The sequence below is a fragment of the Megalops cyprinoides genome, chromosome 20 (assembly GCF_013368585.1).
Source record: "Megalops cyprinoides isolate fMegCyp1 chromosome 20, fMegCyp1.pri, whole genome shotgun sequence".
In the NCBI taxonomy this organism is placed as follows: domain Eukaryota; kingdom Metazoa; phylum Chordata; class Actinopteri; order Elopiformes; family Megalopidae; genus Megalops; species Megalops cyprinoides.
The window spans coordinates 7,946,551-8,090,729 of NC_050602.1; the positions used below are offsets into that span (position 1 = coordinate 7,946,551).

General features: G+C 49.6%; 1 protein-coding gene across 1 annotated transcript; it reads right to left on the reverse strand.

The window, feature by feature from the left end:
- Positions 1–6,135: 6,135 nt before the first annotated feature.
- Positions 6,136–107,763, reverse strand: hs6st1a (heparan sulfate 6-O-sulfotransferase 1a). The gene is made up of 2 exons (XM_036554865.1): positions 106,959–107,763; positions 6,136–6,840 (listed from the first exon to the last, which is right to left on the reverse strand). The coding sequence occupies exons 1-2, from the start codon at positions 107,474–107,476 to the stop codon at positions 6,147–6,149; spliced, it is 1,212 nt and encodes a 403-aa protein (XP_036410758.1). The 5' UTR covers positions 107,477–107,763; the 3' UTR covers positions 6,136–6,146.
- Positions 107,764–144,179: the final 36,416 nt, after the last annotated feature.

Sequence of the window (144,179 nt, forward strand, 5' to 3'; positions counted from 1 at the left end):
ACTTACAAAAGTGCATATAGTGGGCTGACAACAGGCACAAGGGCCAGATGTGTACAGGTCATACAATGCAGATAGTGCTAAAACTGAGCACAAGGTCAGTGTATCGAGACAGAACTAATCTGATCTAAGGTTACATATATCGAATACAGTCACTGGGACAATAAAGTGCTGCTATACTACCTAGGCAAAAAATACAACGCAAGAGATAGTGCTACAAGTATGAGCCAAGAATCTTAGATTTACAAGCTTAAATGGCAATGGTGTCAGTCCAGGTAGAGTCTGAAGAGGTGTGTCTTCAGCCCACGTCTGAAGGGTTGGAGTGAAGGAGTTGTTCTCAGGGGGGGTGGGGTGTTCATTCCACCACTGGGGGGCGATGATGGAAAAGCGACATTGAGAGGAGCGTGGGCCTTTCGTTCTGTTGGTGGGAGGAGCGAGGCGTCTGGATGTAGCAGAGAGAAGTTGTCGAGCAGGTGTGTAGGGTAGGATGAGGTCCTGGAGGTAGGTCGGGGCGGTCTTTTTTGTAGCAGAAAAGGTGACGTGAGGGTCAAGGTTTTGAAGTGGATCCTGGCTGTGACCAGGAGCCAGTGGAGGCATCTCAGTAAAGGGGTGACGCGGGAGAACTTTGGGAGGTTGTAAATCAGCCTAGCAGCTGCGTTTTTGGTGAGCTGCAGCGGCTGGCTGGGAGGCCTGCAAGGAGGGCATTGCAATAGTCCAGGTGGGAGAGCATGGTGGCCTGGACAAGCAGCTGGGTGGACAGTATCTTTGCAAGGAGGAAGTTCTAGTCTGCCACCAGTGAAGGAACATAGGTATTTTGGCAGGAATACGGGAATGACAGAGAAAGCTTTCAGTGAGAAAGACGAGCATGAATGACAAAGAGCAAAGCCTTCCCCTCTGCGCCTTTGCACTGGGGACTGACTGCATGGAGGTCAGGGGGTTCAGGACTGTTGTGTTTTTATGAACAGAATCAGCTTGGAGACCATTTTACTGCGCTGTAAAAAAGGTCCTTGTCCCCCCTCCCCAACTCGCATCCGGTTTTTATTTTCGGACTTTACACGGTCGAGAAATAAGCCCCCAAGCGCTGCCTCGCTCCGCCACCGAGGTAAATCTTTCGCGGCCCTGACAGGGCGAAGTCTCAAGGCTAAAGGGCGTCCCCTCGGTTTACGACCCGGCACGAGCGGGCCCGATTCCGAGGCTGCTGCCGACCGCAGCCCCCCCCCCCACCTCTCTGACTCCATCGAGGCCGCGTGCGTTATTTATGCGACTGCAGCCTTCGCGCGGTGCAGCCGAGCCTCACCACACAGACGAGGGTGGGATTGGATTGAACCGTACATCACGCGTGACAGCGTCGGCCATTGTCACGGGAGGAGAGGCACAGCCTTGCTTTATCGGAGGTCAAGGTTCCCATATTATAGATCAAACATGCCAGAGGGGGAAAGGTGATGGTGGATTTTCCTCTCCTAAACAGCTGGGGTCTCCGTCCATTAACCCCTCCGTGACGTGCCTTTTATCTCAGTGCAGCGGTGGCCAGTGGCGCTTGCCAACCTTGCTGGATGCAACAACATGGCCAGAGCACTGAATTTCACACCACCAGACCCTGTTATGTACTTTTTACTGTACTATTTACTGTACTATTTAAGTGGCCATATGCGATTCAGGCCCTACTTGTTTTGGTTGGGAAAAGGCCTAACGCGATGCCAAATGTCAACATTTAGGAGGCTACTGATAGGATATGGGGGCAGCTATAAGCTTTCACAAGAGCTGGAAAGTCAGACTGAGAAACCCATGCCCTGTAGCTCTGAGGTGAGAATGCCTCTTACCTCGGTGAGGGGACAGGAAGCCGGTGAAACGAAACACCTCGCCGTGTGAAATCGGCTCTGTAACGCTTATCCCGCTCCGCGCAGGCTTCAGGGAAATCGCCATGGCAATTACCTGCCATCGCGCCGTGCCTCTCTCTCTCCCTGGTAATACATTTTAATCACGTTTAATTGCAGCATTGGAGCTAGGCAATAAAAGAAATTAGTATGGAAATGAAATGCTAATGATTATTAATAATTGCAATTATTCCTTGTTCGGGAGCGAGCACGGATGAAATTGCACCAACAGGCATGAGGGATTCTGTGCGCATCAGTCAAAATAGTCCGTGTTCATCTGTGAGATCCGCCAGGAGGTAACTGCCCTTAACACTCAACACGGTGGTTCCACAGTGGCAGAAATCATAAATTTAAGTGTTAGTCAGTGACACCATCTGAAGTAGCGGCTGCAAATAAAATGAATAAAAATGAAAATGGATACTAAATAATATGATTTAGCAACCAGAAGTGATTTTGTTTTAAGGCTTTCTTCAAAAGCACACAGCGCCAGGTTTAATTTTTGTGTGCCATTGGGCGATCTTTACAAAATCTTAATCCTATGCACATCCCAGGTGAGCCCCTGCATGTCGAAACATGTCCGCAGTCATCAGACCAGATTCTGAAGTGTATTTTCACTCCTGTTGGCTCAGCACTGGAGTTGTGTTCCCCTTTTTGGACTTTGCCCCCTTTCAACGCCCTCCCTGAGGCAGACAATAGCCTGATGATGGCTATCGGTGAATCTGAGCCGCCATCGTGACCGCCACCGAGAAGATCGCCGGGCGAAATTCATTCTGCACGCCCAGGCGACGGGTCAAGACTAACCGCGTAAATTTTCTTGAGACTACAGCCGCTGATGGAGGTTTGGCTGCCTCTCAATTCAATGTTCTTTTCGGCTCTTGTGATAAGGAGTCCTCTAAACAACCGTTCAATTTTTCTTTTTTTTTCTTTTTTTGCAATAACCAGTGCTGGAAAAATGAAGATAATTTGTCACCTTGTCCCTGACCTTGGAAAAAGTTAGGATTTTTATTTTTAGCTTCCTGTCAAATCTTAAATTGTCTCTGTCACCCGAAGATAGAGCCTGCACTTAATGTGGGGATCCACTGCACCCTAATTTCCCCAGTTTGAGATGAGGGTTCTGTACGAGACATAAAAAAGACTGCCAACAGCTTTAACAGCAAGAAACAATGTATGAAATTGGTTTCTTTTGGGTGTTTTCTCCTTTAAGAATGCTCTATTCAGAATCATTGATTCTTTTTTCTTTCACACCAAGTATGTCCCAGTTTGTCCCCCTTGTCTAGTGTAAAGTAGGAGTACATAGTGCTCAGCCTCCAATGGACCCACCCACAGCTATAGTTGTGTGTCTGTCTGCTACTGTAATCTAACACATCTATAGCTATAGCTGTGTACCTGCTTGCTGCCTTCTTACACATCTGTGTTGAAGTAGACAGAAAAGACTAGGAAATATCTTGTGCCTTTGTGAGATGGCTACGTGCAGCTTATTCTCAATGCTCGCCTGTGTTTTGTTTGTGTACAGGTCTGCTGTAATAATCTGTGTAGTTTAATTAGAAATCAGCAGCAAAAAAGAGTTATTTCTCTGACAACTTTGTCTGGTACAATCAACAGCAGCATGTTCACTTTGAAGGTTCCACCTCACTAGGATAACACCCGAAGCAAAGGGGGCCCCTGCATTCCTTCTTTCCCCGCCACGTCTGCTGATGCCGTGAGGGTGACGGAAAAGCATCAGCGTAGATGCATGAGGCTCGTCTCGTCTGTCGTCTCTCTTCTGATGAGACCATTCGAGCGATCGTGATGGAGCAGTCAAGAGACAGACAACCTCTTTTATATAAAAATGAAATCTCTTTATTGGTGGCTTGACGATCCATTCTGCATGAATAACAGAAATGCTCAGAGCGATACGCAGTTTAAGAGCAGGACAAGACACCCTGAACACTCTGCTTTTCACCCCCGGGGGCGATTCCGTCACCAGCTCCCCATATCCCGTCCCTCCCCTGACACAATTCAAAACAGACCATGAGGGGGTCCGTGAGGTACATTGACTGATGTCACTGTCAGAAGGTGGGAGAGACAGCAGAGCAAAAAAAAAGAGTGGAGTAGGGGCAGGGAGAGGAAGAGATGGGGGGAAAGCAAGGGAAGTAGTTTAGTGGAGGAGAGAGATGGAGAGAAAAAAGATGGGAGAACAGAATAAGAGAGAAAGAGATAAGGAGAGAGGGAGAAAACACAGTGTGCTGTGACTTTCTCAAAGGTGGTCTCTCACATTGTTACATGGTCAGACTTCTATCAATGTACACAGGGGTTGGTACCTACAATTCCCATGAGGCCATGGGACGACCTGTGAAAGACAACCAAGGTGGACTGTGGTTTTAATGCAGAGAAACCAGCAAAGAGAATGCTGGGCTTATATTGCACTGGCTTAACAGAAACGGCTCACCACCACTTGCTAAAAAAAATAATAATAAAAAAGTAATTTCCCGTCTGACTGCAGTGTTTCCACACTTATAAATTACATGAATCAGGCTTTTGTGCTATAAAAAGGAAAGTGTTGATAATCCTATGTCATGACACGTTTTTTTTTTTCATTCAATTAACACAATTCAAAACAGGTGCTATCTTAAGACTTCAATTAATTTGGAAGCAAAATATGGTATTGGGCAGATAGCAATATGAAATCAATTTACAACAACTTCAGTCTTTTTTCTTTTTTTTTTGTATCCAGTTTTTCTTAATAACTTTCCCAAAATGGAGTATAATTTTAGTGAGCTTCCCCACATGATTCAATCAGAATCAAAACTGTTTGCTTCAACCACATGGCTGTCCCTGGTTCTTTTCATGTCCATCTACTTTATTTCACTCCCACCCACCCCCGATACACCCCTCTGTCCAAACTGACGTGTCAACCGAGGGTGAGACCGCACCTCAAATCTTGAGTGCAGTACCGTAAAGGCTTCCATTCTCCTTATTCTAGTACTGGTCTACCTTTACCTCCTCACTTATGCTACTCTGAAAGATTGTCAGCCCCTGAAGATGAAGAGAATAGGCAAGGAATGGGCTCAGAGACAAACAAATGCATGTGAAAGCACATACACAAATGCACACGGTGGCACACATGCAGAGCGGATGAGGGTAGGTGGTCTGGAATGACGCTGAGCTGGAGGAAGGCTTCTGCGCTATTGCAAATGATTTGGCTAAAATCACCCAGAAGGGGTGCCTGACCCAGTAAAACAGGCAGCTCCCCCCTCCCACCCCCTCAGAGACCGTGCCACTGCTGACAGAGACTACAGCCGTTACCAGAACATAACCAATCCCTTCAGTCTCAACACTAAACTGAACCAAGCAATGGTAACATAAAATGGATATGCCTAGGTAGGTGCTGAGAGACTCAAAACTACAGGGCTCGGCTGACTGTCTGTACTGCTCACCTCCTATCTCCCTTTGACCCTTCGTACCAACCAAATCGGTCGGCAGCACAATAAGGACTTCTAAAGAAGCTGAATCTAGGGAGAAAAAAGAAAAAAAATCAAGGAGGGGGAGAGAGCCAAGTTGCTTGTGTTCATATGTTAGTGTTCCCCAGAAGACATTAATACAACCACAGCCCACAGAATGCATGATTCATCTGTCCGTACAGAACACGACTTAAAACCAGTTTAAAAACGAACAAACCGAATAAAAGAGATATTCAAAAACGATATCTTCTTTTCACTGATGCGAGGAGCTGTGAAATCGCATTCGAAAAGCTTTTCAGGCGGCTTTCTTGTTCTTGCTGTCATTACAATTCATTGCAGAGATACAGTTCTCTTAAAATGGCATGTGCCAACATTGTCTGATTTTTGCAGTCGAATACTTTGCTGATTTTTAAGCAAATACCTCTCACACAATTTTTTTTTTTCATATATTTTGAAAATAATCTGACGTTCCTTTTTTCTCATGTCTTCTTCACTTCCACTGGGACTGTAACCCACGGGCGGCCTCTGTGCTGTCCCATGAGTTTGTTCACCAACTCTCGAGTCTGGAGGGGGCGTGGCGCCGCACCGCTCCGGAGGCCCTGCGAGGGATTGTGGGTGCCTGCCTCAGCCGGCCGGGGGGCACCGCCCACCCCCCTGTCCCCCGCCCCCCGTGCGGAGGACACCGCGGGCGCTAACGGACCGAAATGTCACAATCCCTCACAGCAGCCACACAGTCCCTTGCCTCGGCCACCTCCCTCGTCTCTCGTCTGTCCGTCTGTCCGTCCGCCCGCCTCCCGGGAGGGGTGGGTGAGTGGGTGGGGGGGGGGGTTGGGGGCTACCACCGATTAATGATGTGGTTCATGTAATCCTCGGTGGGCAGCCGGGCCACCTCCTCGGCACCCTCCTCCCGCGGCGGCTGGGGGAACTGGGCCTGGTTCCGGAGCCGCTGCTCCCGGCGGTCCAGCTGCCGCTTGTACTGGTAGCGCTGCTGGAAGAGGTCCTTGGCGTAGTCGTACAGCTGCATGTCCAGCTCGTTGAGCTCCTCGATGCGCAGGATGGTGTCGTTGTCCACGTCCACGCCGGCCGCCCGCGTGCTGTTGTACTGCACGAAGGGCCGGATGAACTTGAGCCGGAAGGTGCGCTCGAACAGGTACTGCGTCTTGCGCTGGAACTCGGTCAGGCCGAAGAAGGCCATGTCGCGCAGGTTCTTCTTGGCCGACTCCAGCAGGATCTGGGCGCGCTTCTTCTCGGGAACGAAGGACATGTTGTAGCAGCCCACCAGGCTGAGGTCGGCCAGCATGCGCACCTGCCGGTTGTTGGCCAGGTTGTAGGGGCAGTCCATGAACTGCTGCAGCGTGCAGCCCGACCAGTCCGTGCCCTCGTAGCAGGCGGGCAGCTCCTCGGGCGTGGGCGTGCGCCCGTCGCACATGTGCAGCGACGTCTTCCAGGTGGCGCCGCGCTGCACGTGACGCCACTCGCTCAGGTAGCGCGACACCGGGTCCCGCAGGAGCGTGATGTAGTAGAACTTCCTGCAGGGGGCGACAGAGAGAGAGAGAGAGGGAGCGGGGTTAAAATAGCCAAAGCTCCAATCGCACTTAATTCATGTTTCTCCGAGCCCCTATCAAAACCCTGACCCTTATTTGACACCCCTTTGACATTTATCTGCTTGAGGTCCTTTGTCAGTAGATGACTGAAGGTATTTAAAGTGCTTTTTGTTCATTCGTTCCTGCTCAGCAAACTGCTAACACAGATCAGTATTCAACCTAATTTCAATTAATTCGTTTTGGAATTGATTGTTAAAGGACCCGAGGCAATGAGCTGAACAACCAATTAAGCTTAATTGACAGAGGCTACCTTTTTTTTTGTTTTTGGGGCACAGAGTAACTGGTATAAACTGCAGAACACTTTATCTTCCCTCTAACAGCAGCACACCTCCAATGACATATTTCAGAAGATGATTCACGGCAGACAACTGTCAATAGATGTTAAAATCAGATCCGCATTAAATTAGCCACTTACTGAATCTAATTGATAAATGTAAGTTTGAATGAAAATGAGTTCACTTGGTGGGCCCACCAGGACTACGATGCGCTGCACCGTTCGGCCTGCAGGGTGCGCCCTGGGGACAGTCTAATCCCATTAGCTTGTTTGAAACAGCATCAGGCTTGTCCCCGCCGATGCTCCGGCACACAGCTGTGAATAAATAGGGCCCTTAACGCCAAAAAAACAATCCAGAAGACTACGCAGCAGTCGGTCACTTTGTGATGCCTGCTCATTAATCATTGATCCATCTAGTCAGGGCCAATTTATGTCGGATTAGAGGATGAGCTTTATTTAAGCAGCTGAGTCATTTTCTTCTTCCCAAACTGACTGCGCCGAGCTGCGCCTCTCCCAGCTGAAACAGTACAGAGAGGAGCCGGGCGGAGGAGAGAGATATTTATCTCCCTGGCCCCTGATTAAGACCGCCGCTCTGCTTCATTTATGAGGGATGGTGAAGGACAGAGGGTCTGTGGAGGCCCCGCCTCACGCCTTCCTCTCTCGGACCCGGCCACACACACGTACAAGAGAAAACACACTCCCCACACTCCTTCCAGGGAGTCACACTGAATGCGATTCCTTCAGTCACCTGTCTGACCCCTCTCTGAGACACGCCAGCATTAGGCTACGTCACCCTCAGGCCAGCTGCTGCCTCCCCAGGGGGTGTCCTTTTACACACAACAGCAATTCACACTCACTGCACGCGATTAATAAAGAGCTCCACGAGGCCTGGTCTGGCACAGCGCAGGAAAGGATGGAATGGAGAAAATGATGAAAGGAGAGGATGGGAGGAGGAGGAGGAGGAGGAGTGCGATGGGGGGGGAGTGAAATGCAAACAGACGGTGGAAGAGAAAAGGGGAAGGAGGCTGGAGGTAGGAGAGACAGAGCGAGAGAAGGAAGAAAGGGAAGAAAAGAGAGAGATGGGTGAAAGTATGAGGGGTGAAACCACAGGGAAAACAGAAGCAGATAAATGGAGAGGAAAAAAAAGGATGGGGAGGGGAATGAGAGAGAGGAAGAGAGAGGAACAGAGGGAGAAACCTAGAGAACTCCAGATGTGGGAGAGAACTGGCAGCTCTGGGAAAAACACACTCTTAACTGGGCGGGTTTGAAGAGAAATGGTGACATAAACAGATAAGGTATCAGGGGGAGGGAACAGGTGTAATGTTGATAGAGACATCAGGCTCCTGCTGCAGGTGTCTACAGGAAACAAGACCCCGCTTTTTAACCCTCTACCAGCCAGGGTTCCACAAATAAGGGAAGGAGGGTGGACTATTCGAGTGGATCTCGCATGTGCCGACGCAGCGTACACCCAACAACCTCCACCGCAAGCTATGAACCTCAAAAACCACTCGTCTATCCCAGGATGTGAGAACGCGTGAAAGAAAACTCCAGGACGTGCTTCTCTTTTCGCTTCTGCTATGGAGTCAGAGGAGGGCCGAACGGTGCCACTATGCCACCGGCCTTATGGTTGCTGACTTCCAGAGACCTCTCTGCTCTCCAGTGAAAGCCCAGCCCGCTTTGTCATGTGAGCGGGAGCTGTGCTTTTGTCTCTGCGCCACGTCCCGGTCATCTCGTGGTGACGCCATAATGACGTGGCAGTGTTGCCACCGTGTTACATCAGCACCTTTGTTTGACCCGTAACAGGTGTCCCATTACCGGTCGGAGACAGGAGAGAAGGAGAGGTAAGAGAGGGTGGAAGAACAGGGGAAAGGAAAGGGAAAAAAAAAACCTTTTTGACAAATTGACGAGAGACATGGAAATTCTGTCAACGTCACACCCGGACCTCTGCTCCTTGGCACCCCCCCCTCGCTCCCTCCATGCTGCCATACACCCCCCCCCCCCCCAACACTCGCACCTCCACCCTGTCCCTCTGCCTCTCGTGCTGACAGAAAGAGATATGACACTCCGATCCAACAGCGAAGCTTCCCGGCTTTCCGAGCAGAACACCCTCTACAAACACGACAAGACAGATTGCCCTGTAAAATACACAGCGCTGCTCAATGCAACCGCTTCCCTCCCAGGCCCCCGCAACAATCAGCCCGCAAAGATTCATTCATCGGGAGAGAGAAGCTTCAAATCTCAGCTACAGGCCCAGGTGATGACTGGGCCTGGCAATCGATAGATGAAGAGCGGGATGCGCTTTCAGGGGGTGGAGCGTGAAGACACAGTTGGGGGGAATGAGACTCTGGTTAATGTTCCCCTGCATGTGCCCGTTCACGCACCCCCGCCCCCTCCCCCTCCTCCCCTGAACTCTCTCAGGCGTCGTCTCTTTGTTCAGCCAAAATGGAAAGAATTAGCTGCAACGGAGGAAGGCTGAGCGAGCGCAGAGTCAGCATGGGGCCAGCGATGAGGCAGCGAAAGGCCAGCACAGGGCCAGCGAGGAGTCCGAGAGGGCCCGGCGAGGAGCTGGCACAGAGCCGGTGCTGGGCCAGCGTGGTCCCCTGCTGCCTTTTTACTGCAGCACGCCCCCCCCTTTAAACACAGGTGCGGCGCGCAGCCTCCAGAACAGGACGGCCTGGGATCAGTCCTCAGCCGCGCTGCAAAGAGACGAGGGAATGCCGCTCGCCAGCTCCCTCGGCCCCCCTGCTAATCGCCGTCCCGCTGGTCAGGAGAGAGCGGCGGGCCTTAGCTCCCGCATCGCGGGCGACACTGGTGCTCCAGCAGGGCCCAGAGAGCCAGCGAGTGCCCTGCCTGTCTCCCGGAGAGAGCAGGAATGGCAGCGCGGTCAGCACTCTGCATATTTGGCCACGCTGATTGGGTGACTTTAGACAGACTCCTCCTTTATAATGCCTGGAGGATGACAGGAAGAGTCTTTCGCAAGAAAACAAAGCAACTATGAATTTGACTTTCATTGTTTGCCTTTGAACAGACGGCGATTCACTACCTGGAACCAAAACAAATGAGTAAATAACAAAAACTGAATAAAGCTCTCGTCCTTGTCATGCGATTTAAAAGGTGGGGGTCCCGCAGCGGCCACTAGATGGCGATAGAGGCAAAGTCTTGCACTCGCCCTCTCCTCTGCACAAAGGGGCCGTTTGTGTGACCTCATCTGTTAATTAATGTCTTCCTGGCTATTACACAGATGCGCTCGCCGGCTTTCGTTACGCAACGCGTTTTGTCCGCAGACGAGCGATCGAGAACGGACCGCCAGAGCTGACGGTGTCAGCGCAATCGCGCTCTGACGGCGAGCGCCTGGAAGGGCGATGCAAAGGCCGCTCCGCTTGCGTCGCCTCTCGGCCCAATGCGCTCTCATTTTGCCATTTGGCACTTTGCCTCCTCGGGCTGGAACAAAGCGCCGGTAACCGGAGTGCAGCGTTATGGCTACTGTGTAAACTCATTTGCACCTGTTTCATCTCAAAAGCAATTTGCGAAATCCCGTTCACGCGGGTCGGTTTTAAACCGGAGGAGGAGAGTGTTGATTCCGAAAGCGCCCCGGTCTACACAAATATGCAAACATCCGACCAAAGCCGTGATGTTTGCATAAGCACTGGAGATGTTGCGCCTGCATCTTTATTTGTAACTTAGTGCATTCACGTTCTCAGGGTCTGGAGTATGCAGTTTTACTTAAGAGCTGTGACAGAGAGCACAGGCTAACAGAGAGACAGAGGGAAGGAGGAAGAGGAAGGGAAAGAGGGAGGGAAGCAGGGATGAAACAGACTGAAGAGAGTGGGAGAGAGGGAAAGAGAGAGAGAAAAGAGGGAAGGAGGAAGAGAGCGTATAGAAGGAGTTGAGAGTGAGGCAGACAGAGAGAAAGGGGAGAGAGGATGCTCTGTCAAGTTATTGCGCTTGCAGTGCAGAGGGAATGGAGGGAGACTGCTGGCATAAGCACATTAGAGAGACAGAGATTGTGCGTAATGAGTGGGAGTGTGTTTGTGGGGTGGGGAGTGTGTGTGTGTGGGGGGCTGTGAGTTTGTGTGTGGGCGTGGGGGTATTGTGTGGGTGTGTGTGTTTGTGTATATGTGAGAGTGTCCTAGTGTGAGTGTGTTTGTGGAATTGTGTGTGAGAGTGTGAGTGTCTGTGTGTGCGTATATGTGTGAGTGTGTGTTGTGGGGCTCGTGTGTGTGTGTGTGTGTGTGTGCACGTGCATCAGTGTATGTACGGGATTGTGTGTGTGTGTGTGTGAGTAAGAGTGTCTGCATATGCGTGTGTGTTGCGGGGGTTTGTATGTGTGTGGGTGTGGGGGAGCGCATGTACGCGTGCGTGCGAGATCGTGTGAGCTGCCTGCTCCATGTTAGGCCTGATTAGAGAAGTCTACACACGCCAATAAACAGGTAATGACCTCGCAGTCCCCACTCCCACTCTCCGTCAAGCCAGCCAATATTAATAACCCATCCCAGAGCGGCGTGATTAATTCCTCTGAGAGAGGCCGCCAGCTTCCACACCACCATAAATGACTAATGCTGCGTGTGTACGCGTGTGTGTCCAGCCGAGAGCGGTCATTACACTGCCAGAATAACACACACACGCACACACAGGGGAGGGTGAGGCGCATGAAAGGAGTCTAGGACAAAGCCCTTTCACTCATTCAGCCTAATTTTATTTAGTCATTTATATTTTAGCGCTCATAACAAAATAACTGCCACAGAGCGGTTTACAGATCACATTCCGTATTAACTATTCATGAGTTCCTCTGAAATCCCTCTTTTTCTCGCACGAGAAATGATAAAGATTCAAGAGGATGCTGTCAACTTTGTCTGCCTCTAGGATTCAGGTAGGTCAGACACCAGACAACAGTGGTGTGTGTGTGTGTGTGTGTGTGTGTGTGTGTGTGTGTGTGTGTGTGCATGTGTGCGTGTGTGTCTATGTGGTACATTTCCCCATGGGAGTGAGTGAGTGTAAGAGTGTGTGAGTGTGTGTGTGTGTGTGTGTGTGTGTGTGTGTGTCTATGTGGTACATTTCCCCGTGGGAGTGAGTGAGTGTAAGAGTGTGTGTGTGAGTGTGTGTGTGTCTGTGTGTGTGTGCGTGTGTGTGTGTGTGTGTGTGTGTGTGTGTGTGTGAGGGTGTAGGTAGATTGCCACTCTGTTCCTCTGTCCTCACTCTATCCCTGGGGAAAAAAAAAGCCAAAAACCCCTAATCTGATGAGTCATTTTTCAGTGAAGGAAACAAAATGTCGGGTGGAGAATCGAGGAGAATCGGGGGACCCCTGCGGAGCCACCGCAGGTACGCATCTTTCGACGCTCCTGGGACAGACCCCGATCACTAACGGCACCAGTGTGGCCCACCTCCCCTACAGACTGTGCCAATTACAGGGAGTGGAGCTCCGCCCCCTCCTTTTATTCCCGCCTCACGGGGGAAATGACAGCGCGCGCCGCAGTCACGGGAGATCAAACGGCAGTCCCGGCTCAGGGTGACGTGACGACACGAGCGATGCTAACTGCCGCTGACAGCACACAGCAGCCCCCTGCTCAAATATACACGCCCGTCCCACCACCTGCTACGCTCCTGTTGATGGTGTGGCTGGTGTCTGCTTTGAAAGTGGGGCTGAGTGCAGCTCAGAGGCGGACTGGGCAGATCCTGTAGAGAGTGACAGTCAAACCCAGAGAGGGGGAGGGGGTCGTCCCGGGCTGGGTTGGGTCACTACTGCGTCCTCCACTGTTGGAGCAAAGGCAGCCTGACTGGGGTGCTCCAGAGGAGAGAGGATAGAAGGAGAAAGGAGAGAGGGGCTCCATATTGATTTTCAAACGCTGGAAGCCACGCAGCTTTGTTTCCTGAGATACCCAGCAGCACATACACACAGGCAAACACACACACAGACACACACAAGTAAACACACACACAGACACACACACAGGCAAACACACACACAGACACACACACAGGGAAACACACACACAGGCAAACACACACACAGACACACACACAGGGAAACACACACAGACACACACAGGCAAACACACACAGACACACACACACACACACATCAAAACACACATACACAGAAACACATCCACCTCCACACACATACACACACACACCCAAAGAAACACAAACACAGGGAAACATGGAAACACACACACACGGAAACACATCCACATCCACACACACACACACACACATACACACACTCAAAGAAACACAAACACAAAGCATTCTGCAATGGGGGGTGGCACGCCTGTACCCAGCGAGGCTGTTGGGCGTGGCACACAGGTGCGCGGTGGCCCCGCAGAGAGACCTCTCCGTCAGCACCACTGACTGTACCTCCGCAGCCGCTCAGAGGTAATTGGCCCAGCCGGCCAGGGACAGGCCGGACCAACAAGCCAGAAATATATATATAAAAAAAGCTCTTATTAGCAAATATAAATATGCCACTTGCAGCGCGGCCATGCGGAGAGAAAGGTCGTGTAGCCTGAAGAGGAATTAGAAGAAGAGGAAAGCAGGCAGACAGACCATAATGAGCAGAGAGGGGAATGTAATATCCCAGCTTCTGAGGGCTCGGGGAGGAGGATATTCGGGTCTGGTTTTGACTGCACTACGGGGACTGGATTATACATGGGAGAAGGGGAGAGAGTGACGCTAGCAGGGTGTATTATGCAAATGGAGACGTGCAGCCGGATCTGATCTGACGGGGCCTTCCTCTGATGGGCTGCGTGGAGTCTCGGGGAACGCTGCACGACCCCCCCCCCCCCCCCCACCACCATCCTCCCACTCTCCACCCCAATTGAGGCATCTGTCTCAATTTCCCTGTGCCTTTACCCAGCCCGGACTTCCCCTGACTGAGGTCTGACCAGCATCTTAAAACAGAGGCGCGATGTAGTTTGGCGGGGGGGGGGGTGGCATTGTTTTTGTTGTGAAAAAGAAACTCTCCGCCCGGCTTCACCGGCAAACGAACCCGCCCCTTCAGCCAAGCTAATGGCCTCCTTGGCAACCCCCCCGGTCACGGTAATCACTACCATAATACACCGCGTGGCACTCGGGCGGGGAGCTAACCGAAGGCTGGCGGCCGCATGCGTGTCTGAACGGAGGCTCACTCTGACAGGGCACGGAAACCTCGGCGACCAAGTTCGCCGCAGCAGCATTGATTCTCGCTATAATCTGCCGTTGAAGTTCGCTAAATGTTTCCTCCGATGGTTGACGCATCAGTGCGGTACTTTGACCACATGAATGAAATCTGATGCTTTCTGGTGTAAAGCGGCATTCAGATATTTGTGCATTACTCATGTAATTATATGTTTCTGTGCATTCGATTAGCCCGATTGAATTCTTTCCATTCAGCGATGGGCAGGGAGGGGTATGCGATACAGAGCACACGCCGCTGGACTCTGTTAGAAGCAGAAAAAAACCCTCCTCCATTTATCTGTTAAGCATTTCGTGGATCAATTTCCCCTGACTGCAGTTAAAAAGTGTCTGTGAATATGTATGCATCAGCTTAGAGTTAATGAACTCCATGCAGCCCGGTCTGACGCAGTGAGGGAGACAGGCCACACGCACAGACACACACATACACGCACACACACTGCGATTCTGTTTCACAAACAGGCACACAGACATCTCTCTCTCTCTGTTTCTCCCTCACAAACACACACATGCACGCGCACACGCACACACACACACACACACACACACACATACATTCTCTTCTAAATACAGACACACAGAATTCTCTCTCTCACACACACACACACACATACACACACAGATTCTCTTTCACATATAGGCACAGAATGTACACACGTGCGTACACACACACACACACACACACACACACACACACACAAGCTTACTTTTTTAATTAAAAAAACAATGTCAGTTATGCTGGGTGTAACTTGAAAGGCAGAAACAAAAGCGATAGCGCGGAGTGACAGCACTAGAGGCAATGAGACGTGATCAAACCGTTTGTGATCTGAGAGAGAGGCGTCCCAACGGAGCGCCTCACAGTTATATATAGCCAGCCGCGGCGTGGCGGAAGTGGCTCTGCTCTTGAGGACAGAAAGCCATAAAACCCCTCACAGGTAAGAGAGGAGAGGAGCTGAACAATTCCCCTCTATCCCCTAAAGATAACGTTCAAGAGGAACACTTATGCTGTTAGTTTGCAGGAGTGAGCAAACAGATACAGGCATTTCCTCTTCCTCTTTCACACACACAGGACACACAAGTGCACACGTATGCACTAGGCTTTTAACAGAACATGGCTAATTGATAGATAATTATAGATTACTTGGATCAGTATTCAGATGTTTGCTGGTTAATATAAAACTGAGGGAAACCATACAGAGGCACCACTGTTTCTTATAGCCCTCCTTCTGAACACCATGCAGAACAATGGGCTCTTAACTCTCCCTGACCTCTGAATGATAATCCCGATAAAGACCTCACAGACAGTCTGAGCCTCACCCCCCGACCCTGGACTGGAGCTCACTGCCTGTCTCTTATCCTAAATGAGCTGCCCGAGTCCTAGCTGAACAGACATGCTAGACGTGCCTTATCCACAAAAGGCAGATTTTCGCTCATTTAAAACACCCTGTCCAGTTTCGTTATATACGCAGTGGTATCTTCCCCACCTCCCAAGCTGTGTGTCTTGGCAAATTCACCATTCTGCACTGCATGCCGGTTTCAATTTGATTTGATGAACCCACGAGCCTATTTCTACACTCCGGATGTGGAGATTCATATGGAGGCTCCGTGGCAGCCTGTAGACCTCTGCCTAACTCAGGCCAAGCTGTGACTCTGCATTTTAGTTTAACAGCCGTGTCGGGCAGCGTTTGCACGGCGCTGAGCACAATGGTGTCTTCGTCAAAGTCAAAGAAGTTGACTGAACCTGGTCGTTCGAGGACGGCAGCTGGTTGCTTCTTTGGTCAGGAGGCTTCGGAGAACGCGGCTGGCGGTCCACACACAGACACGAGCGCTCTGGAGAGAAACACCATGCCTCTCGACCGCGCCACACCGCACCGCTCTGCTAAAGAAATTACAGGCCTGCGGGGCTGCAAGCTCAGATTGGCTCTGCGGGCTGAGGACGGGCCGCCAGTTACAGAGCACTCAGGAGGCCATTTGCGCACACCCCACCACTCCGAAATGTATCATTTCTCTCCTCAAGGAGAGCAGAACCTCCCTTCCAGACAACAACTTCAGACAGAGAAGGTATCGACTGACTCTGAAACTCCATTCTTCTCCAGCTCCGAGGGATTGTGTGTGTGTGTCTGTCTGTGTGTGTAACGCAAAAAATAGGAATATAACGCAAAAAAGACTGTAAAGTACAAAACCTGATGATTCATAAGCACACATGTACACGCGCACACTCGCACACCCACGCGCACACACAGAACCGCCGTGCAGAAATCAAAGCAATACATTTGCTTCCCTCCTCGTTTCGCCACCGGAGGCGGGCGGCGCGCCCGTGTCCTGACCTTGCCGAATTGCTTAGGCCGGTGTGATCACTGAGGCGGGACGATCCGCGGGGGTGAGGATGCAGAGGCGCAGTAATTAATTTCCCGGTGACGGGACAATGAACTCGAACAGGTAATCTGGGGGATATATGGCCTCTCCGTCAGGATGAGATGGAGGCCATCCACCTTTAACGTCAGAGCCCCCCCCCCCCCCCCCCTCTCCCACCCACTGCCTGCCACCCCCGCAGAAAGGACGACCCAACAGCAACGGACACTATCCCAGGCACTGGTCAACCAAGCCCACCCTCTCGCACAAGACTCAAACACGACTCCAAACTCAGCTCATAACTTTGACATTGCTGCTTTGGTGTCAATTTTTTTTTTTAAAAAAGGTACAAATTAAAAAACGGGTTTTTAATCGCAGCGCTAACTGGCGTGGAGGCCCGCAGAAGCACAGGCTCTTCCTCGTTCCTCCCCGCTTCCCCTCCCTCTACCCTGGATGGCCTCGCTGAAGCGCTGCAATTAAAGCTGCTCTGTATTCCGGTGTAGCTCCACCACGCAGCCTGCTAATTGCGGAGTGCAACAGCAGCGTTATTACCAGGGAACGCGTGTAGCCGCCTTGGGCAAATTAGCACCGCTTTCACGCTTTCAGGCCAGGTGGCTTTTAAAACACAAAAAAAAACCCCAAAAAAATCCCTCCTGTCTACACCTTGACCTCCCAGACAACACCCCAGCCCCACCCACTCATGCCCACTCTCCACTCTCACCCCCCCCCCCCTCCCCTCAGCCTTTTAAAAAGGAAATGACGAGTGCTTAGACGTGTTGCTGTGGGCAACAAGGCTTTTTGGAAAGTCATCAGCCCGAGAGGCCCAGAAAGCCATTCACCAGAAAAGCCTGGAAAAGGACACGTGTTTGCACACCTTCTTACCTTTGGAGTGCCATTCAGGTAAGGCAGGGCCAGGGGGGAGAGCAGGCATTGCAGACCAGGAGAAAACCCAAGATGTCAGCAACCAGGCAGTTGAGGAGAAAAGAAAGAGAGAGGGAGAGAGGGAGAAAGGGAGGGGGGGGAGAATTTCAATTAGGTTTCTAATGCTGTCAGAGGAGCCGGGCTAGCGCCGGAATGATTTATCAAAGTTATTGCTTCTCTCGGTAATGAGAAAACATGTCACACGCCGAGTGCGGGAATATGACGGGCAAAAATGAGCCGCCTTTTGTCTTGGAAGGGAAAGAAAACAAACCAGTGCTGGAGACTAACATTTCGTACACGGAATGAAATCCTGATTTATTTTCAAAGCCCCGGGAAACATCGCTCCGAAATTTCCCTTCTGTTCGGGGGAACGGCACCCCGTCTTCCACCCTTACAGGCTAACGCGGAGGGTTTTTAAATTGGATGTTTTTTGTTCCGTTTTGTTTCGCGCTTCACTTTGGTACAGGAGCCAGCCGTTCCCCCCACAGAGCCAAATTTTGGCCTTGAGGGTCCAGGCAGGCTGGGCGCGGAGCGGAGGGGAGAGGCGCATGGCTTTCGGTCGGTCCCGGGGTTGTGTTCACAGTGAAAACAGCTTTTCCGTGGAGCCTGGCCCACTCCTACCTGCAGCCCGAGCTGCTCTCTGACAGACAGGGCCTGCACGCCCATCTGTCAGTCTGTCAGGGCCCACCGAGGGCCCGCTGGAGATAAACAGCACGACATTCTCCTGTGTGGGGGCAGGCTTTGATGACAAAGGGAACCTGCTCATGGCTCTGAAGCCAGGTGCTCTGAGGCCTGAGGATCAGTGACTGTGTGCCAGGAGAGAGGCAGAGGCATATGTCATCAGGGAAGCTGATATATACCCAGAATGCCGCAGGGTGTAAGGAGGTGTCAGTACAAGCCTACCAAACAGACTGCAGGGTTTTCACATCTACTGCTGAGACAACACATTCTTTATGCACACTCACACACACACACACACACACACACACACAGACATAAAGGTACATATATATATGCATGGAAAAACAGACAGGCATAGACACATCCGCAGGCAAGGTATACACACAGGAACAGGAAAGAGACCCAAAGCCAGTACAAAATGGAAGTTATCTGAGCACGCTTATGAGTACCGAAGACCTGAATGCACTAAACCCTGAGCGTGAGGCCACTGCACAGCCTGACAGAGACTGCATTCTTCACTCCAGCTTTCCCCCGCCTCTTGCCTCCGTATCCGAGCGCACGCAGACAGGGCGTCTCGGGGTCTTATCTCCCTGATGAACAATTCAGATAAGAAGGAATGTAAAATACCTCCAGGGGGAACACATGTAGCTCTCATTCTTTCAAGGGCAACTGATGGGAAATGCAGCTCTGTTAAAGAAGCCATGTGGGAAATGTAGTTCTGTGAAGGAAGCCTGAGTGGAAATGTAGTTCTGTGAGGAAAAACTGGTGAGAAATGGAGTTCTGTGTGGATAAGCCAGCGGGAAATGTAGTTCTGTGAGGGAAGCCTGAGTGGAAATGTAGTTCTGTGAGGAAAAACTGGTGAGAAATGGAGTTCTGTGTGGATAAGCCAGCGGGAAATGTAGTTCTGTGAGGGAAGCCTGAGTGGAAATGTAGTTCTGTGAGGAGAAACTGGTGAGAAATGGAGTTCTGTGTGGATAAGCCAGCGGGAAATGTAGTTCTGTAAGGAGAACTAATGAGATATTTTGCTGCATGAGAAACTGGCGTAAAATGTAGTCCTGCGAGAATACACTGGTGGGAAATGTAGTTCTGTGAAGACAAGTGATGGGAAATGTAGCTGTGTGAGGAAAAACTAATGGGAAATATAGCTGGGTTAGGAGAAACTGGTGCGAAATGTAGTTCTGTGAGAATAAACCGGTGGGAAAGGTAGTTACGCGAGGAAAAACTGGTAGGTCTGTGACAGTGTAATGCTCCCTGAGTTTTAGTCACATTTATTTCTCAGGATATTCTTAATACTCACCTCAGTAAGGCAGAGTAGACAGTTTAACTATGCTATTTTTCCCTTTTTTTGTCAGAAGGGTTATATTATTCTAAATCATGGTCTAAAAGAGTCATGCCTCAACTGCATAAATACAAGTTCAGCCCATTCAGGCGAAGCTGGGGAGCCAGTGCTGACACATGTTGAATTACTTGAAATGTGTGGGATATGATATACGGCGGCCCCAGCCTTCAGATGGAGGAATGCAGATGAATTTCCCCGAGCCCAAAGCGGCCCTTCCCTCAAAGTCCATATTTCACCCCGATCCAAAACACTCAGCGCGCCTGCTGCCGGCTGCGACTGTTTACACGGCATGCAGCGGACGTGAGAGTCCCATGATTCACGGCGGCGGCGCCGAGGCCCAGATCCCTTCAAAGGCGGGGTGGAGAATGCGTGCCGACGGACACCATGACTCCCCGAGTCTTCGACTGTCAACGATGGCAGAGAACGATCCTCTCCAACAGGTGTGTAAGCAAACCCCCACATCCCCACCCCCCCTCAAACCCATGATTTACAGAGGGTGTGTGACATTTTGGAACCAAGCTGTGACAGAAATGATGTGTCACCAGTGCGGAGCTGGAAGCCCTGGGCTGTTAGATGTCCCTAGTGAAGGCACACAATATTCTCGCAACACTGGTGTGACGTTGGATGGACTTGTCACACAAGAAATAGCTGGGTCACCTCCAAACCGCAGTCTGAAGCTCAGAAAAACTGTATTCTGTTTAACGCCCTCTCTCCCCCACCCCCCGACAGTTCCTGTTCCCCCCCCCCCCCCCCCCTCTATGTGCTGGTGCCGCTCCAGTACCTTTTCTTCCTCGCACCCGGCGCCGACTCACCCAGGCGATTGATTGGCCCTCTCTGACTCTGCTTATTCAGCCAATGAGGCGTTGCCCTGCGCGGCTCTCTGCATTACAAAACTGCAGTCTGTCGTATCGATCCCAAGGTCAGGGACAACTCTCTGGTGACCGGGCAGCCCGCTCCGCCACCTCCGCCTACGCGCCGCTGCCAGAGAGCCACGCTCCCTCCCTCATCCCCACCCCCTTGCCCCCTCCCTCCCGCTTTCTCTCCCCTTCTCCGTCCTCCCTCCCTGTCGCTCCCTGTTGCTCTCGCTGTGTGGGGCTGTTCTGGGAGAGAGAGCCGGGCCTCCTGCAGCTCGGCAGAGAGAGAGAGAGACGCTCCCGCTCCCATCAGCACGCCGCCTCCATGGGCGGTGAGAGAGACACTTCAGGGATTCCCCAGGCTGACGGCTCAGGTAGGATGAGCCTTCCTTGGGAGAGGGGCTGGCAGGGGTTGAGGGGGGGTGGAATGCCCCGGTCCCGTCGGCGGGGTCCGTCTCCGCCGTCCCTACATAAACGGGACGTCCTGCTGCTGTGTGTGGCTTTACGGCGGCCCTCATGACACGTGACCTGCACGGGGGGGACGTGCGCCGTCCAATGCAGAGGCGGGAAGCACTCACGACACCCAAAAAAGAGACACGTCGTGTCTGCTCACTGAGCTGCTCACAAAGCAGGCTTGAGAGATCCGATGCCAACATCAGAGAAATGAAAGAAACAAAGACAAATTAGGAGAGCCTCATCTCTCAGAATACCAGGGGGATCAGAGCTGAAAGACACAGATTTATAAACAAATACATGCAAGAGGGGACGGTAATGATGAAAAGGCTTATTTTCCCCACAACACCTTTCTGTGAGTCCACAGACTGCAGCCAGTCCTCAGATCCCAGACAAGCGTTTGGCTAACGTTGCTGAAATGCACCTGAGTGCTGATCAGCGCAGCAAGATGAAGAGATGAGGATGGTCGAGAAGGCCGGCCAGCTCAACCCTCTGCCAGCAGGCATACCTGACGATACGAAAACGTACAACCCCAAAAAAAAAAAGGACGACTCATATCGAGCACAGGTGTTGAGGTTTGTTTTCATTAGACGGTGCGAACGGGGCGTGGTTTCGGCTCTCCCCCTCTCCTCCCCCCTCCTCCCCCCTCCCGGCTCCGGTCTCGATCGCCCGCGCTGGCGTCCCCTCCGTCCTGACCTCCTCTCCGCAGTGCTGAACAGACAGAAAAACACAGAGCTCCTTCACTCCCGCTGCTGCAGTCATAACTCACGGACAGGTGAGCGGGTCCGAGAGGGGAGGGGGGAGAGAGGCCGACCTTGAGCCCGGAACGGGAGCTCTTCCTGGCGCTCATCACGGTGGCTGGGGGTGGAACCGAGCCGACCACCCGCGCCCCACCTCCTCCTCCCCCCGCCGCCCGGTCGACCTGCGGGGGCAAGGAAGTGGGTCAGCCCAAATCCCCGCCCCGGGCCGCCCGTCGCCGGACAGAGCACCGTGTGCCTTTGCTATAAATACAGCGCTGGCCCGCTTTAGCGCTCTCCTTCGGTGCCTCTCGGGCCTTCTCAATGACTCTGCACCTCCGCGCGATAATTAAAACACGCGTAAGGCTGGCAGAGCGGGCCTGTCCCTGCCTGCAATGCCGTTTCATTTGATTTTCGGGGGCCATTTGCATTCAGTCTCCTTTCCCTGCGCGGAGCTCCAAGGACAATGCTCACGCTACACACACACACACAGGGAAGGACAATAGCATTGGTCAACTCAGAGCAACGGCTGGATGAGCTAGCAAACATCCGCCACACAGAGAGCAGTCCACTGCCGGACCAATAACAGCCTGCCCCAGGAGAAGTGGCTCAGTGATGTCATCCCTCCCTCACCCGGCCTTCTGTGCTTAATATCCTTCCATGGCGAAGGGGAGGGGGTGTGTACCAGGGACTCACACAGTAACACAGCCTGAGAGAAAGAGGCTCAGACGCCATTAGACCAAGCAGAGGCAGAGGTGCATGTGAAACAGACTCAGACAGAACCAACTCCAGCCAATGATCCCATATCAGGCCCGTGAAAGCTGATCAGCTCCGAGGCTGGAAATAGCCCCAAAGTCGAGACAATGTAGGCTTGGTTGGGTGACAATCTCTGCCTTACCCTGTGTCCACCAATGGGCTTTCAAAAGTCACAGACGCACACACAAAGCTTTGCAAAATCCAGCGGGCACTACTTGGACGCTGTGGGCAAACCGGAATACTCAGTTCCCCAGTTTCAACATAGGACCACAGGGGGTGTAGAGGTCAGATTGCTGGACACAGAGGTAAAGAGTTCTACGTGTGAATGACGAGTGGAAGACTGCTGTTGTACCCTTTGAATGCTGCAGTAAAAATCCATCCCACTGAAGGTGCGTGATAAGATGTAAATTTGTGATCTCAGCAAGGGTGTCTGCTAAGCAAATAGTGGCGTCAACATTAACACGGGCCGCGTGACGGCCATTTCACGCCCTGGTCTGTAGTGGGGACACACCGTGTGGAATGAATCCATTCTACTCCAGCGCAAGTGGATCAGACTGCCTTCCTGTGGACGTGCATGCGTGTGACGCCCCAGCACAGAGAGAGGAGAGCAGCCGCTCACCAGCACATCACACAGAGTCACACCGGAGACCGGGAAGATGTTTGCTTTGTGGAGCCGCGACAGATTCAGCACCACAAAGAGAGCCTCCCGCTTACACTGCACAAATTCCCCAGGGCAAAGCCTATTCCAGCAGACGCTTCGGAACAAAAGTCGGAGGCGAAGAGAAAGGCGGGGCTCCTGGCAAACTCTGGTGCTGGACCCCTGCGATCAATCCTCCAGAAGGGGGCGGGTATGGGCGGATATACGAGATGGGGGTATCCATCGGAAACGAGGCCTTGCATTCAACGCAGATCAACTAAGACCCTGGGGAATTTCAACACCAGATTCTTACAGATTATGGAGACCACTGATTCATCACCTTCACCAGACTGAAGCAAATTCACCCTTCCACCTCTGGACAGGATCCAGGAAGCACTAGCAGGGAGCGAGCTATCGAGCCACACTGCTTAAATTTAAGAAGCACAAAGGGAGGTAATGGATTGATTCACCCCCTGCTTCTGGAGTCTGACTATCCCGGGTACAAGTGGGCCTTACAATTCCTCAGTCTCATAATCTAATACATCCTCCATAATAAACCTTATTCCCCCACAGAGACCGATACAACTTCCAGTCTGTAATCTTGCCTGGAGAGGCCAGGCTCAGAGCCGCTTGCCTCTCCCTCTAAAGCTGATTCCAAAAAATTGCGCCTTCCCTTTAATCCTATCGAGAGGAGGCCCTCGGTCTTGCCCGCGGGTCGCAGCAGGGCGACGGCTTTCGCCTCTGCGGTTGCCGGCGGCGACAGCCCTTAACCCAGGGACGACCCGATCGGAGCACTTAATCCCGCCGACACAAAGCAAGCACACTTGACCGGAATATCCCTTTTTGCCGAAAACGCTTATCCGCTTTCTCCGTAGGAAAGGGGGAGAGAAGGTCTTTCGTAGTTAAGCAGCTGGAGTCTGAGCAGGGCCTTCAAAAGGCAGTTCAGCAGACTCCTTCCAGGGGCAAATAGGAAGAAAAGTCAGAGGTAAGGGACAGCAGTGTGACATAGTAGTAAGGAGCAGGGCTTGTAACCAAAAGGTTTCTGTTTCAATTCCCCACTGGGACAGACCTGTTGAACGCTTAGGCAAGGTACCTAACCCAGAATTGCTTCAGTGAACATCCAGCTGTACAAACGGATAAAACAGTAACCTACCGTATGTAAGTTTCTCCGGATAAGAGTGTCTGCTAAATGACCATAATGTAAAGTAATGTAACGAATAGACATCATGCCACTGGTATCATTTCAGCACTTCACATGACCTTTGAACTTAATGGAGGAGTCAAAATTCAGTCGGGTACACACAAACGGTCTCGGTGGTACAAAATTAAGTGGAGGGAGGCCAGGGCGAGCGCACCTGGATACAGGTCTTCCACAGCCTGTTCCCGCTCTGAGCTATGACCCTGCCCACTTTACCATGCAGCCACAAGCTTGGCAACTAATCCCACTGTTAGGCTTGCGAGGAGTGTCTCACCGCTTATTTCTGGTCCAAAGACATCGGCGATTAAGACCCGGCTGCTCCCGCTCCCACTCTTCCAAGCCCCACGGTTCTCCTGCTGGCCTTCTGTCACCATGGCGACGGGCCATACAGATGAAACGACCAGCAGGCTGGTGCCAGTAAGTTGGGCTACTGAAGGGGTTAAATTCCTCCTAATATTATTTTATTATTTTTACTATTTCTACAGCTCAAGGCAAAGAGCAGATGCTTTTCAGATTCTTTTATCCCCTCTTCTTCACTCCCTCTTTTCACCCTTTGGCAGGCCGCCATCATCCTCCCGACTGGTCTGGGCACACAAATGCAGAGCTCTGGTCTCGTTGCACCCTGAAAAAACACGGGGTCGGAGGACTGCTCTGAGACAAAGCAGGGAGGAAGAGGAGGAGGAGGAGGAGGGAAGAGAGAGGGTGGAAGACCTCCCTCCCCGCTAGTTATTTCTCCTGGCCCTCTCTCTGTCTCTCTCTCTCGCTCAGACAGATCTGTTTTCCGAATTTTTGTCTGGAGGCTGGGGAGGGAGAGTGACAGGCCCGGCGGGGAGCCACTCTTTTCCCAGGCCAATTACCCAGCAGCCACCAGGACACAGAGTGGCACCTAAACCCCCCCGCCACCACCACCACCATCAGGTGTGGCTTCTGTCTGCATCCCTGCTTAAAGCATTTCACAGCAGACAGAGAGGAAGAAACTCTGACCACATCTGCCATATGTAAACCCTGATCTAACGTGTGTGTGTGTGTGTGTCTGTGTATGTGTGTGTATCTGGCTCTTATTCCACGCCCTGCTTATTACATTAGGACTGCCAGTTTCATTTCTCTGCCTTTATCAGCTATCACCAGGAAACACGCGGTAGCTGCTCGTGATTGCGCCGGGCCCAGGTAAATAAACTTCCCGGCTCTGGATAAGGCTTGTTTAAACAGCTCTCCGCTTTCTTCTCTGCTGGACTCTTCTCGAAATCACAACAGAGCTATCAATCAGGCCCCCAGATCCGCGCTTGTCCAAGTGGCTACCTATGACATCCCGCGCCGGTATCACAGTATCACAGAGAAACATTCCTGGGCAAAGAATAACATGCTCTGCTGGTGCTGCGGTCACCGGTCTGGCAAATGTGAGATATTTTCATGTCATGCTGGTCAGGCTGCGGCAACATGGCTGAGCTGCTAGCATGTCACTGAAAAAATGCATTGTGGGAGCGCTGGGTGTTCGCTGGGTAACCCCATCGCTCTCCAGAATTCCACGGAAGATTAGAAACCTGCCCCTTTTCAGAGCCAGAGAGAGGGAAAAGAGGGGGGGGGGGGGATACATACACACACATACTCTCTCTCACTCTCTCGCTCTCCTTCTATATGCACATACATGTATACGTGTGTGTGTATGTGTGTGTGTGTGTGTGTATGTGTAGAGACAGAGAGAAAAGAGATAGGGTGAAGGAGAGACAGACATAGACAGGAAAGACAGTGGGGGAGAGAGAGAACAAAGGAACGAGATGGAGAGAAAAACAGACAAAGACGGACAACTGGGGGAAAAATATTTGAATTGAGAGTGACAGAGCTCCGAAAATATCGAGAATGGGAAATTAGGAGGAAGAAAATTTAGGAAATGTGAAAAGGCGATAGAATAGAATAGACGAGAAAAAAACCTCAAGTCAATTTTGAATTTCAACTTGTTTTTAATAACATCTCTTGATTGGTTCGCCCTTTGTTGCCTTCTGGCGGAAAACACCTCTTTTTTTCCAGACAGACTCCCGCAAAATCAGTCAATCACGAATAATCTTACCTGTCGAGCATGAGCCGCTTCAACCCCCGACCCCCAATTCCACCCTCCCCCCTGCACTCCCCCATCAAAAGCCCGTTCACAGCTCATTATTTCTGCCGACAATGCTGCGCTTTTGAAGAGGAAAAAAAAAGAGACAGAGGAGAAAAATAAAAAAGGCTTTCTCTTGGTGGTGGTGCAACTAGCTGCCGGCCTTCCCTTCTCCAATTACGACCGAGACAAGCCAAAGCAGAGGGAGAGAGAGCAAGAGAGGAGGAGGAAAAGAAACAACAACAACAATGCTTTAACAGATTGAATCATGTTTTCATTCCTTCTTGGAGATCTGCAAGTGAAATGAGCTCCCTGCCAAAACAGTCGCAGTCTGGGTGCATTACATGTGTTCTCACCAGCCCCTTCAGAGCATCTCCAGGCAAACGCGCTGCCCCCTACCCCTCGCCCCTCTTTTGCCCTGAACATGCTGCTCTCTTCCTTTTTTTTGTGAGGGCAGATTTGGATCTCGGCGGAGGGAATGTATTGCCGATTGCGCCAGACCGCCATCTGGAGCAGGGGTGGGGGCGCGGATTAGCACCAGGCACGGTGACGGCGTCCCCTGGAGACAGCACATTTCTTAAGGAGGGTGCGAACGCGCCCCAAGCTGCTGAAAGGAAATCGCCAGACTGGCCGGATCGGCCTCTGTAAAACACTGCCATATTGTAAGCCCCACCCTGAATGGACGTGCATGCTAGGAGTGGCAGCAGGTTCCCCACTTTCGGGCCAAAATAGTTTTTGTGATAGGTAGAAAACTATTTCAGCAGAAATAGTGACGACTCTAGCACCATGGACAACCTCATCCCAGCCAGCTGAACTTCAAGACACGTTTCATTTGCACAATTATGAATATTGTGATAAAGTACTGAAGCTGTCTGGGGAGGCACTTTGCTCAAAGGAAGAACAACTGCGTCTCATCCAGGATCTGAACCTGCGACCTGCTAGTCGCAGGTCTAACTTCTAAACCTCGCTGATACCCTTTCCCATCTGACGCGACTTTCTTTGAATTTAATGCACAGAGCCACCGTGAGGGCTGTCCCACTGAGACACGGCTCCTGATTTCACAACACGAGAAACGAAACAGGAAGCGGAAGACGGAGCCAGGAAAGAGCAGGGTGTGCTTGCTGATTCAGCATGCTTGTGCCGTTTCAGCGCCCGAGTCATTTCAGTGGCCACTCACCTCCAAATGTCAGGGGGTGTTTCCTTAGCGGCCCAGAGTTTGCACGGCAACAGCGCTTAAAGGTGACGAGCCTACACCAACACATGCCCGGCCTCAGCTTATCCGCGCTGGACTCGGCTTCTGAAAAATCACAGCTGTTGCCACCAGGCAGCGGACTGCAGCGCACAGGCGACCGTGCGCAATTAAAACTTTAATTAATCCTGAAATGTGATCATTAACTTCTAAGTAAGCACGTACGCATAAACACACAGACACACACGCACACAACATCTTGTTATAACTGAAACGGTGGACTGGATTAAACAGCAGGAGAAACGCCCCTGCCGAACCCCCCCCACCCCCCCTCTGTCCCGCGTCGGGCCCGGGGCTGGGCGGAGCGGTCCGCAATCTCAGCGCTGAGCCCCGCGTTTCCGCGCCGCCGGTGCCATTAAGCCGCTTATTTACTCGGCTGCAGAGATAAGCTAATCCGCCCAACATATTTACACATGCGAGGAAGGGGAGGGCCGAATGAGACGGGGGGAAAAAACCGCAGGGCCTGTCCGCGTGTCCGTAGTGTGCCTGGGGGACAGGGACCCCCCCACAGCCATCCCACTCCCCCCAAATGAGTCTCCATTCTGTACCACCTTTTCGGGTAGGTGGCTAAGGCTACACTACCAGACAACAACAGCTGGGCAGTTCCGCGCCCCACTTCCGCCAAACCTGCCGGGCCTTCCTCTGCTGTTAGCTTGTTTGGCTTTATAACATTTTATGTAAAGCTCCCTTGCCCCCACCCCCAAAGGAAAGACAGAAAATAAAAGCCTTGCAGACAAGACGAGACAGACGAGAGAAAGGCTGGTGGAGACGCGAAATCAAAGGCATTATCACACTGCAAGGAATCGGTCCCAGACCACGGCGCCTTCAAAGAGACGCGCAAAAATACAGGACGATAAAAAAAGGGAATAACACACAAATAAAATAAATAATGAGAGGATTACGAAAGAGAAAAAAAAGAGAAAATATTCCCATATGCCTGCCAAAAAGGCTGGCAGGGATGGCTTTCAAACGGATGTCCCAGCGCCAAAAGACCTGCGGAGATCTGAGGGATGGGAGGCTGCTGGCTTTTCGGGGGGGTCCGTACCGGTGCACAGATCTAACCCTGCTGTCCATGACCAGTGCTGCTGGCACTGAGGCCATGGTATTCAGAGCCCCTAAAACCAGGCGTCCGTCCTGCCAGAGACAGCCGAGGCACAAACCTTCTGTAGGCCTGACGGAGCCATTAGCAATTGGGGACATACAAATACAATGCGGGATTATCCATCCATTACCATAATTATCTCTCAGCTCAGCTGGCTGGCTCAGGTGGCACAAACCCTATACAAGACTTAAGGCCTTTAAACAATTTGATATCTTTGATGCACAAAGCTGTAAGGCTCATTATTTTGGGAACTCTATTCACTTCCAGGATGGAAGACTGGCACCTGCTGTTGATGCCACAGGCCTCCAGCTTGCGAGGCTCAAAAGAGTCACACTTTTCACTTCAGGGACGGCACCTTGCAGACTTCCATGGCCTCACTGAGCTGCCTTGGGATTGTTTCTTGAGCCTCGGACCACCCTTGCTGTTACTGTTGAAAATGCAATACGATGAAAAAAAAACCTGACTTAAACAATCTGCGACACCCAGAATGGCAAATCACCTACTGCACACGTGCAGTGAGCCTCAGAGCGGCTTCAGTGTCACCTGCAGCTTGGCTCCTCGCACAGTACAGCACAGTAACACAGATCAGCCGGTCGCCCCCCACGTGGCTGTCATACCTGGAGCATTTCTGACGTGCGCACTTTGCAACTGCACCAGGGTACGAGGACATCCGTTAAGACGCGGCTTGAAGTGTCCCCATAATTTTTTCTGTCCCCCGTCACTTGTCTTGTCCACCCACCCACCCACCCACACACACGGTTGGACACACACACATACACACAAATAAAACCGCACGTCTATATTTTCTTTTTACCCTTCTCACCGGCAGCGAAGAGAGGCAGAGATGAGTTTATGACTCATAGACTTATGGGTAATTTCATGGTGACTCATATTTCGCGGAGGGGGGGGGGCTGGAACGTCTGAAATATTCGTATGGGAAGCAAAGGGAAGGGAAGGACAGCGTGTGAGAACTTGCGGCCCCGAGGAGCTCATTCCACAGAAGAGACCTCCCTCATTTAACCGCGGTACCACGCATCGCTGAACGCAAACAATGAAACAGCACAACGTTTACTGCGCTGAGGAGGCAAAACACACATGGTACACAAGGGGGGGGTGGGGGGGGGGGCGCGCTGAGGTCACGTCAGAGGGAGCCTGGCGTTCCTTTGGGCCGAGTCAATTGGATAACGGGAAAGTAACGAGAAGGGAATGAAGAGATTTAAACAGTGTCGTCGGATATTAACGGACGGGCAAATTTTTCGGTGTAATTCCCGAGTCCTTCCGGCACGCCAACATCTGCGATGAGGGCGCCTTGCACCTGCGCCTCTTCAGTCACCAATTACGCCCGGGAGCGCGTGCGGTCTCCGGGAGACGCCGCTCTAACCGCCTGCTCTCTCCTTTCTGCGTGTGGCTAGGAGAGGCTTTACCAGACATCTGCTGTAAGAAATATGACCCGTTCTTAAAAGTCTTCCAAAAAAAAGAAAGTAAAAAAAAAAAAAAACCCTTTCAACCCTCAGACCGCACCTCGCAGTTGATTGTTGACATTGTCTGTTTTTTTTTTCGTGAGAAGAACGGCGCAAGAAACACCTGCGCTCCTGCCCTTCGGAAGAACCTCCCGGCTGCGCTCTACCCTCTTCTTGAGCGGGAGCGCAGGGAACTCGAGGAACTCGAAAGCCTCCTCGTAAAACAGAACTCGTCAAAAAGAGACGTTCTCTGAGCCCTGTCTGCCAGCAAGTGAGGCATATCTGCTGCGTGACTCACGCAGGAGCGATCCGAAATCCCAGTCTCTGCTCTGCCTTTATCTTACGGAGCAGCGCGGCGCCCGTTTTCAGAGGAGGGCGCTCAATTTTCCACCCGTGTATTATGTTCCGAGCCCAGTGTAGCCACACAGTGGTGGTTGTACGGGGGATTTCTTTCTCTCACTCTCTCTCTCTCTCTCTCTCTCTCTCACACACACATACACACACACAGACTCCCAGCCCCATGCCCTACATCTCTTTAATTCAGAGGGATGGTATCTATATACACCCAGCCTTGCCATTTACTTCCTAGCAGCACCCTAATGAGTGTACACTACTGCAGTGCACACTCGTGTAAACGTGAGAGGGGAGGGCCATGCCACACAGGGCTAAAACTGACAGTTCCACACACTGCCCTGGGGACAGCAGGGTCCTGACATCCGGGCCTCTCCCCGCATGCTTTTCTGCTCCACACCTGGCTCTTCCTCCACCTCCATATTCACCCCGCACCTGGCTCCTCCGCCACCTGAACTGCCCCCTTTCCAGATAATGAGCTTCTCTGACAGGAATTGAGAGGGAAGGAAGGATAGGTGTTTTGTCTTTCTCTCTCTCTCTCTCTCTCTCTCTCTCTCTCTCTCTCTCTCACTATCACTCTCTCACTCTTTCTCTCTCTCTCTGGCCAGTCGATGCCAAGACTAGAGGCCCAGACAGGCTAACTTCTCACAAAGTAAAGAGGAGAAAGGAAAGTGTGGGAAATACCAAACGACTGTCCACACTTTCTACTCTCCTCTTCCCAGCCGAACCCCGCTCCCTCCCCTCACCGCCCCTACGCTCCCGATGGGGGTGAAGAGGTGAGAAAGACGTCTCTCCACCCCCCCCCCAGATCTCCCTCTCGCATTCACACACGCTGACGCCGGCTCCCCTGCTCCTGTGGGCCACTGCTCGGGGGGTGTCTGACAGATGAGGTGTTGATGGGCCGGCGCGGGTCTCCCTCGGTGGCCGGGGGAAGGAGGTGTGAAACACGATCCGCGCTCTCTCGCCCCCGCAAGGTCACCAGCCGCGCCCCGGCGCCCGAGCCCAGGGGCCCGCTTTAGCACACTGCTCCAGAGCGAGTCCGCTTCAACTCTACACCCTCTACGATAGCACCCATTCAGGGACGAGCCGGGCCAATAAGGCTCCCTAAGGAATAACAACAACACCACTAAATTCATGTGACAGACCTTAGCTGTACATCATAAAAAGTCAATGTGGCCACTGTACAAGAAAGCAAACTTTTTTTTTGACAAAAAACATTCCAAACTGAAGCCTAAATAAAGGCCAGTTAAAGCCTGTTACAGTGTGTAATAATTGAATCTATTAATCTAGAACAGCAACAAGCCCAGCTTGAGACAGCAGAGTCCTGCAGCTTAAACAAGGGAACAGAGAAGTCTCTCAGACAGAACACCACATGTTGCTCCATCCCATATGGAAAAGAGGAAGTGAATCTGCTGACACTGATTCTAAGATATATTTGCATTATTTATTGGAAGACTCCCTTCCCCTTTATATCGACCACTGTGACCCCCTATGGTTCCCCTGTGTTAAAACAGGTTTCTGTTTTTTTCCCTCCCCTTGTTCTTCCTGCCCTCAGTGTCTACAGCATATTTCCCATTTAATTCTCTGAGAAACCATTTTGGTTGTTCTCAGAAAAACAAGTACAACCCCCACACCATCACTGCCCCCTGCAACCAAAGGCCCATGACAGAGTGTGTATTGTTTTGGTACACTTGACTCGTTAAATTCTATTCAAACGTGATTAATATTCTAGATTACATCCGTTATTGTATTTCATTCTTAGTAATTAGCGTCCGCGGCCCTGCAAGCCGCCCTGGATGAGAATTAATTCTTAGCAACAACATCGTGCCTGGCATTAACTTATTCTTATGCACCGCAGTGTTTTCCTGGAAACTGTGGGCTAATTAAGCACTTTTGACGATTGAACATTCATCACCTGTTGTCGTCAACCCCTTCCCATAATCCATTTCTCTACGAGCTACTTTTTGCTTCAACGTGAGACCTTACACAATTGCCCTTACCCTTAAGAATAAATATTGATTCAATTATAAGTACACAAAATACAAGACCTAAATGTATAATGATATGATATCTATTTGAAAATGTCTTAATTGTTCTTGTCATATATTGTTAAAGACTGTATAAGGTAAAATATACTCTGCAATCATTTGTGTAACTCAAAGTGGCAGCACAATCTTACGTGCAATATGTGCCACGTATTTGACATTTTAAGTATTCCTCACACTTTACTTTATGCTGCTTTGCATCATGGTGGCCATGACAGAGGAACACTATTATGAGTCCTTTAAAGTCAGCCACTTGTGACACTGTCACCGTCACTCTGTAATAATGCTGTGCCTTTTCCCTTCCTGTGCGCGATCTGAACACGGGCGACATGCGGTAAATAAATCAAAAAGCTCATCACAGCGGCGGCGGCAAAAAAGGGGCGGGGCCATCAGACGGCCCCGCGTAGCGGGCGGGCACATTCCTTCCTGATGCGGCTCCGCAATTAAGCCGCTTTTAAGGGGTGGCAGATTGGGCGTAATGAGATTTATTTTAAAACGGCGTTTGACAGTGATTAATGCTCTCGCTGGTGGCTGGTCACATGAACCGGGCTGTTATTTATTTATTTCCCCGCCGTCGTGGCCGCGCCATCTGTCATTAACGAGGTTTCTGTAGTCATTAGCTGGGGTTGTCTTGAGCGAGACGGGGGCCGGGTCGTTCCAACATGCTCGGCGCGCTAATCTACATGAGATTGTAAGGGTATGCTGCCCCCCCCCCCTTCCCACACAGAAAGATCTGCCGTGATCAAGGTATAAGTGCTTTCTGATTCCTCGCAGACATTACATTATATTACATTACGTTAATTTAGCAGTTGCTCTTATCCAAAGTGACTTTCAGAACAGAAGTGTATGAAAATGAAATGAGCAGCAGAGTCAGACCCGGCTAACAACACTCCCAGGCCAGTGAATGTGAGCGCAACACCATTCAAGTACTACAACAAGTTAACTGCTAGCCTGAAACTAGGCAACGCACCTAAATGCATCTAAACACATCTAAAACGATTGCCGCTGCCAGAGGGTGGGGATTAATTGTATAATCTTGGTCTATATGAAATTATCTCCAGGTAACTCTTACCCATTTAAGACACATCCTTTTCCCTGGTAAATGGAATGAAAAGCCAAAGTTATAATAAGAGAAACAAATGGATGTTTTGTTTTGTTTGTTTTCTGTGTGAAGCATTCGCTGTTACAAAATGGCAGTGAGATTATGAGAAGCACGGCAGTGAGAGCTTGCCGCTGGAAGAGGACACGTCGCTTTTGGCGGGAATCACTTCACGTCGTCAGTGGAAGCAGCCAGTGAAGCGGTGAGGTGTGTTTGATTCAACGCCTGGTCTGTGAGAGGAAGCACATCAGAAATCAAGAGCTCTCCCCATCTGCTCATGAGCTCAGCTGTACTACCCTGCTCGGTGCTGCTTCTTGGGGAAAAAAAGCAACAGTTATACTTCCAAAAGGAACGACCTTTGGTGGGAAAAAAAGCTGCTGTTTCACTCAAGGGAACACCCGTGACCTTGTGTTCCGAGACAGTTTGCCTTTGTGAAAACATTGCTGAAGATAACTATGAAAGGAATAAGTTGTACTTTAACAGTAGCGATGTAAAGACCAACCCAAAGCTAGCCTTTAGCCTCCCACAGTTTTCAGACAAACTTAACACCAGACCAACTCATATGCAGCACCACCAAAGCTAACCCCTTCAGCCCTAACGTAATAAAGCCATCGCAGTGAACACAAAAGGTACTGCCGATGATACAAGCCAGGCACTATGTGTCAGAGATGTGGATGGTTGTAGTAGTCATGCCAGCACAGACAAGGTGCTTCACCTCTGAGCAACATCCTACAGCGGGGTGGTAATTCCAGCCGGCCGCGAGCCATGTGCGTATTTCAGCACTTAAATGTCTGTATAAATCCTCCGCCCCCGGCAGCCCCCCCCAACCCTCTTTCCACAGGGCCTCCACCCCTCAGTCAGCAGAAAAAGCCCCCCGTAATTGCCTCTTTATAGGTCCGGACAAAAGTAACCTAATCCCCTCGCGAGAAAGGGCCCGAGCTTAAGACAAAAACAAAGCGACAGGGCGAAGGCGCTAATGCAGTTAAAAACCCACCGAATCATACTCAATCATCCCGGCAGAGCCGTCACCCCCGGCTGCAGGGTTAAGGAGGTCTTAACCCCCTCCCCGCCAAAGCAACAACCCCGGGGAAGATTACCAGACAAAGGGGCACGGAAGGCAGCTCTTTTCACTCTAAATCGTTGGGTCTTCGCCCTTCGATGAGGTTTATGTGTTCGAACAAGTCTCCACAGTCAATTTGTGGAGCTGGTGGTGCACGTATTCGCAGACTCAGCTCCCACGCAACCACACGATCTGACACAATTACCCATTCTGCCTGTGGCCTATTACTCATGGTGGTAATGCAGGACACATGGATGCTTACCTGCACAGGTGGACATCAGAAGGGAGGAGGTCAAGCAGGTGGTTACATGAAAAAAAGAAAAGAGGGATAAATATTAGGAGAATGAATCAACATCACATACATTCACATTTACCGAATTCAGCTGCAATAGCAGAGGATTGCCAACACAGCTCTGGGTCTCAAGAATTGAACATGGTGAAACCAAACAGTCTGAAATAAACAAGCACATCCCCACAGTAATGAGTGGACCACTTAAAACCTGCAGCAGAAGCAGACATCAGCGCAATTGTGCGTGGTATCCCTATTTACTGGTCTTGCTTGTGAAACAGTACATCTGTAATGAGCTACTGCATTAAGCCAGCACATAATGGCCCATTCCGAGTTATTCCTCTTTGTTAGGGAGACACTTTCGCAAGCTCGATGTCAGAGCGCTTCATTGTAATCCCGAAACTGCATTTTCAGGCCCTGATGTTAGTCACTCTGGTGACTAATGGCGATAGCCGACCGGAATTTCAACAGCTCAAAGCGCCTTGCCTCTTCCCAACGTGTTTCAGCGTCCCCTCCTGCAAACAGCACACCGTCTTTGTACACGCCGGTCACATACTGCTGCCGTCAGCATTCACCATGAAAGGCTGCCACCAGCGTAACAGCAGAGAGAGTGTCTAATAGCTAGAAAGCAGCTGTTTTGGGGTATTCTTGTGGGCGCTCTCTTTCCTAAATGCTGCCGCACAGGAGCTGAGGGCGCTCGCAGCCAGCTCTCGACAGAGGTGCAGCGTGGTCCCGTCCCCAATCGGAAGGAATGTTCCGGGCTTGTCCTTTCTTGTAATGCATTCCCTGGGAGCGCGTCAGCACTGAGGACAGGGGAGAGGAGCGTTACAGGAAATAGCTGCCTGCGTGGTGCGGAGAGCCCAGCAGGATTCGCAGCCATGAGCCTTCGTCGGGTGCGCCTCCAGCCCCCCGCCACCCGTCACTGGGGTGCGAGGTCGAAAAAAAGCTCTGCCCGAGGACTGCGCCGGCCCCCACACCCGCGTGAGACCCCGTCTGCTGCTCCGCGCCAAAAAAAGAAGCAAATCAAAGAGGCTCGGCGACAGCCCAACGCCGAGGCCCGGAGAGGCCAGTGCCGGCCCCCGTGGCGCTGTGCCCACCGCACGGCTCTGCCCTCTGCAATCCGCCAGAGGGAACGCAGAGAGCAAAGGCGCCTGGGAAAAGGCCCCGGTGCCATGCTGTGCCATCACATGGCTCTGGACGAGTGAGGGCCAGCTCAAAGGTCTAAGCCCCACGCCGTGAGGGAAATGAACAGATCCAGCCAGTGTGGAGGCCAACCCCATGGCGCCCAACGGCAGGGGGTAGCCATGTAGTACAGGGCACTCAGTGATCTCTCTAGGAAAGGCCAATCTCATTCTATTTCACCTGAGTGCTCGAGTTAACCGACTTCTGCCTTAAACCAGTTTGACCTTTATCTGAGTTCTGAGGACACTGCTGCATTACCTTTGAGCAAGGAGCTCAACCTGAGCTGATTCCACACCCACCCAGATGTATGAACTGCATAAAATATACGCTGAGCTTGCTTCCATGGATGATGGTGCCCAGCTAACCAAAGAAATAAAACACAGTAATAAAATGCCTGGAGTGGAATAACAATGCAGAGTAGTTTTCAGGCTCACTCTCGACACATGAGGGTTTGTGCACGAACAGCATAAAAACTAAAGGATCATGGGAAGCCGACAGTCACTCGTGTGAAGGTCAGGGACGAAACGGAAAGCGGGAGCGGGCGGGGAGGGAGAAGCGGGGGCTACTCGAGGGCCGGGGCGGGCGGCCAGCGATGACGCCAGCGACGTGGGCCTCTCCACGGCGGCCCCCCGCGAGCCGTGACGTAATTAACCGCGAGTTAATGAGGCTAATGATGGAACAGATGGCGCTGTTAGGAGCGCGACCGCGGCTCGGAGAAGCCTTCCGGCGGGGATTAGAGCGGGTCTTTGATTGCGAGAGGCAACATTTGCAAAGCAAATTCGCCATTCTGCCAGCAATGCCAGTTTTTTTCTGTCTCCTTTTGCCGCCGCCCCATTCAAGCCCCGAGGCCTCTTTCACAAGATTTTTCACACCTCCCTCCCAAACCACTTCTAACCCACCCAGACGAACTCCTGAGACGGGTCGGCCGCAGTGCAGGGGAAGATAAAAATGTTGTGAAAACAGACTGCGAACTGTTTGGAACCCCACAAAGACCACTGGAGACTCCGCGAGCCGTGTTGAGAAAAGGGGGGCGGAGTCAAAAGACGTCCGCGTCATCGCCCACCTCCCTTCGCTGGTCTCCCATCTCCCAAAAACGCCAAGGTCGTTTCAGAAATGAAGAGCCCCAAATCTCTGCCGTGTCAAAAACAAAAAAAGAGGGGCAAAGTTGAGCCGAGCTGTTCTGTGAAACTGCACTGCAGGCAACTTTGGGAAAGCGGGAGCAACGCTTTTTTTTTATTTATTAATTTTTTTTTTAGCGGCCCGTTTCCTTGTCTGTTTGCTACGATCTCTCGCATGTGTCACCACAGGAGCTGAGCGGTCCCTCTGTAGGCTGTTGTACTGTGAAATTGGGCAGATAACGCTCGGGCCTGCTGATTCTCAGTTTTAATCTCCCCTCCCTTTCGGGGCCAGAGTTTGTTTGATGTCCTCATGCGCTTGCCAGCGTACCCTCTCCCAGACACCCACTCCCCCCCCTCCCTCCTAAATCCGGCAGCCCTGAATTAGCTCCACCGCCCCATTGCAGAACAGGGTTTCATCCATCAATCGCTGTAAACTGATCAAAGTGCGCGGTGAGTAATGGAATATATGCTGTCTGTAGTTCGATCACACCAACAGCACCAGTGCTGCTGTTACAGTGGGGGTAAATGAGAGGACCAGGATTGGTCCTTGATTCAGAGGCAGCGCCCACCCACCCCCCCCTTCCCGTGTGGTATGCAAATGTGTTCTAATTTCCTGCAAAGGCAAATTGACCTCCGAGCGAGCGACGGGGTGGGGTAGAGGCGGACCTAGGGAACTGAGAGCCTAATGAGGACGGCGTTCGATTGGTGCGTGTCTGTCTCCCCCCCTCTTGCCCCACACACCTGACCCATGTATGTATCGCTCCATACTGTTGCACTCAATTCATGTTTTATTTGACTTGGCATACTTAAGCTTGCTTAACTGTACTACTTAAGGGACTGCAAAGCTGCTTTGAATTTCGCCTGTTGCTGACCGACACCTCACCAGCTGTCACAACACTTCTTTCACGCACTTGGGCACGTATGTGTGTGTGTGTGTGTCTGCGTGTGTATGCGCGCATGTCAGTGCTCTTGTGCGTGCGAGCTTTTCAGGGCTTTTCACTAGTGCCATGTTTGCCTAACTTAAGGATGATCCTCTGTCTGAATCCCGTCAGCCCTGGCTTGACCTGACCCAGAGCGGAGCCCGATTCGGCCGATTCTCGGCAGCATATGGCCCGGCCCCGCCCCCGCCATGCCACCTCACCGCGGTAATTAAAAACTGTTAATCGGATGTGGGCCATGACCCGAGGAGAGCGGGGGTGTACTCTTAGAGACATGGCGAGAGAACAGACTGACCCCTACTGGAGGGAGCTGGCAGCCGCTGTCCACAACTCCTCCATTACTGTTTTGTGAACAGGGAAGCTCAACCAGCGGGAGGGACAGGCTCAGTGTAGCACATTGCAAGGAGTCCACCTTAGTGGACAGTGGAGTCTACTGTACACTGACACTGAGACAGAAATGGAATAAATGTACATCTTGCTTTACCAAGGTCCCCATTTTTGGCCACACCTGGGGGAAACGGTTCTTGTTTTTCGATTATGTTTTTTTCCGAAATATCCGAAATAGAAACGCCTGACGTGCTAAGCACAAAACACCTGTGGTCAGAACATCTCTCGAAGATTTGCAGGAAGCCGACGGTAAGAAAGCTGCTGTCAACACAGCTGAGCGCAACAGAGGAAAATGTGTCAGCGCTCGGGCTTCAGCGTGGAGACTCTGAATGCTGCAGTTAGCGTGGAGCAGGTTTAGCCATTCAGAAGGTCACCAGACAGCTGTGGACTGGCTAGCTGTGATGGCTGATAAACACAGAGCTCAATGCTCAACAGCAATTGCAAAGCGTCCATCCTCCATAGTTCTGAAGCGATAGACAGACATGATCTTTGCTGTTGAAACAAGACGGGTCTTAACAACACAGGTCCTGGGACTGGAGCCTGAGTGACAGATGACTCACTCCTCTGTTTCACCTTGGGGGAGGGGGGGGGGTCGAGGGGCAGAAAAGAGGCGGCGCATGAGAGAAAGAGTGCAAGAGGGAGGGAGACTTGTGCCTCTCCGAAACCTCATTAGATCACTTTGCTCCAGAGGGAAATCGCTATAGCAACCGAGGCAGGCGGCTCCCCCGCATCCTTCCCCGCCTTTTGTTCCGAGGGCAGGGACGAGGGCTTCGTGAGGCCTGCTTACAAAAGGCGGGCGGCTGAGTCCCTCCGGGCCCATGCTAACCTTGAGCCGGGTGCGCGGTGAACGCCAAGCGGCGGGTTAGCCAATGAAACGGACGTGGGCTTAAGTGCGCTGCCAACGGCGACACATTTATGACCATTTAGGAAACCACAAAAACTGCCACAAAAAGGCAATAGCTGAATGTTCGTGCCTGTAAAGACAGGCCTCTGCTGAGGAAAGCTGAGTTAATGCCTCGGAGGCCTACGGTGAGGCCTACACAGCCTGCGAGGCCTGCAGCTCAATTTAAAAGCCCGGCAGAGGGAGGGTTGCTCTTCCCTGGGGGCAGTCGGAGCATCGGGACCCTGGAGGGTTGTAGTCAGCCCACTGTGGCCAATTAATATTGAATTTGGAATAAGGAGAGCCTGCCAAACATGCCCCCAAGGTGGGGAGCGGCCATTAGGCTAATTAATGGGGCAGAGATGAGCGGAATGGGGGGGGTTTCTGGGAAAAGCTGGGAGAGAGGGACACAGGTTACTGAGAGTTCCATCATACCTGCTCTTCTGGACTCTTCCCTATTTGAGTTAAGCTCCTGAGAAACACTGGGGAACGCCGCCAGGCCCTTCTGACAGTGCAATCTTGTGCAACAATCTCAGTTCTGCTGTTTGTATTCTCTCCAGATCATTTCGTCAGGTCGGCTTGATTAAATGACACCCGGCTCTTCCGCTCGCTGTGTTTAATTGCACTGTTAAGTGATAGGCAGTGACATCACTAGGAAACGTTTCGGAGCACAAGCAGTGTGTAGGAGCACACTGTCCACCCCTGTCCTGAGCGTGTGCGCTCGTTCACAGCTCTAAAGGAAACCGGGAGGAAACGAGCCCCGACCGCTAAGCTCCGCAACAGTGGGGGTGGGCCACGGGGGCAGAGTGTTGACAGAGGAGGCCAAATATTGCGCGGGCCGCACAACAACTCCCATCAGTTCGTACACACAGCTCTCTCATTATGAGAAGTCAGCAGGGCCCTGGGCCCGAAGCCGGGCCAAACTGGCGGCTGTGAATGGAGCCCATTGTGCACGCTCGTAACCAGAGCACGGGGGGGGGGGGGGGGGACAGGGCGCGGGCCCAGGCGCAGCTGCAAGACCCCCTCTGGTGCTTGATTCCACCACCCTCCTGCTGTGGGCGCCAAAATCTCCCCCGCTGTTGGGGGGATGGGGTGGCTACCTGCTTTTGGTTCCAGAGTCATTCCCTCCCCCGGGGGTTCTGACCCAATTACTGGTCTCTCCGCGCGGCGAGCACAGGTGGGGGCTCGGCGGACTGGCATGGATGAGCCGGGCTTCCCATATGGGTCGGTCTGGAACGCCCGGTGCCAGCTGAACTGACAGAAAATTAGTCATCACTGGTGATGGCTTTAATGCATTCCTGATAATGTAATCCACAGGTTTATAAAGGGTGGGCATACCCTGCCAGTTAGAGCCCACCCCACTCTCTCTCTTTCTCCCTCTCTTGAACCGCCCCTGGTGTGTACCTGACACTGCCGTGCATGCCGGGAGGGAGTGACAGGCCCCACCCACATGCGGACGAGAGACCAGCGAGAGGCAGCGGACGAATTCATTTCATTCCCAGATTTAGTGAGGCAAATAAACCCTCAGAAACAGCGTTCACCTCCTCCGCTGCCACTCTCTCTCTCTCTCTCTCTCTCTCTCTCTCCCTCTCTCTCTCCCCTTACGCGACGCGCTCCAAGGACACCGCGTCACCATGTGGGCGGACAGTCTGTCACGGCACCTGGAGAAGAGACGTCAGTTTGGCCACCTCGCGGGGCGAGCGGCTTGCAGCCCTGCCGCTGTAACAGCAGAACGGCGCTCTACAGCCGGAGAGTCCCATGAGCAGAGAGCACAGCTCTGAGCCCGAGCCTCACGCTGCAATGGTGTTTATGTCATCCCCATGTGTTTAACCTACACTGCACTGAAAGGGCATGACAAAGAACTTAGTCATGCTAATAGCTCACCTTCCCCAAAAATGCCAAACCTCTTCAGCCGTCCCGAAAGAGGCCGGGGGAGCAGTGGATTCAGGTCTGATGCTCAGAGCTCTCAGGGTAACACCTGCGTGCGACAGATGAGGCCTCTAGTCCCGTCTGCAAGTCTTTAATCAGCTTGATTAATCCGTGTCAGGTTCCTAATCAAGCCCTGGGTGCTACCAGGTGATAGAAGCATGCCCGAATGTTTCTCTGCTAGGCCTCCAAGGCCCCCTGTTTGTGGTGGAGGGGGTGCAGAGGAGATGCCTCCTTACTAATACCCAAAGATGCTGAAAAACAAGTAGCGGGAAGGGAGGGAGGAAAAGGAAGGGAGGTGGGCACCTACTTTCAACTGCCATGAGAAGATTCAATGCAATGGACAGTGGAGGTTATCGCCAGCCTTCCCGCGGTATGGAGGTTATCGCCAGCCTTCCCGGCGGTAGGGGCGGCGATGCCCCGGGATGCCTGAATCAGGAAACGCTTTGTGTTTTTTTGCCAGAAATAACCTTTTGCCTACTGCCCCCCCCCCCCCCCCCCCCCGAACAGGAAGACAAACATGCCTGGCTCCGGAGTGAAAAATGGCGATGCGCTCGTCTGACCCCGCTGATTGCCCGCAATTACGGCAGGATCAGCGGCGGTCATTAGCGCGGCGGTCTCGGCGGGGCCTGGGGACATGACAGATGGCCCCCCATATCCCTCCCGCCACACCGTATCCTGGCGACGGAGACCTTCTGGAGGGGTGCTGTGGGACCACTCACTGCCTCCCCTCCCGAGAGCCAAATTTCATCACACCAACAGATACCAGGCCTGTGAACCACCTGATCATGGGATATTTTACTGCGTCAGAGATGTTCTACTCCAATCATCTCCTGTCTCATCTCCTCCCACGGTAACGTTCAGAACTGTCAAACTCAGAGCACTGAGGCCTGCATTAGTTATTATAATGAGCAATTATGCATTATTACTGTCAGTGAATTATGTGCTCAGGCTCACCTTGCTGAATTTTGACATCTCTAGATTTTCCCTCACATTTCTTCTCATTAGGAAGAGCTTGAATGCTGATCCAAGGAAATGATTTGGGATCTCAGGACAGAATGTTTGGACACTCAAATGATCGGTTTGTTCTGTGATAGAAACTCTTCTGCAGAGAGAATCTGTCTCTGTGGGCATCACCACTGACAACTGCAAGAGCTGCCCGGACAGACAAGATGCCCAGGCGTGATGTCACCATTGGCCCATAATCTAGCACATACTGCAGGCCGGAGGGCAGACGGAGCGGGTGACGGAGCGGAGACTGGCGTCTCTGTCCCTGCCCGATCCTCACACCTCCAACGGGCGAGGCGTCCCTGCCATCACACACGGGACGCGGGGACCGTCACCCCCTGAGGACTTCCTGGAGGTGACTCATCGCTGACACAGGCTCATGCCAAAGCGCCGTGCCATTTCGGTGCCACTCCGAATGTTGCATATCAGGCGGCAGCCCCCGCTCGCAAAGTGGCAGGCCTGATGGCTTTTGCAGTTGCCGTTACTAGAGTCAGAGTTACACTCGTCTCAAGTGCCCCACGTCTCAAGTGCCCCATACTGTATGTCCCCCGACAATCTGGAATGACTGAAGGATGAGTGGCAGAGGGAGTCAGAGAGGGATGAGCAAAGGAATAAGTCAGAGAGGGATGAGTGACGGAAGGAGTCAGTGGGGGATGAGTTACAGAGGGAGTTAGTGGGTGATGAGTTACAGAGGGAGTTAGTGGGTGATGAGTGAGTGAGTGAATCTGTGGGGGGTGAGAGAAGGAAGAGGGAAGAGTCAGAGAGGGATGAGTGACTGAGGGAGTCAGCGAGGGATGAGAGAACAAAAAAGTCAGAGAAGGATGAGTGACAGAGGGAATCAGTGATGAGTAAAGGAAGGAATCAGGTGGGATGAGTGATGAGGGGCATCAGAGGGTGACGAGCACAGAGACGCAGGACGGTGACTTCTCCTCCGCTGCAGTCAGGCCCAGTCAGGACAGGCCATCGCAGATCCCAGGCCGGGGCGGGTCCGGCCGACCACGCCGCGCCCGCTCGGCCGCCTGGGCCCTGCGAGGCGAAAAACAGGAAGTGGCAGGAGACGGGGCGCTGAGATCAGAGACTTCTCGTGGGTCATCAATCTGCCGTGCCAGCCTGGGAACAGCACCACCTCAGCGTCTGCCGCTTCACGCTGCGCGCCGGGACAGATCTCCCTCCACGATAAGAGTCCCGGCTGGAAGCCGGCCATGCCCTTTTCCCACACAGCCCTGCGAGGGGCTCTTAACAAAAACCGCGACAGCTGGCCGGGCCGCTGTCTGGAGTAAAGAGCACTTCTGCGCAGTGCAAAAATAGCCAGTTCCTTAAAATGCAGCACAAATGAGGACAACGTGAGGAAATACGGGCTATTTATAAACGCTCCTCTGGTCAGGAAGAGCGACAACTCTCACAGAGGGAGTTTACCTCATCCCCTCGCCACAGGAAGTGGCTAATGGGATGGGAGTTAGAGAGCTGCCGCCTCCTTAGCTTGAACACCGTTTGGATCAGATCGCTCAACGCCTGATTGAGATTGAGAGTCTATTCATCAGTGTTTGTTTCAGAGCATTTCCCATAAATGATTCAGTCCCCATCCCCCACCTCCCTCCCCTTCCCCAAGCCACAGTGCTGTCTGAGGAGATTCACTTATGGCTTAACAAGGCCGTCCGGCCTGCCTGACAGGCCTCAGCTGTCAGCGCAAGGCCTCTACTGCTCTGTTTCTCTGTAAATATGCCCATTAATGATTTAAGGGGGCGTCCAGGGAGACTGGCCGTGATTTCGTCCCCCTTGCCCGCCCTCGCGCTGAGGAAAAGCTTCGGCCGGAGGGTCGGAAATCCCTCTGAAAAGCACGAGGGAGGGCACAAACAGAGCCGCCTGCTCACATTTCTCTTTCTGTGAAGAACTGTTTGTTCTTTACTGTTTGTTCCTTAATGTTCCCTTTTCAGCCGAGGGCTTGCATGCGAGAGCCATTCCCGTGTCATGGAGGCGTGAGGCTACAGAACTGGCTGTCCGCTCGGTGCTGCGGTTTGCGCTGGCGTGGGGTTCGCGGACGGAGGCGGGACCGTGGGTGGCTCGGGGGCGGGTGGCGGGCGGCGGGCGGCGGGAAGGCTGAGGTCGGCTCTAACGGGGGCGGGCCGCTCCGCGCTACGGGCGAGAGGCGGGTGAGCATGATGTACCTCTGCCGCAGAGAGTGCAGGCCCCGGTGCACTGCAGTCCCTCTGGAAGGAACCAGATTATCGCCGCGGAAGATTTCAATTATTATCACTTCCCACCCGCAGGCCCGAGCAGAATGCCTCTTCAGTGGAAACACTGGCGCCGGGAGCCAGGCGCAATGGCGTCGCCTCATGCATCATACTCACCCCGGCAGAAACCACGCAGCCCAAACACGCAGCTATTTAAAAATCCGCCGCTGAAAATAGTTCCGGGCTCCCATTGTTAGCGTGGAGTAAGCTAGTGCAGAAAATAAACTGTCTCTCTGTGACTGTATGACAAGTTCACTGATACGATGGCCGGGTTCCCAGCCGAAGCATGAACCGGCTTAGCGGGGAGTTTTCCTAAAACCCCACCGCCCCACCTCCCCCAACATCTCTTGGAAAAGAGCAAATGCTCTCCTCCGCATCCTAAGCGCAGGAATTCGGAGCTCGGGCCCAGCTGTTGGTTTGGCTTTGTCCCTGCCATGCCCGGCGTCCCCTGGATAAAATAGCGGTCTGGGGCTGGGCAGTTCAGAGACTCCCTGGAGGGCCACGCCTCAGGGCAGTCGCCCCCCATCCCGCCTCACCCCTGCTGCCCCCCCCCAGCCTTTCAGGCTGACACAAGGGGGCTTTTAATTTTACCAGCACCCCCGTGCCATGTTAATGTCTCTCCGTATGGGATAACACCTCCAGCCTGTGCGCTCTCTCTTTCATGGCGAGTCCCGTTTCAAATATGCTGCTGCCCGGCTGAACCCTCATCCCCTCCCTCCACACCTTGCTATCCCTCCTCCTCCTCCACCCAGAACCCAAACCATCTGTGACCACAGGGCCCATCTTGATCCTCTCCGACCTAAATCCCTAAAGCTCGGCCTGAAAGACTGATTTCCATAATAACGTTAGTCCTCGCAACACACACACACACACACACACACACACACACACACACACACACACCCAATCCAGGGTGACCTTGCCCTGGCTGTCCTCTGCGTCCCCCAGAGAGAACAGGAGGAGGTCCGCCCTCAGGTCAAGGTCCTCCCCTTTCCCAGCAGGAGGTGGGGTCGAGGACACATCCCAACAGGATGTGAGCGGACGCGGCGGGGAAAAAGTGAGTGGATGCGGCCAGGAAGCAGTGTGACAATCAGGCAAAAGGCAACGTTCCCCCGAGGCAGTGGCTCGGACATTTCGTTCCACGTCATGTCTCAGGAGAGAACATCTCCATGCCGCGCCGAGCACGCCATTTACCGCCGTGCTGACACAGCACGCCGGCGAGCACTGCATCCTTCAGGAGGGAAAATACAGCCGGTACCGAGTATCGAACTGGGGGGGGGGGGGGGGGGGTAGGGGAGTAAAAAAAGCAATCAAAGGTTTCATTGGTTCCATTAGCAACACATTTGGAAATGGAACTACCAGCGCCTTATCGCGCGATCTGCAGATCAATACCCTGTGCTGTTAAGTCTTATTACCCTGAACATGTGTCTTACTTGTGCGGTTTTCGAAGACTGCACAGTCAAGAGAACACCAACTGCAATTATCTCTCCAGTGCAGCCTGGCTGCATTTCAGATGTCGCCCAAGGGTTGAAGTGGCGTTCCTCCCCAGCTCATGGCATACCCCCCCTCCCCCCCAAATGCTCGCCCATCTCCTCGGGTGGGACTTCACAAGAGCGACCCTCTCCAGGGCACCCTGGCATTGAAATGCCAACAGACAACACAATGTCCTGGAGAGGACAAAAAGCACAAACCAAGAACAACAAAGAGCTTCAGAGAACAACAAAAATGCTTACGAAACGGCAAGGGGGACATCAGAGCCGACAAACAATGCCCAAACTGGAGACAACCAAAGAGCTCACAGCAATTGGCGTGAATACGCAACTAACAAGGAACGAATTAAAAAAAATGTCCTTGGGAACAACAAGTTAAGCTAAAGATAAGCTACAAGAGGAGAAAATATCAATGACGGAGCGAAACGAAAACTTTAAACGGGCGGGGGGGGGGGGGGGGGGGGGGGGTCTAGATTCATACCATACTGCTTACAAGCTGCCTTTGGTAAACGGATGCTTTCTCTGGTATGATATGGATAGCGACATCATCGCTTCGGCAGCATTTTGGCATCAAACGGCCGGTTCTCCTCTGTTGAGACATGGAGAAAGCCCACAGACGGCCGGCGTGGGGGGGACAGCGAGGTGTGTGAGTGTGTTGGATTTCAGTCGGGCGCGCAGGCACGGGCGGGACGAGTCTCTCGAAAGGCTTTATTATTGTTGCCTCTTGCGGGAGGCTAGAGCAGGGTCCGCATTAGCATGCAAATCGCTCGTCTTAATATAAACCCGAGTCAGCCAAGCATTTCCGCCGCTAAAAATCTCATATTCTCCTTTCTCATGCTAAATTTGCAAACCCGTGTAAACATCTATTTTAGCTGAGCTTCAGAGGATCAGCACACAGGGCAGAAAGAAATAAAAGCTACGCGCGGAGACGTTAACACTGTCTGGCTTATTTACATTCAGACCTGACGGAGAGAGAGGGAGAGTGAGACAGAGGGAGAGAATGGGGGAATGAGAGAGAGAGGGACGGAGGGAGACAGACAGGGAGAGAGGGAGAGAGGGAGAGAGGGAGGGAGAGAAAGGGAGTGAAAGAGGGAACGGGGGAGAAAAAGAAGAGAGAGGGAGAAAGACAGAGGAGGGAGGGAAAGAAATAAAGAGGGAGGGAGAGAGAGAGGGAGGGATTTACAAACAGAGAATGACAAGGAGAGAAAAAAGCGAACGCAGAATAGAGCCAGGAAATGGGAAAACTGTTTCACCCTCGCTTAGAGTGGCATGTTCAGAATGCACCACTAAATCCAGAGGAGTGATCAACCAGCATTCTGTCTCGCAGGGTGTTGCAGGGCACTTTGTGGCCTTTGCTCCACCAACCCTCCTGGCAGGGGGGATATTGGGGGTTTTGTATTTGTGTGTTTTTTAAAGAGCATTGTCGCATCATGAGTGATGATTAAAGCAAACAAGAAGTGCATTCGGAAGGGCTCTTCCCTAAGCCTTAAGCTCTCAGGAGCATTCAGCATTAAATATGCAGTTTTATCAAACTTGCATTTCTGTTGCAAGTGTAGCACTATGTGTTTTTTTTTCCTTTCCTCCCCACATATACCAGAGGGAGAATAGGGGAAAGTAGCTTAGCGCGTGAATGGTGTGATTCTGGGAGGGCATTTCCGCCGAGGATAGATGTAAATAATTCACAGACTCGTTCAGTCCGGCTTTCTTGTTTGCTTTGGTTCTTCCGTCTGGCAAAACAAACACCGTTTCCTGGATTTCCGCGTCCGTGCGAGCTTCGGCGCTCGTTTGGTCTGCTTGTTTACGCCGGGGTGGAAGGTGCGTGGCAGGCAAACAGGGCAGGGGCTGACCCCTCCGTCTGACAAAACCCGCCGCCAAACCGCCGCAGTGGTGGCTGCCAGTCACCCTTTCTGGGTCACTGATTCTGTCGTCCCCGCGGGTGACAGCTTTAGCCTCCAAAAGCTTGGCCTCACTAGGGGTTGTCGTGACGAGTCACCACGGTGAGGGGTGGGGCGCAGGGATGGCAGGGGTCACAGGCAGATGGCTGCCACCGGTGACCTTTTTCCTTTAATTACAGTCTATCACACACACGGTGCAGCACAAGGCCTCCCTGAGGCCAGGAATGAGGAACGAGGCAAGAAGGAGGAAGAGGAGTGAAAGGGAATGAGGCTGGAGAGAGAAAGAGGAGAGGGGACAGACGGAACGAGAAAAGGGCTGATCCAGGGGTTTGAGGGTCACGCGAAACGCACCTGCTGGGAGGACAGGCCCATGTGACTGCAGGCAAGTGAGAGTGAGGCGAGACCCCCCCCCCCCCCCCCCATTCCTGCCATTTCCCCATCCCACACACTAAACGCCTTTTCAGTTCTTTGGAAAACATTTAATCAAAACGCAGATGTGTGTCACAGCCCAATAACATTCCGCTCATTATGCGATCAGACAAGCTTCCAGGGAAAACAGGAACATTTCAAAACGGACCCCATTAAGAGGGGGGCAGCTTCCCAGCCACTGCCCAGCTATACGCAGCAGAGTGCTAACACCTGCCCGAGTCTCCCTTGCTTATTTCAGTTCAATCCGGCTGAACCGACTGGTGAGGAAGAAAGCCATTTTTCCGCAGGATTTTGGGCGAAACCCTGTCGCGGCGCGGAGACGGGTCCGTGCCGGCGGCGCTGTCGGGGGAGAAGCGGAGCGCGGAGCTCGGGGACCGTCAGGCAAATCCCCTTTGTCTGACACTAATCTGCTCTTTTCGAGTGCCGTTCACGTGTCTCGCCCGGCTCCTCCTCGGGAAGGAGGCGGTGTTGACAGCGGTGGAGTGGGGACACTTCAGGGGCGGTGAGGATCCCCCCTCCCGGCCCCCCCCTTCACTGGCACACTGTGGCTGAGAACCAGGCCACCGTCACCTCAACCTGAGCGACAACGCTGCCTGCCTCCCATGCATCGAACCTGGTCAAGAAGCTTTTTACAAAGTATGTCATTTGAAAAAATGGGGGTTAAAATGTGACCCCGGTATGGCCGAACCATCCCGCCACAACGATTAATGCCATACGGAGAAAGAGCCCCCTTCCTCTGCGTCGAACGCTGAACTCCTGCCAAACGGCTGCAGGCCATGCTTCCTGCTGGCCCCTATGGCCACGCCGTCGCCAATGGGCCAGAACTAAACACACAAACACCAGGCTCCGCCTCGGTGGCTAACCACCTGTGTGGCCGATGGGGGGCTTGTTGTCACACGCCCCCTTCGCCCAGGGAACCAATCGCCCGACGCAACACAGCACGCCCTTCTCTCCTGCGCTGAGCCGACAAGTTCAGAAAATAAGCAGAGTCGCTGGCACGGCAACCCAGGAGAGAACGTTTGTTTACTGTTCAGTGCAATGGTTGCTGGGGGCACTGGAGGCTGAAAGGGGTTACTCATTAAGGAGGTGTCTTGGAACTTCACGGCCCTGCACTGAAAACCCCCTGCCTGTGGGTGATGGAACTGAGAAGCCACTGACAGCCTGGCAATAAACAGCTGCGCAAAGCTCTCATTAACCAGTAGGGGGTGCTATGCAAGGAAACAGCTGTCCAGAGAGAAAGGGAGAGGGACAGAGAGAGGGAGGGGGGAAAGAAGGAGGGAGAGGGGGAGGGAGGAGGGGGACAGGGAGCATTCCAGAAGCTGAGAGACGGCCCGTTGACCTCAGAGCTCAGACGGCTCAAGTTGTTAAGCTTGGAATGCAGGCATGGAAAGTGTCTTCCTTGGGAATGTTTTGCACTTGCCCCAGCACAGGAAATAGGGATTACAGGGAGGTGGGGGGCGGAGGGACTTTAGGAAAGCTGTGTCCGGGCCTCCTCCTGGCGCCCATCTCCGTGGGGGGGATGCCAGTGGCCGTGGTCTCATTTCACATAACTGGGTGAGAGACTGCTGCTGTAATACTGGAACGGACACAAACAACTGAACAGACTGCTCTACGGTTCTGAGAATTTCCGACACGGAGGTCAATCTCTGAAACAGCTGAACCGTGGGCAAGGGTCTGGCGGGTCATGCCAAGCGTTTAGCAGTTAGCGTTGTTGGGGCCGTCCACTTGGTGTGCCATTATAGGCTTGGCTGGGCCAACCAAAGGCTCTTACTTTTTCTCTTACTACTTCTTTTGTTTATTATACATTACCATGGACTTAGCCAGAAATCACAATGAATCAAACCCAACATAAATGCCTGTTTCTACAGGAGCTCAAAGCAATGGAATTTGTGAGAGAATAACCTTTGGTGTCCTTAACGTTTATCAGAATAGGACAACAGGAAAATAAACAGTGTTTTCAATAATAAACAGGCTAGGCCAGACGCAAAGATTATCTCTGATCATGGCAGCCAAAGTCACTTTCACCGTTTTCTCTCAAGCACAGTTATCAGGTTTGAAAAATGTACATATGAAAATACACAGTAAAGCATGGGATCTAAAATGTATAAAAATATTTCCACATACCATAAAATATACTTCATAATATGAGTATTACAAATATTTAAAAAATATTATTTTTTCATGCAGTATGTACTACTGATATATTTTATAATATACTGTATATTATACATCTAAACTGTATTTTTCTAACTCTGGATGTAATATTGTCAGGCAAAATATTGTTTCAAGGGGGCTACCCCAATAAACTTGAAGTGATATAATGTGAGCATGCAGTAAGGAGATAGGCTGAACGGGCCGGAGTTAAACTGAGAGACGTAGGCAGCCGCGCTTCAGCCTACCGTCACAAAAGGATGAAGACACTTTTATTCCGGAGGCTTCTAATCACAGGGGAGCGTGGCACTGCGTGGGAGGTGATGGAGCGCTCTTTAATCCGCGCGGTATTTACCGCCGCTCGTAATTAATATGCCTGAGGAGGAAGAGAGAGGCTGCGGCTTGGTCAAGTGGCAGGGCAGGAACAGGAGCCGATGGACAAACGGATTCCTCAGGAGGGGGAGAAGCACACAACCAGGTGAGGCTTCTGCTGAGGGAGGGAAAACAAACACTTTCCACACGACTCCGGCAGAATTAACTACGGTGTTTACCCTTCCTTCAAGTGAAGTAGCAGCACATATGTCTGGGGCTGGGTTTGGCCCCCATTCAAATGCGCTTATAAGAGGCGAGCGGGTTTTGTCCTCCCTGTGGTAATTAAGGCTCTGTAGTTAACCAGCCGATACCTGGTGAGAAATGTTTCCGCCAGCGCTGTTGGGGGGGGTCGTCGAGCGAAACGGACGCCCCCCGTAAAGAGATTCAACGGTGCCCTGAAAGGCCCGCGGCCGCTGTCCCGTCGGCTTCCCCCGCGGTTCCAGAGGGTGTGAAACGAGGTGAGGGATTCCGACGGCCGGCTCGAGGGGCTTAAAGCAGCTGAACGTGGTGGGGCTTAGCCTGAGAGGACCCCGCGTGGCAGCCCCCGCCCCCTTGCCGCCCCGGCCCTGGCCGCGATTAGAGCCGCTGATGTCACGGCTAATTTGATTAGCCGTCGGTGTCTCCTGACTCGGCGAACGGCTACGGCGGCTCGAGGAGAACTCCTAAATGCCTGCGCACCACCCTCTACGCCTTTACTCAATTTACTCCAAGTCACTTATACCCTGGATAAAATGAAGCCATTTTATGTTACGTTTGTTTTACTTTATAGAAAATATAAAAGTGACACATGTACATCTAAAGGCTCACAGGGAGGAGCACAAACAGCTCACTGCTTAGGCCTCTCTACATCTCAACATCTCACTCTCTTTCTCCCTTTTCCCCTCCTCCAAATGGTTTTTCCCGAGAGGGTGAGGAACTGCTGGCTAATATCAGCAATGGCAAGAACCAAGAGAGTTTGGACAGGGGGGGAGTGAACATTCACCACCCAGAAGCCATTAAGTCCTGAGTCCGACAGCTAATAAGTTGCTGCAACTGTCACTTCTGAGTTTCACTTTCTTCCAGAAGCCACACAAGAGCCAAGCCTGGGGCTAAGCGGGCCATTTGGTGCTTGTCCTGAACATTACACTCGCTGTGGTACAGCGGGGAACAGGCTTTCGCCCCAACAGCACAAAAGCTTTGAGACACATGGAAACAAACACGGTTTACAGCAGGACCTGGGGATTTGATCACCCCCTGCGCGAGCATTCCAGAGGGACGGTCTACGGCCGGGCTCCATCTGTCCATCTTAGTTTCGCTGGCAGGAGGAGGACCGCCCGTCCTGTGCCCTGTCAGTCGAGACCGTCGACAGGGCCTGGATGAACGGCGGCGAATTAAATCCCGGCTCTCGCTTTCACGGCCAGGATGCCCGCGACTAAGACCGGCGACTTTCCGAGCTTCCCATGAAAGCTAATTTGCTTCGAACCGCTCGTCCAGTGAAAGAGAAATAAACGGTGGCATCGCGCCCGCCGCACGCCGCACTGAGCCCTTGAGCGGGCAGGCCACGAAACGCGGCAGGTTAATTAACCGGACCAGATTAGGCCGGCCGCAGCTACTGGTGGCCTGCTGCGAGGGACGCAATCCCAGAATGCCATTCAGGCTCGCGCCAGGATCGGGGGGGAGGTGGATAACAGCGGCGTTCCAAAAAGAATAACTCCGCCGTTCCCAGATTCGTTATGGACGATAACAATCTGGATCCCTGCGTGGCGGATAACCAGGCCCGGCCAGGCTGTGCGCAGATGGCCGCGCTCGGGTTCAAGCCAGCGGAAGCGAGCTGACGGGGTGACCTTTCGGCCCGCGGGTCTGCGGCACAGATCTGAGCAGAGCCGCCCTCCTCAGAACCCCTCGCCCTGCCTGAAAACCCCCAACAGAACCCCCTGCAGGTCGGGGTGATATGTGGGTTGCAGCAAAAGCCCAGCATAAAGTGCTACACAAATTCCATTCCAATCCCGGCCAACTGGTGTGCTGCCAGCAAGAGCATGAGAGTTTGCTAAGCGGTGACAGACTGCATACATCGTGCGCATGCTCCGCGCCGGCACCCCATGCAGCTGTTGCTACCCTCATACCCTCATGCCTTACAATCAGCAGCAATTAAGCAATCTCTGCTGCATCTGTAGACACATACATTTAAAGTGAATGGAGGGCTCTCTTTCCACCACGGACTGACCAAAATAGAATTCTCGCCATTGTTCTGTGGCAGCCATGTGATAAAGGGGGCTGATTGGCACTGGCGACTCCCGGCAGATCAGGTGATAAGGAGGCGGAGCTGGGAAGTCACTGGAACCAGCCGAACCCAGAGACAAAGTCGGCTCGAATCGAGCGCACAGAAGGCCACAACCTGAAAGCAATCTGCCTGAACCTGAAACAACATTGCTCTTAGCCCGAGCAGTTTCTGAGTATTTGGAGTGTCTGGGATCTACACAATCAGCATCGCGTTTTGGTGACGCGTCTGCCGCAAAGCGGTCAGTGATTGGTCAACCTGACGTGACCACATCTGTTCATGCTTGCATTTTGCTCATACCTTTTTGCCTGTGAGATCATCTTACCCGTCCCCCCCCAGGAATAGGGCAGAAATGCAGGAATGACAGCGGGGGCCCAGCGGGGGCCTAAATCCGTCCCTAATTCCCGTCAGCAGTCGTCCTCCTCCACCTTATCTCAGGAAGGCTACCGCCTCGGTTCAAAGGAAAGCCACAATCTCTTAATACACCGGAAAGAAGTGTTCAAACTGGAAGCCCGGAATGGATATTACCTAATATATATTACCCAACTCTCCCCTCTACCTCTGATGCAAAACACCATTGCCGCTTGAGGGGAAACCAGGAAAATGAAAGAATAAATAATTCATCAAACAGCAAACAAAAAATAGGCTATATATCTTTCATACACACACACACACACACACACTTTCCTCCTGCCCTCTCAGCCTTCCAATGCGGTTGGCGAATCTATCTCCTAACTGCAGAAGCTGGTAACTACCGGGGGGGGGGGGGTCACTCTCCGACCCACAAGGGGGGAATTTGCTTCATATCCCAGGATTCCCAAAACACCCCCTGGCTGTGTCTGTCCGCCCCCATCCACAGCCCCTCCCCGTTCCCTTGCTGCCCAATCAGAGGTCAGCCTCGCCTGTGAAATGCATGCCCCCAGGACGCTTCCCCTCTGCCTCGTTCAGATGCAGCTTCATAGATACACACGTTGGTAAACACTTGTGCACACACACACAACCATACACAGGCTCCAACAGTCAGAGACACACCTATATACATGTGCACACAAACACACACACTCAGGGAAACACACACACACACACACACACAGACACACTCAAAGAGACACACATATATGCATACACAAACATCCACATTCAAAGAGACATGAAGACATGCACACACTAAGACAGACATGCACAGACACTCACACTTAAGAGAAACACACACATTTATGCACACAAACCTGCACACACAGGTACAGCCACACACACACAGGTACAGCCACACACACACACACACACACACACACACAAACAGCCAGCGCCAATTTCTAAGGCACACACCCGCAGGCCGGCCGCGGCTCAGCTTCGACCTGATCCCTCAGTCATAATATTACCGCAGCTCTGAGAGTCTTGCGGCGCTGAAATCCATTTCTACCGCAATTCCCAGAGCTGGGGGCGGGGGGGAGGGCAGATCGCGGCGACCTCCGGAGCAGGGCTACATTACATTTACATTACATTATTCATGTTCTTGGCAGACGCCCTTACACGAGCCGGCATTCAGTGCCGGCGCTTTCCGCGGAAGCCGTGACCCATTTACTGTGCTGTATTCGTACAGAGGTAACGCTGATACAGGCTCTGTACGAACAGGGTGCAGAGCAGAGCGCTAGCCGTCCTGCGCAGGATTCAACCCCCCCCCCCCCCCCTCCCCCGCCATACAGTAATGCAGCACTGTGTACTAGCGCATTACTGCTATGTCTATATTCTGGTGCACTACACAGGTGGAACGCTATAGTGGAGCCTTTCCCATGGAAGGTCTGACATTAGACACACTCGCTTTCTTACGAGCATCTGTAAGGAATGCCTCTCGGCTGCCTGTGGGTGAGACCTCTCGCTCGATAGCCCCCCCCCCCCCCCCCCCCCCCCCCCCCACCCTCCGGGCTGCCCTCCCACGCTTTCCCGCTCTGAAAGTGATCCGGGGATCCAGACCCCCACATGGGACCCGAGCTGGATGCTCAGCTTCTGCATTCCCCCGCCAACAACAGCTTGGCCTTTCTCATCTACCTCAGCCCCAAATGAGAGGAGAGAAAGAGAGAGAAAGAGAGAGAGAGAGAGAGAGAGAGAGAGAAAGAGGGAAGGAGAGAAGGAGGGAAAGAAAGGAGAAGAGACAGTGAGAGAGAGTGGGAGAGATAGAGAAAAAGGAGGAACGTGAGAGAGACAGAGTGAGACAGAGAGAGAGAGACAAAGAGAGAAAGAAAGAGAGAGAAAGGGAAAGGAGGAGAGATAACGCCCTCTGGGACTTCTTGTGGGAAGCCACAGCTGCTCTTGGACTGATACAGTGACATGTCCCCTGTCCCATACTCTGTTCACATGGAATTAGGCCCTGTATAGATCCTGCCTACCAGTGTGGCCCCGTGAAACGGGGGTTTTTCGAAGGACGGCAGTAATTTTCTGTGAATCGCCAGCTTTAAGTCACGACCGTTTGTTGACTGTAAACAGAAGTGCGTGCAGTGATGTCGCAGGCTCTGAAAAGGTCATTCGGCCTGTGATCTAACTCTGCTTGACTCAGCCGACAGAGTCAGAGTAGGCTACAGCGGAATCACGCAAAGGGTATGGTTAAAGAGATGGTGGGACTCCGATGGGTGCTTGCTCATGTGCAGGCTGGTGGACAGGGGACACGAGACCATTTCACCGCTGTTTGATAAGGAACTGTACATGCCTGTGTGTGTGTGTGTGTGTGTGTGCGTGCACGTGTGCATAGCTGTTTGTGTGTGTATCTGTTTTTAGACTTAGTTCGTCTATGTGAGCGTGTGTCACTATGTGTGCATGTGTGTATGTGTCACTGTGTGTCATTGTGTGTTTATTTGCGTGTGTCAATGTGTGTGTGTGTGTCACTGTGTGTGCGCGTGTGCATCTGTCTAAAGCAGAACAGGCCACCTGAAGACCCGTGCCTCAGAGAAAACAGCAGAGAGCAAACACAGCAGCCTGCGTCCCGCCGTTTGAAGCGAGGGCCGTCATCGCCTCGAAACAGCGAGCCGCGAAAAGAAAAAAAAACACACGCACACAAAACGTTCGATACCGCTCTGCATTCAAGGCCAGAAGCCAGCCGGTCCCCTTTCATCCGCCACAGAGCCGAACAACCCGGCGCAGACAGGCGAGGTGACGAGGGATACACGCGTGCTGGGCTAGAGGCAGATGTAAATGAGCCCAGAGAAATTGCGCCTTTGAAACGGATCCAAACAGAGCCGCCGCTCGCAGCCGGCTGTGACGCTGCGAGCTAGCTCAGCGCTGAGAAATGACTAACGCTTTAATGCTCGTATCCACCTGCCATCATCTACCATGTATCTCTAATTGGGGCTTCTTCTCGTGTCATAAAGGCTTCTGAAAGTCGGCACCGGGAGGGGGGGGAAGTGTTTGATCGGCTGTGAATAGCCCCTGCCCTCTTAATCGGGTTCTCAGCCTTGAGTTTTGTCATCACGGCTTGCTAATACCATCACCCACAAGCGTGTCACATGGTGATGACTGGATTTCCGCGGGGTAAAAAAAAAAAAAAAAAACAGGAGTTTCCCGGCCAGGATTATCAGATCTGTTGACACTTAATTCCCAGTGGTGTTGCCAGTGGATTGTTTCCTAGTGGTGAACTTCTGTGTGGCAATGCTACTCGATCCAAGGAAGCTGATATTTACGTCCACACAAGACACAGGAAGTGGGGTTGGCGGGGTTAGCGGGGGTGAGGGCAGGGGGGATGGGCGCTGGATCAGGACGATCCTTTCTGGTGTGACCTGATAGGACGCTAGGGGCAGAGGGCTATTTGTGTGTCCAGGCTGCCCATGAACCTGAGAAAACAGGCCCTTGGGAAGTGGCTCCATCCTTCTGGGGGACCAGGAAGGTCAGAGGTCACGGCCTGGGTGAGAGAAGGCATGGCATCCCCCGAAACGGACAGGGAGGTACGGAGGTTTCCATGGGAATGCACTGTTAAAAACAGCAGGGAAAGCTCCACTCCATTGTGTCGTGTGGGGAGCGCGCCTCCAATAAAAGCACTTTTATTAGGTTTGCTCTTTTTCGGCATCGGCGCTTGGGGGAAACTCCTTGATTAATCATTAAAGAGTCTCATGAACAGCCACTCATGCAGGTTCAGCCAGGGTCTCGAAGACAGACGCCGAGGAGTCCAGATAATTGAAGTCAAACTAGATGTGCTTTTAGCTGGTGGGTGTGGAGTAAGGGGTAGTAAAACCAGCTTTACACTAGATATTTGAAATTTCCTTTCTAACCTTACTTGACTATTACAATGCTGCCACCAAAGCTCAAATCCCCCCCAACAGCAGAACTGAGAGTATTGCCTATTACTGACATGTGTTACGAACTGCTTGTTGATTTTATTGGGTCATTTTCTCCTCTTAAAGGGTGAAGACCGGACACTGCCACAGGGAAACACCCTCGGCCGTAATCGTGTCACATGCATTAAAGGGAAATGGAGAAAAGGATGAACACTGTCCTACCAAAAGCCGCAGGACACAGGCAATTATGAATAAAACATGCCTGTACTCCACGAAATTATCAGTGTGCTGGTTTGCCTTTGGTCTTAATGACTGCTTCAATGTGCCCTGGAAAGCTTGTCAACTAATTTGTGGTAGAAGGCTGATGGCATTGTGCTCTTCCCTTCCTTTAAAGTATTAATAAGCCCCATTACTGAAGAGGGCGGTTTTGGCTTTTTGCTCTAATTCATCCAAAAGATGTTCTGTCGGGTTAAAGTCGGGGCTCTGTGCTGGCCACTGCAATGTTCCAATGTTATTGTTCTCAAACCACGTGTGGTCACAACCATTTTCCTGCAGCCAGATGAGATAGCCCATGACTTTTGCAAGGATGATGTATGCACCACAGGTACAGAATTATGAGATCTACAGCTCTGACCATTAGATTTGAGACCATAGATATAGATGTACTGGTAGACAATGTGTGTCCGTAGGGTGTAACTATGAAATGGAATTTAAAAGTAATCCTGTCATTGTGGTAGAAGCCTCTTTGATTCCAGAACATCAGGCAGCTCCCACCTTGTGCGTGTTGCCGGGGCCGTATTGGATAAAGCAATGTGACACATGTCATAAAAAAAAAAAAAAAAATCCATCTGGTAATTCTATATCTACGCTGTGGGCACAGTGGGTAGTTGTCAGAGCCAACAAGGCTCAGGGAAGCGATCAGCTCACAGCATCGGCGATCCAATCCGACAGAGATCTGAGCAAATAAATAAATAAATAAAATAAAATAAAATAAAACAAAAAGGAGCAGGTTCAAAAGCAGTAAGACCTGTAGCCAGAACCTCACAATAAACACGTTTAAACACATTTAAAAAGCTTTGACTCGCTAGCAGAGATAAGATTAAAAGCAGCCTCCACATTCTAAAGTGCAAATCTGTCCAGCTGCAGACCTGCTTCCCACTAAAGTCCTGGAATCAAAGGCCTTATTAGCGCCATTTATGTCTCAACGCCGGCACAGGGAAAAAAAAAAAGAACGGTGTGAAAGGGAAAAAAAAGAAAAACAAGTTAGCGGGTAATCTAATTATGCCTCTGCAAACATTAGGGGCCGGGGAGACCTTCATCTAGCTCACAGGAAGACAGCATTGCATGCATAATACATGCTTTGTTTTGATCTCCCTAAACCCTTTGTTCCACCTGTGTGTCACTCATCAATCCGCCTGTCCGTTTGCGTTTTAATATCCATCGCTCTTCGCTTTTTATTTTTTTTCCCCTCCCTCCGATCCGCTCGTCCGCGGCGCCTCCCAGCCCTCCGTGCACACGCTTTACAGTCTGTGCCCGTTCTACGGTGTGATCAGGTCCTCCTCTAATTTGGACGTCCATTTCTTTGCCCGCTTTGCAGAGATATTTTTTCCCTCCCGACCAGACACATTTGTCTTACTTCCTGTTCTGGATGCAGAGTTCCAGTCAGAATTATTAATTACACAATTCAGCAAGGATTTCAAGTGATCCGGCTTCAGGCTCAATGATACAGTGCTAGAGCTGTCAATGTGTTAATAATGAGCGTCTTTGGCATTGGGTTCACTAATCTTACACCTGCACAACAGCGTCAAACAAGACTTGTGTAGTGTACATGAAGGTAATCATTTTTCTCAAATGGGAATCATCAGTCAGTTTGAAAAGATGTCTAGATTTAAAAACAGGTTACACTTACTCAGCTCTGCCAGCATTCTGAATGATTCTGTCTGAAGGCGATGGCAGCCGTCAGACTGTATGACAGACGGCTTACATCTGAAATCCAGGCACAACGTCGCAACTGGGCAAGACAGGCAGCAAAGGTTTCGTCTCTGTACTTTGAGGCTACCATACAGTTTGGTCCAGGCCGCCCTGTCCGTTTCCTCTCTCTGATCTCATTATTGTTTATAAGGGAGGCTCAGTTCAACAGGGACTGTCTGGTAGTCACTGTCTCCTGCGTCCTGTGCTAGACCATGATCCTTTGCACAGGCCCCTCAGCCGGGGTGGGGAGTGAATGGGACGGAGCACGGCCGCAGCTCCAGCGAGGCTCCAGGCCTTTGCGCTGGGGAGAGCTGGAGCCGCGCTGGAGGGGAGCCAAGCTAATCTCCATTTCTGTAAACACAGGCATCATCACACCATCGGCAGGGGAACGGATGAGGATTATGGCTCGGGCGGGGAGGCGGGGAGGGGCTTTCAGCGCCCGGCGCGGGTGACAGCCGCGATCTGCGAAGACCCCCGCTAAACCACAAGCCACTTCTCCGCCTCGCCCGCCGACACGGGGCCCGTTCACCAGCCATTAGCCCCGGCCCTCCCCTTCCCCGCCCCCTCCCTAATGAACCCAGCTTACATACGCAAACAGAAATCAATTCCTGCTTGCCTCCTTAGCTCGCAGGCCCACTCACAGTGGGTTAGTGGTAAGAAACAAGCCCTGCCCGAGCCGGCAGAGAGAGAGGGAGAAAGGCAGGGAATCAAACCAGCACTGTTTCAGACAAGGAATAACAACAGCACAGGAAAAAAGGCAGACCAGTCTGAGAGGATGGGGGCTTCTGCCACGGGAAGCTGCTGTTGACAAGGACGGGCTTTGGGCGTGGCCTTGTGATCTCCCATCCCCCTTACCCAATCGGGGCCTGCTCCTCTCACATTTCAGGACTGTTGGTGTTCTGCTGCAGAAACAGGAAACCCCACGCCCTGGGCACGGCGCCCGCATGGCAGAGATACCTGCCACTGGCGGACAGCGATTCGCTGCAGGAGACGAAGGTGCCAGGAAAAAGGATGCACCGACGGACAGACGGATGGACTCGCGGGCTGGGGGCTGGGGGCCGGGGACGGCCGGCCCAGTCTGGGCAATAACAGGAAACTCTACCCCTCGACCCCATGGCTCCACGCTGTCTCAGGTAACCCAAGCAGGAAGCTATCTGTGGGAAGCTCTCCTCAAACATCCTCAAATACAAACCTATAACATCCCCGACTGTAACCCTCCACCCTACGCCACCGCTCACTCACACACAGACACACAAACATTCAGTACCTCACAAAAGTATTCTGACCCTTGACCAATCCTCAAATTTTGCCAAAAATGTAACAAATTTGCTAATTTTACAAATGATACTCTGAAATTTCATTCTGTGCGATGTCTTATTTAATAACACCAAACCTCAAAATGAATTATTTTAAGGTGCCATTGGTTTTATGTTAGAAAAAATTTTGAAGAAAAATAAAACCGTAATATGCAGTAAAATGTGAGAATTGGTCAAGTGCACTTTTTCAGGACACTGTATATACACAGACACACACACACACGCGCATACCCACACTCACACACAGAGACACACAGACACACTCACAAAATCACACTGACACACACGCACACACACACACACACAAACACACACGCCTGTCTACCTTAAAGCGGTCTCTTTTTCATACGCGGATACGGCGGGGACGGCGAGCAGGGAGCGGCGCAGCGGGCTTCACGCTGGGCCACCGCGAAGCTGACGCCTGACAGCTGGAGCAGAGAGGAAGGAGCCGCTCATCTGCGACGGCCCCGCACCGCGCACCGCCGGCGCCTCTCCGATGCCGTCAATAGCGCACGGACTCGGAACAGACACCTCGCTTTTCGGAGAATTTTCACCTACACCCCCCCCAACCCCCCCCACCCCACCCCCCTCATCCCCGCTCATCCCCGTTAGACAGGGAGAGGGAGGAAGTTAAATTAGCAGGTTTCATTCCATCAGCCTTCATCATTATTTAATGGCCGTCTGAATATTCATCCGTTTCCGAGGCTCCAGAGCATTAACTATTTACGGTCCGCTCGGGCCTCGGGGGCAGCGGCGTACACTCCACGCGACGTTTTCCAAAACGCTGCCATTTGGTGTCTGTTGGCATGGCAACGTGGAGGCGGCCGGGAGCTGGAGTGAAAGCGCCCCCTTGCCCCTGAGTCTGAGTGGCCATCAATCAATGACCTGTCCGATGGCCGTCGGGCTTGGGTGACCCCAGCACGCGCTCTGACAGGAAGGTCAAAGGGCAGAGGTCACGCCCTTGCACGGTCCCGGTCTCCCAGCCTCACTGATGTGAGGGTGGAGAGGGTGGCTCTGGGATATGCCATCAGGTCGTACCATCTCAGCGCCTCACATCCCTGTAGGCTTGCGTGATATGCTCTAACTGCAAAGTGCGCATATACATATACACACGTACACGCATGCATATTTCAAACGGCACCTCCCCCTTTCATGACAACCACCGGCCCTGAGGCATTAGCTGTGCTCTGTCAGGTCGGGTTAGCGGGGCAAGCGTGTTGGAGCAGAGGTCCTGTTAGTGTCCTCCGCGACTAACCCAATTCCTCTGGCACCAAATACGATGGCATGCCTCCTGTTCACACGCGGCTCGTCACGACCGCCAGCCTGCACGGTCCTGCCTGGCGGCTGGGCTCTGACCAGAGAGGCTCGGGGCTGAGGGAGATGGGGGTCCACTTCCCACAGTCCCATCGAGATCGGCGGATAAAACATTCATGCGTTTGTTCAGAGACACCTGCTCTTGCAGTGTCCCTGCTCCTCTCTTACAGCTCGCCGCACTTCACTCGGGAGTGGGCGACCTCGTTCAGGAGCTGCTGGCGGGAAACATAACAAACATGCCTGCACATGCACCCCCCCCCCCCCCCCCCACACACACACACACACACACACTAACACACACACACACACACACACACTCACACACACACACACCATGAAGTGGTAGTGAAGGGGGCTTACATGACATGACAGCTGATCAGGAACCTGCCTGCACTCATGCCCTCCATACAGACATGCCCAAACCGCGCTCCAAGCGCTCCAAACACCACCGCTGACACCGCGGTGCTGACTACCGCAGAGTTTACAAACTCAGAGCCCTGCTTCTGAGGGCTGCCATAATCCACGCCGAAAAAACAGGCTGCCTCGGAGAGACCTCACATATTAAATCTTCCCATTCCGCCCCCTCTGTGGGGGTTAACTTTTAATCCGAAAGAGTGACGGAAAGGTTTCTGCACTTTAATCGTAACACAGCGAGAGAGAGAGAGGGGGCCGGGAGACGGGCGGCAGCTATGACAGGTCGCAGGGGGCCCCCCGAAAACTGCTGCGCAAACCCGGAGAGGCCCGGGAACACGGCTTCTCCATATTGGATTTTCCTCAACGCCGGACTGAGCATCAATTTATAATGAGCGCCGAGACCCGCGGAGAGAGTCGCTGACATCTTCCTGATGGCAGGGGAGGAAAAAAAAAAAGAAAATCTGCAAGAGAGAGAGAGCGGATTGGAACCATAGGAGGGGAACGTCAGGAACATTTAATGAGGGGGAAAAACATCCGAGCTTGAGGAGATTAGAGGCGGCCATCAGAAACCGTCCGTACAGGGACGGCGCTTGCACTGTCTAATGTATGAACCTGACAAAAAAATTCTGGGAGTTGAAAGGGAGGAAGCAATTTCAAAAACATGATTATACAGCGCAGGAAAAGTGAAATGAGATCAAGCAGGTAGCGCTGGGCTGAAACAGATTCAGCCTGGATGCGGAGCTGGGAGAGGCCATTTTTAGAGGTGTTGTTTTTTTCAGCTCGGCCGCGCTGCATGCCAGAGATAAGCCGTGGAAAAAAAAGGCCCGAAACAAAAGGACCGAACGAAAGTGCAATGGCTGAAAAAAAGGAGGGTTTTCATGTCTCTTTTCGCAGTTGGGGATCTGATAGTGGGACGCGGGAGTGAGAAGAATCCCTCCAGGTGCCTAACGGGGAAAAAAAAAACATTCGGCGGCAGACAATGGGGCCTTTGTGCGCGAGGACAAAACGGCCCGCGAGAGCGCGGTGGCTGGTAATTAGCTCCGCACTCCGAGTGGCGTGGCGCAAGAGAGATTAGGGCGAACCCGTTTCCACCTCGAGACTCCTGTGGCCATGTCGGCACACCTTTCCACATACCTCCTCCCCCCCCTCCCCCAGAGTGACCTCCCGGCCCAATTAGGCGGTCTAGCAGGCGCCCCGCCTCCCCCTTCTACCACCATGAAACGGGTTACCCGTGCCGGCCAGTGGCCCCCGAGCTCTGGCAGCCTGGTAGGAAGGGTGCTGTGGGAGCAACCCGAACAGGAAGAGGGATCTGGCCTGCGTCACCCGACCCCCGGAGCTGCCAGCTTCCCCTCCGCACCCCCAGCACAGCCTGAGGGGGAGTGAGGGGAAGGGGCGGGGAGAAAAGGGCGCACTCGCCCTGTTCCAGGTGAACCACAGAGGAGGCTGGGTATTTTGGCTCAGATTCAGCATTGACAAGACACGGTTGGTTATTTTTCTTCTTTTTTTTGGTATTGCAGCACCATTTAGGTGGCAAAACACTTGTATTTATTTATGTAGAGTCTGGTAAACTGGAATAAAAACATGACGGAGTCTTGCTGAGGTAACTGTTTGAGGTAGGGCAGTACAAGTCGGATTCGCTGAGAGGGGGTGACCATCTCTCGCTCTTGTTCTCTCCATGGCCCCCCCAACCCCCCCGCCCCCTTGTGTACTGCGACCTGCTATGAGGAGGCCTCAGCCCCGACGCGTTTCTCACACAAACGCAAGGCGCACGGGCGGAGTCACCACCATTAACGCAGGAGAGACGCGCCGCGCTCCGTGTCCGCTGGGTTTACGCAGCGAGCCTCAGCCAAGCCGCCGTTCCCCCTCCCCGCTTCCGACCCGACCGTCAAACCCGCTTCCTTCCTGCACGGCTAAATCCGCACTGATCCCCGATCAAAGGGGAACCAGAGCTCGCAGACACCGGCAGAGCTTTCCCGCTGCCCGATTGGTTTAAACCGCGAATGCATCGGCAATATTTCGCAGATCTATTAAATATCCGGCTTCCTGATTCACATTAATAGCTGCAGGCTGTCAGGAGGTGGAAGGACAGTGAGGGCGGATGCTGTTCTCTTGTGTTTTTAAGCTCTGTTTGTGATAGACCAGACCAGACTCTGCAGAGGCCTGGCCTTCACTGTCTGAGCCTCAGTCCACTTTCATAATAACCCAAACTGCAGGGTTTCACAGAGCACAACCATCTCCACATGCACTCATCATTACCACATCATTACAGAGAGCCCATCCACCCGGCTCACGAAACGCTAACCAGGTCGGGGCATGAGCTTCCCTCTCCTCTCCTCTCCTCTCCTTCCATCTCTCTCCTTCCCTTTCCCTCCTCCTCCTCTCTCCATACATCCCCCGTGGCTGCCCTGTCACGCTCTTACACCAAAGAGTGCTGACTCTTTCAGAGACCCAGAGTGATGTGATCACGTCCCATTTTGAAACCAGCAATGTGAGAACGCGTCAGAGCTGTGCAGGACCAAGGTGGTTTGTGTGTGTGTGTGTGTGTGTGTGTGTGTGTGTGTATGTGTGTGGGTGAGGGTTTCTGGGCTCCAACACACAGCAGTAAACACACTGGGAATCAGACACTGAGTGCACAGTAAGCCAGTATCGTATTGCTTACCTGAATCGGAGCAGGGAGAGGCCCAGGGACACAAGGCAGTCAGACACAAGGCAAGGAGCACCAGGAGGAGGGAGGGGAGAGAGTGAGGGAGAGAGAAAGACAGAGAAAGAGAGATTAGTTTTACAGAAACCTGACACTGACACAGAGCAAACACAAAAGTAAAAATGCACTCCCATCTCTCCTTCTCTCAGCGGTTTAACAGAAGGGTCATGGAAAGCAGGCAGTCATGGATAGGAGAGAGGAGGCCAGGGGCCAAACGAGGTACCTGCTTCCAGCCACTCCTCCAGCAACCCGTTCTTCTGTTTGCGACTCTCCCATGGCCTGCCAGACATTCCAGCCCAACTTAAAACAAACAACTAGGCTTCACACCTTCCTCTGTACTCCTGTGATGCCCCTCCAATGAAAGAGGGGAACACTAAACTGTTCACTAAACACCCTAGGAAAAGGGGTCGTTTAAGTAGTTTACATTTGCTGGACAGGGTGACTGACACCTGTTCCCACAAACAGTTCTCAGCTTTAACTGGGCACTCGGTCACGTGACTGGAGGAGTCATGCTAACGCAAGTCCACTGTTAGATTAGCGTTAGCCAACTGTGGAGAATTAGATGTGGTGGCTGTGCGAAAATGCACGCGCTCCCAACACATGATATGACAGAGCTAAGAGACATGCCACAGTATCTTTTTCCTAGGCCTTCAGCAAATGAGCAGTTCCTTGAGCTCTATATAGGTCAATTCTAATGTTCAATCTGCAATTATAAAAATAACACCAGAGATTGACAAGATGTATTTTTACAAAAATAACTAGGTTTTTCAATTCGGCTAGACACCAGTGCTCAGACATTGACGATCATCTTCCTCTGAAGTTGGTCCGCTATGCTTTCGGTTCATACACACTTTAACACACAATAGCCTGTTAAGCCAAACAAACAGCTGTGCTTATTGCAGGACAGACAGCGAGGACTGTGTCTTGGTACTCCATCGGAATTCGACCATAATATGAGTCTGCAGGCTATGAGAATTTGACCACATTAAGAAGAGAAATGGGAATTTAATCATATAAAGGGACAAGTGCAAATAAACAAAGGCTGTCAGAAAATGCCAACGATTGGCTTGTCCCCTATGGACCAAAAAAAGGGGCGTGTTAGAGAAGAATGTGTGATTGTGTGAAGGTGTTAATGCCAATATTCTTCTCACCAACCAGCCACTGCTTTGTGCTTTTAGCTTTGTGATTATTCTTTTTTGGTTTATTTTTCCTTTGTGTTCAGCTGGGTGTACAACCAACCACTTTATATTTATGTCATTGTCATTTAGCAGATGTTCTTATCCAGAGGGACTTAAACAGTAAGTTTAAGCAGCAAAGCTGCACAAACAGGACACCACTAGCCACACATGAACAAGCCTCAGTGCTAAACATGGATCTGAGGTTACAAACGTGTGCTTAGAGTGACATGTAAGTGCATAGCAATATGTACAACCTAAGGACTCCATCATTCCAAGTATAATGCCAACACATACTACACAAATTCAAGTAAGGCTCCACATACCCACTAGCATGAAATTATGAAATACACCTCTACATATATAATTGCTATAAGAGACAGAAGGTCTTGCTTGGGTAGGGGGGTTGAAGTACAGCCTGAACAGGTGGGTCTTCAGTCTGCAACGGAAGATGTCCAGTGTTTCAGATGTTCCGACTGAAAGAAGAAGCTTGTTTTACCATGTAGGGGCCCAGACAGACAGTGGGCATGACCGGGATGTGATGTTACAGAGAAGGAAACAGTCTATCATTAACCACTAGGTAGACCACACTTTTGGTTTCCTTCCTGCTTTGGCTAAAGGTGCAGAACCTGCGGTTCAACAAAGCACCTGAAGTCCACCAGTTTGGTTAACGCTTCTGTGTTATCTCTGTTCCAGCATTTCACGCGGTCCTCAACACCCCCACTGCAGAGTCGGGGGTGGAGGTGTGTCTGCTGCAGGGGGACTCTTAGCGAGCTTCTGTGTTTTCACTTCTCCAATGAAAGAAACGTCAAAAATGGTCACTCTAATGTTCAAGCTGCTTCTGTTGGCCTAATATGTGACAGTGTATTGAACAGGACATTGAATCACAATGAGAGTCTGACAGGTTTTAAACAACAAAAATCCCTGGCTAGCTCTCGTCTCTCCCCATCTGCCCCCCTCTCCCCCTTTTTCTCCCTCGTTTATACTGGCCTCACCTTTCCATCCCAGGCCACATAGGATCCTGTTCTTAGCTCCTCAAAATAGTCGAGACCGAAACAGACGCACCCAATATTCCCAGGCCCCGCCCCTCAGCTACCAGACCCTAATAGGGGCCGGCACGAGACAGAGCACGCCCCCTCAGAAGGTCTCCCTGCAGCCACATACAGTACTTGCACCGCAGCGGCACGTCTATACAGAGTACCGTCAGCCACGGCCAATCGCACCCAACACCAGCCTGCCTTACATACCGCATAGATGGAACTGGAAACCGTTCTTTCCATCCCTCCCTCCCTCTCTCCCTCCCTCCTGCTTCGCCTGTTCCTGAAGCTTGGCAAGAGAGAGAGGGAACCGAGAGTGTCCCTCTCCGATTTAAAGATTAAACATCTGTCAGACGGGATTAAGTGCTGCCGCCCGCGGGCGATTCCCCGCTTCGCGTAGCCTCACGCTCCTGCCCCTGTAATCCACGCCATTAGCGCCCGTCAAGGCCTCCGAGAGGGCGTGTGTGTGTGTGAGTGAGTGTGGGGGCGGGGGGGGGTTGGGGTGGACAGGGATGTATGTAATATGCATGGCGCATTGTAACACCAAGGCGGGGGAAGCGATTTCTCTCCCAAGCGGCGAGATGTTGTCAGTTGCCGCTCGCAAGCAAGACTCCGGCAATAAAACTTTAAAGCCGAGAGGCCAGGCACTGGAACGGCGGGTGCTCTCTCTCCCTCTCTCTCTCTCTCTCTCTCTCTCCCCTCTCTCTGTGTACCCGCCGTATCTCCTTTGTCCTTTTGCCCGTCTGCAAACACGACCATTGGAACTGCTGAGGCCCAAACAAATGAGCCCTGCCGTGCCAGGTCCTTATCGAGCGGAGCCCTCCGAAAGAACGGCGGGGCACCCATGTGGACCTTGCGGCCCCCTCCTTGTCCTCTGAAAACCTCCTCCCTCCCCAGTTTCCCGCCAAAACAGCCCCTCCCACCTGCTGTCAGGAATGAGGCGCAGCGTTACATCTGTGACACTGTTTACACAAAGTCGCTTCTCATGAAGTCGTTACTCATTTGCTAAAGGCTATTTGCACAGCTCACATAAGAATGCACTGACAAGGCCTGATACATATGCATAAATATCTCGGCTGTTTACACAGATTATGATTTTACACGTAATCCAGGATGGACGCAGACACAAACATTTCAGGTTATAAGAGGTCTGTGACCTTCCAGCTACACATCTAGTACCTTCCCTCCTGCTGTGCGCTTCTACCATGGTCTGAGATGTACACGATACCCATCCATTCATTCAACTAAAAAAAGAACATAAAAATGCTAAATATTAACTCTGTAGGTACAAGGAGAGCCCTTCTCACGGATGCCAGCATGCAGAAAAATTTGTCATGTGTCGAAATTCATTTCCATTAGGGCTTTTACAGCCCGCCGCTAATGTGTGTAAAGGCTGCAATTACAGCAATTTCTTTCATTCGATCACAGACTCCGCAGAAGGAGAAACAGTAACGGAGAAGACGCTGGAGAGAGGGGCGGGGGGGGGGAGGAAAGAAAGACTCCGGCCCCGAGCAAATTTTCAGAGCTGTAATTTGAAAGTCGTTTGCATGTAAATTTGTTCCGTCCTCGGAGGCGTGAAACTCACACGGTCAGTATACAGCTCGGCTGTCACTCGGCGCAATCGCTCAGCGTCCGCTAGGCTAAAGGACGGCGTTCCAATTGGGGCTAACTGCGCAGTGGGGCAGGAACCCAATCAAACCAGTTCTCCTGACCTCTGCCTAGTAACTCTGATATTGAAGTGTTGGGGAGGGGACGGGTGAAGGAATGAGATGGATGGGGTGGGCATAGCTGCCAAATTCCTCTTGCCCTTAGAGATGAGGGGAGGTCAACAACCACGGGAGAACAGCCACGCCCAAACCCAGACTTTCTGCGACTTACTGGGGTGTGGAAGAACACCCAGGAGGTCTCAGGGGATAGAGTTCCTCAGGACATGGGTTGCGTCTCTGATTGGGTGATTGGGTGTCCGTGGAGACACCATATTGGGCGACATCTCGGTCGAGGTGGAGGCAGTGCTTCGCTGGCATTCAAACCACAAAGGCATGACAGTGCCAGCTTTCATCGCGAGAGAGAGCAAGCGGCACAACGTTTTGCTGCGGAGCATTTGTGGCCTGTCAGCTGCAGCTGCACAGCGGGGGCATGTCTGGGGTTTGTGGGATTGAAAAGCGCATCACGGCACGAGCAGCAAGGTCAGGGCGCCCCGTCCGCCCTCCCTCTCTCCGTCCCCATCTTTTGCAGCGGTGCGCTGGCGCAGAGGCAGAGAGGGGTGCCTTGGACCAGGAGAGAGCACGCGGAGGGGTGGGGGGAGAGGCTACTCTGCCTCCGGCCTTCAGGAGGAGCGGGAGGGAGAGGAGGCTCCTCGGGGGGATTAGCAACGGCTTATTTAGGAAACAAGATCAGCGCTGCTTCCGCTGACGGCAAATTGCGCCGCGGCCCGCTCTGATAATCCGGCTAATTTCTGCCGCTCGCGTCAGGATCCGCGCCGCCGGGGGGGTGCCGTCAGAGGCTCAGCGACGTGACCGATAAGCCACCCCCCTGGGTCGAGGGGGACGTTTTTGGGAAAGCGTGGGCATTCCAAGCGCGGTTACCCACCATAACCACTTGATGCCTTTGGTTTTCTCTGACACATCAGAGTTTCCACAGGCGTTCCCTATGTCTTATAAAAAGCAGCCCCTTGTTATTATACAACCTTTAACAGAAAGATTTTCTATTCTGCCTGAAACTCTTCCCGTTTCTCCATTACAGAATTACAAACTGTTCTCCTTTCTGCTAAATGCCAATAACGTAATGTAATGTAATGTAATGTGAGACCTTGTTACAGTGCCCAAGCACCTAAGAGCTCAGCATGGACTTGCTAGAAGAGACTTAATCAAGGTACACCTCCACATCTGGAGTAAAACAGTGTCTGTGGGAAACAGAATCTAACACCTAGCTGCAGGCACAGTCAGAATACATGCTGCCTGTGGTCACATCCGCAGGGTCATGGACAGAAGGACCCGTGGCTGAGCCGGGCCTTTATACCTTTATCGTACCGTTGGGACAGGCTCCCAGACTTTACACCATGCTAAGGGGATTGGGGCCGATCATCCCAAACAGGGATTGAATGTGAACACCAGCTAGCATATCTGAGCCGGATAAAAGGCCCGTAATTCTCATATTCCCAAACCGCTGATCCAAGGGGCAGAAACATCTGCCCAATTAATAAACGCGCAAGCCGGGCCGTACGTTTCAGAATCACACCGTCTGTCAAGTGTCTGTTTCTCTCTCTCTCTGTCATCTGTCTCAGAAAAAAAAATCCACCAATGATATTCCCCGTATCCAAAACAGGTGAGGACTGTGGGGGCTCTGACTCTGTGACCTCTCCTTTTCCAGGTCTGTGACTCCAGCCGCCCCACCGGGATGAGGGATGGTGGAGTCTGGAGGAGCAGAGGGTTGGGTCGCAGATGTTCCGGAGCCCTTGGCTCTGCATCGTTTGTCCCGTGTTGCCACAGGAGACAATCACAAACACCCCCCCCCTTCCCCCGAGACGCGGCCTTGATAAATGGCAGGGCTTCGCACAGGGGTCGGCTTTTGAAGCCGCAACTTAATCACGCTAACAAGAGACAGGTCCGCTTTGCGCTTCCGCCCGCACCCCCCGCCATGGGTACCGGGGTCCCAGGGCTGCTGAGCGCTGCGCTGGGGAGTACTTGATCCAGCCTTAGCCCATGCCCCCCCGCCCCACTTGCTGCCAGGGCTGCACTACTCTAGACTGAAGAGGCGGGGGGGGGGGGGGGGGGGGTTGCACCTCAAATTCCGGAGGGATGGGTATGCCATCTTACGTCCTGACCCAGATAAAACAACAGAAACTCAGCAACACGGCGGCAGTGTAGCATAGTGGTTAAGGAGCAAGACTTGTAACCGAAAGGTTGCCGGTTTGGCTCCCCACAGGGACACTGCTGCTGTACCCTTGGGCAAGGTAATTAACCCACAATTGCCTCAGTAAATATCCAGCTGTATAAATGGATAACATTGTAAAAACCTGTAACTGATGTAAGTTGCTCTGAACCAGAGTGTCTGCTAAATGCCAATAATGTAATGTAAAAAAAAATGTAACCTAAATACCGCGAGATTTCGGGACAAAAGCACCTGATTCCTCAGCATGTTTCCTTGCCACCAAAAGGCAAAAAAAAAAACCTCACGCCATTTTTTTGCCAATATCTTCTCCTCACCGTCCAATTAGAAACAAATCCATCAAACAAAGACGAGGTGTAATTAGACGTCCTGTGCGCAGAGCCTGTTGGTTTACAAGCTCCGAGGCTTGTTTTTGATTCCGGTGTTTTCTTTTGAACTCCTAATCCATCAACTGCAGCCGGCCTGGGCTCCTCCGTCTAAATCCCGCAGACAATGCGCGCAGCGAATGCGCCGGCTAATGAAGGCTGCAGGTATTTACCGTGGCAGAGAGAGAGAGAGAGAGAGAGAGGCCAGCTCGGTGCCGCTTCCCAAAAAAAAATCAACAAAACAAAAAAACAACAACAATATTAAAAAAAGAGAGTCTGGAAAAACAACGCACATCTGCACGACTCCCAGGGACGGGATGCTCATTAAAAAAAGAAAAACAACAAAAAAAAAGGCAGCGAGGACTTTCTTTTTTAAATCCTTTTGTTGCTTTCCAGACACTGTTCCCCCTGGTGGACACCGGTTTTCAGAAGCCATGCCAACGAGTGCGTGAGCTGCCAGATGGTACCCGTCCTAATGTCTGGGTGGAGACTGGAAGATCGAGAGAGAGGGAGAGACAAGGACAGAGAAACTGATACAGAGCCAGAGAGGGGGGGAGACACAGAGAGACTGACAATAAGAATGAGCACGAGAGACAGAGAGAGACACAGAGACGGAGAATGAGAATGAACAAGAGAGAGAAAGAGGGAGAAAGATAGTGACAGAGAATAAGAATGAACAAGAACAAGGCACAGAGAGACAGCGAATAAGAACGAACCGAAGAGAGACAGAAAGAATGAATGAGAAAGAGAGACACAGAGAGACAAAATAAGAATGAACGAGAGAGAGAGAGATCCACCAGAAAGAAAAAAACAATGAACAAGAAAGAGAAAGGCAGAGACATAGAGACAGACACCTGGACAAACACAGACAGACAAACACAGGAAGCAAGCAAGAGACAGAGAGAGAGGGAGAGGGATGGAGAGAAAGCAAAAGACAGAGAGAAGGACAGCAACAGAGTGAGAAATGAACACAGAGAGACGGATACAGAAGGGAAGAGAGGGCTCTGGACCCAGGCTTTGACCTGAAAGTCAAACCACACCACCTAAAGACGTTAAAGGCACCCCCAGCGGCCAAACGGCCCGCCACAACACAGCATTCGTGGGAACGGCTGAATGCTGGGCCTTGGCGGATAAACACATTGGTGGGAAGAGGCTTTTCACTTTCCCCGCCTCAAACCAAAACCAGATGCGGGTGCGTATCTGCCCTCAAGGCTCTGCAGAGCAAACTGTCACTCTGAGGCAGGGGATTGAGCAAACCTGTGATTACGCTAAGCCCGCGAACACAACACAGGAGCACTCAGATGTCGCACTGCTCAGACTTCAGAGGAAGAAAGAGAGAAATCTCCATCCGCGCTGCTCCTCTCTGCGTTTTTCTCTTAATTACCAACAGCAACAGCGACAACTCTCTCTGCGCCGGAACGTCTCTCCTCCACCTGGCTGCGCCAGCGTCTCGAGGCGGGTTTGCATCGAGCAGACGCCTTCAGAATGAGCGCGGGCTCGGGACAAATCGGCTCATCAATTTTTTAGCATCTTTTCAGGACGGCCTGTCTGGACCTCCCGCTACGCCTGCGGGAGACCGGCACGAATGCGGAGCAGCAAGGCTGACTTCAAAAATTACTCCACGGTTGCTTCTTTTCCACTTTTGAACAGCAGACAAAACCACACATAATTACCGCCGACTTGTTCTTCAGCCGCTGGCGATAACTTTTTCGGAGACAGCTTTTTATGTTGTTGGTTTTCACGCAGAGGTTTCGGTCTGGTCCATTATAGACTTCCTCATTCTAAATAAAACACACAGGCTTCATCTGTCCAAATATTTGCCTTTACTGTGACAAGAAAAGGGTCTTGCAATTTCCAAAAATCTCCCATTTGCTGAAAATTGTCCGGGCACATTGACCGAACACTTGGCGGCTAATGGGAGATTTCTGGCTCCTTCCCCTCGTCGGAATCGTTGTTTTCGATGTAAAGCGGCCTTTAGGCTACTTCCAAAGCTGTTCCTCAGTCGTATTCCACACTGCCCTCCGCCATTTCTTAGCAGCTATTACATGGATCGATTGGTCCATCGTTTCTCATTCTCATTTGTGCCGCCCTCCTGGGCAAACACAAACCAAGAGGTTGACCTGTTCCGTGGGTCGTGTTGGGACAGCATCACGTGGTCAGCGTGGTCATGGGAACAGAGCACTAGACTCCCTCTCAGAGATAAGCTACCTGCCTTTTAAGAATGCTGCGATAACCTGGTGCTTCCACAGTGCATTGCAAAAGCGGCCTGATAAGGCTGCTCCAGGATCCCACTCGCATTCTCCAGATTCCTCGCAGAGCGACTATAAAAAGAGCAGAGATGTTTTGTCTGGTAGGGTAGGGTGAGAGCTTGTGGGCCCGGCGCTTTATTTCACTACCTGGAGAGGCTCTTTAGACTCACAGGTGTAAGCGCACTAGTCTAACACATGTTATTCACCTACTTTGTGTTCCGCATGTCTTCCCAGGTCCCTTGTGTTTGCTTTAAAAGCCTAGGGAGGGTTACCTCAAACCATACAAACAAGGGAGGGGGGTCACACACGCCTGCTTGATACCTGACAGTACACACACACACATACACACACACACACACACACACACACACACACAAACACACACACACGTGCGGGGGACCAATCAGCCAGGCTGCTGAAACCACTTGATCAAAAAGATGGAAAAAAACAAGGAGGGGAGGGGGAGGGCGATACCATCTCCAATTCCAGCCCTAGCTGAGAGGCTTCAGTCTGAGTGGATGAGGCCTAAACGCGCGTCGCGGTCGGGGGGATATCATAATTACAATCTGGTCTCATCGCGGCCACGTGGGAGGGGGAAAAAAAGGGTAAAACAGCCGGCTCGGTTTCCGCCAATCCCCTCTGAGTTCTGCCGCACACGCGCACACACGCACACACACACACGCACCAGTCTGGCAGTGCCGCGGTGCCGGTCGCATCAGTGCCAACTCACTAACACCAACCGCACCACACCCACACACACACACGCGCAGCCTGAACCAGTAGGCCCAATCCTCCTAATCCATCAGAGCCTCCATCAGAGGCTGCAATAAAATGGCGAGATAGCGGTAAGCCCTTTATCCCGGCGGACTTAAACTACGTCGGGGCATTATTGTCGTAAATATCACTGTTATCGGCTTCGGGTGAGCCGTCGTCTCAGGTTCGGATCCCGCCCTGTCCACAACTCACTTTCTTCATGTGATTAAATGGGAACGAGACCCGAATGCTGTTTTAATTAACATCGGGCTGAGAATTTCACATAATGGAACAGGATCAAATAATGTGCCAAAAAAGCAGCCCAAAAACCTGTCGAAATGTTGACAGCCAGGAAAGGTTAATACAAAACACTTAATATAAAAAAGATAATTACGATGACTCACCGCAAACCCAGCCCTTTCACACTTCGCCGTCGCCCGCCTATTAAGTAATATCTGCAAACCCCTCCCATTAGTGTTCATTGGTTAAACCATCAGCCCGAGTGGATAGCCTTGCTCGTCTCCCGTTGGAAATTGAGTGGGAAATCCATAGCAGCTGCCAAAGCACACAGCCGCGGACGTGGCGGAGGGCCAGGGAGGGAGATTACGGCGGTCTCCCCCGCGGCACTCGCCGCTGGCCGGCCGTCAATAGCCCCCCCCCCCCCCCCCACCGCCGCCCCCTCTCAGCCGAGCGCCCATCGATCCCGCCTCCGAAGGCCGGCCCTGACATCAGGTGATGCGAGAACCACACCATGCCGCGGTGCCGCTCTGAGGATGAACCGCCTGGGTCGTTCTGGAGGATAAGAACCAGACCTTGAGATCAAAAGAGTAACGACTGAGAGGGAAGGGAGCTTGCGGGATGGGGGGAGGGGGTGGTCTGGAGACTTTCTCCAGCTCTTGACAAGGCCACTTCCCAAAATCAGGTGTCGGGGCTTAAGTGCCTCTCACTTCAAAGCCCTCATGTGCCTGTGTTAGAGCGAGAATACTGAGAGATGGGCACTGTTACAACAAAGGAGCCTTGATGTGTCTTAGTCTGCTGAGTACTGCTGTTTCACCAGCCAGCCCGTTTGACTGCCAAACAGTCAGTCAGTCAGTCAAACAGACAGACAATTAAACAGTTACCCAGTTAAACAGTCAGTCAGTCAGATATATGGTCAAAAAGTTAGTCAGACAGTCAAACAGGCAAGTAGTCACACAGTCAGTGAAACAATCTGTTCATCCAATGGCCAGCCATACAGTCAAATAGTCCCTCAGTTAAACAGCCAGTCAGCCAACTAACCTGTCAATCAGATGGTCACTCAAACAGGAATGCGGTTAAACAGTTATTTAGTTCATCAGACAGTCAAACTGTCTGCTGGTCAGTCTGCCAGTCCGTCTAACAGTGAACCACCCAACATCATTTAAAAGCTTTTTAATGATGATGACAGCTTTCTAATAATCTCGTGTTCAGGATCACATTAGTAGTGCTTCCACCCCACTGGATGTTCTAGCAAAAACAGCAATGAAAAACGCACAAAGAGAAAATAGAGCAGATCTAAATAAGGGAGCCATGCTTTAAATGGAGGGCAAGCTGTGAGGAGGGGACGGTGGAGGCGCACTGGGGGTGCTGAGCGTCTGCCTAACTGTCAGCCACTGTTAGGGAAGCAAGCTTTCAGGAATGAGGTTGCAAGTTTGCAAGTTGCAAGCTGGGGTGCGGCTGAGCATGACGCATAGCTTTCACTGGATATCCTAAAACGTTCAAGAGTTAGCCACTCAACAGGACCTCTGACAAACATTTACAAAAAAGCTGTACTGGATGTCTATAAACCATTTACTGGGCAAATCCTATTGGAACCAGTACATGATCCCATACTAACCATGATATCAGCATAGCAATTAGTGGCCACAGTAACATACATTAATGAGTTAATCACATCTTCTTTTTAAGAGGCAGACAACTGAAATTGAAACATCAAGGAGCTGGCTGCAGAAAGCCTAATTGTAGTCCTAATCCACTTTACACCAGCGTATTAATGCATGCTTTTCTCACCAAACTCCTAATGGATCGTTGAACGTTGAACCGGCACAGTTTGGTCAGAGCAATTAAAAAATGGCAACATGTCTCCAGCCTGTGAGCGTCTGCCGCATGGACTGTGATGTAACGTAGCTCGCCACACTCTCCTGGTGCCGCTCTGAACGATCTCTCGTTTCCACTGACGTACGGAGGGGCTGATTAGCCCCCACGCCTCTCGATTGCGCCTCTCGACGCCGCTGTCATCACTGTAGCAACAGGCTGATTGCGTTTCGACACTGCTCCGCGCAGGTGTAAGCGCTAACGTGTAAGCACAGGCAAATTACCCACCTCGCCGCCGATCTACTTCATACTGTGAACGAGCCGGTAATCGTACACGCAACGTGTGGGGAGGTCTGCTTGATTAAGGCAAAGTTTACACAACTGACACTCCACAGTGGCTACAATCAGTGAAACAGTTCTGTGTTTGTTTTGAATCCTGGGCCGATTATATAGAAAGTGAACAACAAGCCACTTGCTCTGTTCCATTTGGTGCCTATGTGGTAATTACATTGGCTGAGGAGCGTGAGCCCGTACAAACGGTATATAATAAATGTGATCTGTTTACTTAAGGGATAATTACTCCGCTCTCTGTAAAAGGTCACTGTATCGCTTATGCTATAAGCCTCAATTTATCCAGGATATGCACACACATGCATGCTTGCATGCACACACATGCACAGGCACACATGCACACACAGACACACACACACATGCACACACAGTCACACACACACACACATATACTACAATGTCTGTAATGCATCAAACGATTATATGTGCTTGTGTGCCCTGGCTCCAGCATACAATAGGTATTCCCTGATGGCCCCTTTCGCCAGCCTGTTAAAAGCGTGCAACAAAACTGTGACAGATTACCCACAATGCATGCTCTTCCTCTCCGCGCTGCATGACTCTCGCTTTCGTTTTCCGGCCACAGATGCACGCTGCACGGGCCAGCGTTTCGCCTCCTCGTCTCCCTCATCGACAGGTGGCAGTCAGCACGGACCTGCCATCATCCGAGGACAAGAGAGAGGGCCTGACACATTTGACAACAGAGCCCTTCTCTCCACCAGCTGTGATCTTGGAGAAGGTGGGCCTCTCTCCTGTCTGTTTCTACCCTTCTCTCTTTGTCTTTCTCTGTCCCCATCTTCCCATCCCCTCTTTCTCTCTCTCTCTCACTCTCTATCTCTCCCTCCGTCTCTCCACCCCTCAGCCTGAAACTTTAACTGCATTTCACTGTCTCGGCTTTGCAATGTGCAGGATTGTCAAAGGTTACAAACGGGAGTCAAATGGTACAGTACAGAAATAATGATGACAGTAACCGCATACTGAAATAAGTATGTGCAATAGTTAAAAATAATGATAATCACTAATCTAACTCCCCGGATCTCCCTCTCTCCCTCTCTCCTCTTCGTCTCCTCTCTCTCCCTCTTTCTCTCTGCTCGCTGCTCCTCTGGCGGTGTTGCGGTGCCAGCACGGCGGCCACTAATCAATTAGACAGAGTTCTGCGGGCGATGTCACTTCAAACGGGGCGGGTGTCAATGAGCCCGCCGCCTCCCTGACACCCGGCCACAGGGCCACAAAGGGACAGCCGCCCTCGGGGCGACTCAGACGCCGTCCGGGGCCACGAAAGGACACATTCCAGAGACACTTTCACTTTTTCTTTGTCCTCCTCAAACTCCCTTTCTTCTCTTGTGTCGTCAGTCACCCTCAGTGCAACTGACAGAAGGGGTTATGTCTGCTTTGAGCATAGCCACAAAGCACCAACAGATCAGTTTGAAATTAAGTTGAGAGGGGAAAAAAGAAAAGACAGAAAGGGAACTTTAAAAACGAAGTGTGTTTGGCCACAGAGCACTGTGTGCAATAGGGTTGAAAGGCTATGGTCTAATCCTAAGCGGTGGTAGTTGAGGAGGGGCTGGTGTAAGTGGGAAGCTGTTTCCAGTTGCTGACACGTCTCAAAGGTCATTCCCATAATTCCCAGCAGCACTGGCATAAAACGCTAGGCTAACTCCCAACACTCCATGACCCTGTCACCCACCGGAACGACACGGGAGAGGACCCGTCTGGCACCCGTCTCCTGCAGGAGCGGGGCGGATTCTGAGAACGGGTGCGGGTGACCCTGTCCTCACTGGGGTGCAGATTTTACTGCCATTTTCTTCCCGGGAGCATCCCCAGCCATATGCCTCTCTTCCGCTTCATGGCTTCGGCCTACATTTCACGGGGAATGGCATAGCCTCGTGTGGGGAAAGGTACGCACGATTGCCTCAGAGGAATTCCTCCAGAAAGACCAGAGACATTTTAACACAGTGGAGCGCCTTATTTTTAAGGGGTGGAAGCATCTGGACTTCCTTATGAGTGGAAAAAAACGTAAGTCCCTGGATTTTGAGGGTCGCCGTGTCGCCCCGACAACCCCTTTTCTCCCCAGGTGCTCTCTGTTTAGGGTTAAAAGGTGCCAGCGGCGGCGTTTAACGGGAACGGAGCTAGCTAAGGGGACATCCGCTTCCTCCCTGGACTTCCATTAACTGTCCCCGCTGGGGGTCGGCTGTTTTCCCCCAAAGCGTACCCCAGTCCAAACCGGCTAATGAGACCAAACAGCTACTGATCCGCAGGCCGCACTGGGCTCCACGCCCTTCTGCCTCCCCGCCAATCTGACCATTAAAATAACCAGTAAACCACGGGGTCGTTTCCGTCTGCTGGCGGCCGTGCCACCTGGCAAACGAGGCCTCGAGGACAATGGCGGCTGACAGAAAAAAAAAAAGGCGCTCATTGTTTCCTGCTATTTCTACGCGTGTGCGAGTCCACCCACGAACCAAAACACCTCCAGATGCGAGATCCCGACCAAGAGGCCAGCCCGTCCTAAAACCTACCCCCGGGACTCGACTTCCAAATCACTGCCTTTCCAACCGGAGACTTTCGAATCTATTTGAGACTCCAGTAAAATGTGTTAAATGATAATTGTTAGGTGTGCAGTTCTGCAGCCTCTCGTGCCCTTTAAATCCCCATATGTGCGACTGGCCCAGAAGGAGCAAAACAGGTTTTACGGCATTGGCGAGTCAACAGGCAGCCCCTGCTTTTATTACAGTTGTAAACATGCTAAATTTACATCAAAGCCAAATCCAGTCAATAGTCCTCGAAGCCAAGCAACTCTCTAAGAACGACTAAGGGCGGTTCTGAGAGAGGCTGGCTGAGGTTAGCGGGTGAGCAAGCGCTAATCCCACCAAAAGCTGGAGGCAGCGGCTCGGCGCGTCCGCCGCTGAGCCGAACCTGCGCTCTGGCCTCCGCAACGCTGGAGAATCTCCAGCAGGGAGCCCCGCTGCTGATGGTCACCCTCACAGCTCAGCCTTGGCTCCGGCTGACCCTGTGCACGGGCCGAAACAGCGCTCCATCTCCCGGAGAGCTCCCGTTGTCTGACCGGGCGGGGGCGTCCCGTCAGCCGAAAGAACAGGCAATTGGACATAGTGTTCGCCCCATGCTCTCGCTTTCAGAAACAGGCCCCACTGAGGGCACCTCATTCTCAGGCCCCGCCGAGAAACGATGGAGGTCACAGGTTCTCATAATAAACTGAAAGTGAAATTTCCTCGGGGTCTAATAAGCGAGGCGAGGCGCACAAATCTAGACTCCCGTCTACGCAGTGCCTGGGAGGGGTTTGCCCCATCTCGACCGAGCTGTTCCTGTAGATCTGTGGAAAACGGCGGGATTCATTCACACCTCCCTGAGCGGCAGCCGACCTCGAGCACGAGGCGCGGCCTCTGATTGGATCAGGAGTTCTGCAAAATAGGGTCTCCGCGAGCGCCTCCACCAGGGACGGAGCCTCGGAGCGTGCATCAGATAGAACGCTGCGTCCAATCTGGTATCTCCGTATCTGCAATCGAACCCCCGGGAAGGTGTGAGGATCCTTGAACGCGGTGATAAAGGCCGGGGAATGCACACCTGAGGGGAAACGATGTCTCAGTAGCGCAAAAGGAGCTTGACTGCAGTAGAAAAAAAAGATGGTTTTCCCGCTTTGCTGGTTCTGCTGCTAACGTTTGGAATGTGCGACCTTTACTTTTTGCCTGCACTGGAGGAACTAGCTCTAGGAAAACCAGCGGCATCCCTCACTCGCCGAGTCATCAGCTCCTACAGTAACGGCAGTCACTCGCTAGAGGGCGCCAGAACATGAAACCGCCAGTAAAGTAGTCACAGCTATTGAAACAGGGTCTATTTTGTCCTTGTTTATTGTATTCCAGTATCTACAGAAGTAGATCTGGAAGTAAAGGGAAAAAAGACTAAAACAAGTTCAAACCCCTGTCTGTGGGTGGGAATTCATATAATCCAGCATCTTTAATATCTCGTTCAAAGGACTAAACCGCCCTTTGTCACTTCCCGCTGAACGTACTGTAGTTATGATTAACTTTCCTGTCTTGCAGTGAGGCTGTTTGTTCAGCTTCAATAGAACACAAAGCCGAGGCGCAGAAAAGGCACGGGGAACTCAAGACAGGTAGGGCAGAGAAAGAGGTGCAGGCGGGCGTGAAGCCGGCCCCAGGGGCGGCGGCTCACACGCAGAGCGGCCCTCCACAATGGGGACAGGTGCTGCGCGGACGGGCCCCGGCGAATCCCGCGGCCCCTCATTGTTCGCCCGTCCTGTCGGAGCCCGGCACCCCCCCGTTCCTCTTTTGTGAAGGCGCCCCGCCTTCCCCGCAGTCACGACAAAACACCGCGCGGCGGGCCTCGCCCGTCAGGAACGGGAGGCTTTTGCACATGTACGCGGGTCTATGGGACGCAGCTTCCCGCTTCCGCACTGGTTCTTGCTTCTTAGCAGAAAAGCGGTTCAAGCCTCAGGCCAACGGTAACCCGACTGTAATTCTATTGAGCGCCTGACGTGCAGCGTTCCACCTCTGTTGCTCATAGGAGGGGAATTGGAGCACAAGCCCTAGCTGGCTGCCCAGTCTCTCATGGTACATTAGGATGGAGTCTGGCAAGACTGAGCTGCCACCCCTCACATGCACGTTTAATCTTTTATCAATCAGTAGCACGCACTCCGACATTTATTGCATTTTAATACGCGCTGCAAGGATGGCTCTCTCTCTCTCTCCCTCTCTCTTTCTCTCTCTCTCTCTCCCCCTCCATTCCCCCCCCCCCTCCCTCTCGGAGCGACTCGCTTTAATTGAAATCAAGTGCGTGTGACAGCAACCTGTGCTCTGACAGCTCGGTGGAACGTAGATGATCACACCGAGCCGAGCGAAACCCGCGCTTGTGAAAACGGGGTTTGAGAACGTCCCGGGCACGGCGAGGACGCCGCTGTTTCACCTCGCTTCTAAAAGGGAGATCTGCCAATCAACTTCAACATTTACAAGAAGAGGAGGAGGAAAGCTTATCCAATAAAACAATGCAAAATGTCACAACAGCATGACAAAAAAAATCATGTCATGCACAAAACAAAATGTTTTCACAAACCATGTTTTTTTTAAAAGTAGCACACAATAGGACACATTTATACAGACACGTTTTTGGCAATCACATCTCGCTGGTTTAGCTAAGCATTCCTTTGCATTTACTTTAACTTAACATCAACGCCCAACATTAACGCCTCATCATGACGTTTTTGAAACCTGGCACCGGTCTCTCTTGGTGCAGGAGCTGGTTTGTAAGCTTCGCTCCTCTTGTACTCACAGTTCGATAGCGGTATTCAAGCGTTCCTTTCTAACAACGGCAAAGGTTTTTTTTTAAGTCCATCGCACTTATTGGTCCTGACATGGGCGCTGCGGATGGTCAGGCCTCGGGAGACGGCCCCGGGGTCCTCTCAGATGGCAACGCGGTGCTGCTTAGCCGTGCGCTGGCCGATATCATTAGGCCTCCTTTGTGCGCCGGCTGGAACCCCCCCACCCCCTCCCCCAGACAAAGACGGCTCGGCGAGCCGGGGCCTCTCTTCGCCCACGGGGGCCCGTCACTCACGCGGGGCTAAGAATGCGCCCTGGCCCCCGACGGGACAAAGGCTCCAGGTGGGGCCGGGGATTAGGTAAAGGAACAGACTTCTACACCCTTTGTCTCACTGGGTCGAAGGGGGAAAAGAAAAAAGATAATTGGGCATGTGTGAGAGTGTGTGTGTGTGTGTTTGTGTGTGTGTGTTGTGTGAGTGTGTGTGAATGTGTGTGGAGTGTGTGCGAGTGTGTGAGTGTGTGTGTGTGTGTTGTGTGAGTGTGTGTGAATGTGTGTGGAATGTGTGCGAGTGTGTGTGTGTGAGTGTGTGTGTTGTGTGTGTCTGAATGTGTGTGTGTGTGTGTGTGTGAGTGTGTGTGTGTTGTATGTGTGTGAATGTGTGTGTGCGAGTGTGTGTGTGTGTGTGTTGTGTGAGTGTGTGGAGTGTGTGTGGAGTGTGTGCACACTCATGTTTGTTTGTTCCTGGCTTGCTTCCCCTTGTCCCAGTGTGTTTGCACAGCTCTTCAACACTCTTGCACCCACCATACCCCATCACCACGGAAACAGATAGGGGGGGGGTGTTTTTGCCTGCACCCAGGAGCAGTTTAAAGCATGGCTCTGTGGACTGGAGGTGAACGTGTGCAAATCCCCACCCACCCCCAACACTCGCCACCTGACACGGCAAAGATACAAGGACACCTAGCTTTGTGCTCAAAAGGCCAGCCTGACAGCTAAAAAATATATCAAAAGGGAAACCAGTCATTCAGAATTGATGTAGCTGCACTTCCAAGGACAGGAGGGGAGGGGGGGGGTTGGGGCGGGGGAGGGGGCCATGCCGAACTCCCCTCCCCCAGCCCACCTCTCAGCAGGGTGCAGCCTGTGCTGTGCATGCTCTGACCTGCATGAGGAGGACACACACACACACACACAGAGTCCTGTCCCTGTACGCAGAGTATGACAAAAAAAACTGAAAATGCGAGGCATCGCCCTGCTGTATGCATGCACATGCAAGCAAAGGAGAAATAACGGGACAGCACTTCCTCCTTTCATACCTCCAGCCAGCGTGCTTAATGGCGCTAATGCAACAATTAGTCTTTCTGGAAAACAGCACCGCTCACAAGGCTGCGCCGAGCTTCAATGGGAGGCCATATGGGCCCCTCTCCCAGAATTATGCTACACAATCTGCTGCTGGAGTGGGGTGCAAATTTTATCAGCGTTCACAAGAACACAATGTGTTTCACTGGGAGATAGAGAGAGAGAGAGAGAGAGATACAGGTCCATGCAAATGTTTCAGAATGCAAATTTTCAGTTTCAGGACCACAATGCCCACAGCTGATCGATGGCATCGCAGGGGACGTCACTGTAAGCAGACTCAGAGCGGACTGATTTCCCGAAAAAAAAAATGCCCCGTCTCATTTCCTGTCCCTTTCCACTCCAGTCGCCTCCGTTGCCACAGCGAAGGGAACCGCTGTTGCAGAGTGACTGATGAACCACGCGCCACTTTCGAGCTCGGAACACGCCCAGACAAGCAGAGACAGAGAGAGAGAGCGAGAGAGTGAGAGACAATGAGCAGGTAACTGAGCCAGAGAGGGAGAGAGGAAGTGAGAGCGAGTTAGTGAAACTGAGCAAGAGCGAGACTGAGGGAGAGGAGCGTGAGATTAAAGGGGAAAGTGTGTGTGTGTGTGTGTGTGTGTGTGTGTGTGTGTGTGCGCACGAGAGAGAGAGAAAGAGAGAGCGAGCAAGCGTACTCTCCAACATCAGCACTTTCACACGCAGTTAATAGTGTTTAAACACAATCAATCACAAAAAATGAGACTTAAAAATAATTGTGCACAAACCTTATGTGGCACAATTTAAAAAGAGAAAAGACACCCTCCATAACAGACAAAAAAAATTGGCAGAAAACAAATGTGAAGAGAAAGCTGATATTCAAACATTTCACACCGAATGAGATGTGCGGAAAGACATCCATCACATACGTCTTCACCCGCAGATAAGTAATCTCAGAATTGGGAAGCCGTCCTTTAGGTAGTTATCCGTTTATCTGTTTTTCTTCTTATAACAGCGTGCGAGAGAGAGAGGAAGCCACAAGAGACAGAGAGAGAGAGAGAGACACACTCAAACCTTGCCTCGCATGGCCGGGCACAGGAAAACACATTAGCATTTCTCGCGAGCCGTTCAAATCGAGCAGGACGTCGGAGGGGGGACGACGCCGGCGTTTGAGTGACAGGTCCTCGGGGTGCAGGGCTCGGCTGTGACCTGCTCTGGGTGCACACTCTCACAGCACCCACGATGACTAACTACAAGTCACTATTAACTAACTATAATCAGTTTCATCTTTATATGCTCATTAGTTCAGATTTGTGTGCATTATTTATTTATTTATTCCATTTTTCTTTTATTCTTTCCCATTTCTTCTTTTTCATGTATTATATGTATGTGTATATATATACATGTATATGTGCATATGTATCTGGGTGCAGATTATGTGCTTTGACAATATGTACACAACGTAATTTATGCCATTAAAGCAAATTTGAATTTGAAATTGAATTTGACGGTGTGACAGAACAAAAACACAGGGAATCTGCCAGGCTGAGCCGCATCTGCCACGACACCTGTTCCTCCGAGCCCAGCCCTCGGCTCTCTTTAAAATCCTACACCCCCCCCCCCCCGCCCCCCTCGTAACGATCACCTCCATACCATAGGAACATTCCAAGACGTTCAATGTTGACGTAACCTCGAGCAGGACTCAGAGGCCATTAGGGAAAAGGTGGCACCGCTTCCTCGGCGCCTCGGTGAGGGATTAAATGGAGTTTCTCAAGCTCTGTTAGGAGCCTTGGTGTCACGCTACGCGGCCGCTCTGCGTCTGTCTGCACCAGACTCTCTGCATGTGGCCCGGGTAGCCAGCTCATACTGAGAGTCCTGTCATTGCCACCGCCAAAGTTACAAGTGCTCTGATTTGCTGGCCTGCTATGAACATTCTTAAAGGGACAGTTGCCAAAACACATCCTCCTGCAGCCCACTATAAATGGGGTGACACAGTGGTAAGGAGCAGGACTCGTAACCGAAAGGTTGGCGGTTCGATTCCCCGCAGGGTCATTGCTGCTGTACACTTGGGCAAGGTACTTAACCCACAACTGCCTCAGTAAATACCCAGCTGTCTAAAAGGACAACATGTACAAATTGTAACCTAAGTAAGTCGCTCCGGGTAAAAGCGTCTGCTAAATGACAATAATGTAACGTAATACAATGTAATAATGAAGGTTCTGAAATGGCCATTTGCCAAAACAGATCCACCTGTTACCTGCTACGAACGTTCTTAATGGGAGATTTGCCAAAACAGATCCTCCTGTTACCGATCGCAACCCCATAGACAAAAGAGGGAGGGAGCGCCAGAGCTGAGCACCTGGTCATAGTACAATATCTGTGCCAGCATTCTCCGCGAGAGAGGAGCGCTTTCGCCAACCCACACCTCCGCAAGGCTTGGATCTGGCGTGGCTTCGCCGGCACATCACACCGAATTAGCAACGAAAATCTTAAGCTGTTTAAACAGCGACTGAAAAAAGAAGTCTTCGATATCTGACAGAACATGATATTCTGAGGGAGCGGCAGTTGACAAAAACGTATTTTAAACATCCATTGTCTGGATTTCTGGCCCTCAGGGAAAGTCTGTAATCGGATGCAGGTGGCAAGGACAAAACAACTGTCAAGTTTTTAACTAATGCCAGTTTTAAATGGTCTTGTAATTAATAGTGCATTGTTAAAGCAAACAAAATTATTGTTGAAACTGTTAAAACAAATAGGGATGAGAGCATTCAGCTTCCATCACATTTTCATGACCCGTGTCAGTCAAACAGATAATGTGTCAAAGTAGGACGGTCCTCAGCCGCTTATCGCAGGGCGAGATCAGATGGATCTCTGATAACACCTGTACTTCCTGACCCCGCGGTTGGACAGTTTCGTATTTCCTGTCCTGTAGATAAGGCCAAGAAAAAAAAACACTGCCTTTTGTCCTTGGGAACCCTCGCAATTACTGTTTTCAGTGTGAATCCACATATTTCAAAAGCCGAACAAAGGCCTAAGGCGAGAGCGCCGTCTTCATGAAATTCACACCAGGAGAAAAAAAAGACTGCCTCGACATCATTAATGCCGGAAGAGGTTAACAATAGATGTCAAGATATATAATACCCTTCCACCTCTCTCTGGCTGAGCTTTTTGGGGGGTGGGCACACATTGTATAAGCATGTCCTAAAGGCGCCTCATTTGCACCCCCATTAGAATGTGCTCTGTGAGGGTTCCAAGCTGAGCTCTGCAATTGGATGAGGAGGGTGGAGGTATGGCTAGACAGCCTGCTGGTTGGGCGAGGTGGACAAAGCCAAATACATCACTTTGCTTGACAATTCCAAACTTCCTACATCCTGTTTGTTACAGCTTTTACCCTTTTATTTCACTGCAAATAACAGCACAGTTATTACTATTATTATCATATCATTACAAATTTTGGACCGTCATAATGGATCAATTATTCAAAGTGCTTCATTCGAAACACTGCCAGTGCTGCGACTTCACTGAGTCTAAGGGTTTCCTGGTGATTTAACATCTTAAAATCTTGAATTAACAACATGCACCAGTCGAAGCTGGCAAGATTCCAAAGCAGAGCCAATGCAATGCGCATTTGTGTTTTCCTTCTGTGAGAGGAGCGCACCATCATCATCCTCCCTGAGCAGAGTAAGTCTGGAGTGGCGTGCGGTCGGCGAACATCACGCTTCACGAATGTGCCATATGTGTCGCCGCTGCGATGTGAGAAGAGAGAAACAGAGGAGAGAACAACAGCACCAAGACCTCGCTCATTCCCAAGACACTCCTCAGAGAGGTCAAAAATCTTTAAAGAAATGACTTTCCTCACAGCTCAATTCTCATGATGTCAAGTTCTGGGGTGGAGGACCACCATCACACAGTATTCATACCAGAGATGCATGATACTGCAGATGCTGCACTTTGGTGCAGATACTGCACAGCTGAAAACTTCAGTGGAAAGGGCACAAAATCATTGCTAAACTAAAGCCAAAATCCGCCTGCAACAGCTGACAGCTGTCATTTTTGCTTTGCATTCACCAGAGCCCCATAAATGGATCGACCTGGGAGGAGGCAAGTGGGTATTCAAGCAAAGCAACAGAAATTGAACCAAGCGGTCCACAAAACACCATTGATTACAAGTAAATGTGACTATTACAAAAAAAAACCAACTGTGGAAAAAAAAATCAACCATTAGGGTGGAGGCCACATTTCTCTCAAAGAAGCTAATGAACAAGTCTGATCATTTCCCTAAATTAAATGTTAAAAAGTATTTGGGGCAGAAACACGGTACTCACTTTTTCCTGACTGAAAATGAAAATGAAATTTAAGTGTGTGACTTTGTCTCTGCCAGTGTGTGTGTGTGTGCCAAAATGCATCACTATGCATCTCTCATATGGGGGGGAGAGACGCGCAGCAATACAGTAAAACGGAGCTGGCTCCCTCCGGTATTCAGAGCAACAGCCCAGAATTAGCATTTTCCCACAATTCAATTAACACGCTTGTCAAACGCAGCGCCCGGTTCACATGCCTCCCCTTCCCGCCTCGCCCCCTGATCCCTCTCAGCCTTTGGGAAAACGAGCAGGCCCCCCATCCCCCCCAAACGGCATACCCAAACAGGATGTGCCTCCCGTTTGGCCTACAATAACTGTTGAAAATGCCGTCTGCACCGCAGGGCTCCAAAATTTAAAACACAGAGAAAAGAGAAAGAAAGGCACACACAGACACACACACACAAATACACACACACAGACACAAATAAATTGCAGGGGTTGAACCCTTGACCGGCAGACTGACAAGATCTTTTATATTTTGACATCAAATAATCAACAAGAGGGGGAAAAAAATAGAAGAGAAATAACATGGTTCCAGTGCCAAAGAGAAAGCTCCAAAATACTCCCTCGCCCCCCTCACCGCGGCCAATCACTGGCTCTCCCCGCCCCGGACAGAGAGGACACCTGCGGTTGGCGTCTCTGGGACGTCCGGCTCGACCTTGAAACCCGCTGAGCCGATCGCAGATCTCGGCAGAGGCTGTTTCGCACGGCTCCAGACAGCACCCGACACCCCGCCCCCATGCTTTCACACCTCACCGCCAATCATCTTACCATCGGAGGTGCGCCGTGAACCCTGCCACCTTACGGTACGACGTCTGAGGGAAACGCGGTTGAGGGCTTTCTCTGTGATAAAGATGTAGTCACTCCAGAACCGGCCCATTCTGTCTCAGTATGTATTGGGCGCACTTGTTATCTCTACCAGCTAGCTTGTACCTCGTCTGGCCAACCACTGAAACCTGCTCAAGCAGCGCTTCTAATCTTGTTGACTCCTTATGGAGCTTGTGCTTGTGTTGTACTCTCCCTCACCTGTAAGTTGCCTTGGATTAAAGCATCTGCCAAATGAATACATGTAAATGTAACTGTAAATGAACCCTGCCGCCTATTGGTATGATGTCTGAGGGAAACACTGTCAATGCGGCCTCTCTCTGTGAGCCAGCTTTCGGGAATGCTTCGGAAGGGTAGAACACTGCCTCTCCTCCGTGGCACAACAGGTCTCCATCTCCAATGTACCCCAGCCATGGGACTGGGACGCCGCCCGTGTGACAGGGGCCGCCATCGGTCGCTTGATCGTAGAGAAGCTTTTGCCGCAGGTAGCCATCTGATCTGACTGTTTACACAACATGTTCAGCTCGAAAGCTGTTAGCCCTTAAGCTGTAAGCCCGTTCAAGCGACAACCCGATAAAAGCAGCGCTGTATTATAACCTTTTAAATGAACAGGCCTACAGACACAAAATGATCACACAAACCTACAGGAGGATATAGCGAGCTCATAAATCAACGTTCAAATCAAACAGTTCTCCAAAATAAAGAAGAAACTACTAGACTCATAAGACATGGTGATCTATTGATAGCGGTGCCTTGTCGTTTATCAAAACATCCACCCACACACTGCTCACAGAAGTATACATTTTCGTTGATTGCCTATCAGCGAGTCACGTCCATGTCTTTGGCGACTGCCACCCCAGCCTCGGTCTCACCACCCAGCTTCCTGCAGCTGTGCTCGCACCTGGGGCTGCCTCATCCGCAAGCTAACACTTGACCAGCGTCTGCAACGCAATCCCACAGCTCCGCTCCCACCAGCAGCTTGAAAGAGAGGAGCAATATCGTGCAAATGACCTTAAGTTTGGCCGCGCTGTCCCATTACTAACTTTATTACACTGTGTTTGTTTGTTAGGTTGCCAGTACGTCAGTCAGTCTGTTTGAACACACATTTTGCACATGAATCCATCCACATGATGGATTCAAACAGGAATTGGAAACGGTCTGTTTTTTTATGCTTCTTTACCAGGTTACCTTTCTCTACCCAGGCTGGCAATATAAATGAGTGAAATAAAGGAACACAGTGTACAGCGTTCCATTTGAGCTGGGGAGTGGAGGTTGTTTAATCAAAGAAAATGAATGAAATACAGCTGGTGAGGCACCCTGGAGGACAGAGGTGTGGTGCCCTGCTGTGTGTAAGCGGACATAACTCAATGCAACAATACCGTGCGTCTGGAACATTTGAGAGCCTGCGTCACCCGCGTCCCAGAAACCAGCCTTATAAACAGAAGGTCCAGACTGGATTCTGACCCCGCCGGGGCAGTTAAAGGCCCAGCCTTTGATCGGCACATCGGCGCCGATCCGCAGTACCGGAGAACCGGCCGGCCGACACCTCTCTTCACGTCCCGCTGGCCGACCGCACATCTTGCTCCAATTAATCTGTAGACTTCCACCCAAAAGCCGACATGGCTAGAGAGCCGATTTCAGATTCCCGCAGCGGCGAGCTCTGGTTAAGTGTCAGTGGGGAAGTGCCCTGAAGCATGTGGCCTCTCACCGCGATGCCATTACATTCAAGAGTAACTCCAAGTCTAATAAATACACACATCTATCACAATCTGCGACTCTTCCTCGATCACAATGTCCATCTACCACATCGTTTTCAGTTTTGGATTCTAGTACTTTTGGGCAGTGCCATTAACCCATTACAACATGGATGCAATCCATTAACATTTGAAATAAGTTACTGAATCATTATAGTATAAGCATTCCCTCAGCTGAGCTTCTGGTCTAGACAGTGGCGCTGCAAGTGAGACATTGTGGGAAATGATGATGGCCCATCAGCCCCCACAACATTTACCACCTACACACGCCTTGGGCTCCTTTTCACTCTAACCAGGTTACTCCTCGTGTTAGGCCATCATGATTGGACGATACTTGGTCATGTGACCACGTTTATACGCGTGTGGTCTTTGTGGCCGGCTTTTAAATGGGGCACTTTGCACTGTAGCTGCAATACTCTCCATCACAATCCCTATGACCACCACAATAAGAGCAGTGTAAAAAACAACAAGTGCGGACACAAACAGACTCAAACCAATGGGCAACATGTAAATTCAGGCACTCCCACCTGAATCTCAACACAGCACAGTGCTGCTGGGCTCACACAGAGGCAGGAGGTGGTCAAGATCCTGCACCCCATTGCTGTCTCAAATGGCGAGCACATTCAAAATGCTTCTTCTTCCCACTCTGTCGCCATCTCGTTTCCTCTCCGTTCCCCCGCGCCTCTCACCCCTGCTTCCCTCTCCCTCTCCGTCTCTCTCTGCCTCCTTTTATTTGGGATGGCTCCCAGCATGCCGCAGTCACTTCTGCTCGCCGGCGGACAATGCCTGCCACACTCCGGTGATTGGTGGTTTGGGCCAGAGCATTGTTGTGAGGAGTTTTTGGGTCCTCTGCAGAATATGAAAAAGGCCCTTCTACACACACTCACACACATAAGCACACGCACACACAGAACCTAAAAAGCACCCATTTTCTGAATATGGCAGACCCCCTCCAGCGGTGCTGAAGTAAATGCGATCTTTTCAGGGTGCTTCACAGGATGAGCGGTCAGCTCTCCCGCGGATGCCGGCTGCTCGGCTCTAAAGACACAGCATTAGAGGAGAGCTGTCGGGGGGGTACAAGAAAAGAAAGCATGCTGGGTACTTCCTAGTGGCTTTTTTTCCCTTCACACAGTGCCGACAGTCTCAAGGGAAACACTCACAACTGCTGCACAAAGAAATGAACAGAGACATTGCCATCTGTAGTGGAAGACAAGCAGGAAAAGAGGATTTAGAGAAAAGGATGCCTTTTCTATGAACTGTTACCCGCTTTCCCACTCTTCCAGTCCCCCCTCTCGTATTTCACCTCTCGTAGTACCCCCCCTCCCTCTCCTAGTACCAACACACCCCTTTCCCTCACATGCATCCCCTCCAACTCTCCCTCAGTAGTCTCCTCTCTCTATCACACTCCTGCAAAAAAGTAGAGGAATATCCTCTCCCCCTCTCCCTCTCTGCAGAGGTCATAAATCACAGACAGGCTCTCTCCCGCTCGGGCAGATAACGGTGCGCGGGACCGGCGACGTGCCGAAGCCGGTGACAGCGCGGCCGTACCACCAATAACCTTCACTCCTGACCTCCCGGCTGCCCCCGAGCCAAAACGCCTTCAGAACGTTCATAATGTTTAAAGGAGCTCCATTCTGGTTCTCGTTAATCGCTAACAGTGCTTGCTCAGTGAAATCCGAATACCTCCACGAAGCTTAAAGCTTAGAACTCGTTTAAAAGATAATATGTGAGCAGCAGTTTTTGGGGAGCAGTGACTCACTCTGGAGCGTGTGAGACTGATGACCGACCGCGGACCAATTGGGCCGTTCTCCTCGTTACTCTCTCTCTCTCTCATGCTCCCGGGTTCTAACGAGTGCGGTGGAAACAACGGCTACTCCGTGACAGAGGGGAGGGAGTGAGCGGATTCCGAAAATCTATACGGCTTGTTATTCTCAACAAGCGAAATTCCTGACTTAAAGTCAATGCAGTGAATGACACAGGGAGAGACAGACAGAGAGAGAGAGAGGAAGAGAGAGAGAGAGAGAGAGAGAACACGCTTGCCGCACGAACGCGAGAGGAGCTCGGCCGGCGAAGAGGAAACTGCTCCCATGTGAGTTGGGCTTGCTGAGCCATTAGCCTAATAAAACTCGATTAATGGCCTCCAACGATCAGGGTTCCAGAGACTAGCTCACTTGGCCGCGTTTCCTCCCTGAAATAGATGTACGCCAGGCACAGCGGAGAAGAGCACGCGGCAGCTTCGTCTACAGCAAGTGGGAGGCCTCGTCGTTGGGATTTTTGGGGCCTTCCACCCACTCCTGCCCTCTCCAGTTCACTTTCGAGTCCAGAATGCTGTGCTGGTGTGAAGCACGACAGAAAATTCTGCCAAGCCACGGACAGCCTCTCATCAGTGATAGCACCACAGGGTTTGATTTGCAGTGCATGGCAAGTAGGGATTTCTATCTCTAATAACTGGATTTTCAAATATCCTATTAAACAGCCTCCCAAGATCGAAGGTTTGAATTATCAGACCCTACATTCCTGCCCCCCCAAACTCGAGTTCTTTCCTTGTAAGCAATGACTGGCTGCAAAGAGATCCATATTCACTCACCCTGTCAGGCAGGAATATTAATAAGATTAATGAATTCTCATTTTATGCAGGGTTTTTAGGCTTTCCTTCTTGAATATTAATGATAAAGAATATGATTCTGGATTTTTCAGAAGTTTTTCTTTCGTTAACGAGAATTCAAATACCACACCAAATAATCAATTAATGCCTTGCCAAAAACTTTGCCTGAATATATGACCTCAACGAAAACTGGAATACATTATTCATTTGCTTCACACCCACTTATCCAGAATGATTTTCACTCCTTATATTTTTATGGCATCCTATTGTGCAGCTGGACATTTGCCGAAGCCACTCAGAGTGCTTAGCCAAAGGGCATAGCGGCACTGCTACAGCCAGAATTTGAGCCCGCAACCTTGTAGTTACTTTCCGATTACAATCTCTATGGCTGGTATCCCATGATTCCCTCTTCCCCCCCTTGCACGGCACAGCAGGAGGTGCCTGAATCCATCCTCTCTCGTTTTCCTCTCTCTGTGACTCACGGGTGACTGGATGCCGCAGCCCCAGTGCAGACCTGGAAGCTGCAGATTGCTGTGATCTCCCAGGCAGAATGCCATCGATCAAGAGAATTCAAGGGAACCGGCAACTGCGGCTGCCACGGGGGGGGGTCAGGTGCTCAGGCAACACCTGCGCAAAACGCGGAAAAAAACCGCCGTTTAGGCGTGGGCCGCTGTTAATTAATCCTCAGCTGTAATCCAATTTGCAGAGCGAGCGGAGCAGTCCTTAATTACACTTTACAAAAATGCTAGTCACACACACTGCACGGCAATTCGTCCCGTGCGCCCAGAAATCAATTCGGCGCGACTGGAAGCGGTCTCACTCCGCACGTCGATGGAGCGCACCGAGTGGAGGGCGACGAGGAGACGGGGAAACTTCAGCTCACCTTTGCAAAGTCGCAAAAACGCTGGCTCCCCCTCTGTCTGCACGCACTCTGGGACGCAATGCCATGAATCCACACAAAAAGGCGGAGCTGTACTGTAACATGCTGCTTTTCTGTATCTAGTCCGCCATTTCTCTCATTTTGAGAGTGCTGAAATCAACACTGTGTACACAGACAAAAAAGAAAAAAAAAACTCTCCACCTGTTTCACACTGGCGGGGTTGAGGGTACAGTTTGGGCCAGTGAGATCGGCCCTCATTGTTGTATTGCATATGGGGGGGGTAGGGATGGAAGGGTGACACGATGAAGTCACCCTTACAGTACGTTTGTGAGACATGGAGAGAGAACCAATAGCTAATGAGCAAAAGCTAATGAGAACAATAATAGGTTTCCTTCACTTAAACTGACAGCCAGAGAGAGAGAGAGAGAGAGAGAGAGAGAGAGAGAGAGATGTATACATTTGGAACGTACACTGCGTGTGTTTAAAACATGCCCGACCACAAGCCTTTATCTCCAGGTAGAGCAGCACTTACACCAGATTAGATGTTCCACTGTGACCCCATTATTTCATTCACTCCTGTAAACCCTCTCGCTGAGATGAACTGTAGCTGGGTCATTGTTTATTAAAAAGCCATTGAGAGAGAGAGAGAGAGACAGTAAGATGTCTGCCTGCCACAGCTTTAGGAACAATGGAGAATCCAGAGGTAACACAACCAACTCTGTCCCATCATGGGCCAGTCCTTTCTTTTCTGTTGTTCTTTTCACCCCTTTCTATTTCTTGTCTTTCTTTTCTATTCTTTTGTAGTTATATTGTCTGTTTTTTCATCATTATTATTTAGAGACATTTCATTTTCCTTACATGTATCTTAAGTCTTTCTTCTTGGTCTTATGATTGCTGTTATGATTAGCTCCTCTGATATTGTCGCTTCTGCTGTTGTTGTTACCATTGCACGCACCTATTCTGCATATCTATAATCCCATCTTTGGCGACACTGTGTTATTACGGAGTCATGCTTATAAAGGGCAGTTTTTGAGTTCAACGTTTTCATTACATTACATTACTGGCATTTAGCAGATGCTCTTATCCAGAGTGCCTTGCATCAGTTACAGTTTTTTACAACGTAGCTGGATATTTACTGAGGCAATTGTGGGTTAAGTGCCTTGCCCAAGGGCACAGCAGCAGTGCCCCAGTGGGGAATCAAACCGGAAACCTTTCGGTTACGAGTCCTGCTCCTTAACCACTATGCTACACTGCCGCCCCATTTTCAGACACTAAAGGTGGCTGCAGGGAGAGAAGGGACACAGAAGCATGAGAGAAGGGATGAGTGAGAGGAAGGGAATAGAGGGAGATGCCTATATGTATACACACACACACCCACACATGCGTGAATAGAGGCCTATTTAACTCTCCAGCCTGAAACGCAGAATTAAAATCAGATGAGGCTGTTCAGCATTAGTATTCCTCGGCTGCTCCCGTTTCAGTGTGGTGCACAGCCATTCTCTTTGTTACGTCACTCTCTGATCCTGTTTTATCATTCTGGCTGTGCGTTCTGTTACATACTGGCACACAATCTGATCTCTGACACAACACCGGAGCCTCATGTTTTTACCATCCCAATTCCCATAATGCACTGTGCTCTGTGACCAGTCTGCTCTGAAGGGCAGCTGTCCTACAATCAAAGCCATTTGATCTGAGGCGTTTAATCTGTTACCATTAGCACACATTACATCACATGACATTGTTGTCATTTAGCGAATGCTCTCATCCAGGGCAGCTTACATACAGTAGGGTACAATTTTATCCATTTATACAGCAGGATATTTACTGAGGAAACTGTGGGTTAAGTACCTTGCTCAAGGGTACAACAGCAGTGCCCCAGCCAGGAATCAAACTAGCAACCTTTGGGTTACAAGTCCTGCTCCTTACCACTACACCACACTTCTGTCCCACACCTTCAGCTTGCCTTCCTGTGTGTGTGTGTGTGTGTGTGTGTGTGTGTGTGTGTGTGTGTGTGTGTGTGTGTGTGTGTGTGTGTGTGTGTGTGTGTGTGTGTGTGTGTGTGTGTGTGTGTGTGTGTGTGTGTGTCTGTGTGTGTGTGTGCATGCGAGAGATTGCAGTTACCTGTGAAACAAAGGCAAATGCAGCTGTATTTAGCAGTCCTATTGTCATTGTAATGAAAGCCATCAGCGTAGGTATTTGCGAGGAGGGGGGGGTGTGTGGGGAGCACATTTCTAATTACGATAGCCCCATCTTCTCAGCACACCCCCTGGGGCAAAGATCAACACCCAAGGCTAATTTCAGTAGGGTTCAACAACGCTACTAACTACCTCATAACAGCCCAGTCCAGCCACTAGACAAAGGCAAGGCCTTCCCCGCCCAGACAGCGCTTAACCAATAACCTGAAAGACGGAAACATTCCAAAACTCTGAGCGTGTGAACAACTTCCTTTTATAACGTAATTTGCATTACAGTGCTTTTAAACACACCACCTAAGTCAATATTATTATTATCAATCATTGTTCCGCTTATCAGATACCCTTTATGCAGGGCAATTTACACAGCCTGCATTTTACATGTTGTCTGTGAATTTAGCAACATATTTACTGATGCAGGCATGTTGTGGACATACCCAGCACACATCCAGACAAGAATTTTTACCCTTCCAGTTTAGCCATAGTTAGGCGACTGGACATTTACTGCTTCTCCTCAGACTCCCTGTGTCTAATGGTAGAAAACAGAGCCCATACTTCAGTCAGTCCCTGCTACCTCAATAATATGTGAGACCAAAAACGGTTTTGACTGGCAGGCAGCAATGTAGCATAGCGCTAAGGAGCAGGGTTCATAATTGAAAGGTTGCTGGTTTGATTCCCCTCTGGGGCACTACTGCTGTACCCTTGGGCAAGGTACTTAACCCACAATTGCCTCAGTAAATATCCAGCTGTATAAACGGATAAATCTGTAACCTATGTAAGTCTCTCTGGAAAAGAGTGTCTGCTAAATGACAATAATGTAATATAATGTATTATGACTGGAGTGAGTCTTAAAGAGGCTTCCTCCTAGTTGTTATTACAGAGAGTCCATCCTGTAATAACAACCAAAAAATGCACGTCACCATCCTTATAATGGACTATGCATGGATTAAACCTGACCACTGCTTCATTTGTGCTTTACGCTCACGTTGCATATCTATCAAAAACTAAAGAGAAGCATAGGAAAGCAGGGTCTCTGGCTGAGGCACACCTTCTTACTCTCAGCATTTCAGCTGTAGCTCTGCTGTCAGAGCATTAGGTGGTGAGCTGTGGGAATATGCTCTCCAGTCAACAGAAACGACAGTGCCTCTTCACAAGGGACCGTCAATAAAGTCACTCTTTATTTAAAACACAGCAGACAGTCGGCTGTGAGTTATCTCACAATTACTCAAGCCGTACTGACGTTGAGAGACACGAAGGTCCCTCAGGGAAGCACAATGCCTCCCTTTCCGACCAGAGACAAACATTATGAGAAGGTCAGGCTCCGTTTTCATGTTTAAAAAAAAACGCGAGGCAAACAAATTCCCCTCCGCCGTGACCCCACAACGTTTTAACTGTTTGACAAGTACAGACTGTCGCCTTTCTCCAAATATCCAATTACTGCCATAAATGTGAGTATTGTTTCTAATGGGAGACGAGTGTGGGAAAGAGAGCGGGTGTGGAATTTCAGCCCTGTCTTTCGATTCAGACTCCAAACGCGGGTGTCTGCGTGGGCGGGAGAGGGACCTGCCGTGGCACCAGCTTCAGCGCCTCCGGAGGCCTTTAATCTGTGCCCGTCGGACGGGACCAACAAAGCCAACTCAGAGGTGCGACAGTTTGTGGTAGGACTTTTCCAAAAACGTCACTAAGCCCAGGAGCCTTCCTGACCACCACCAACCCCCCCGCCTCAGCCAGCAACCCTTCCCCCATCACCTCCACCACCCCTACCCATTCAAACGTGCGGACCCTATTACCAAACAACTCCAGCGTGACTGCAGGATGTCAGGGCTAGAAAAAAATGTGGTGAAGCCTGTCACACACTGGCTTGAGTAGAAGGATCTGCAAAAAAATTCTAGTGTCAATCTAAGAATATGAAAATATGCTATATATTCTTGATACTTGAAATGCATTATGCAAACAAAACGAAAATATAATAATTATCTAATGCAGCAATTATGCTAAATAGTCAAAGCTCTGTATTTAAGATTTTTGGTAGTGAATATCACACACACACACACACACACACACACACACACACACGCGTGCGGAGCTCCAAACTGAGGAGAGAGTTTTCCCCTTGCTAGGCGGCGGTGGCCTTCGGGTGCCTGCTCGAGCAGCCACGAGGCCCCACCGCTGCGCCCCGGAGCCGGAGGAGTGCAGATCAGAGAGGCGGCAAATTAAACTCGGAGGAGTGAGACCTCTAATGGGGGCGGCTGGCCTTCCCCTGCCCACCGGCGGCCGTAGCGCGGGCCTCTTCAATAATTTACATCAATTAAGAGCCGTCTCTCTCAGGTTTTTTTTCGCCATTTGAGGCTTTTTTCCATTTTTATGGCTAATTTCAGACGGGCGGCAGTTCAGCTCTCCCGGCGTATGCAGCAGTGCCCATAAACCCATGCCCTCCGGAGCGTCCGGGCAGCGGCGCTCGGCGGATCTGCACGGCCTCACTGAGTGAAGAGTAATGCTCACTGCCTGACAGCCGCGCTAATTAAATTTGAACCCCCATGAACAGTCTGCGATGTGATTTTTAGACAGAATACCGACGTGTTAAAAAACGCTTCATAAACGTGTTTACCACGTGTTGTCACGATTCAGGCTGTCAGAATCGCAGACTGAATCTTTAACCCTTTCGCACTTAACTTATTTTTATGCTATGTAGCGCTCGTGTTATGTTTTCATTAGCGTTATTAAGCGTCTCATAGTTTTCAGTTAGCATTTGCTATATTTTTATGTTAAGTAGCCATTTCCTCAAAGCTAAAATTAGCTAGAATTTTTCCAATCTAGTTTTCTAATTGCACCAGTTTTAGCATACACGCTAAACGGCTAATCACACCAGTGTGGCCATACGCGTGAAAGGGTTAAATTTCGTGAGTCCCTTTCGTCTTGCAGCAGATGAAGACATACGTAGGCTACTTACGGTTGACTTGATGCAGATGCATGTACCAAAAAGGTCATCAAATTGAACTGTTGTAAAAGGCTTGGTAAATAATGATGTTTTGTTAGAATAATACTTGACAATTGCAAGTTACTGTGGCTACCCCACATACCTACAACAGACTGAAGACGAAGTAAATGAATCACATTCACCATGCATAAGTGAAAATTGGCACGTCTGAATCAATGCAAGTGCCAAAGAATCTTTTGTCATATTTTCTAATAGCCTCATGAGACATCGCTGTGAAGTGACGTGCCTATAAACACCACTCTCACTGACACTGACGATTAATTGTTGCCACAAGACAATGTAGGCTACTGTACAGGTGGAAAACTGAACCATGTTCAGTATATAATCAAAACACCATAAAACCCCATTCGTGGCTGGGGCCCTGGGCTCCAGCCCATGTTGCCCAATAGGTTAACGCGGCCCTGACCACCACCCCTTCCTGATCAACCCCCCCCCCCCCCCCCCCTTCGTTCACATGCGTAGTCAGTCATTATGTGCAAGGCAGTTGCCCATTAGGCGAACCGCCCATTTTGGAAATTGCGGCAAATCTTCCATGAAAATACATTTCCTCTAATGTTCTAGTCACGCATGGGATGCACTGCAACCCATATCCATAAAGCTACAGTGTGGAAAATTGCCTCGGCTGTTTGATTAGAGACTGACACCGGCGGAAGAGGGAAAGAGGGAGGGAGACAGACAGAGAGAGAGCTAGAGAGAGAGAGAGAGAGAGACCATCTTTCAATGCAGTAGAAGGCCTTGGTGTTCATGCTTGATCAGGCCAGTATGCTGGAGACAAAACAAAATCTGACCAGACACTGGACACAAGGCATAACGCATAATGTCGTGCATAGACATAAAGATGTGGATGACCGTTATGTATACCTATAAATTTTCATAGTGCATCTTACTGCATTGAGTAATGGGGGTAATGGGAGCACACAGCTCTGTAGTGAACTGTCCTAGGAAACTCTGCAAGAGTGCTACTCTGTATCTGGTATAAACCCCACGCTCCCTGTGCCATACTCTCCAGAGTGACTGTTCCAACGCATTGCAGATGTACTGTGGGAGTTTCCCACGGTGCAACTGTCCCTATCCCAGCATCTCAATACCCTCATAGCAAGGGAAATGGACGTCATTCATAGCCTGTTTACACAGCATACAGATGCTTTTTTGTAGTCTTTCTCTACCTCCTCTTGCTTATTGACTGCAAGTGACTCCAAATGAAGTATTTATCTCATCAGCTAATTCATTAGCGTAAGAGACCAGGTCAATGCTTGGCTCATTGCTTCCAATACTCCAGTGCATTCTGGGGATGAGAAACCTTGACTGAGAACAAGAAATCCCAGAATAATAGATCATAGAAAGGATCCAAGTATAGAGGTTATAAAGGCATAACTGCCATTCAACTGTCAGCACAGACATTGCAGGTAACTTTGGATAGCAAGTCATCACCAAGGTGCCTGAACAATTTAGGATGAAGTCCATATATCCCTTTCACAAGGTGTCAGTGTTAATTCTGTCCATGGTGAGTACCATCTATTGGCCCTACTGACTCCAAAGCCAGTCTTATAAAAAACTTACAAAAACAACAACCTGGGAGATTCTCGGAAAAATAAAAACAACAAGCGTGGGACATAAGCAGTTCCCTTGTTTGCTCGTCTGTGTCTTTGTCAGTGTGTTGGTTTTCTTCCTCAGGCTGCTATATAGAGGTTGAAATCGGCCCAGCTCGCAGGAGATCCAACCCTCCCGGCTGCCGTGGGATTGGAGACAGCTTGCAGTGTTTACCGAATCGATCGCGGGATCGCTCGTTGTTTCCACTCCTCGGGGGAACACCGTCTCCGCTCCGTTTTCAAGAACACAGCCGATTCCCTTTTTTTTTTTTTGGAGAGGAGGCAGTGCTGAAACCGAGCACGGAACCTCTGCGGGGCTTTTTAAAACGCTGCAGAATTCCGTCTCTTAGCGTGACACAGAGGGGAACCACCGTTCCTCATTTCCAAAAAAACACCCTCATGTTAAATTCAGAATGAGATGTAAGTCACGCAGTGACAAACAAGGTGACTTTGTCATGCACGATGCCAGTAACGTGATATAACGAAGGAATTTCACTGTCAGAGCAGGCTAAACCAACAGACGTCTACATTAGGGAACAATTCACTTCACCAGGCTCTCTTCCACAGCAGCCTCAGGTCTGATACCCCCAAGTGCCTTCTGGGAAAATGACCTTTCATTAGAGAGAACTAGAGACGGGGAATCTGTCTTCAGGTATTGTTAGGGTTTCACAGATACCTGTAAACAAACCTTTAAACAAGCACCACCATCGCTGCTTGCTTGGCAGTTGCCTTTGATATGATAACTTACAGCATTTTATCCATTTATAAAGCAACTCAAAGGCAGGCCCCAACCGGGGTATCAAACCCCCCACCAACTGGCTACAAATCTATTGCCCTGACCACTGTTCCAGCCTGCAAGCTCAAAGACTTCCCCTTTCCAAACCCTGCTACACATACAATGACAGAAGTAAAAGGTGCATTTTTGCTCTGGGTGGTGAAACTCTCCTTGGAGCAGAAGCACACTTGCTTACCGTTACTGTCGCTGTTACCAGGGAGCTGACCTGGGGACACTTGAGATTCACATTGCCTGACATCTCTGCAGCCTATATCAATGGGATTGGCTAAAGTGAGCATCGAAAGCATAGAAAGACAAACACCCTGGCCTTGAGGTGGAGGCTTCCGGCACTCGCTGCCTTCCCTGTAGGGAGGATTAAATAGACCGCTACCACCACAGAGCTGGGCTGTTTCTTTAAAGGCACTCTCTTTTCCCGAGTCCATGCATGAAATTTGGTGCTTTGAGGAGAAAATCCAAATCCCATGATGCCGAGTTTTGAGGGGTGGCAGGAGGCGAAGCCGACCTTCTCTGACCCTTCTAAGCAGCAGAATCTGAACTCACTTCCAGTCCCATCACATTAGTGTGTCAAACACAGGCCTTTTTGTGTTTATACTGGAGGTCTCTGTCCCCAAATGACTTACCGCAGCTTTCCCACCAAGCAGGAAAACCTCAAGTCGTAATTCAACACCGAGTGGCGGAGCGCTATCTCGCCGCGCGGCGCTAACCTCCGCCGAGCCCCGCATGGGAGGCGGGGGAGGGAATAACGCTGCCCGCGCATTCCTGAGGACATCACCCCTGCGATCGCGGTGAATTATTATCCCCTAATCTACATAATGAGCGCGATTCCCTCCATTATCGCTAGGTAGATAACGCCAGCCCACGCGCTGAGGTTAATGGGCCGGGAGCAGCATTGCGTGACAGCGCTGGAACGGTGGAACAAGTGGGCCCTGCTTTAACCACACTGCAGATGCCCCCGGAGTTACAGGGGGATTACTGAGGAATACTCCTCATATTGTGCCCTGCGTTCGATGGACAGCAAACAGCTGTTCCGGGGATAATTTCATCTGGAATTGACTGGCGGAGCACCCCCCCCCCCCCCCCCCCCACCCCTGCTCTCCCCTACCCACGCTCCCCAACTCCCCCTATATTTGAAGACAAAGACGTTTTCATTTTTTCTGAGAACACACTTCAAACAGGCTTTTCACAGCTATCAGTTACAGGCTAAAGGACGGGTGCTTTTCAGATGAATATGGTGACCAGAGGAGTGTGTAAACGATCTGGAGGATGTGGACTCGTGAAACCGATTCGGGAGGCCGTGAGGAGCCGGGGAGACAGAGCAATCTTTTTCATGCGCGGCGGATTCAGCGGGGACGAGGAGGTGAGCGTGGGCGATTTCGGTTACGGTCGGGCGTTCATGATTAAAATGAAACGCTGTTGCTGAATCACCGCCGGTGACCCTCCTCTCGAGTCTCCGAGAGGGATCTGAAGACGGGGAGGGGAGATGAGGGACAGCGGCCTCTGTCACGGCGCCTGCGTGGGCAGCCGGCAAAACTCCACACGCCGATATATCCATGCCGTCAATGATGACCGCCAGTGACTGCGCTTTACGCAGTGGCATGTGTTGAACGTGGGAAAAGGGGCCGTGTTCACATGCCTGTGCTCAGACCATGTCAAACAGACGGAGGGGAAATCGACTTGGCACGAACACGAGTGTTCTCTGCGAATTTACTGCACATGTGGAACGCTGCGTGACTGCAGTTCACATCTCACACACGAAACCGTCGGCTCGCCGGTCACGGAACCAGGACGTCCAGAGGAGCACGCCTGCTGTACCCAGATCAGTCTGGCTGTGAATTAAATCTGACTCCCTGCTACCGCTTATAAGGCAAAATAAAAAAAATCATGTACAAGCATCTCACAAAGTGAAGGGATTCAGAATACAGAGAAGAGGTACAGGACAGCTTGGGACGAGGCATTAAATATGACCTCAGTCTTTCTGGGACACACACACACAAACAAAGGAAAAAATATCAGCGCTCAGCTTCATGTACAATTGACCCCTCTGATTGAAACGCTCAAAAAGCCAGACTGGAGAGACGATTACAGTCCCCCTGATATAAAAGAACCTGCCTTCCAGCCAGATTCATAACGTGATCTAATTGTGACTGACTATGAGCCACAGCAAATCTCTCCTTCGTAATCCTTCCAATGCAGTATCACAGTAGCTTCGATTACGGATAAACATTACCCAGCTCTTCACCGGCACCACTCTCTCAATTAGCGCCCCGCTGCGCAGAAAAGCTACAGAGGCCTGAACAGCCCTCTGTTTTTGCATCTCTCCCAATTTCAGAGATTTAAAATACACCGAAATCCCTGTGAAAGAGTCAGATTAAAGCGCAAGCCTTCTCTAAAGCCTATTCCCAGGTTGGAAAGGCAAGCACACTTTGCTCAGTTTCTGCTTTAAAAAAGCCCCTGCCATTGTCAGGGGGGATTCACGCCCCCTTGTCTTTCACACAATGGCCCACAGTACAGCAGCAAAGCTGGGTGAGGTTGACACTTTGAGGCTTCTCACTCTCGTGCCACTGTCTGAACGTAATGTGCGTCTGCAGATATAGCATCTTCCCTGATACGACACAGTGGGCGATGAAGTCTCTCGCGAAGGCCTTATCAGTCACGCCGGCGGCAAACAGCAACCGTCGGAACGTTCCTCTCCACAGCTCGCGGGTTCGGTTTTCAGAAGCAGGCGAAGGACCGCGAGACAGTCAATTCAGCCAGCGTCTGCGATTTACTCCGGTGGCATAACTCCACTTCATGCATTTTTAACATGCTCCTGCCCCCTGACACAAACATGTTTAAGTGGGACGCTTCCAGTTCCGTCATAACAGCCATACGGGTCTTACGGCACATTCCAGACAGATCACATCACCTGGTTCAGCGGATTCAGTTTCCCTCCGCAAAGCGCAGCCAAGACCTCAAAACTTTCCAAAATGCAACCTCCCCAAACAATAACATATTTATTGCATGTGGACTACATCTACATTGAGTCTTTAAAGCAGCTGAGGGACTGAGGGAGCACCAATAATAACAATACAGAACCATTCTGGCGCCATAGCTGGTCACATACCTCTTTGACCTATGGAGGGTTGTCAGTATTCGACAAAGTGCAGGATCATGACTTTCCTGCTCCGTCTGTGTCTGCTGTGACACTATGACGTCACACGTTACCGTCATATTGCACCAATCACTAGTTATCAGAGGAATTACAATGTGTTGAGGGGGAGAGGGGGTGGAAAAAAGAAAGAAATGCACTCATGCATTTCATCATAAAGGAGATTCGGCATTATATGTCTGATCTGATGCGCTGCACTCCGCCTTTGCCATAAATAACTGCTATAATCCCTTGTAGTAAAATGCCACCAATTCATTGGTGGGGAAAAAACAAACTCAACGACCACCAAACTGCAGGACGAGAATTCTTCAGTACATTGTTGGCCAGGTCTTTTGGTCGAAGGAACAGGCGTGCCATTTGGCTGACTCCTTATTGATTACCGCATGTAATAGACCCAGACCACCGTTCCCAGGGTCTTCACGAAGACAGCAGAACCAAATCGCACGTGCGTATAGTGTACACAAACACGACTGCGACATTTCTGCGCAACAGATATGTAATTATGCTATCATTATGCATCTATTTCCATCTCCCCGCCCACCCTCTGAACGTTAAATCCCCACCTCCTTTCCGACAGCAAAGAGCAGATACCAACACCGGTTTGGTATGTACGTGCATAACGATGTATCATGCTCTGCCTTTGTAAAACTGAAACCAACTTATATCTAGTAACATGAAATTCACCGGGGTGTGCTGTGTGCGTGAGGGAACAATTGGTACATTGAATCAACATAATCGAACATCGTACCGGCCGGCGTTGCTTTGTTGATTCATGCCCTGTTTGCGATACACTCAAGGGCAAGGCTTTATTGAAGTTTATCCGCGGCTCGCTTATGATCGCCGAAGTTGAACACTCGAGTGTTATCCAAAACTAGTAACAAATGAGCTGGAGCAGCAGGTCACCGGTTATTTATTAATTTAACACTGGTGAAATCATGTCATGCAGGCGATGACAATATTTTATTAAAGACGGAGACAAATTCCACGACTGCATAAATGGATAGACTTGCTTCAGACCTGCTGGGTCTCCAGTCCTACAGATCTCGTTTACAACCAGCGTACATCCGTAAAAACAGATGAAAGTAAATCATTATTCAAGCTTTACGTTATGACATCTTGACCTCACAAATCTCAAAGTCCAAACGCAGTATAACGCCAAACCGCGCCACTACAAAATCACTAACAGCGAGCCATTAGTAAACCGCAAGAAAAGCTACAACGACCATAGCCATTACCAGTAAAAACCATTCATAGTTCATAGTTTATCGATTTCCAGGTTATGGTGATATCTGAACCTCTTCACAAGTTTCAAGAATCGTCACAATCGTGACCTGGACAGAACGCTGTAATTTTCCGTCATCGCTCACCAGATTAAGACATGCCGTTAAGGCTCTAACAAAAGGCAACGCTATCTACAATGTACTCATACAGTAAAACAGAATTATGAAAAATATGTCTTATCATACAGTAGCCTACTGTAGTCGGCGTACGGAAAGTAAAACTTGCATGCAAGGTAATATATCTTGTCCACGGACTAGTTTAAATGAATTCATTTCTGCATCCATAGTGTGTGACAGCTAGCTGTAGAAGTTGCGCTTGTCAAAAAACAAAAGGTGTCTGATATCTACATAGAGTGAGCACGTCTTAAAAAAGGGGTAGGTTTGCAATAATATCCTCCTTTGGATGCTTCAGTAAGCAATGCCATTCAAGATTCGTTGCAAATGCTGATGACATTTGCAATACTCGTAACCCTCGATATGCACAGCAGTTCACAAAGCAATAACCATGCTTTGTGGTCAATCGTATGATGATGAGTCAGACGCATTTGGGATAAAGGACCAAGTCGTACACCGATGCTCAATCCCCCGTCTCGTTGAAGGGGTCGTGCAGTATTTGTTAACATGCCCGATCAGCACATAGGTACCTTCAATTCCCTGAAAGTGACGCATTCGATGCTTCTGACAGTACAAATTAAAACATCAGCAGTGTGTTACAAAACGGCACGACAAATATTTTGAAAACAGTGCATTTCAGCTGAGCAACGTAACAGAACCCCGGCATATTCCGTACCTCATGTTTTTCAATTTGTTCTCCTTCTTGTTGAGGACCCCCGGTACGCAGTTGGTGAGCTCGGTCCAGTCTGCGTGCAACCCACAACTCCAGCCGGTGGAGAACCGTGAAAACAGCCAGGTCTCTTTCCTGTTCGGGCGGTAACAGGTACACTTTTTCTGTCCAGGTCTGCAATCGCAAGGCACCTCGAGTCTCACATTTTGGACCAAATGCCTTCCAAAAGTAGTGCCTCCTGTTTTCTGGATATGAAGAAATACTATCACGTCTTCCCCTTTGATTTCGAAATCCACGGTGCGCTCCAGGTCCCTGATCGGAAAATAGTACTTCTTCACGTAATGAGGATCCGGAGTCGGGAAGATATCCGTATCGTCCTCTACTAGGTACCCGTGCGGGGACCCGAAGTTCATCACCCCCGGAGCCACGTACTGGTACAAAATCAGCATGAAACAGACGGATCCGACAACGATCAACAAAAATTTACTGGTCCTCTCAACCATGTTCCTTCCAATGCGGTTCATATGTTACCATTTCCCAGTTAACAGAGTTATGGGGTGCCAAAACGCTACGCTCTGCGCCTTCTCCATATAAACGAAACGCTTTCAGAGGACCACCGAATTAAAGTTCGGGTTTAGGTACAACGTAGCAAGCTATCACCCTGCATGATATTTTCTAGTAAACCTAACCAATCCAGACCTGCGAGTCAACGGCGACCACGAATTTCACATAGACCCTGCCACGACTACCCCTACACCGATTCACAAATGTGAGTGCAGTGTGCAATGTTGAAAGTCTTCCTCGCATCACAATCTCGGAGCTCTGAGCCCAGCATGCACAGCGCCACCCACTTTTTTTTTCCACCAACACCCCCCACCCCAACAAGCTTACACACAAAAAGGAACGAAAACGATACCGAAACACATTTAATACTTAGTTTGGAATACTGGGTCCACATTGAAATTTGGAGGAAATAAATCGGCGTTTTATATATTCCATCGAGTTTTATGTTTTTACATATTAAAGAATCAGCCATTTCCCACGAATTTTTGAGAAAAAGATCATTGCTTTAGATTAAAACCACAGGTTTAACGCTCGACAACACGCTATTAATACACGGTTTCACTGTTTTTTGACACAACTGGTTCTTTACAACAGAAACCCACAACAACCTGAAGGATAAATAGGTCTAATTAATGGACATTTTAATGTAGTTCAGTTTGGCTCACTTCATGCTGATCAATACAGAAAGACAATTTTCCCAATTATTTGTGTTAAAGAAAAAATACACGCCCGTTGTTACGCATATCTATAATGATTAGTAAACTGCATAGATTAAAAACTAATCTTATTTCATGAAAAGCAAAGCAACAGCCCTTTAAAATGTGGTAAGTAAAAGAAAACAGGCAAAAATAAGGAACAGTTCAGTGAAACAGAGAATCAGTCTTCGAGGACGCTTTGAAATGTGTGGTATGCGCGAGCTGATGTGCATGTACACATTGGTAGAGGGCAGCACTGAGAGATGCGTGTGCCGACAGGCATGCAACTTGTTAGACATCGCAGACTGGCGTTTCCCCTTGAAGACGTACAACATTGATGAGTTCTCTTTGTACGTGTCTGAAACGTCTCTAACGTGTCTCTAACAAATATTGAACACTACCATTGTTACCGCTACATTACTGCTGCTACTAATAGTTTATTATTAGTGGCAGCAGTAGTAGTTGTAGTAGTATTATTTTGTGTATGTGTTTATAAATACAGATACAGATAGTAATAACGAGGGCAAAGCACAAGCAAAAATAAAATTCGCCCCAAACGTTGTGGACACATTCCTATTATGGCGCCCACGTTTTTAAGTGGAATGAATTGAGATTTGGGACCTCATTGGTTGGCTCCATATTATCTTTCCGACAAAGCTGACACTGACTTACCCAGCGGTGAGGGACATTTTTTTGTTTGCATATTACATGCACACCAGCGCGATTTGATTGGCTTGTGCCGGCCGGAATTAAAATTTAAAATAAATACGTCTGCTGAGAGTCTAGTCTATACATGATGTGTACCAAGTGCGAATTGAGGAAGTGTTGTTTTTGATAATATGCAAATTATCCAAAGGTGCAGCAAATCGAGCATGACTAAACCAGCTATAAAGTCAGTTTAAAACTGTGTTATTTTACTGATGAATACATGCGCACAGATTCTGACCTCCGTGATTCACTAATGGTTTTTATTTTATTTCTGAAAATTGTAATTTTCAGTCAAGCGCCACCGTGTGTCTGATCAACCCCCGCACCGGTACATTGGGCGTTTGGAATTGCCCTCAAACCCTACTATATATGGTACGTTTTCGCAATGGAGATAGGGGTGAAACAACCACATGATGCGCTTACCCTATAATAATTATTGGATGGCATGTCGCATGAATTAATTTTCAGTTGAGTAGAACACTTTAACCATAGCATTCAAAAGATCAGAGTTATATGATTTAATTGGTGTCTTCAGTTGATTTGCCGCCATAATAGAATCATTGGCTGATATGCAAATAAAGAACGCTACTTACAAGCGAGAAGACAGGGTAAATAAAAAATGAGTTGTTATATCTTACATATGAACTATTACACTAACAATAAGGGAAATAAATCGTTTTAATGATGACAGGTAATTTATAAACCGCTAATAAAGAGCATTTGCTTGCTGAAATAATGAAAAAAGCGACAATTTTACACTTTAAGTGTGCGTAAATAAATGTATTTAGAATGAGGCGACAGTAAAGTGTGTCGGCCCTATAGGGAGTATCCACAAACGACAGCCGAGTCGCATAAAAAGACACTGCTCCAAATTCTTCCTGCAACTTCATTCGCAGATATACACACAGTACAGAAATACCAGTGATTCTGGCAAACTTGTGCTTCTGGCACCAGCGCGTTGCTGTCGCTGAGCAGGAAATCCTCAAGGGCCAATCGCAACAATCTTAGCAGGGCTTCTCAAGTTTAAGAACAGCCGTTCCATTTTAATAGAGTTCAGCGGTCTAGTGGTCTAAACTTGAGGTTTAAACCCCCTGCTAAGGTTGTTGCAATTGGCCCCAGATGTTTCCAGACGCACGAGGCTGAATGTCACAAAATAAGAAATAGGCGTGCTAAAATTGAAAGCAGCTGGCGCACGACATAAGACATAAGGCAACTTACAGCATTCTCTTTTAGCAAATATGCTGTACTTAATGCCCTGGAACTCAAGATAGGTAATTCTGACAGCAGCAAAGAGCAGGTGTTTACTGTTGTTGTCAATATAATTTTGTGGAGGGAATAAACACAAATTTCAAGATTATGGAAACACTCATTAAAGTTTTATAATCTTGCAGCTATATATTTCCAACATTAATATAGGTTAATATCAATATTTGGCTAAGTCTGGGAAATTGATGTCAATCAACAATGGCGACACAAGTCATTCAAACGTACGGATGACGCTGAAAGGTGGATTATGGATTGCATAGTCAGACTCGATCGATTTCTATGCTTCTCGAGACAAATACACGACGCAAGATTTCACAAAAGCCGCATCGTTCACAAAAACAAGCTTTTCATCAGTTTCGCTCCTCATCATTTATTCATCGCCTCGCATCGACTAAACGCCACGCTCAAGTCTGCGTTACCGTGGACCCTGTTTTATCGAGACGAACGAGTACCTTACGTGCCATTCATCTGTCTTTCATTGTGAAAAATGAACATCTGTTTGTCAGGCCTCTTTGATTGCATGGTCATTTTAAATGGATGGTTTCAAGGATGCAGTTGCAGAGTAGGTGTCAAGTTGGCTATACAGACATTCAGGCATTAGAAACATGGCTCAATGCTGCAAGATGAACAATAATATACTAACTTTACACCATGATATGGTCAAATGTGAGGTTTTTTTGAGCTCGCTAAATTCTTAAACGTATCCATTATTAATCTATTGTATAGATCTCTTGCCTGTTATAATCTTTTCCCACCTTCTTCTGTACCTGTTTACAGTCGCTTCAGGGTGGGGATCATTCTACACATAACTTTATCGCAACTTTACGAGAACCTTGGGTGGTGATTGACTGTTGCAGACGGTCCATAGTGTATGCCGTGGGACTGGACATGTCAATATTCGGGCAGAAATAACACGCATCGTTTACTGAGGACAGATGAAACATAACAGCCCGTTTGAGTGTAATTTCATTGTAATGTACACGGCTGATAACAGAAGCTAATGATTTCAACACGATAAAAGCACCCGCGCAATTTGTTGTGCAGTTATATGAACTTGACCCCTTTTAGCGTACGTGACAGTAATTGTTCGGCAGTATAGGCAATTAAGTGCAATGACAAGTGGCAGATCTGAGTACACACAAAACACTGTCCACGCTGAAGTGCATGAATGTTTTAGTTGATGATTTAAATACAGTGATTAACGCTGCACGACTGCATTTGCAAAATAGCATCACGCTCTCTGTCTCGTGCTCTTTATTGTCAGAAAGGACGGAAGACCTCCGTCGTAATGGGGTACGGGTAAAAGTGCTTCTGTGCAACATCATTATAATCATGGAGTTGCTTAGATAAGATGATTGTTAACAAAGTAATTCTTATCCTCCAGTTTCTGCGCAATGGCGAAATTAACTTTATCTTGCGCGTGACTTTGTTACATTGGCATATTCGCAGATTTTCAGAGGTGAAGCTCGGTAAACTGCTCTTCTTGCTGTGTATTTTTCGAACGTCAGCAAAACGCTTGAGCAGCCACGCTCAAAAGATGTTTTTGTCCAAATATTCCCGCAGACAGATCACACTTTATTCTCTGCATTGACCGTGGGAGATCAGAGACCTTTCTTATTCTGGGATGCGCTTCAAAATACAGAAAATCTTCAGCGTAAGAACATTTCAGAAACAGCATTTCACTCTTTGGATGAGTGTAAACACACGCCAGGTGTTCCTTTAAAAGGGAAGTATCTGTCGATTTATGGCAATATATGAAATCCACAACACATGGTTTAAATGCCATGCATGTCAAAGTATATCCATTACGGCACATTCATGTGCTATTGTAGATAGTTGTGCAAAAATCGGTTATCAAAAGATTTTTTCTTTTTATTTCTGTGCACAAGGAAACTAAAACTTTGTGTATATTTTAGCCTCTTATTCTTCTCTTTAACAGAGGTTTTTGTACTGCAGCTAGTCCTTTAAGCTGTGACTGTTGTGACCGGCTGATGGAAGGACAATGAGGCTCTGCAAGGTTTATGGGTCATCTGGCCCCGGATTTGTCAAATACAGATGAGGTGTACATATATATATATAATGAAAACATTGTGCCAGGTAGTTCATAGCTCACCTTTACAATCCCCCTGAAAAACAAGTTTCATTGACGCCTACTGTTGTGACTGGCTTCAATCTACACAGCACTCAGATTGCAACGAAACCCGCCTCTTGCACTGGTTCATAGACAAACAGGCCCTGCTGTTTTTGATTAGGGCTCAGGTCGGAGGATAGATGCTCCGGGAGCCATGTGAAAAAAGTACTGCCTGACAAAGTGCAGGCCTTCAGCCCCTCAGCCGTGCTCTGGCTGTCCTGGGTCAGTCATTTTCGTTTCCCATATGGTGAAGGTGGAAGAGTGGAAGAAGAAATGGGACAACTGCCCAAGACAAAGATTATTGCCCAGGGTACTGTAATCTGGGATACATGGGGGGACAGGGATCTATTTTGGCTAGGTAACTAACTTGAATTTCGGTTTAAATGTTGGGGCTGAATGCTGTGTGTCTATGCAAGGGCGTCCCTGGAAGACATATTAACATTAAACGTCAGCTTGAGCCCGCAGAAGGAGATGAACGCTGCTTTTGAGAGTGGCTTTCGACTGCCATGCAACCCATCCATGGCAAAATCAGTGAAGAGATGACGCAAAAGTTTGCCACAGCAACCACGGTGGCACCGTGAGAAAGAGTTTTGTATGCTCCGACACTGCTCCAGGGTGTGATAATGCCCTGGTGAGACATCTTTGGAGATAATGAGCAGTTCTTTACCAAGCAGGGGTTTTATTCCAAAAAGGAAAAGGCTGCTAATTGGGATATTCAGAGTGCTGCCAGGTATATCCTTACTTCTCAAGATATCTTACAGCTAAGTCAAAAGGAGAGTTTCTACCTCTGTTAAACCATCTTAGTTTACGGAGATGATCTCCATCCCACTAAGGTTGGCCCTGTGGAAATGTGATAAATGAGCCTTTGTCCAGTTCTCAATTTTGGTCAGTATTTTTTTAATTTTACTGGATGGTACACAAATATTTGTATTTGACTGTTCATTTTGCCAAAAGATGCATTGTAGCCAAAGAACTTGCACCAAAGAAAGCTAGTTTACAGAGGTTGATTTTTCATAGACAATGCAAAAAGAGAGCAATGATAGATTGAAACATTAACATGAGGCAACAGTACCTTTCTTGACCTAATTTTAATGTCATGAACCACTCCAGTGGATTCGAAAAGGTAAATCCAGTGCTACATTTGACTTCCTTGATTGCAGACAGCTTTGTGAACGACCCCTTCACCGGTGACCGAGTTCCCACATTGTGCAAGGACACGGTCACCTTTCAACCCCCCTTACTTCATCTAATTGCTCTGTGTATGTTAACCAGGACCTCTGGTTCAAAACCACAGAGGGAGGAGAGACACATCATAAATCATACCAAGAGGAAACGGTAATTGTCGAGGAAAAAAGTGTTTTCTGCCTTGACCGTATTTTCCACGCTGAAATATTTTCTTTGGGTGCAACAAGAAGCACGCACCAATGGAGGGTGTATAAAACCAGCCACATTCCTTCGTGGGGAACGTAGTCATTTTCCTACGGTATCTGTCAGTGCGCACGTGGGCTACAGAGACCAGCAGACTGGGAGAGAGAGAGTGTCGTTTAGCAGAAAAAAAAACAGATGGCATTTGAATTCCAGGGCTTGCGGCTTAGATGAGACGCAGCCGCTATTGATCTGATATCAAATGTCAGCGTGTTATTCATTTAAGAAATGCTAATGCAGGGTGCTGTGGAGGGTCGCGTAAATATGTTTACAGTCGGAAATATAAGCTTGATTAATAACTTGATTGAAATCGTCTGATTTATGCGGTGGCTCTCAGGAGCTGAACTCATAAGCGCGACAAAGAGCCCTCATTACCCCGGCCGCGTGCCTGCCCGACGCGGCACCCTCTCCTCATTATAATGAAGCGCTGGAGGGGACAGAACCCCAGGGGTGATGCTGCCGGGGATGACGTGACTTTTTGATTGGCGGGGTGGAACGACAATTCCACCGCGTCGGAGAGGGGGCCTTTTGGAGACGCAGCGATACAGGCAAAATTACCCCCGCTGCCCTTTTTTAGGAGAAAAATCCCCAGCATCCCTTGGTATTATTCTGCAGATGTCACCGCGGTGCCTCAGGGCCCGAAGACAGTCCTTTCGCCGCACGAGAAACTTCGCTCTCTGAATGTGTAGAACGTCACATTTGCAACCCGGGTTCAGCAGTGCGTTACTTAGGGAAGTAGTGCCAACAAAGTAGAGTTGGAATTTGAATTTAACCAAAGGCAGGTTGGAAGACAGACCAATTCTCCACTGCCAAACTGCTTACTGCCTTATGATAATTGAGTGGTAACTACATCCTGAATAAAAAATAATAGCTTCTTGATATTAATAGTGGCCAGAGGAAATTGGAAAAAAAGGGTAATGGAATATCCGAAGGTAACAACGGGCAATTTCAATCCTCTAGGGCCAGGGTCCAATTGGAGCTCACTCTGAATTAGCCAATGATTCAAAACTGGAGCACCAGGTGAGGTGACTGCCCAGCGAGTCAATGCACACCAGCTGCAGTCCAACACAAACTGGCACAACAGGGGGAATGAAATTCTGGAATTGCCCCTTCCTGTGCAGAGGCCCCGGTAATTGTCAAAGGTGTTATAGTGGGGGGCCCAGTTATTTTGAATTGTTTCTTGGTGTGGGACACCTGTTTTGGGCGGAGGCAGAGGCTGAATGGGGAGGAAGGGTAGGGTGGAAGTCATTGCTCCCATCCCCCCATGGTTAGAATATTATTTCCTACCTACCAAAACACCCCCCCCACCACATTTATGCATTTCCATTCTTGCATACATTAGGACCCTCTGTTGAAGGAATGGAGTTTTTTCCCCCAATGAGTGAATATAGGATTTTCAGAGCCCCAGCAAGATAGAGTCTAAGGAGATTCCACCTCCACAGAAATCCAGGTCTAGCCACCGGATAGCGGGAGAGCTGCGATTTCAGGAAAAGAAAATAAAAGACAGCTGCTGCAGTTCTTTATTCTGTTGCTGTGACACACGCAGAAAGGATGAGCCTATCGGATCACAGAGTCGACGCAGTGGAGCTTTTCTCCATGCCCATCTGTGGTCTCCGCCAGTGCACAGGTGGAGCTCTGTCTGTTCCCCGTCCATGAATCTTTCACCGGGCTCCGCGCTCGTTCGTTTCAAACCCTTCCAGGAAAACACTGGAAACCATCCTTTTGTGCGAACAGCGGCCTGTTGAGCGTTAATTAAATCTCCCGTTCCTCCTGGAACAAAAAAAAAAAAGAAGAAGTGTGTCTCATTATTATGGACCTGGAACAACCACAATTAAATGTGTGAAATAAAAGGAAAAAAAAGGAATGCGCCTGTTGGGCCTCAGTCAAAATTTGCACTTTCGGAAGTAGAGTGCTGGGATTTCAGTCAGGAGAAGGGAACAGTTTTCCCCATTTTAGCTTCTCTTACATCCAAACACATATATAAAAGGTGCTGCAAAGGCAGCTGGTCCTGTCAGAAGTTTATTACTCACTGTCTACTCTGCACACTCTATACTGCATATTCATAAAGGATTAACTGATGAGAATTGTGTCAGATTTGTGCTAATACACATGCACAATCTAATTTTCTCAGGTTCAAAATGAATGTGGCCCATGTAGTGATCCTGTAATTAATTTGTATATTAAATGGCTCATTTTATCTGGTAATTTTCAAATACAGGCTTCATGCCACAATAACAGTAGCTTGGACATTTGGACAGCACCCATGAGACAAAAAAATGGATGGCTATGGTGTGATTTTAATTGAATGCATGCTACAAAACAAACAGAAAGCTGTGAAGATTGCACAGTCACTCATCTTTCACCAACAAAGAATATATAAACACTCCAGCAACACCTACAAGATCTGCACTGCAATATATCAACTCACAGGTTTCAAACAGAAAGTTAGAGGGTACCAGTAATTTGATTTTCGCTGCCTTATATACAGCACTGGTGGGTGGCACTATCTTTTCATTTAGTTGTATTGGGTCAGCTACTGGTAGAGTAGAAGGGAAACGGTGTGTGTGTGTGTGTGTGTGCGTGTGTGTGTGTGTGTGTGTGTGTGTGTGTGTCTGTGTATAGACATGCATATGTGCGTATGATTCGTATTTGGGTGTGTGTGTGTGTCTGTGTATAGACATGCATATGTGTGTATGATTCGTATTTGGGTGTGTGTGTGTGTGTGTGTGTCTGTGTATAGACATGCATATGTGTGTATGATTCGTATTTGGGTGTGTGTGTGTGTGTGTGCATCTGTTCTACGACAGGATTTTTGCATGCCTACAATGCTTCTTTCTTTGTTCTCTTCTGTGAAGAAAGCACTCCACAGTACTCAACCTTCTGAAGAAAAAAAAAAACGAAATCTGAAATTATTGTTGCTGAAACCCTGTTGAAAATCTGTCAGTGCTCAGTGCTGTGTTGTGCGGGAGATGACACCCCGAAAAGACTTCAGGGTGGACCCTCTCCTCAGAGGGATGGTGTTGAAAAAAGTGGGGGAAGAAGGACCACAGGCGCTCCAAATGGGAAGCCACAGAATATGCGATGATGTCACGGGGCGAGGGGCGATCCCCGGGGGACAGGCGCAGCTGCGAGAAACTCCCATTGTTGCTGAGCGATGCGGCCAAAAAACACGGAAACTGCAGGGCACAAGAAGGAAAAACAACCGCTCTCGTGGATGTCAAGTGCACGCAGGAATCTATGTTTGCATGGAAAACATTATTCCCAACTTGGCAGAAGCTTTTGCTGCAGTGGGATAAACAATCACTTGTATTTTGTCACAACATATTTTTTTCTGCTTTGAAGAATGAGAGAAAAATTCAGAACACAGCTGTGTAGCAAATCCAATATGTAGAAATTCAGCCACCACCTAGAGCCATGTACAGTTTTTTGGCACTAAAGAAATCTCATATGAAGGCAATTTTATGAGGTTAATCTATGTGTATGTATTTTTTCCAAAAGTTAACAGCCCTGTGTGTCCAGCTGAACTTTGACCTGTGGTCATCATCAGTCAGGAATTACAAGCGATCAATAAATCATGCTGCCTAGACTGCAGATATTCCAAAAACAAGAGGTATGGCACCATCACGTATGCAGGTTTTGAGCTGAATTTTTGACACATGAGGGAGGTTTATGTTTACAGTAACCCTGAATTTGGCATTTCATTCACTACAAGCAGAATGCAGAATGTGTGCGGTTATTCTCCATGACTGTCATAACCAGGCTGCTGACATTCATTGAAGCTCCAAAGAAAGATTCGAGAGAAGAATTCTCAGATGATCTCTACACAGTTAACCAAACCTAGTCCCATCCATCACTATAAAGATCCCGCTTACCACTTCCCTCCAACGTCAGCTGTTCACAGCATCCCTCCACCGCCCCATCTCTCTGAGTCTTTTCACTGTTTATGATGTCCAAATGAGGGGTCAGCAACCTCGCCCCAAGGCCAGGTACAATCCTTTCATTTGACTCCAGGACAAATAACATTACCGCTATGACCACATCAATCGCAGCCCTCACGCTGTGGTCTGCTGGAAGTGTATTTGCTGTCAGTGTGAGTGGACAGTGAGGGATTGGTTGGTTTCACAGCATGGCGTGAGCCGTGGTGAGTTTTACATTACCACGTCTGTGCCACACGCAGCCTTTCACATCTGCACTTCTGTGGGTGCGTGTCCTTCCACAACGTTTGGCCCGCAGGTGGTTTGAATTTACCGCATCTATCCTCTCTCGCCTCCAGAGCCGCAAATTGGTTTGCTTTGGTACCCCTATTCCCCTCCGCTGCACTACCATACACCCCCTCCATCCCCTCCACACCGGACCGTGACCGTGAGGAGAAGTGTTTACCTTAGCTGCTAATTGCATTCCGTGTGATCCTGGCCATGCCAGGGGATTCACCTTTTTTCTCTTTCATTTGAATTATTTCATCAAATGAGGGGCTGTCCTCGGTGTTCATTCTTTATAATAACTTGCCCCTATCTCTGCTGCGGGATTCATCATCTCTTTGCTCACCTCTACCTGTATCTCCTCCTCTATCTCCTCTGTGTCTTTCTGTCTGTCTCTGCCCTCCTCTATCTGTCTCTCTCTTCCTGTCTGTTTCTCTCTCCCTCTACCTCTCTCCCTGACTCTGTTGCTCTTCCTGTCTCTCCCCTCCACTACCTGTTTCTCTCTTCCTCTGTCTATGGCTCTCCTCTTCCTGTCTCTCTTCCTCTGTCTCTCCTCTCCTCTACCCGTCTCTCTCTTCCTCTGGCTGTCTCTGTTCCTCTGTCTGTCTAAAATTTTGTTTAGGTATTCATGTAGGTATCTCATTACTGACCTCTGAATTCTGTGCATTTTGTCGCTTCCATAAACTGAGTGGCTGTTCTTATGAGCTGGACCGCAGGTCTGAATGCTGAAGGGATTTACAATGGCTGGAAGTGTCATTATTACAGCTTTTTATATATACAGCAGGCACTCTGTCAGGGTCAATGGGGTGGGAGAGACCGCACCTCCAGCCCCTCCCCACAAAGCTGCAGCCTCTGCAGCCAGCGAACACAGGAGCACTCTTTCTCCACAAAGCCCGAAAGAGAAGGGCGCGTGTGAGGAAATTCGAACCCCCCTGCACGCTCTCCCCCGTGGCAGGTCTCTGGCAGAGGGCAGGCACCCGTGCCAGGAGGAACCGCAGAAACTAATGGATCAGCGCAAGCAATATCTCTGCCCTCTGGAGTTATGACTCCCGCCATTAGCTCCCGGCTAGTTTGGCATCATAAACATGCCGGCCTATCCACTGAAACTGACACTCAGAGAGACGGAGAGAGAGAGAGGGAGAGAGAGGCAACCGCACAGAGCCCCGACCCATGAAATTCAACACGCAGAATTAAGTATTGAACTCTTTTTTTCCCCTGTTCCTGATGTAATACCGAGATGCGTGAAAAACATTCTCACATTCGTTCTACTTGAGGCATTTCCAGTGTGTCCATGTCATTTTTAGAACTTGCGCGATGCTGTATATGCAACACGACAAGTGTGATAGCAAGGCATGATCAGGAAGCGTGCAGCTCGCACAAGGCCCAAGGGGTGTGAAGAGCCATGGCTGCCTTCACAAGTGCTCTGCACACTGGAGTTGCTGAGAATCCTCTCATGCTGAATGCGTATAATGATATCTGCGCGAGGAGAGAGGAGGGCTCCAAGGAATGGGGAGTTCCTGTTAAAAATACATACAAGCTGCACAATCACATACATAAAAACCTACACATTGCCAATGCATGCCTGTACACACACACACACACACACACACACATACAAACCTACACACTGCCAGCACAAGTACAAACACAAGCGCAAACATGTATACACACATACACACACACACACACACACACACAACACATAGACACACTGCCAACACAGCCTGCACATACATCACATAGGCGCAAACCTACACACTGCAAACTGACAGACACAACATGTCTGGTTCCTTCTACACACACACACACACACACACACACAAAATCTACCCACGGCTAGCATGTACACCTACACACTGCCAGCAAGTACACACACATACACACACGCAGACAAACACACACACAGCCCCTGGTGGGCTGAGGGCTTATGCATAAACCCCTGCCCCAATGGCAGCGTGTGTTGCCTCTACCTGTTTATCTGTGGAAAAAGTGTGCACCCGAGGGGCCAACACTCCCAGCAAACCGCGCATTGTTACGCAGCGCGAGCTGAGCAGCCTACACATTTTACAGACTAAAGCTTACTGCTGGCGGAATCTCGCACTACGCTGGAGCATTTTGTCTGCAGTTGCTGCCAACTTCCACTTCATGCTATTCACCTCCGTTTGGCAAAGGCTCACAGCGAGCAGACTGCAAACCCAAAGAAGAATGGTTAAGAGGGTTAGCCAACATCTGCAGCGCTTTCTGCACTGGAGATGAAGTCAGGCTGCAATGTCCGCTGGAGATCAGCAGGGCTTCTGGTCTGCGCTCCAACCCTGATCCTAATTACTTAACTGGGGTTTCTGATGGGATGGGAAGGACCTCACTGAGCTTACTGGGCTTCTGAGGAGCTCAGTGGTTAAGGCACTTGCCTTGACCGCAAATTAAGTTCTGAGGTGTGATCCCAGCTGCGTCTTCAGCCGACGATGACCAGGAGCCCACTTGCCCCTGTGTGAATGCTAAGGTTGTTGCGGTGACACAAACCTACTAGAGTATTCAACTTCCAATTCCAAAAAAGGCTTTGATAAAGGGGAAGAAAAGCATTAAAAAAGGATGTTGAGTACTAGCTAGGGAAAGTGTTTTTCCTCAAGCCCTTGAACAGTGATGGAAGGCCTCAGAGTTGATGGCTGAGCAAACCTTCCCAATAATTAACCCTGGACACCAGGCCTGCGGTGTGACGAAGCCAAGGGGATATTCGGATCATCCTTTCCCTCCCAGGTCAAAGTCAAGCTTTTATTGGCCTGTGAAAGAACATGGCCCAACCTCCCCACTCAGTCTTTACATCACTGTTCCTCTCCCCCAAGGTTAAGGGAAGCAATCTTATGTCCTGAGATATCTCATATCATTGCAGGACTGCGAGCTGTTGTTTCAGAGCGTCTTCACATGTCCGAGTGTTGATTTTTTTTTTACAGTTCGGGAAAAGTGACTTAAAGCAAACAATCGCTAATTAATTAATTAATTAATTATTAATCACGCCGTTGAGCGCTTTCCTCCGGGAAGTGGCCGGCGGAGTGAGCGCTCGGCGAAGAAACGCGAATGTTCCGCCCCTTGCCAAAGCCTCACTCCGCTGAGCGATCGGCGGTTTTTAACTCTCAGCTATTATCAACTTGATTAAATCTAATAAATTATTCATGTCCTCCATCTGGAGCGGTAAAATGAAATGTGAAACCGCGGCTATGCGGGGGCCTCTGGTTCGAAGAGGACCGGGCGGGGACTAATGAGAGAAAAATAACTGAGACGAGCTACCTCGCAAGGCCCTATTTATAACGCCATTAAATAAAAGATGTCATATTACGAGCTGCAGATAGCTTTTATTAGCTGGAAGGAGTGCATCTCCCTCAAGGTCGGCCCGCCAGAAATCGTTAACGGAGCATGAATCATGAGTTTACAGTTTGTCCGCCAGCCGAGCTGAACTTTACTTTTGTTTATTGCAGTGATTCTGTGGAGACCAATCGCGGTTTCTCACATTCTTTTTTTTTTAATGCCTCCGTATACAAATTGGAACTCTTTGTTGTCTCCGACTACTTTCACTGAGAGCGCGAGGAGCGCTCAAACGACATGGAATGTGTGGAAACTCAGATTGTGATTACGGGAATCGTCTCCAATCAGCTCTGCTGTAATTCAGACCAATATTGAATGAGCAGAGCTCTCCAAAATGGCCACCTGCAGCACTCTCAGAGATTTGAGGCTCTGTTAAAATGAATTTCGACGGACCAATTGATGGGAGGGCAGGAGAGTGATGCAAGCATTCCTGTTACATACCCGAGTGAGCTGCCTGCATCAGCTTGAAAAGAGACGCAAGGCCAACCCCTTGACCCCTGTTAACCTTTGCGGGAGAGGCACACACTCTCTGACCTGCGCCCGCTCACCATGACTGACCTCCCCCGCTCAAGCTGAGCGTGACTTTGAATAGACGCCTCGCTGCAGCCACAGGGAAAAAGCTGTCCCACAATGATCTGCGCTACTGTGGTGCGCCGAGCTTGGCCCGATTCACACATCGCCCGGGGTTACAGGCAGGCGCGGCTGCGAATTCCACCCAGACGCCACGCGTCAGCGGGAGACCGCGCACTCTGCGAGATGGCATATGCTGGGTAGTACGCAGGCATATGGCGGCTTGGGGAGTTCCTGAGTGCTTTCTTCTGTTTGTCCATGCAGGTCAAGACAAGACAGGCCCATTCAAGACCACGGCAGTAAAGGTTCCTTTCCGCATGGGGAGAGAGGAAACAGTTCAGGGATATCGCTCGAGGGAACGGAGGACTGGTGATGTCCTGGGTGGGGGAGGACATAAGTGTTTCTTTTGTGTGTGTGTGTGTGTTGTGGGGCGGGAGTGGTGGCTTACACTGATGGCCAGAGACAGGCAATGCATTTACGCTGGAGTGGAGCACCACGTTTTCCTGGAACTGTTTAACGTGATTATCTTGTAATATCAATCAGTCATGATGTCTGGATATAATCAGCTGTGAACAGCACAAAGGGGAAATCAAAATGATGTCCCTGCAAGGGAGCAAATTAGGGGCCCTGGCGTGTGTGTCCCTTCCCAGAGATGAGCAGGGGCGTGCGTGGGGAGATGGGTGGGAGTTGGGGGAGGGGTTGGGCCTACTGACTGATTTCAGCCTCTTGGAGGTGGGAGTACTCTTGATTGCTGAGCTGTTGCAGAAGACAGGGGTGTATTTCTTGTACTGTAATAGTCTTTGATGGCTGTGTGTCAGAGCACAGTCACCTCTTAAAATTCAGCAGAACACGGAGTGACTGTCAAGACACTTTGCACGCACACTGACACACACACTTCCTGGCTTCTTCCAAATACAAACGTACACTCTCAACACAATACCCTGTAAAGGGAGTTTTGCAGATGAAAAAAAATATTTCATTTGAGATGTGTAAAGATGAAGCCATTGGCTAAGTAATCAAATTAAAGTTGTCTCACTCACTGAGTTGTCTCACTCACTGAGTTTCACTGGTAATCGGTGTGTTTGTTGTTGACAGTGCTGGTTTCTATGCTAAAATGATAAACATCTCAGAGACCAAGGAGTTAAACTGAGATCTCTTCTCCACCCAAATGCATAAACATCCTTAAACTTGACTGGTGAAGGAATTGCCCTTTTGAAAAACTACCATATATCAGTAATGGATGCTGGACTAGAACTTTAGTTATTTTCTCAAGAGACACTAGTTCATATGCTAATGTATTCCAGATGCAGTAATTACGGGGTTAATGAACAGCTACATTCTGGAGGTCCGACCGCAGCTTCCGTTTGTATTATCATTATTATTCCACCGGTGCTTTATTTTCTCCAAGATGAAAGGCTTCTGTGTCTGAAGGAAGGGAGACGGAGGGAAAGGGCTGAGGTCCGGAAACTGTCCTCCTTCTGGGAGACACGTGCCGTTTTCCCCTGACCCCCGCGAACTTCCTCCGCACCCGGGAGTCTGGGACGCCATCCAGCCCCTCGCGTCTGAAGCGTATGTTCGCTGAGCCTACGCTCACAGAGCAACGGGCGGCGTCTGACCTACTCAACGCTCTCCGTCGTCAGAGACACGGAGGACGGCCTGCTCTGTCTCAGCGCGAGGCTATTATCACTTCATCTGTCTGGCTGTCTCATAGTCCTGGTGAGCAGGCTCCTCTGGACTGGCAGCATAAGCAGAAACATAGGCAGGCTTTATGGGACGAAGGCTGCTGTGCCATTTGTTGATGGCAAGTAATGAAAAGGGAACAAAGTCGGGATTATGGTTGAACTTTGAATGAGCTTTTCTCCTTACTCAGTCACTCAGTCATTGGCAAACATACATACAACAAGTGCATGCAGGCACATATGGTGATCGTTGCTGCCCACTCACATAACAGCAGCTGACTAAGGAGAAACCAACAGTGATTAATGACAGGGAGTCATGGACTATATCACAATGGCTCCCTGTGCTAGAATGACCACTTTCCCTGCACCTGGTGCAAGCTGAGATCTATTGTGTGAAATCTAGCCCCTCTCAGACAGCCCCACAGTTACCTGCTGTGTTTTGCCATAAGTGGTGCAATTATTTCTGAGCTAGATCTAATGACAGACACAAGTACATCTAAGAAAAGAATGGCAGGAGCAGCTATGACAGGAATAGCCTTTTCTTACATGCTTTTTAATGATACACCTGCTGCAATAATTACGGATGGTATAGGGAGAAGTTCCAGCTTTTGTAAATCCGATTCTGGGTCCTGCTTGAACATGCAGAAAATGTTGGTTAAGGTCACAGTTGGTTATAAAATGGGCAGTCATATTGCACAGGATTTTTTTCAGCGGGATACATTATCACTTAATTGTATGATATTCTAACTCCATTCAGGCTATCATGGTGGGCGGGTATTGGAAATGTTTCCAATGAGTACCTCTATAGGAGGTCAGTCTTCTCATCATTAGAGTTTCTGGGTTATTCTAAGGGAAGATGGGGTGAAGGCAATTTTATCAGCCTAGGGAAAGGATCTTTGCCTGCGTTTGTGTCTGTGTATGTGTGTGTGTGTGTATATGTGTGTGTTCGTGTATGTGTATATGTGTGTATGTGTGTGTGTGTGCGTGTGTTTGTGTGTGTGTGTGTGTGTGTGTGTGTGTGTGTGTGTGTGTGTGTGTGTGTGCGTGTGTGTGTGCATGTGCCCTCACGTGAAGTATTCTTGACTTGAATCCTTCCCATCTCAAAACCACTGGTCGCTCCATGAAAACATTTCTGGTTTCTTTTGAAATAATAACAGCAGTAATAACAACGGGTCTCTTTGACATTCCGGTTACATTCTAAATGGCGTCTGGATGCTCTCTCTGGCGTTCTTAATGCGCGTTTGGCCTTCCAAAGGGCTGCCATCCATGACACGGATGAAATGGGATGACCCCGGTCAGACACCCAACAGAGCAGTAACCACCCCTTCCTTTCGGCTGACCGTCTGTGACACGGACGCACGCTGTATTTCCCAGAGTCCTGCTGGAATAAACGAGAATAAAGGAAGCTTGCCTCCTGCCCTTGATTCCTGCGTTTCCTGGTGGGCCACTCCCCTGCCATCACTCACACATCAGGGGTCAGATTGTTCCCCCATTTCCTTTTTTTCCGACGTTCAGGTGGCACACCTTTCCTGAGGTCTATTGTTTGTGCGTTATATTACATTTTCTAGCCGTCACAAGGAAGCTCAGGTAAAAGGAATATTAGATATAAACACCCCCCGCCAACTTCTCTCCTCTCACACAGCAAAGACCAGCCTTTCATCCTCTGATTAATTCTGCAGGCATCCGCTTACATTGTGTCGGAAGAACTCGGTGCCATTCATGAGGCTGTCATCTTACATTTAAATGGAGGGGGAGAGACCCGCAGAGGAGCGGAGCAGAGCAGGAGGCCAACAAACGACCCCTTTAAAAATACGAAACGCCCTTTTTTCATATATGTAGCTCCAAACGAATGTCGCTTCCGAATCGAGCTTCAAAAAAAAAGGGAGATAAACGCTCGCTAATCTGTTATTTTGACTAAGAGGCACCGCGAAACATCTCCCCGACGGGTATAAAGAGGGAGCGAAATCCTATTCGGCAGGAGAAAAGCTTCTGAGCCGAGACAAGCGCGGGTCCCTAGTCTTCGCGTTTCATGTTCGCCTACCAGGAAATCAAACGCCGCTCCGAATTCTTTTGACATTTATGAAAACCATCCCCGCGTTTTGTTGGGGAGGGGTGGAAGGGTCGGGGTTGGGGGAGTTGGTTGGGGGGGGGGGGTGCTGGAGATAGGATGGAAATTTCAATCAATCTCATACATTCAGGGGAAAAAAAGCAAAATTGAAATGAGATTTTTCACTTAATGCAAAACGACACATTTTCACATGCAGGAGATGGCATTACATGCATAAGATATGCGGTGTCACTTTCAGGACGACTGACAGACTCAACATGTCTGGGTTCTTTGAAGTCCCCCCCCCCACACACACACACACACACACACACACACACACACACACACCTACACACCTACACACCTTTATTTAAACTGGATTTTTTGCATTTAAAGGCCACCAAAAACACATTTGTCTCACCTCTAAGGTGTTGAGTTCTGTAATAGGAACCCCTTCCAGAGTGTGTTCGTCTCCCTGCATTTCACAGAACACTCTCTGTGGTTCTCAGTCTCTGAGCTATGCTGTTGAAAAATCTGACTGCTTTGTTTTGTTTTACCAGTAGTATGACTGCAGGGTTCAGGGCTTCAACTATACAATTATACAATGTCAATGAAAAACCTGAATCAGTTTGATAAGCAAGGAACACTTACCACCATAATATGCTGATCCTCAGCTACAATAAATCATAAGAGTTGTGTGACACTTCCGACTGTGATATTATTATTTTGTTCGAATATGACATGGCTCTTATTTAACATACCTCAAAACATTTTTTAATAACAGCAATTATTGCAGCATTTAAACACATACCACTACCAGGAAATGGATTTTAAAAAAGCTGCTATTGTGCTCAAGACAGAATTTGTAATGTGGTAGGGAAGGGATTCAGCTGCATTGAATTCAACACGTAAAAGACCAAGCGTTTCCATGGTTCCTTTCTCTGTCCTTGAAACTCTAAAGATGCAAATGAAAGAGGTCCCAGCTGAAACTGTCTCCTTGCTGCCTGACCTTTGAACCCAGTCACAGGTGCATTGTGGGCAGAGGAAGAGTGTATTAACATTATATTTGGTTAAGAACTGAACACATCGACAACCAGCATTACCCTTGTCCACCTCTTTTTCGGCTTTGGTACCCACCTAGAGGGGCATGCAATTTATGCTTAAATGGTATTTATTGTTTGTTTTTTTTAACACATCAGGAATTATATATACATTACATATTTGGGTTTGATACTTACCACTTACTGTCATACGTGACTCTATTGTATTATCTCACAAAAAGTATATAGCCCTGACAACTACTGTGTTTCTTCAGATACCTTCTCCGGGTTTTCGTTTTCTCACTCGTTTTATTTTTGCCACTCTCAGATCCTTTAAAAGCTGAATTGTCAAAACCAAAAAAAAATAAAAATCAACCAACAAAACCAACCCAACTAACCCCACAAAACGGATATCTCAAAAGCCTACCTGGCCAAGACTCAGTGTGAACCAACAGCGGCCACCAAATGGCTCTTGAGCAAACTGAACAGGAGCTCCCCTCTGTTCAGAGGTGTAACACGAAGAAGTCGCCATTCACTGAGGATATGCCCCTACAAAGGAACACTACAGGGAGGCAATACATCTTCACATTTTTCATTCCATCAGCAGGTGCCCCTCTCTTGGTCACTGCGTTATGGTTTTCAGATTCAGGCACAAGCGACGATGGTGAGGCTTCATGAACCCTGGGATGGGAGTCACCAGGGACTCGCTGATTTGATCAAATCACAGTACAGACAGTACAGTACACAGAGTTTTGGAGAGCAAAGTCTTCTGATGGGCATGTATGGGCCCAATGTCAGCATGTTGGAGCTCCGCTTTCCCTTTACTTTCTATTCTCTCCTCAAATTCTGTACAACAATCTGGCACAAAGGCACATGTCCCAGATGGGATTAGAAACTACGACCCTGAGAGAGTAGAGTTGTCTAATGTATCAAACTCCACTCACAACTACTGATGCTAAGTTACCAGGTCTGGCTAGTGAATGCTGTGTTTCAAGAGCCTGAGGGGGTCTGAAAAGACAGAAGAGAAGAATGGAGTTTACCATGCTTAAGGAAGCGAGTAACAGACGTCCCACTGGGTGATCTTTTAGTGCAATGAACAGGAGGGCCTTTTTGCCCTGTGTCTCTGTCTTCATTAGCCACAGGCTGCTAAACACTTGGGTCAGAGTGGTGAACCATGTGATCATCTGTGTTTTCACGTGAAGTTTCAAATAGGATCCACCAAACAGCTGAGACCTTGGCTCTTCCATTCTGGCAGTCCCACGCTGTGCTCTGGTTCTGAGGTCGAAGATTGAGGAAAATAAATGCATCCTCAAACTGAACTGATCAATACATTTGTCCGCACATTTATTTATCCTCTCATGTTCAGGTTCAGCTTTTTTTGTTTAAAATCGTGCTTGGTTTTGGTCACTGCTATGTCAGATGATACAGCATTATACCAGCTCTTCAGATATTTTTTCCAGAAGCCACACAAGAAGAAGAGAAACGACAAAATCGAGAAAACATCATTGAGATACCACTCATACTCAAGAAACTCAAGAAACCCCAGGAAACTCAAGAAACCGCTCATACGACAAACGCCCACTTCAGCAGCAGGACTCGGACAATTACACTTGAAATCTCACCGGGTGGCATTCGCTGTGTCTGACTGGCCCGCGGGCCCAGCTTTTTCTCGTCTGTCACGTGAAGTAACGTGAGACGGCCCCCAGCTCTCGGGGAAGGTCGATAGGCCGAGCCGTGTGGGTCTCCCGTTTCTGGCCCCCTTCATGGAGCTCTTCCCCCGGAGCTGGACCCGAGGGAGCGAGCCGGGTGTATTAATTAGGACGCGATGAATGAAGCCCGCGCCGGTTAACTTGTCATCGGGGGATCAAAAGCGGAGAAATGCCTGCTGTAATAAGATGTCACCGCGGCAGCAAATCTCCCCCATCCAGTCAGAGAAAGCTGAGGATAGAGTATGAGTGTGTGTGTGTGTGTGGGGGGGGGGGGGGCTGTCTTTGAAAGACAGTAGGTGCAATTACGGGCTGAGGAATCACATGTGACAGCCGCAATGTGCCGCTGCGAGGGCCCGGCGTGCCGGCAGCGAGCCGAGGGGCTCAGCACACTCAGGAACGCTGAGGCGAGCATTTCGGCAAAAGTCCTGAGCACAGCGCCATGACATGCGACTGCGTTCCTACCAGAGCCACCAAAAAAGTGCACCCAAAGCAGCCATTCTATAGGTGACTATATCGTGGCATGCTGCGAACACGCAATGGTCATCGTAACACCGCAAGAACAGCGCAGTCTACCTCAGGGAGACATGCTGCAGTGTCTTATGATGGAGTCATATGACACAGTGTGGCATTGCAGGTTCTAATTTGGGGTGCACTGCACCTGACTCCCTTCTGCTGGGCGAATGGATCATTTGTGAAATGCTGATCACCCTAGGCAGAGCCACCAACTACATGTGAAATGTAAACTCATACCAGTAGTCACATGTGAAATCCTCGTTGTAAGGAAAAGATTTTATAAACAACATAAAACATGACTAATAAACTGCTGTAAAGCATTCAATGAGCAACCAATGTTACGCACTGTACATACAGCATATATCCATATCCATGTATCCAATAAGTGTTTCAGCAATTTCATACATATCACAAAAAGGAATTATCTGGATTATTATAGAATTATAGAATTATCTGGTTGGATTTTTGGAATGTCTTCATACAATTCATACAGTTCATACTCCTCCTCTTTTTTTAGGAACATCTATTTTAGAATCCTGGGAGGGGAACGAAACAACAGATTTACGAATACCTGAGATGTCAGAAACGAGAAAAAAATAAATTTATGTTAAAAAAAAAAATTAAATTTACGTTAATCTCATGTTGATTATGAAGCACGCCACATGGTTGGCTGGAATCGTATAAGAATTCATTTAAGGAACCTTCAAAGCAGTGAGTATCGCAGACATGGTTTTAAAGAACGGCTTAAATCCTAAATCGGCAGTAGCATGGATGTTTGCTTTCTGCTCGTTCCATGGTATTGATTTTGCCATAAACGTATTTGAGATTTCTGTATAAACGGAGAGAAACCCCAACGTGCAAGTTTTGCGCAGTCAGTTTTAAACCGCCCACTTCGCTTTCCATCCGATTAACCGCGGTAGCACGAGCGGCGAGATATTAAGCCAAAAAGCTGCTCGCACAATTATCATCATCATGCACAGAACAGCCATATGACAGCAAGAGGACCGTCTTCTTTTCACCCGCAACACCGACCGATTAGTCCCTCAAATTAAACCTTACTTCGGAACAGATATAGACCTCTCAATGAGGAAGTCACAGGGACCTTCTTGGTATACCAAGATACAGTATCAAGGTAGCTCACGGTTTCAGTCTAATCTCAGGCGCGGGTTTCTTACACTCACATGCACATGCGCGGGCTTCTTACAAGAAAGGAATATATTATGTCAGTGTGTGGTAAAACAAACAAAAAAAGGATTTTATTGTAAATTGTATTGTCTTGGATTTAAATATATTCTACACTAAATTCTCCATAAAATTAGATGAAGTAGCATGTAGGCCTATTAAATTAAATTTTCAAATCACTGAGGCATGTTTTGGTAAGTGTTACAAACATTGTTTATCATTTTTATTTTAAAGTATATAATATTACACATTCTGTTAATGTTGAAAATTGGTGAATTCTGGGAGTGTCAGAGACATTAATGCGCCACGCACACACACTCACACACACCCACACACACCCACACACAAAGAGCACACTACACCCTTGAGAAGGAGATTCAAAGAATTGAAAGACACACAGAGCTTTTGATATCTCTTTTGTGGGACATCCTACCTAATTGCCTTGTATTTTATGTGACAAACACATGGCCAGCTTTGGGGCGAGGCCCTGCTGTTCTCGCTGTGATGCCGCTGGAAAGGAGAGGCCCCTGTGCAAATATAAGGTTGGAGCAATGACAGCATCACCTCAGCTGGGACCTTCTGAGGAGCTTGGCTCAATCCCTTGTGATTACATCTGTTTGTAATTGTTTAATATTGATGTTTGCTCTGCCCCAGTGGCTGTAATTGAATTGAAATAATCTTTAGACAGGGGCTGATTATGTCGTGGTGTGTGTGTGTGGCAGAGGGTGTGTGCGTGTATTCATGTGTATGCTTGGCCCCTGTGGAGGTGACATTTGCAGTAAGGAAACATGAAGATTAATCACAGCAAGAGAGAGACAGACAGAGAGAGAGGGAGAGAGAGAGAGGGAGGTTGTTTACATTCAGTAAAAGGTTCTCCAGATGCATAGTGACTGTGATTGTCTTTGGACTGCGTGTGTGTACAAAACCGGCACCAAATAAATCACCCATTTATGTATATAACATTTCATACGTCTCACGCCCCTGACTCATTAAGGAAGACATCTGTAAATAATTGCATGACCTGTCATCTTACCTCCAAGAGGAAATCTACTGCCTCTGACCCACACAGACTTAAATCTCTTATTTACATAAGATGAACTGATCTATCATCTCAGTAATATTGATCACTAAAGATGGCCTCACCCCATTTCATTCTATTCAATGGTAAAGCCAGATAAATTATTTGATCACTGTTCTAAAAAAACCCATTATAACAATCTTTCCCTGCATCGATTCAAAGCGAAGACATGCAATGATAAAATTTGTTATGGCAAATTACAATTGTAACCCCTCTGATAATTAATGACCACTTGCGAATGCCGCAGACACATGGGAGCTTGAAAGCTAGGACCACACTTGCCCCTTTCCTCCTCTCGAGGAGAGGGTTAATGCATCCTTTGGTGTGCCTCTCTCCCATCCTCCTGTGGACAAAGCTGTTAATCCATTCAGAGCCGCGAGGCACAGAAGTCATTTTCACTGTGGAACTTACGCAGAGCCCAGAGGCGCCTCTTCCCCCGGTCTGTGAGCTTAAATTCAACTCACGTTATCAGAGGGTCCGTGTAGAATGGCTGTTTGGCCTAAGACCCCCACCCCGGGGGGGTAATGGCAATCATGGCAATCTCTCCCAAAAAAGGACCTCTCTCGGGGCAAACTGATGCAGATGCAAATTACACGCTGTGCACATTTGTGTGTGTGTGTGTATGCGTGTTTTTTATGTTGTATGTGCATGTGTGCATGCATGTCTGTATATACATGCGCGTGTGCGTGCATGTGCGCACGTCTGTACATGTATGTGTGTCTGTGCAGCTGTGTGTGTGATTGTGGATTCCCCCTGTGCACTGGTATTCAGCATTACTGCTGAGTCCCTTGACATGCTGAAGCTGCCTTTCTGAACTGGTTCTGTCCGTAGAGGCCTTGACGTGAGACCCCTGAAAAGCAACATGACCGTAAATTTGGATCTCTCAGCATCTTCTACATCCATGCCGCAACATGTGCTATTTGGAAGCAATAACCCTGGAAGCCATAACTCACCATGATGGAAAGGTGTAACCTGTCAGCAGGTTCAAAGCAGCAACATCAATGCGCGGACATGGATCCCATATACAAACGCAAGACACCCGCGTGATACAGGCAACTTGTGATATAACACAGATCGGCCTGAAAGGCAGAAGGCAGGACAACAACGACCGGCAAATCACTCCAGACCTTCTGACACGCGGCGCGCTTGATGTACGGCGTTAGCCGATAGCCCGGGATATCAGTGCATTGTGGGAGCCGGCGCTCCGGCTGAAGGCGAAATCAATACCCATCAATCCTTTCACTCTAAAGCGCATTACAGTTCCTGCTCGTGAAAGGTGAGCGCCGCGACCACTACCTGCTAGAGATAATGCCGGAAACTCCGCTGCCCTTTAAAGTTTGCCCGGGGGCTTTCGGCTCCGGCGTCGGCCCTTTTGAGTCACTGGTGTAATGCAACGGCAACCGTTGTCGGTGCCCCATTTTCTGTTCATTCTCATGCCTCCCCACGCGTCCTCATAATCTATACCTGCATGATTTATGTGCTCTTTCCCGGGCCCTCTGTCTCTCCACCTGCATTCCTGATATTGGCTTGCTGGGCTCAGCAAATATAGGATTTCTTCTCTTTTTTTCTCCGTTATCAATGTTTCCATTTTGATTGATGGCTTTATTTTAATTATTTATTGAAACACACCGACAAGATAATTACAGAACGTCCAGCAGGGGAAAAACTGCTGATCTGAGGGGAATTTCGAAGGGGAACGGCGCACCGTTACAGTTATTAAAAATGAAGAGGTGGGAGGGGTGGGTTAGGGGGTGACACAGAGAGGTCATTCAGCTCAGCTTGGAAACGGGATGTTTGCATATCCACAGGTGGATAGTCATTTTCTGCAAGTCAAAAACAGCGAAGAAGAAATGAAATCTGTGGCCTATGAGGTCACAGGCGGGTGGGTCTAGGGGCGGAGGCAAACCCCATTTGAGTCAGGCGCAGTTCACCGATTGGCTCACACACCCAATCGATAATTGCAGGACTTGTCAGAAAGACAACAGCAGTTCAGTGGAAGACAGCAGTTATTGATGAGACGTTACGACAGAAAAACCAAATTAACTTGACATTGAGGAGAAAACTACAAAAGACAATTCAAAACCGCAAGGCAACGCATCCATCCTGCTCACTGCTAAAGTAGCCCGGCATGTTCTATTTTCAACTGATGCGAAGGACCCATCCGTTTTGGCTGCCGCTCCCCCCCAGCCAAAGCCACCTTTGACCTCCATGGTCACATATTTCATTTCCTCTCGCTTCCTCTCCCCCATAAGAGGCGAAAAGCCGGGGTCGGCGGAGCAGTCGCTGACAGAACAGGGACCGGGAGAAATTGGCTGTGCAGGAGCGTAAGCAGCTTCAGATTTACGACTGTTCTGATGAAAACGATCAGAGAGCACACGGTCGAGACGCAGCCTTCAGAGGAAGAGAATGAGAGAGAGAGAGTGCACATTCTCAGCAAATCCAGCGAGGCACTGAACAGACTGGTGTCACAGGGTTCAAAGGTCACTGAACAGGAGCGCAGTTCTCCCTTCAGACATTTATCATGCAGCTGCGGCCCCCTTCGCTCAAACAGCTGGCATTGTTAACAGCGCTAGTACATAATATGTTTGCGTGGTGCAGTGTAGTGAGGGTGTAGCGAGGATGTAGTAAGGGGGTAGTGAGGGTGTAATGAGAGTGTTGCAAGGGGGTAATGAGGGTGTAAAGAGGGTGTAGAGACAGTGTAACAAGGGCGTAGTAAGGGTGTAACAAGGGTACAGGAACGCCGTGTTCTTCAACAGAGGAACATTCCCAAAGAGGAGGGGACAGGGGTGGACACATGGTCACATCCGTGTTTACTTCATGACCAAATAAATCACCTATTTATCTCGAGAATGTCTGCTATCTCACTCACTCCTGGATAGCTGATATATCTGTAAATGATTAAATAACCATAAATAACTTTTGTGTGCAGCCCTCACACATGAGGAAATCTGCACTGCTGCTCAAAGAGGAAGCAGTTAAATGATTTCCTTTCTCCCGGTGAAGGACACACACACAGGGGTCTGTTCCATTCAGCAACCGATTCGCAGATGGGGAAAAAAAAAAATCACTAAAGTCCGAAATGAGAAGGCAGGGGACTTCGCTCTAATGGCTAATCAGGTGTGTCAGTTTCAACTGATTGCGATGAAAAATGTATGGAGCTTTTGCTGATCGCAGCAAATTACTGGGCCAGTGTTGGAACAAGAGCTCTCACGACACAGTGCCCTATGCACGTCTGGAAAAACAGAGGAGAGTTGTTTTAGGTTTGAGGTTTCACTAGATTTGTGTGTATGTGTGTGCGTGAGCTTCAATAATAATAATAATAATAATAATAATAATAATACAAAATCTTATTCGGTGTTCAATGTGCGTGAGGTTGTTCCTTGCATCAATAAACAATCAAAAAGTGTCAAGCTGTGAATTTCTTGTGTCTTGCGTCCAATGAAGGACCGACTGAAATAATTGACCGAAATGTCAGAAAAGTGTTTAACGCATCATGGTGGTCTCATAAACCCGACCGGGGAAGTTACGGCTGCTCGGGAAAGCATTTTCCTGATTAGGTCTGCACCGCTGCTCGATCCGGGCGCCTCCTGCTGAAGTCTGCATTGCAGCGCAACTCCAAACAAACAAAGCACGCCTCATCGCCTGACTTCAGAGTTTGGGTTTGGGCCCAAAATGATCTGTACTTCAGGGCAGGAAGGGTTCACAGTATGCAGCTCGTCCTTGATGGGGGCGCACAGACACCAGCCCCTACTCCAGGTCTATTAATGATATGGATATATAAAGTAGGCGAGCATGTTCTATTTTCAACCAGCACGACGAAGCCATATGCTATGGCCACCACCCCCCCAGCCAAAGTGACCTTTGACCTCCTAGGTCAAGTATTTCATTTCCACTTTTATTAATGATATGGAAGCTGTGATTACTTAGGGACCCTGTTGGCTCTTGGCGGTCTGCTATTCATCCTTGAAGGTTAGTGCACAGACATGAGCCCCTATTCTACGTCTTTTAATGTTATGGAAACTGTTATTACAGAAGGTCCATGTTGGCTCCTGGTGGTCTGATATTTGTCCTTAACAGAGAGTGCAAGGACACGAGCCACAATGCCACATCTGAAATTGCGATTAATGTAGCATCCCTGTTGGCTTTTGGCAGTCTGGTAGCCCTTATTAGCCCTTGGTAGCCCCCAATTCCCCTTTGGAGAAACAGGAGAGTGAGAGTGCGTATAAGAAAGGTAAGCAGGTTAAAGCAGCTTGAAGCCGCAGATAGAGCTAGAGAGCAGCCATCTCAAATAGAAAGTGGCTGTGATTCCTAAATGCCAAAGCCAGCGTCACTGTCCATAACCACCCCCACCCCCCCTCCCACCTCCATACCAGGCAGCAATTGTCCAATGGCAAGAGAGCTAATTTAACTGTACTGGCAGTACTTATGTGAGCGTGAAACTCGTGAGGGAAACACGGTGTGCGGTTACGTCCGCCGCTGCCGGCAAAATCGAGCGTCTGCTGCGGCAGAGAGGCTGGGTCACCCTCGTTCTCTGGAGAGCAATGCTTCCAGATGACATCATGGAGAGCTAAATTACCTGCATCAGTGACTTCACATAGCCAAGATGATTGCAGGCCCCAGAATTGCTTGCATATAATCAATTCCAAAGCACTGGCGGGTTGCCATACATTGCAATGCATTGCTCTCCCCGCGAGAGAAAAGTCGTTTGCTTATGGTCTGACATAAGGACTGGGACACTCTAAGCTCACCTGGGTTTGTTGATGACTGCAGCCCTACACCTGGACAAATTTATAAGCCAAAGTACAGGTGCATGCACATACACACACACCCACACACACACTTGCACCCGTGTACATACACACATATATGCATACACATGCTTCTCTGCACACACTTGCACATTCAAACACATATGTGTGAGTGTGTGTGTGTGTGTGTGTGTGTGTGCGTGTGTGCGTGTGTGTATGTGACAGCGTTTAATGCAGGTAGTAGTGATCCACAGCACTGATCAGACCTTGACTTGGAGCATTTTACCAAGGAGAGGGGCTGTTCCATATTCCCTGTTTATATCCTTGAATGAGAGAAAAAGAGAAACAGAGAGAGCAAGAAAGAAAGAAAGGGAGAAAGAGAGAGCAAAAGAGATATAGAGAAAGAGAAAGATAGAGGGTAAACAAGAAAGAGAGAAACAAAAAGAGAAAGAGAAAACATAAAGTTATAAATGTGACGGTGCTCATCTGGTGTAATGACACAGCCATAAGTTACAGTTCTTCTCCACCCCATTCCATCACTTTTCTCTCATGTCGTCAGAAAACAGGAGTCAAACGCAAGGCCCCCCCCCCCCCCCCCTTTTTTTTTTTTTTTACGAGGGCCCCGGCAGAATTATAATTGAAATAATATTTCAGGAAGTCAGTGCCATATGTTTTATATTGGCTGTGGACAACAAATTTTCTCTTTTTTGCTTATTCTGCACCTAATGGCCTTAATGGAATCAGCAGTCTGTGTATTGTCCTTTTCTCCTCAGCCCTCTCTCTCTCTCCCTCTCTCTCTCTCTCTCTCTCTCCCTCTCTCTCTCTCTCTCTCTCTCTCTTCAAAGTGCTGGCTGCGGGTTGAGAAGAGCCTATGGAAACTGCTAGATCAGAGTATTTCTTTGGAACATTGGGTTCATCAAGGATCTGGTTGGTGCTGCATACCTCATCCTGGAACCAGAGCAGACAGACTGGGGCTTGAATCCGCATCTCTTTCAAAATTGTCAATAGCTGGTGTGGGTGAGATGTGGGTAAACAGCACAGACCCCCTGATGCAGGCTATCTGCCTCCACTGAGCTACCTGCCTGTACCCATACAAGCATGTTAATTACCTTAATCGGTGAAAGGTCAGACAGTTTCTGTGACATTTACCGTTCAAAGCCAGACACACGCATTCAATTGCACAGGAAGGATTTGCATATCAAACAGATTTTTCTAGCAGCTTGACTTTCGGAAATTGGTGCAGAACTCCGTAGCTGATGTCTGTGCCACATGAAATGATTCGAATCCTGACTCATAATTAAAATACCAGTTACACTGCAAAATGAAACATTCCCTTTTCCCCCCACCAGTAACGAGTGTCAATAATTAATGTATTTTCTGACAACGTGCATTCGTCTTTATGGATTACTACTTCCAGTGAAGAGGCAGCTGTGATCAATCCAGCAGAAATATCAGCTTTTTATGGAACTAGTGGTATCAAGTCATATCCTTATCTTTTAATGATAGGTGTACAGGAGTCTGTGCAGTTTTACACAGGAATGTCATTGTGCACAAGCAGTCCAAACAGGAAATAAAGAGGTTATGCCAACATATCCTTGTATTCCAAGGGCGAAAACCTTATCACTCATGTTGAAGAAGAAAACTATCAAAATATGCAAACTTTGCACTGAAAATGCAAAAAATACAGTGCAATCTAACATTTTCTAAAGACAGTAGTGTTTCCCATGCTCTTTATTTCTAATGTCAGTTAGAAGAAAATGTTTATACGAAAAGAAACAGCTCAAATGGATCTGTAAACATGGCTTGCATTAAATCTCCAGTAGAGACAGGACCCCCCACCAATATTTCACTCTTTGAAAATAAGCACTGGAAAGCACCAATGGATAACGCTGATGGGGGGGGGAGAAAAAACAGAAGATATGAAGCCTCATATTTCACAGTTCCTGTCTGCAATTATTATATTTCCATTTTTTTAATTCAGAGAAATAAACAACTGAAGGAATGCTGACAGCTGAAAGGAAGTAACAAGCAGCTAACCCCACGGAAGGCCGATCTACATCCATTGGTCTAGACAACAGAATGAGCGAGTGCGTTCTCGCTCAGTGTGTGGTCCTGCTGGCACGGCGCCTTCCTCCGTGCCGTCGTATCAAAACCGAAACAGCCTCTCTCTCCCCGCAGCGATGAGCTCACATGACGTTTTCACCCCTCAGGGAAGGCGTCCGTACCTGTGTTTGTTTGTAAATCCAGCCACGTCGTTGCGTCTTTTTGCATTTTGCGCTCGCTTGTGTGGCAGATGGTCTTACCCCAGGTGACTTGTGCGGCTCATATTTTTCCATGTTATCCACTTACACGGCTGGGTAATTGCAGAGGCAGTTAAGGTGAAGTGCTCTGCTCAAGGGTACAACGGCAGCGGGCTCACCTGGCAGTCAGGCCAGATTCTTTCCCATCACCATGTCAGTTCCTGAGCCTGAACCATGTAGCTCCTAAAGCCACACTGCTACTGGGCTCTCCATGAAAATAAAAAAGGGCAGCAAGGTAACATAGTGGTAAGGAGCAGGACTTGTAAGCGAAAGGTTGCTGGTTCAATTCCCTGCTGGGGCACTGCTGTGGTACCCTTGGGCAAGGTACGTAACCCAGAATTGCCTCAGTAAATATCCAGCTGTATCAATGGATGAGGGGTAAAAATCGTAACCTATATAAGTAGCTCTGGGTCTGCTAAATGACAGTAATGTAATAGGCAATGTAAAAAACATGACTGCAAAGAACAGATCACAGAAGCGTAGGAGCCAAGTGCAGAGCCCTGAAGTTGCTGTGATATTAAAAAGGCAGTCACTGTGTATGTATAATCAAAACTGAACGATCAATTTGTCTCAATCAGGAAAAAGCCCGACATGCTGAATTATTTAGTCCAGATACCTTGCATCCAAAGCATTTGGGCCAGAGATCAAGCAATCAGCATCAGGTAAGAGATCTGATTGGGTATGCATTTCAAAGTGCTATTCATCAGCGGGGGCATTAACAAGATACTTCCTTTTAGAATTAATAGGTGGCTTTTTAAATATAAAACACCTGCTACTAGTCTGGTCAGCTTGCTCCCGAAAACTAATTTGCATGACTTAACTATTACACAAATCAAATTGTTATTATCATGCATATTATGTTCGGTCAGCGTAGGAGTAAAGGTTTGTTTTATATTTTAGAAAGGCCTTGTGGAGTTTGATTTGGAGGAATCACTTATAGTCCTGGTCCCCACGGAGCCTCACATTAGATGTAAATCAATATTCGTTTAAGATGGAACGACACGCAAACAAGCTGGGCGGTTTACCTGGCTCTGGCTCGGCGTTGCGGGAGACAGGCTGAGTTTCTCCCGTTCCCCCTGCTTCTTGTTCTTCCAGTTGAAGAGCCAGGTGGTTTGGACAATGCAGTTAATTGAATCGATAGAGGGGCGTCGCTCATTGCTCTCCGGACACCGCTGTACTGTGGAACCAATCTGTTTTATGGGGGGGGGGGGGGGGGGGGGGGGGGGTGCACCATCATTCCAGAAAATACAGCTCCCGTGTTATTTCATGACTAGTCTCAAAAGGACGTTTACAGTGTTAAATCTTTAATTGCCATAGTGCATGTATTCCCCCCACAAGCAAAAGCACAAGAAAAGTTGCACTTAGGGAAAAATATATCTGGTATTATTATTAGTAGTAGTAATAGTAGTAGTAGAAGAAGTAATAATACTAATAATAATAATAATTGAATGCAAGGATTACACTATGTTGTAACACTACGTAACTGTGGCATAGGGTCTCATGGCCCTCTTAAATGTAATGAGAATTAATGAGTGTGAATTAAAAAAGACATTTGTTACAAATTGGATTAATGCCATGGTTACAAACATTATGGTTGGGGATCTGTGAAATAAGCAAAATGCTCCTGAAGTGCAGACAAACCTAACGGTGTTCTTGCGTGAAGCGCATTCACGGTATCCCTGCAATCTCATCTGAGGCATGACCACCCAGCCAGCAGCATTGGATTGAAATCTAGGCAATGTAGCTCCTCGTGGCATGTGTCAAATGCAACACATTACACATACGAATGAATACGTGGATGCATAATGAACCCTTTGACAATTATCTGTGTGAAAAATTAATTAAAATTTTGAAAACATTTTTTCTCTGTGGCCCTTTAGCATAGGCATTCCTGCTATAAAGATCAACACATTTGTGTGACATGAAATAACCCAAACAAGGTAAGTCTATACATTTATGACAAAAAAAGATGACCGAAGGGTAATTAACAGGAGATATTAGATGAAATATACTATATCTGACTTTACCTTAAGGTCAAACTCCTGCTTTATTTAGGGAATATCCTTAATAATTACGCAAAACCACCATCCAGAAGCACTTGTGGACAAACCTAGGCTTCGTGAGCTTGACTTTACAATGAGGCTGCAATACGGGGGTTTCTGGGATTGAAGAAGATCAAAGTAGATTGAAGCAGATGAAGGCGAATTGAATCCCCGTAGTGTGAATGCCCCTCAAAGTGAATCAGCGAAGAACACCCACATCAGTGAGGTGTCACAGGCAGAGAACGAGAGCCCTTCACTGTAACCTTCCTGGTTTTTCTCAGTGACTCAAGTTCAATGCATATTTAATCACCTCTCCTCGGAAAGGCCGCGCTGGCACATCATAATTCAGGCTCACCCGAACATGTGTCCTGCCACCTCATCCAGCGATGTTAGCACACTGTCTTCCATGTAGGAGGCCCCCCCCCCCCCCCTCCTGTTTTAAATAAAACTCATGACCTCTCGCTGAACCCTGTGTCTACTCAGAGTCGACGCCAAGACTTCACGCTCTTCACACCCCCCCTACTTCTTAATTAGTTTTACTTTTCTTTCTGTTTAAAACAAATTGTCGCCTCCGGGACCCGTTGTCTCTACCCTGTCACCTCCCCGCAGTTGAACTTTTCCCTTCCGTCAGAGGTGAGAGAGTCTGTCCTCAGGGGGGACTCACCCCCCCCCCCCCCCCCCCCCACACACACACACCCCACTCTGCACCAGCTGTTTGACCCCCCTCCATTACTGTCTCCTGTCACCCCCGTAACCACGGACACGGCCTCACATTGGGTTCGCGCCGGGATACATGTGTGGGTGGCAGCACATGTGTGCGTGCGTGTTAGCGCCTGTTACTGACACCTTAAAATGTGACGTAACGAGCGGCGCGCTCAGTCAGCGTCCCCTTGGTCAATGGAGACGTTGTCGCTGCGGTGTGACAATGGGGAGGCAGGAAGGATGCAGCTGCGTGCAGCATTGGACTACAGAGGTAAAGGTATCCATCATGTGGCCGTGACCTGGCTGCTGCTGCCGAAAGAACTCCCACAAGCCCTCCCCATCCTACCAGCACACAGCTCCTCTCAATCCATTGTCCCATGGCCCTACCAAACCCTTTATCTTAAACTACTGACTACATCTTTCTATTTGCTGTCACAGCCCCCCTCCTCCCCAATCACACTTAATTGAACACCTGTCAGTTCCCATCATCCTCCTCTCTGCTCGCCAGTGTCAGCCTGTGTGTACGCAGCCTCTGGAGGTGACGGGGAAGCTGGGGTGGTGGTGCTTTTCGCCGCATCGCTAGCGGCAGCCCCGCCCAGGGCCGCCGTCGAAGAGGCGGCTTGCCGGTCGTGCCAGGACAGCCCCACCCCCCTCTCGGCTCTGAGGTGGCTCCGGCGTTCTCTCCCGGGAGCGAGCGTTGCCGAGCAGCTTCACGCCGCAGAAATTGTGAAAAGCATCGAACAAGACCCCGAACGCAGTGCGAATCGCACCCGCACGACTCGTCCCCCAGCTTCAGGCCCGGAGACATTTTCACAGCGGGTTGGGAAAAACATGACTCGCACGCAAACATTAAAAACCGATCACGACCTTCCTGTCTCTCTTGTTTAGCCTTTATTTTTGTTGTTTGCCCATCGTCCCTTTGCAGTGGAAGCAACACTTTTACCACAGAAATATAACAAAGTGCTGAGGTCAAACCATTCGCAGAGGGATGTACATCTTTCACCCCAAGAAGAAACTTTGAAATTTGTCTTGCAAATATACTGGCACAGTGAAAATTCCCTAAAGGCAGGCCCTCGTGAAACCACTCTGCTTTCCCTGTGATCTCTGACCGCACGGAGCTGCACAAAACTAGCATGTGCCTACACTTCTGTCCTGGAGGACTTTGATATCTCTGTGGTCAACCCATATCCCACCACAGCAAAATGCGTAAGAATGAACTTTGTTTATCGGATTATGTGGGCATGTAAACTTTCACAAACTCGGGGCTGGATGGCAGCCAGCTGTGTGAATTGGCTGCAAGTAAACAATTCAAAGTAAAGGAAGAAAGCCTTTTCCAACTAGGTCCCAGTACAGATGATATTTGAAGCAGAAAATCGTTTTTTTGAAAGAAAGAGAATGAAATTCGTTTGAAAGAAGTGCTTTGAATGACGGAAGCCGCGCCACATTCATCTTGTTTTGCTTTGAGTTTTATCGTTGCGATGCATGGTTCCTGATTTAGCGGGCCTCAGAGGGTTGAAGATCTGTTTGTGCTTCCTGCCCTAAATGGAACCGGGCAAATCAAATTTGGGCTTCAAGAGTTTAAGACTTAGAAAACTGGCAACGGAGGCAGTTGCCTCGTCAACATAAATGAAAGTGTTTCTCTAGTGGAAATCTGAAGAATTCCAGACTGTGTGTCAAAGCGCTTGTGGCTCACCATCTTTAAGCAAAGTCTACCCTCCTGCTTGATGAGGAACTGAGTTTGGTCTCCACTGCCATAGAAAACACGCTACAGTATGTGAATGAAGAGCAGTCCTTGAAAATACAACAAGCTTCTTGTGGCTAAACAGCACATGAAAATGTGGACGTCATAGAATCAGATGCTGTGTGACACAAAGTGAGGCACAGGAGACAGAAGGGAGAAATGGACAGAGTGAGAGAGAGGGATAATGAAAGGGGGAGAGAAACAGAAGGGGAGCAAAGGAGAGATTGAGGGAGACAGGGAGGGGTGGAGAGAGAGGCACACAAACAGGACTGCTGTATGCAGAGGTGGATTCACCTATTGGACCCGCAGAAGGTAAGCTGTTTCACCGGTTCCCTCTGCAGCTCAAGTCATGTCTGATGAGAAGATAAACAGGTCAGGGAGGAGTGTCAGTTTCCCTTCAAGCACAGGACATCCTGCCGAGTCTCTGCTGGGGAGTGTAGGACAATCGCAAAGCCCTTTCCAAGACCAAGAGGCGGGCAGCCTGCCCAACGGCACGATCAAATAAAGAAGGCTGAACCCCCGAGCTTAGCAGACAAACCTGTAACCTGCTTCCCAAAGAATTCCCCCCACCTGCTTACTTCCAAGACCTCGCGTAAATATTGTTTCTCTTGTTAAAAGAAAGAAAAAAACTTTACTTGAACTCCTCAAAGAGCTGAAGAGGAAAGAAATGGAGAGGTTATGAGGAGAGGAGATGAGAGAGGAGGCAGAAGTCTGCCTTTATTGGAAACATGATGAGATTAGAGTCGCCGTGGCACGGAGGAACCGAGAGGCAGGGCCACCAAAATGAATCAAATCAATCACGTCCTCACCGAGTCTGGCAGAGGCCGCGGTGGCGCGGAAGAGCTTTATTAGTTCTGGCGAGGGAGGACAGCGGCGGGTTCCCTCGTGACATTTCCTCTCGCTCTCTCTCTTGCCTCCTTACCACTGCTGATGGGAGACTGAGGCTTCCTAGATGCCAAAAGGGGTGGGGCTACCGCAAGCTGTCAATCACTGTCTCATATAAACCAATCAGAAGACTTAAGTCATGACTTAAACACCATGATTCACTCATGCGCAGCGGGTCATTCACAACAGTACATAATTCTTACCATGCATTGTGGAATACATCATAAAATTAGAATAAAATATATAATAACATTTACATATTATGTGAATGGTATTCCACAACATTCATAGCAAATTGCATATATGGACATATTTATGAAAATACTGTGTGCAAAATGTTGACATATGTTCCTTTTAAATATGAGTTTCAAACATGCACTGAAGTAATTGAAAGGAATTAATCACCTACATCAGCAACTTTACCACGAGAAAGATCTAAACAAGGATTTTTTCCATTACGAAAAATAAACTAATATCACTATAACTTACTACTACCACTACTACCACCACTACTAGTAGTACTAATACAACCATGACTAACTGTAATGATTGCGGTATGTGGATTTAATGTGGTTTTACAAAGAATTACTGTGGTTTTACTTTCAGCTCTCCTCCGATTCCCCATCTGATCTCTTACTCAGCTCTG

Excerpts from the sequence above, each read along its gene's own strand:
- hs6st1a (XM_036554865.1), bottom strand. The coding sequence starts at position 107,476 with ATGAACCGCATTGGAAGGAACATGGTTGAGAGGACCAGTAAATTTTTG. Across the intron at positions 6,841-106,958 it reads AACAAATTGAAAAACATGAG|GAAGTTCTACTACATCACGC; the intron begins GTACGGAATATG and ends CGCCCCCTGCAG.